The sequence below is a fragment of the Hyperoodon ampullatus genome (genome assembly GCF_949752795.1).
Source record: "Hyperoodon ampullatus genome assembly, chromosome: 2".
In the NCBI taxonomy this organism is placed as follows: domain Eukaryota; kingdom Metazoa; phylum Chordata; class Mammalia; order Artiodactyla; family Ziphiidae; genus Hyperoodon; species Hyperoodon ampullatus.
The window spans coordinates 170572115-170716293 of record NC_136915.1 but is presented as its reverse complement, the minus strand read 5'-3'; the positions used below and the strand labels follow the sequence as shown (position 1 = coordinate 170716293).

The window sequence follows — 144179 nt, the reverse complement described above, 5'->3', positions numbered from 1 at the left end:
ACTATAAAGTTTATGAGAGGTGGGAGCAAGGAAGAGAATAGAGACCATATGAGGACAAACCATGTAAAAGGGGTTCTCTTCAAAAGCTTGACAGCATATTCTTTTGGTGAGGCTGAAGGGAAGCATTCACTTCCATACCTTGCTGGTGTGGATGTGAAACAGTACCCCACTTATAGAAAGGAATTCAGCAATATCTAGCAAGACTACACATGCATTTATTCTTTGACCAAGCAATCCAATTTCTAGGAATTTGTGGTGAAGATACACTCCAACAATATAAATATATATATGCACAAGATTATTCATTATACTCTAATTTTAGTAACAAAATATTGTGAACAATCTAAATGGACAAAATAGGAGACATTGAATAAACTATGGACCCTCTATACAGTAGAGTGCTATTCAATTACATTGTTAATTTTAAAAAATCAAGGTGCCTATTTTAAAATAAACAGATACATAACTTATTTATCTTATTTCCCTTTTTTTAATACTAAAGGAAGCATACTATATAATCCTTGAGTATGCTACCTTTAGTATAAAAATAGGGAAATTAAGTAACTATGTATGCATCTGCTTATTTTGCAATAATAAGCACAAGAAGGATAAATCAGAAATTAATTAATTTGATTTTCTCCTGGTGTTAGTGGGAATAGGGTGGAAGAGAATGCAGCTTCTTTGGCTATATAACTATATATTGTTTTGACTTTTGAGCTATATTCGTGTTTACACATTAAAATAAAAATAAAATAAAATAAAAAATAAAAATAAACTAACATGAGTAGAAAAAACAAAAACGTAAAATTGAATGCAAACAGGAAATAATTGACCCTAATGGTATTGATAACATAAACTCAGAGGAGAAAATAAGAGCCAATCCAAGTACCAGTGGAGCATAGTACTCTAACTGTACATGCTCAGCAGATATATTCTGAGGACAAAAAGAAATGCCAAAAATTACTTGAACTTTAGCTTGTAGGGTTTTATTGGTAGTGAAATTGATATACTAATCCTGAAATTGTTTTTCATGTGTTATAGGATTGAGTAAATGAATAAATATATTGATGTTATTGGGAACTAAGATCATCAGTATGGGAAAAGGGAAATTAAAATATGGATTTGACAACCCTTATATGGTGAGATATCCATATAAGCTCATTACTTAATAAAATATATCTCCTAGCTCTGTCTGACAGGGCCTAGATTCAGTGGCAATCCTAGTAGAAATATGCACACCTATTGTCAGAACTTAATTTCTCATTACTATTCTCCACTAAAAGGACCAAGGTCTCCTTGGGGAAATGACTGACCCCAGGTCTGGAGCAAGAAAAGCACAAAGTGAGCCTGGAATTTCTTGCTGTGCCAGAAATAAGCAAATGCTCAAAAACTTATGGGAACATATCTAAAGGATGAGGCAGCTTGAAATAATCCTCACTGGCCAAATATGGGGCAATTTGAACATGAGAAAGAATATTGAGAATAATGAATTATAACACGTTGATTACAAAAGAATCCATGAGCCCACAGAGAAAGAGGGAAGGGGAAGCCCTTGTTTACAGAAGAATATCAAAATAAATAAAGAGGAAGTGACAGAACAGGAGAAAAATTGTTTTCCAAACAATGATTGTAATAGTCAATTCAGGCAAGTATTATTTTTAAGCATTTTGAATACATATAAAAAACTTTTTTTCATAAAAAATGGGTTATGCTACATACCAGGGTTTTTTTTTTTTTTGATGAGGAACCTTATTATTATATCTATTGATAGATCGGTTGACCACATTTTTACCTATTGATTGACAATCAGACATTATGTGCCTCTTGACGTGATACAGTAGGAAATATACAGCATCATGTACAAAATATCCTTGCCTAAATAAATGAACCTGAATCTACAGCAAGCGTCTAAATCTGTCAGTTTATAGGAAATACAATCCCATACTCATTAAAATGATAAAACTTGGTAAGTCTGACCTTAGCAAGTTTGGTGAAGATGTGGATCATTGGAAATTCACACCTAGCTGGTGGGAGTGCAAATTGGCTCAAGCAGTTTGAATTTGACAGTACTTAAATGATGGGAAAAAAATCACCTTCTTTCAGGCAAGTGTTATTAATGGATGTATAATATTACTATTGGGTAAAGATGGCTGGAGAACAAGGTATTTATACAGTTTCAAGGTAACACCCTAAAGATAACTTATTCATTACAAGTGGGTAAAGGTGCCTTTACAATGGAGAAATCTGACAGATACCACCTTAATCTAGTGATCAAACTTAATGTCACCAATAATGTATCAAATTGAATCATGTGTTTCTTAATATGATACAAGTATCATACTAAGGAAGGATACAAATCATCAATGTGGTATTCTTCTGTGTTGAGCAGTACCCAAGATAAAGGAGAGCTTTAGTACTTACTTTCCAGGGTTGTTGGTTTTAATCCATTTTGAGGATCTTAGATTCTGTATTTTCTTCTCAGTTCAGTAATTAATTTAAGAAAATGGTTTTTATATTTTATTCAATATCTTAGTTGTTTTAATGTGGAGAGTCTTTCAAGGTTCCTAATTCATCACATTGCCAGGAATGGAAAACAGCATGGTTTCTTTTGAAAATATCTAACTCTGCACTTACTTATGTGTGTCACTTAGATTAATAGAGCCCTTTTGCCTAGTAATGTGGTACCATGTGGGAAGGGCTATAAAAAATGTTTATACCCTTTTATTCAATAATATGGCTCTTGAGAATTTATTCTAAGGAAATAATTTAACAGTAACAAAACGCTTAGCACAAAACATAATTTGATTTGGACAACCAAATACTGGAAACAACCTAAATGTCCATGGGGAAAAATTATTTACTCTGCAACCACTAAAATGCTCATTATGAAGATTGTGGTAACATGGAAGATGGTTCTGATGTTAAGTTTTAAAAGTGAACATAAAATTTGCATACACGTCGATTGCAAATTCTAGAAAAATGTATGCACATAATAAGACAGTACACAAAAGATAGTTGTGTTAGATTGGTGGAATTATCTTTGATTTGGCTGTTTTAATTTTTTCTTTAACATTTGATGCATCATTTTAATTTTAATATACAAAAGAATCTGCCACTCGTCTTTGCCACTTCAAGATGAAAAGAGACATGTTTGACTATTCTGTTCTTACTGGAGTCTTGGCAGTTTCCTGACATGTAAAATGGGCATACTAATTCCAGTTTAGATGAGATAATATTAAAGAATCTAGCCCAGTAATTGGCACGTAGAAACTAGTTAATAAACGGTCATTGAGGTTTTTCTCTCATACTTAATCATGGTCAGGTGAGGGGTGGGAGGGATCAGTGCCCCCCTAGAAGTCCAGTGTTGAGTTGGCAGCATCAATCCCTGCGAGAGAAGATCTTAGGAAGGATGGTGGTTCCAGAGCAGACAGCAAGGTGAGAATTCAGGAGCAGATACCTATGTAAGAAATAACTGTCTACCAACTTCTTCCCATGCAAGGTACCCCTTTCCACTGTACTTTGCTTACTCTTACATGAATGAAGGCAGAGGAAAGGAAGCCAAGTTTACTCTTAGATATTCACTGTGCTGTTTAATCTGCCTCAGTCTTTCTTGTCAGCTCAAACTGGAATGTAGGTCTGAGTTTAAGTCCCTGTTTGGCCACTTACAGTGTGACCCTGGGCAAGACACTTGTGTTCTCTGAAACTCAGTTTCTTCATTTTTAAAATGGGGATATTAATCCACACCCCACTTGTCTTTCAAGTGTCTTGTAAGGTCTCTAATCTAAACATAGACAAGTTTTTATTATCATTATGTTGGTAAACTATTTTGAGATATGATACCAGAAGTGTTTGGTTTGGCTCCACTGGCATGTTTCCATTCAGAATATGGAATTAAAATGCTTTATCCTCAAAAATGACTTCCATCCTACTTTTATATCCCCATTCTCTACCACCAAGCCCTCAGGAAATGGAAAACTTTTCATGGTTAAAAATAAACCTTGCTGAGTGTTTGACATCCACATGTTCAAACCATATATTGGAAAACTGGATATATTTCTGTTGTCTATATAGAAATTGGGGACATATTGTTGAAGAGAGAGAGGACAACACATTTATCAGCAAATATTGCATCTTTTACAGAATGTCCCAGACAATAGACAATCCCCAGGGATTGGTGTCTACAAAGAGTATTAAGATGTGGATGAATGAGGCAGTCAAAATGGAGCTCCTACAAGTTTGCATGAGGAGAGGTGAATGGTCCAAATGAAAAGATAGGAGGTTGTGAAAAATTGGTGGGTGTAAAAATTGTTACAACGTATTCTGGAGGAAATTTTGTCAATAGTTATCAGCCTTTAGCCCATTGACCCAGCAATGCCATTTCTTTCTTAAGAAATATCTATATAACTCCCTCTTGCAAGAGAACCGGAATCACAACTAACTGCTGAACAACCATTGACAGGAAGATACTGGAACTCACCAAAAAAGATACCCCACATCTAAAGACAAAGGAGAAGACACAATGAGACGGTAGGAGGGATGCAATCACAATAAAATCAAATCCCATAACTGCTAGGTGGGTGACTCACAAACTGGAGAACACTTATACCACAGAAGTCCACCCACTGGAGTGAAGGTTCTGAGCCCCACGTCAGGCTTCCCAACCTGGGGGTCCGGCAACGGGAGGAGGAATTACTAGAGAATCAGACTTTGAAGGCTAGTGAGATTTGACTGCAGGACTTTGACAGGACTGGGGGAAACAGAGACTCCACTGTTGGCGGGCACACACAAAGTAGTGTGCGCATCGGGACCCAGGGGAAGGAGCAGTGACCCCATAGGAGACTGAACCAGACCTACCTGTTACTGTCAGAGGGTCTCCTGCAGAGGCAGGGGGTGGTTGTGGCTCACCGTGAGGACAAGGACACTGGTGGCAGAAGTTCTGGAAAGTACTCCTTTGCATGAGCCCTCCCAGAGTCTGCCATTAGCCCCACCAAAGAGCCAGGTAGGCTCCACTGTTGGGTCGCCTCAGCCAAACAACAAACAGGAAGGGGACACAGCCCCAGCCATCAGCAGACAAGTGGATTAAAGTTTTACTGAGCTCTGCCCACCAGAGCAACACCCAGCTCTACCCACCACCAGTTGCTCCCATCAGTAAACAATCCTCTTGGATAGCCTCATCCACCAGAGGGCAGACAGCAGAAGCAAGAAGAACTACAATCCTGCAGCCTGTGGAACAAAAACCACATTCACAGAAAGATAGACAAAATGAAAAGTCAGAGGACTATGTACCAGATGAAGGAACAAGATAAAACCCCAGAAAAACAACTAAAGGAAGTGGAGATAGGCAACCTTCCAGAAAAAGAATTCAGAATAATGATAGTGAAGATGATACAGGACCTCAAAAAAGAATGGAGGCAAAGATCGAGAAGATACAAGAAATGTTTAACAAACACCTAGAAGAATTCAAAAACAAACAAACAGAGATAAACAATACAATAACTGAAATGGAAAATACACTAGAAGGAATCAATAGCAGAATAACTGAGGCAGAAGAACGAGTAAGTGACCTGGAAGACAGAATGGTGGAATTCACTGCCACAGAACCGAATAAAGAAAAAAGAATGAAAAGAAATGAAGACAGCCTAAGAGAACTCTGGGACAACATTAAACATTACAACATTCGCATTATAGGGGTCCCAAAAGGAGAAGAGAGAGAGAAAGGATGAGAGAAAGTATTTGAAGAGATTAGAGTTGATAAATTCCCTAACATGGGAAAGGAAATAGCCACCCAAGTCCAGGAAGTGCAGAGAGTCCCAGGCAGTATAAACCCAAGGAGAAACACACCGAGACACATAGTAATCAAATTGACAAAAATTAAAGACAGAGAAAAATTATTGAGAGCAACAAGGGAAAAATGACAAATAACATACAAGGGAACTCCCATAAGGTTAACAGCTGATTTCTCAGCAGAAACTCTACAAGCCAGAAGGGAGTGGCATGACATATTTAAAGTGATGAAATGGAAGAACCTACAATGAAGATTACTCTACCTGGCAAGGATCTCATTCAAATTTGATAGAGAAATCAAAAGCTTTACAGACAAGGAAAAGCTAAGAGAATTCAGCACCACCAAACCAGCTCTACAACAAATGCTAAAGGACCTTCTCTAAGTGTGAAACACAAGACAAGAAAAGGACCTACAAAAACAAACCCAAAACAATTAAGAAAAAGGTAACAGGAACATATGTATCCATAATTATCTTAAATGTGAATGGATTAAATGGTCCAACCAAAAGACACAGGCTTGCTGGATACAAAAACAAGACCCAGGGCCTCCCTGGTGGCGCAGTGGTTGAGAGTCCGCCTGCCGATGCAGGGGATACGGGTTCGTGCCCCGGTCTGGGAGGATCCCATATGCCGCGGAGCGGCTGGGCCCGTGAGCCATGGCTGCTGAGCCTGCGCATCCGGAGCCTGTGCTCCGCAACGGGAGAGGCCACAACAGTGAGAGGCCCGCATACCACAAAAAAAAAAAAAAAAAAAAAAAAAAAAAAAAACAAGACCCATATATATGCTATCTACAAGAGACCCACTTCAGACCTAGGGACACATACAGACTGAAAGCAAAGGGATGGAAAAGGATATTCCATGCAAATGGAAATCAAAAGAAAACTGGAGTAGCAATACTCATATCAGAAAAATTAGACTTTAAAATAAAGACTATTACAAGAGACAAAGAAGGACACTACATAAGGGATCAATCCAAGAAGAAGATATAACAATTGTAAATATATATGCACCCAACATAGGAGCACCTCAATACATAAGGCAGCTGCTAACAGCTATAAAAGAGGAAATCTACAGTAACACAATAATAGTGGGGGACTTTAACACCTCACTTAAACCAATGGAGAGATCATCCAGACAGAAAATTAATAAGGAAACCCAAGCTTTAAATGACACAATAGACCAGATAGATTTAATTGATATTTATAGGAAATTCCATTCAAAAACAGCAGATTACACTTTCTTCTCAAGTGCTCATGGAACATTTTCCAGGATAGATCATATTTTGGGTCACAAATCAAGCCTTGGTAAATTTAAGAAAATTGAAATCGTATCAAGTATCTTCTCTGACCACAATGCTATGAGACTAGATATCAATTACAGGAAAAAATCTGTAAAAAATACAAACACATGGAGGCTAAAAAATACATTACTAAATAACCAAGAGATCACTGAAGAAATCAAAGAGGAAATTAAAAAATACCTAGAGACAAATGCCAACAAAAACACGATGATGCAAAAACCTATGGGATTCAGCAAAAGCAGTCTAAGAGGGAAGTTTATAGCAAGACAAGCCTACCTCAAGAAACAAGAAAAATTTCAAATAAACAATCTTACCGTACACCAAAAGGAACTAGAGAAAGAAGAACAAACAAAACCCAAAGTTAGTAGAATGAAAGAAAGCATAAAGATCAGAACAGAAATAAATGAAATAGAAACAAAACAGTAGCAAAGATCAATAAAATTAAAAGCTGGTTCTTTGAGAAGATAAACAAATTGATAAACCATTAGCCAGACTCATCAAAAAAAAGGGGGAGAGGACTCAATCAATAAAATTAGAAATGAAAAAGGAGAAGTTACAACAGAAACAGCAGAAATACAAAGCATCCTAAGAGACTACTACAAGCAACTCTATGCCAATAAAATGGACAACCTGGAAGAAATGGACAAATTCTGAGAAAGGTATAACCTTCCAAGTCTGAACCAGCAAGATATACAAAGTATGAACAGACCAATCACAAGTAATGAAATTGAAACTGTGATTAAAAATCTTCCAACATACAAAAGTCCAGGACTGGGTGGCTTCACAGGTGAATTCTATCAGACATTTAGAGAAGAGCTAACACCCATCCTTCTCAAACTCTTCCAAAAAATTGCAGAGGAAGGAGCACTCCCAAACTCATTCTATAAAGCCACCATCCCCCTGATACCAAAACCAGACAAAGATACTACAAAAAAGAAAATTACAGACCAATATATCTGATGAATATAGATGAAAAATTCCTCAACAAAATACTAGCAAACAGAATCCAACAACACGTTAAAAGGATCATACACCATGATCAAGTGGAATTTATCCCAGGGATGCAAGGATTCTTCAATATATGCAAATCAATCAATGTGATACACCATATTAACAAATTGAAGAATAAAAAACATATGATCATCTCAATAGATGCAGAAAAAGATCTTGACAAAATTCAACACCCACTTATGATAAAAACTCTCCAGAAAGTTGGCATAGAGGGAACCTACCTCAACATAATAAAGACCATATACAACCAACCCACAGCAAACATCATTCTCAATGGTGAAAAACTGAAAGCATTTCCTCTAAGATCAGGAACAAGACAAGGATGTCCACTCTTACCACTATTATTCAACATAGTTTTGGAAGTCCTAGCCATGGCAATCAGAGAAGAAAAAGAAATAAAAGGAATACAAATTGGAAAAGAAGAAGTAAAACTGTCACTGTTTGCAGATGCCATGATACTATACAAAGAAAATCCTAAAGATGCCACCAGAAAACTACTAGAGCTAATCAATGAATTTGGTAAAGTCGCAGGATACAAAATTAATGCACAGAAATCTCTTGCATTCCTATACACTAATGATGAAAAATCTGAAAGAGAAATTAAGGAAACACTCCCATTTACCATTGCAACAAAAAGAATAAAATACCTAGGAATATACCTACCTAGGGAGAAAAAAGACCTGTATGCAGAAAACTATAAGCCACTGATGAAAGAAATTAAAGATGATACAAGCAAATGGAGAGATATACCATATTCTTGGATTGGAAGAATCAATATTGAGAAAATGACTATACTACCCAAAGCAATCTACAGATTCAATGCAATCCCTATCAAATTACCAATGGCATTTTTTACAGAACTAGCCTGCTGATGCAGGGGACACGGGTTTGTGCCCTGGTCCGGGAAGATCCCACATGCCACGGAGTGGCTAGGCCCGTGAGCCATGGCTGCTGAGCCTGTGTGTCTGGAGCCTGTGCTCCGCAATGGGAGAGGCCACAACAGTGAGAGGCCCGCATATTGCAAAAAAAAAAAAAAAAAAAAAAGTTGTATGGAGACACAAAAGACTACTGAATAGCCAAAGCAGTCTTGAGGGAAAAAAAACAGAGCTGGAGGAATCAGACTCCCGGACTTCAGGCTATACTACAAAGCTACAGTAATCAAGACAGTATGGTACTGGCACAAAAACAGAAATCAATGGAACAGGATAGAAAGCCGAGAGATAAGCCCACACACCTATGGTCAACTAATCTATGACAGAGGAGGCAAGGATATACAGTGGAGAAAAGATAGTCTCTTCAATAAGTGGTGCTGAGAAAACTGGCCAGCTACATGTAAAAGAATGGAATTAGAACACTCCCTAAAACCATACACAAAAATAAATGCAAAATGGATTAGAGACCTAAATGTAAGACCAGACACTATAAAACTCTTAGAGGATAACATAGGAAGAACACTCTTTGACATAAATCACAGCAAGATCTTTTTTGACCCACCTCCTAGAGTAATGGAAATAAAAACAAAAGTAAACAAATGGGACCTAATGAAACTTCAAAGCTTTTGCACAACAAAGGAAGCCATAAACAAGATGAAAAGACAACACTCAGTCTGGGAGAAAATATTTGCAAATGAATCAATGGACAAAGGATTAATCTCCAAAATATATAAACAGCTCATGCAGCTCAATATTAAAAAAACAAACAACCCAATCAAAAATGGGCAGAAGACCTAAATATACATTTCTTCAAAGAAGACATACAGATGGCCAAGAAGCACATGAAAAGCTGCTGAACATCACTAATTATTAAAGAAATGCAAATCAAAACTACAATGAGGTATCACCTCACACCAGTTAGAATGGGCATCATCAGAAAATCTACAAACAACAAATGCTGGAGAGGGTGTGGAGAAAAGGGAACCCTCTTGCACTGTTGGTGGGAATGTAAATTGATACAGCACTATGGAGAACAGTATGGAGGTTCCTTAAAAAACTAAAAATAGAATTACCATATGACCCAGCAATCCCACTACTGGGCATATACCCAGAGAAAACCATAATTCAAAAAGACACATGCACCCCAATGTTCATTGCAGCACTATTTACAATAGCCAGGACATGGAAGCAACCTAAATGCCCATCAACAGATGAATTGATAAAGAAGTTGTGGTACATATATACAATGGACTATTACTCTGCCATAAAAAGGAATGAAATTGGATCATTTGTATAGACGTGGATGGATCTAGAGACTGTTATACAGAGTGAAGGAAGTCAGAAAGAGGAAAACAAATATCATATATTAAGGCATATATGTGGAACCTAGATAAATGGTACAGCTGAACAGGTTTGCAGGGCAGAAATAGAGACACAGATGTAGAGGTCAAATATATGGACACCAAGGGGGGAAAGTGTCCAGGGGGAGTGGTGGTATGATGAATTGGGAGATTAGGATTAACAGATATACACTAACATGTATAAAATGGATAACTAATAAGAACATGCTGTATAAAAATAAATAAAATTTAAAACTTCCAAAAAATAAAAAAGATATACATATAAAAATTTGCTCATTGCAGTACTATTAGTAACATTAAAAAGAAAAAATCAGAAACAGCCTAAACTATGGTACATTTAGGTCATCAAAATACTACACCACCACTAAAAATGTTAATGTAGACATACACTTTGGTGAACTTGGCTTAGGTCTTCAGCAACTGACTTCTTAACATTGCACCTAGAACTGGACCTACCCACTTTGTCTCTGACCTCACATGTCCAACACAAGACTTGTCCTGCAAGGACAACACCTTATACCACATATCACAGAGTAGGACACAAGTTCTCTGTGGGCAAGCAGATCCCAAAGAGAAGGGAGGAAGGGACTGAAACACTGTGGGGTCAACTCCTTCTCCTGATCTCTCCAGTGTAAGGAGGTGGACAGTTGCTGAAAGAATTACTCCAGTGAACCTCTCATCATAATAATACAATAGCCTTTTGCCTGCATCTCTAGTGTAGCACTCATTTCATGCCCTTTCAAGAATAATATCCATTTCATCTATTTTCTACAGCAATTAGCACAGTGGCTGATACAAGGAAAAAAGACTCCATAACAGCTGGGTGAATTAACTAATCAAAACCATTGGAGATGGGAATAGCAGGCCTCATAGAAAGAAAACTATAGCCAAATATTGACATCATCCTGAAAGCAGATTTAGTATATGCAGATAGCATGTGTTTAGAATGTAGGAAATGTGGGTTTTATGATCAGTAAGAAAACATCTTTGTATTATCTTACCCAACCACATTATCAGTTCCACATGTCACTGAACCTTTTTTTCTTTTTCTTTCTTCTTTTTTTTTTTCTTTGCTGTATGCAATCTTTCTGTTCTTCAGATTGAGTAATGCTTATTTAGCTAACTTGAAGTTCAATAATTCTATTTGGTCATCACCAATCTACTGTTAAGTCCACCCAGTGAATTTAAAAATTTTAGACACTATATTTTTTAGTTCTAGAATTTCCACACTTTTTTGTAGTTTCCATTTCTCTGCTGAGATTTCCTATTTGTACATTAATTATGACCATATTTTCATTTATATTTTTGAGAATAATTATAATAGCTGATCTAAAATCTTTGTCTCAGTTTCCAACACCTGAGTTATTTTGGGGTCAGTCTCTATTACATTGCCTTTTTTAAAAGTGTGGGTCACATTTTCTTGTTTATTTATATGTATAATAATTTTTTGTTGCCACCTGGACATTTTGAACTGCTCATTGTGGAGTTGCTGGAATCCCTGAAGATTATGTAATATTTTTTCTACCAGCCAGGTAACTCTACTGAACTCAAACTCCAAACTCTAACTCCTTCATAATGGACAGCAGCAGAAATCTTTGTACAATTCTTTGAGCCTTAGCCATATGCTTGACCTCTACGATCCACACAGCAGTTCATGAGCATCTAGAGATTTGGGCACATTATATACGCAATTTGGGACTCCCTTTCTCTGGAGTTCTCCTTTTCTAGATTTTTTTCCCTCTAGCTGCTATGGTTGCCCTGAACTTTGCCTTCTGATTCTTCAGGTCAGTAAGATTTTGGATTTTCTATCTAAGTTTTAGCCTTGTCTGAGGCAAAAATTTGACAAAAATGGAAAAAATTTTCATCTTGGTGCTATTCCCTTCTTCCAAGTGTAGATGACCCCCCCTCCCCAATGTCTGTCTACCTGCTTTGGGTTGCTCTCTGGAGTCCAGAGTTTATGGTTGTTTTCTCTTGGAGAGTTGGTTTGATAAGGACTACTTCCCTGTAACTGGAAGTTGGAATCTTCCAGATATAATTGGCCTTTGAACAGCATTCTTCTCTGGAAAGGACTTTTAGCTACTTCCTGTGTACCTCCTTATTTTCCATTTTTCTCAGCCATAATCTTTTTACTTCCTTACTTCTTAGTCAGGTATTTTTTCTGCTTGAAGATTCAGTGATTGTTATTATGTCCTCCATATTGTTAAATATAATGCCCCCCTTGTATTTATAAAAAGGAATATGTATTGTTGTTTATTAGTGAAAATAATATAATAAAAAAAAGTACAGGTCTTTGCAGCCAGGGAATCAAGGTTAACATCTCAGATTCTCACTTATTAGCTGAATGACCTTGACAAACTCATTTATTCTGGACAAAAAACAGTTTTCTAATTTGTAGAATAAAGTTAATAACACCTATTTTACGGATTGCTGTGAGGACAAGAAATAGCTAACATAGCCTGGCGTGGTATCTGGCACAAAATAGGTGCTCAGAAAATAGTAGCAATAGCATTTTTAAAAATAAGGTTTATTTTTAGAGCAGTTTTAGGTTCATAGGAAATTTGAGCAGCATGTACAGAGCTCCCATATAACTCCTTACCCCTCCTCATGCATAGCCTACCCCATTACCCACAGGCCCCACCACTCGGGGGTACATTTGTTACAACTGATGACCCTGCATTGACACATCATTATCACCCAAAGTCCATAATTTACCTTAGAGTTCGCTCTTGGTGTCATACAATCTATGGGTTTGGATAAATTTCTAATGAGAATGGACTTGAGGATACGGGCAGGGGGAAGGGTAAGCTGGGACAAAGTGAGAGAGTGGCATGGACATATATACACTACCAAACGTAAAATAGATAGCAAGTGGGAAGCAGCCGCATAGCACAGGGAGATCAGCTCGGTGCTTTGTGACCACCTAGAGGGCTGGGATAGGGAGGGTGGGAGGGAGGGAGATGCAAGAGGGAAGAGATATGGGGACATATGTATATGTATAACTGATTCACTTTGTTATATTACAGAAACTAACACACCATTGTAAAGCAATTATACCAATAAAGATGTTAAAAAAATTTTTTTTAATTTCTAATGATATATATCCACCTTTGTAGTATTATACACAATAGTTTCACTGCCCTGAAAAGCCTCTGTGCCTCAAAACCCATGGCAACCACTGAACTTTTTTCTGTCTCCATAGCTGTGATTTTTCCAGAATGTCATGTGGTTGAAATCATACAATATGTAATTTTTTTAAGGGAACTTTATTATTTTTTATTTATTTATTCTTGGCTGCTTTCAGTCTTGTTGCTGCGTGGGCTTTCTCTAGTTGCTGCGAGCCGGGGCTACTCTTCATTGCGGTGCATGGGCTTCTCACTGCGGTGGCTTCTCTTGTTGTGGAGCACGGGCTCCAGGCACACAGGCTTCAGTAGTTGTGGCATGTGGGCTCAGTAGTTGTGGCTCGCTGGCTCCAGAGCGCAGGCTCAGTAGTTGTGGTGCACGGGTTTAGTTGCTCCGCAGCATGTGGGATCTTTCCGGACCTGGGATCGAACCCATGTCCCCAGCATTGGCAGATGGATTCTTGACCACTGCACCACCAGGGAAGTCCTGGTCCCTGATTTCTTGTTTGCTGTCAGCTGAGGGCTCTTCCCAGTTTCTTGAAGTTACTCACATTCCTAGGTTTGTGGCCCCCTTCCTCCATCTTCAAAGGCAGCAATAGTGGGTAAACTCATTCTCTCACTTTGAATCTCTTCTCTTTTTTCCTCTATCTCATCCTTTTATAACCTAACCAGGAAAGGTTTTCTGCCTTTAAGGTCTCATGTGATTAGACTGGGCCCACATGGGTAATCCAGGATAATCTCACAATCTCAAGGTCTGTACCCTTAATTACATCAGGAAATTCCTTCTCGCCATGTCATGCAACATAATCACAAGTTCCAGGAATTAGAGTTTGGGCATTTTGGGAGGTCCATTACTGTGCCTACTAAATTATCTAAAGGTAAAAAGTCATTCATTGACTTATTCATTTATTCATTTTTTTCAACAAATATTTATTTAGTGCCTACTAAATACCAGAAAATTTACGAGGCATTGGGTGTTCTGTCCTATTTCACTTGTGAACTGTGAGAGGTGATAAAGAATTTGTGCATTGAGCAAATTTATCTGCTGAATTTTCTCTTGTGCCACATATTGTCTACAAGGAGAAGAGGCCTGGGAGGGAACTGACAACATAGAAGACTCTCAGACAACCATAATTGTGGTGCATGGTCATCCATCTCTAACTCTTATGCTGATTCAGTTCACTTTTCACAGATCAGGGGCTGGGTGTGAAATGAGGAATTAATGATGTAGATGTACTACTGTGGGAGTTATCTTTTGGATGTACTACTGTGGGAGTTATCTTTAATTCAGAAAGAATCAATTCCTGTAACAATACATAAAGCCTTATGATGTGTGCTATGGTGTCACACTAGCATTCATAAATACAGGTTTTTCCCTACAAGAGCTTACAATTTAATTCAGGAGATATGGCGCTTCAAATAGTTTGATAACAATGCAATATTGCATTTCATTAAAGCAAAAGTCATGCTTCACTTACAGGGAGCTTAAGAAGGGCACAACCAGTGCAAGCTTGAGATGTAGGAAAACTTCCTTTCCTTCTTGTGTATGTCACCAGCAGGGGTGGTGGTGGAGGTGTGAGAGAAGGATCAGAGTTCTCAATACCAACTGTGGCCAGAGCATCTCATTAATTGATGGACTACAAATAAAAGATAGCATCGTCATTATATATCCTTTCTCTGTTATCTGTTATCTTCCTTGAAAAAGAAAATCTAGGAAAAATTACACAAAATATAATACTCAAACACTGACAATACCAAATGCTCGTGAGGACATGGAGTAAGAGGAACTCATTCATTGCTGGTGGGAATGCAAAATGGTACAACCACGTTGGAAGACAGTTTGGTAGTTCCTTACAAAACTAAATATACCCTTACAATATGATCCAGCAATCCTGCCTGTTGGTGTTTACCGAAATGAATTGAAAACTTATGTCCACCTAAAAACCTGCACACAGACGTTTATAGCAGCTTTATTCATATTTGTCAAAACCTGGAAAAGATCAACATGTTCTTCAGTAGGTGAATGGATAAATAAACGGTGGTGCACTTGGAAAATGGAAAAGTGCTAAAAAGAAATGAGCTATCAAACCATGAAAAGATATGAAGAAAACTTGAATGTATATTACTAAGTGAAAGAAGCCATCTTTCAAAATTACATATTGTGGGCTTCCCTGGTGGCACAGTGGTTAAGAATCCACCTCCCAGTGCAGGGTACACGGGATGGAGTCCTGGTCTGGGAAGATCCCACGTGCCACGGAGCAACTAAGCCCATGTGCCATAACTACTGAGCCTGCGCTCTAAAGCCTGCCTGCCACAACTGTTGAAGCCCGTGTGCCTAGAGCCCGTGCTCCACAACAAGAGAAGCCACCACATGGCGCAGTGGTTGAGAGTCCGCCTGCCGATGCAGGGGACACGGGTTCGTGCCCCGATCCCGGAAGATCCCACATGCCGCGGAGCGGCTGGGCCCGCGAGCCATGGCCGCGGAGCCTGTGTGTGTCCGGAGCCTGTGCTCCGCAACGGGAGAGGCCACAGCAGTGAGAGGCCCACGTACAGAAAAAAAAAAAAAAAAAGAGAAGCCACCACAATGAGAAGCCCGCGCACCGCAACGAAGAGTAACCCCCCGCTCACCACAACTAGAGAAAGCCCACGTGCAGCAACGAAGACCCCAACACAGCCAAAAAATAATTAATTAATTAATTAATTAATTAATTATAAAAAGAAATCAGGGACCTTAGTCCTAAAACCACAAGGAACTGAATTCTGTCAACAACTCAGATGATGGACTTCCCTGGTGGTGCAGTGGGTAAGACTCTGCGCTCCCAATGCAGGGGGCCTGGGTTTGATCCTTGGTCAGGGAACTAGATCCCACACGCATGCCACAACTAAGAGTTCACATGCTACAACTAAGGAGCCCGCCTGCCACAACTAAGTAGCCCACGTGCTCAACCAAGACCCGGCACAACCAAATAAATAAATAAATATTAAAAAATAATAATAATACTCAAATGAGCAAGGAAGTGAATCTTCCCCTAGAGCCTTCAGAAAGGAATGCAGCCCTATGACACCTTGATTTTAGCCGGGTGAGACCTGTGTCAGACTTCTGACCTACAGAATTGTAAGATAATACATTTGTGATAATTTATTACTGCATCAATGAAAAGCTAATACAGAAAGACTTAAGCAAGAGAGAGTGAGCTCTTCCCTGAAAACTTTGCAGGTATATGGGCCTACACTGGACAAACTTCTCAGAAGATTAACTGATTCTATTGTAAACTATTATGTCTAGTCCTCCAGCCTCACTTTCGTAGACTCACTGTATGTCCAGTATATCCACAGGAAAGTCCAAGCTGGACCCTGCGTAGCTGGAAGAAAAGATGGGGATTGGAAATGAGCTGTGCTCCAAGTGACAAGACAAACGGTCAGAGTCTGGCCTCTCTTCCTCATGTCTAAGGCTGAAGTCTTGTGAGTGTCTCCCCGTCGCGGCTGTTGTTGACAGTCCAGTAACCTGATGGAACTTGGATCATATGAAGGATATGACAGCGATAATGGCTCTGACTTCCAAGGATTCCAATGTCCCATAGCACTCATTGAACAAATCTGGTTGGAAATGAGCTTAAATGGGGAATTTCCTGAACATACTCCCTATTGTTACAAAGCCACGTTCGCTTCCTCACCTACAATTATGCCAAGCAGTCACTACACAGTCTCTAGGGACATGCTATTAGTGATTCCTTTCAAACTACCAACTTCTTAATAGACATTTATACTAAATGCAAAAGAGTCGATGGCTTTTCCACCAGAAGTGGAATTGGCTGCCCAACTGGAAAAGAAGACAGGGTAATCTCCAAGAAGCCACTAAATGGATTGGCACCTGACTCTGCATTGTACATTTCCTTACTTTACTTCTCAGCACTGACAGGGCCTTTATTTCAGAATATCAATTTGATGAGTATTAAGTCATACCTCTGAGAATTTGATCCAAGGAAAATTTGTTCCTTGGACAAGAAAGACTAGTTTGGGGTCTGGAGTCATGTGGTTGACCTAACTCGATAAGTATAGTTAGTAACAGCAATGAGTTATGACTCTTAAATTCTGTTGAATGGCCAGAGTGCTGACCAGAAACAAGTGTGCTCTGGCCCATCTCACAAACAACTTGAAAATTTCCTTCAAAAATTTTAAATGTAGACACTTAGTAGCTAAGCCATCAAGGCACAGTTACTATTAACTAGACTCCTCGGTGACTTTCACAGACTTTTACACATTATTATAACTAACAGCGGATCCAAGCCAGCAGACTATGCCATATATGATTGACAGTCTCCACACTGCTAAAAACTTGTTTCATAAATACAGTAGAACTCATTTGCAGTTTTGACCCAGATGTTGGGCTAGAACTCTGCCCCAAATAAATCTGTTTTCTAATCTGCTACTACATAGAGGGATTTGAGTTCACTTGTCAATTTAGACCTGCTTATATGTGACCTGCTAATCTATTTCACTTCTCCATGCCTTAAGCATTAATGTACCAACCAACTCTAAAATACCTGCTCTTAACTTGACAAAAAAATACCCCAAGCTAGGACATTATTATGCGAATGCTTAGATAGTTATAATTCTTGGTGAATGATAATGATCTGTCTTCTCTGTTTGAGAGATACAAGATAAAATGGGCCTATCCAAGTGATGGATTTAATGTGGGAATAGGTGAGAGAGAGGAATCTAAGGTAGCTCTCAGTGTCTGGATTGGGTAATAAATGGTTATATTAGTGAAGACAGAAAATAAAGGAGGATTACTGGTGTGTAGGGGAAGATAATGAACTCACATTTTAGCATACTGAGTTCCAGGATGTGAGACATCCAGGGCAATTCACCCAGCAAACAATTGGAATCAGAGGTCTGAAGCATAACCTAAAGCTGGTGGGATTGTAAAATGGAATAGACACTCTGGAAAATAGTTTGGCAGCTTCTTAAACTAAACATGTACTCACCATATAACCCAGGAATTGAAGTCTTGAGCACTTATTTATTCACTGAACGTTTTTTATTCATAAAAAACTGGAAGAAATCCAAATGTCCTTTAGTGGGTGAATAGTTAAACACATATGGTATATCCATTCAGTATATACCATGGAATATTTACTCAACCTTACTTTAAAAAAGGAATGAAATTTTGCCATTTGCAACAACATGGATGGACTTGGAGGGCATTACACTTAGTGAAATAAGTCAGACAGAGAAAGACAAATGCTATATGTTATTACTTACATGTGGAATCTAAAAAATAAAACAATTGAATGGATATAACAAAACAGAAACAGATACAGTGTACCTGTACACAGGTACAGTGGGGAGAGGGAAGGAGGAGGGGAAGATAGGGGTAAGAAATTAAGAGGTACAACCTACTATGTATAAAATAAATAAGTTACAAGGATATATTGTACAGCACAGGGAATATAGCCAATATTTTTAATAACTTTAAATGGAGTTTAAAGTTCTTTCACAGATGAAGAAACTGAGTCACCAAAAGGTTAGGTAATTTGCCCAAGATCACACAACCAGTAACTGGTAGAGTTGGGTTTCTCAGGAGCCAGGAAAAACTGGACTCAGCCCCTCTCGCTGTCTACCAGCTGTGTGACTCAGAGAGTCCTCATTTTGCTCATTTGTAACATGGGGACAATAATCCCACTGTGAGCACTAATGACAGACTGGCAACAAAAGCTATGAGTGCTGTACCAGTGTGCCCAGGACTGCTGCTCCTAAAACCCCTCTTGATGATCTATGTGTGGGCTGTCCCCCATACCCCCTCAGAATGCAGTGGAAATGTCTTTTGGCCCCTTTTCTGTACTGTGGATGCTTGGGTGCCCATTCTCATCCCCATCTCCTAGAGCCAACAGCAAAAACCATTTATCGAGTGCCCACTTATGTGCCAGGAACTGTGCTGAGTCCTTTACTCACATTATCTCAACTTGGTCCTCACAACAGCTCTATGGGGTCTTGTCTGACTATAGACCTGGTACCAAGGTTGAGCCCCTTTGGGTTCCTTGGCTCTCAGCAGAACCTTGTGTCTTTCCACATGTGGAGTAACAGACCCAGCAAAAGGAAATGACCTGCCCAAGGACACCTAGCAGGTAATGGCAGAACCAGAATTCTGCAGATCTTCCTACTCGGTCTGCTGACTTTTCCACAGCACTAGCTTGTGGTTATCCTTCCTTGGCTCACAAAACTTGCCAAGGATGAGCAGAGGGAAGTGGCGCCTGAGAGGCTGCCTTCTCCATCTTCCTCTCCAGTGCCTGGAACCTCCCCCTCCCCGGCCCACCCCATTCCACTCCCACTCTCCTCCCAAATGTGAATAAAAGGAAGTCACAAAGTGTCAAAAAAAAACCTATAAAAATATTGAATCACTATGTTGTATACCTGAAACTAATATAATATGTAAATCAACTGTACTTCAATTTTTTTTAAAAAAAGAAATGAATTGTAGTTATGAACTATAACTTGATTAATACACGTAGGAACATGGATGATCTTAAGGTCATTCTCAAAATGGTACGTGTTGTATGATTTCATTTATATAACATTTTCAAATAACAAAATCATGGAAATAGAGAACAGATTGGTGGTTACCTGTGATTCAGGATGGGGAGTGGGAAAAGTGTGGGTGTAACTATAAAGCGGTAGCAAAAGAGAGCCTTGTGGTTGAAGAGTTCTGTATCTTGGTTGAGGTGGTAGTTCCATGAATCTATACTAGAACAAAATTACATAGAACTACTCACACACACATGCATGTAAAACTGGTGAAATCTGAATAAGCTCTGTGTATTATACCAATGTCAACATCCTAGTTTTGATATTGGACTATAGTTATACAAAATCAGTTGATTTTAAGTAAAGGAGATTACTTTCAATGATGTGAATGAACCTCATGCGATAAGTTGAAGGTCTAACTTAAGAGGAAAAACTGTGGTTTCCCAGAGAGGAAGAAATTCTGCCTCAAGAGCAGCACCAAGTCCTGCCTGAGTTTCCAGCCCACTGGGCTGCCCTACAGATTTCAGACTTGCCAGCCCCCATGCACACATGAGCCAATTCCTTAACATAAATCTCTTTGTACATGCTGGTACATGTGAGGATTATAACAGCTTCATTTGTAATAGCCACAAACTGGAAACAACCCAAATGTCCACCAATAAGTGAATGCATAAACAAATTGTGGTTATCCATAAAATGAAATGCTACTCAGTAATAAAAAGAATTAAATTATTGATACACACGGCAAGGATGGATCTCAAAACAATAACAAAGGTAAATGAGAAAGAATGCATACTGTATGATGCCATGAATATGAAACTCTAGAAAATGGAAACTAATCGATAGTGACAAAAAGCAAAACAGTTGTTGTCTAGGTGGGGATAGGGGTGAGGTTTGCAGAATTTGTGAGAAGGGAAGATGGATTAAAAAGGGGGCACAAGAAACTTTGGGGGTGATGGATGTGCTCATGATCTTGTTTGTGATGAGGTTTCATGGCTGTACACATGTGAAAACTCACCAAATTGCAGACTTTAAATTAAAATATTCAGTTTGTCATATATCTGTTCTTCTGTAAAGTTGTTGGAAGGAAAGAAAGAAGGAAGGAAAGAAGGAAGGGAGGGAGGAAGGGAGGAAATTCCTAAGCTTAAGAATTTTAGAGTCTTGATTTAGAATTGATGAAGGGCGTTGAGACTTGGTACGTATAAAGTATATAAGGAGAAGAGTCCACAAAGGCACCAGAAGTCCAGCACATTTACTCTTTTAAGGAAAGGACTTATGGGCCATCTCCTCCCTAATGTGTTGCATCACCACCGTTGGTGGCTATCCTCCTCTGAATACTTTTTTCTAAGCCACTTGCCTAATCTAAGCCTTCCCCTTACTACTACTTACTACTAATACATGAGAGACTCCCAGCTAGTTTCTTTCTTCTTTTTTTTTTTTTTTTTGCGGTATGCGGGCCTCTCACTGTTGTGGCCTCTGCCGTTGCGGAGCACAGGCTCCGGACGCGCAGGCTCAGTAGTTGTGGCTCACGGGCCCAGCCGCTCTGCGGCATGTGGGATCTTCCCGGACCGGGGCACAAACCCGTGTCCCCTGCATCGGCAGGTGGACTCTCAACCACTGCACCACCAGGGAAGCCCAATCAGATAGTTTCTTTACCTCCAGTTCCTCCTCCTTCCAATACACCCTGCATTCCATGACAAGATAAATTTACCTTAAATTGAATTTGCAGTATATTACTTGTACAGTTAAAGATGTTTAACATTTTCCCACTATCTGTGGGTAAAAGGCTCTGACCCCTTAGCCTGGGCATCAGAGCTCTCCCTAAGCAGATCTCAAGCTGATTTCATGGCCCTCATTCCACTGCAGTACTTGTCCACTCACTGGTCCTGTGCCTCTTGCTTAAGTTTGCTCTGCCACTGACTGTTTCTAGAGTAGTGTCCTTTCTCCATCTGGGTTATGCAACTGTATTCAACCTCCAAAGCCATTTTCTTACCCCACCTCCTACAAAGCCTCCCTTGACTACTTCTGCCTACAGTGATTTTTACCTGAGCTTCGGGACATTCTTCTGACTCTTTAATTCACCTTTACCCATAGATGATCTTATGATATTCCATGTTGACCTGTTTAGTTTCAGTTTTCATTCAATAACCCATACATTCAACAAATTCAACAAGTATGTATTAAATTCCAAGTCAGAATAAGATTACTGCCTTTAAGTAGATTACAGACATGTTTGAGATTTTATTTGCTAACTGACAAGTAGAAAAATAATTATACTGTGGTAAGTTTTTTTTTTTAATTTTTTTTTATTAGTTTCTGCTTTATAACAAAGTGAATCAGTCATACATATACATCCGTTCCCACATCCCTTCCCTCATGCATCTCCCTCCCTCCCACCCTCCCCATCCCACCCCTCCAGGCGGTCACAAAGCACCGAGCTGATCTCCCCGTGCTCTGCGGCTGCTTCCCACTATCTATCTACCTCACGTTTGGTAGTGTATACATGTCCATGCCTCTCACAGACCTACTTGAGAATGGACTTGAGGATATGGGGAGGGGGAAGTGTAAGATGTAGTAAGTTTTGTGATAGAAGTATTAATGCACAGAGCAGGGGAAACGATCCAGTCTGGAAGTTGAAGATACTTGTACGATTAGAGTGCACTGGTATATATGATGATATTTGCTTGTTTTTTCCTCCTCAGTTGTCTTCCCTGAAGAGATGTCCCATTCTTAAGTTCAAGGATATTTCCTGGTTTAAATTAATCATATGTCTGACTTTGACTTAGAAATATGCTCATGAAACTTGGCAATTAATGACCAATTCCTGAAAATGACCACTCCTTAGAAAACATGCAGTGAACAGCAAAGGGGCCCAAGGGCAGAGGGCTATGGAATTAAAACCCATCAATTTGCATAGGAAACAACTTGCTCAACCTAACCTTCAAAACTTTTATTGCTATATTAGTCACTACAACTATTTTCTGATTGCTATGGTAATAGACTATTTAAAACAAGCCTTCATTAAGAATTGTTACAACGGGCTTCCCTGGTGGTGCAGTGGTTAAGAATCCGCCTGCCAATGCAGGGGACACGGGTTCGAGCCCTGGTCCAGGAAGATCCCACATGCCGTGGAGTAACTAAGCCCGTGCACCACAACTACTGAGCCTGTGATCTAGAGCCTGTGAGCCACAACTACTGAGCCCACGTGCCACAACTACGGAAGCCCATGTGCCTAGAGCCCATGCTCCACAACAAGAGAAGCCACCGCATTGAGAAGCCCACGCACTGCAACGAAGAGCAGCCCCCACTCGCCACAACTAGAGAAAGCCCATGCGCAGCAACAAAGACCCAACACAGCCAAAAATAAATAAATTTATTTAAAAAAAGAAAGAATTGTCACATCATTGTCTCAGTCAAAACTATCAACCTTTTTCTTGTTATTGACATTTTTGGAAGTATTCAATTCCAAGAAGACAAGGAGACCTCTGAACTTTCTAAATGAGGACTCCAAGCTTTCTGGTCTGAATAGGAAGCAGTTTGGCAAGCTTATCAACCACTGTCACTAAGGAAATGACCTCTAAGCTAAGAGTTAAAAGGTAAGTAGAAATGAGTCAGGCAAAGATGAATATAGAGGGAGAAGAGCATCCAAGGAAAGAGAACAACATATGTGAAAGTCCAGAATTGGTGAAAAGTTGACAGTACATGGTCAAAGTCAAGAAGAGTTCAGAGAATCTGGGTAGTGAAAGATAAGACTAGATAAGGAAGCAGGGACCAGCTTGTAAACCCTGTGAAGTATCCTCAACCTAATCCTAAATGCCATAGGCAGCAGCTGAAGAGTTTCAGTCAGTTGTTCAACAAATATTTATTGAGAGCCTTTTATGTGCAGGCACCCTCCTAAGCACTGAGGATATAGCCATGAATAGGACAGATAAAGTCCCAGATCTCACGAAACTGACATTCTGAAGAGGGAGAGGAAGACAACAAATAAGTAAACATATAATTGAACAAGGTGATTTCAGGCAATGATATCTATTGTGAAGAATATAAAACAAGGCTATGGACAATGAGAAGGTGAGGGAAGGAAAGCTACCTATCTTTGGATAGTTAGAATAGGTCTCTCTGAGAAGATGACCACATTTGAACTGAGACCCGAAGGATATCAAGAAGCTATGTGCAAAGATGTGCGACAGACATTTAGAGTGAATAGTAAGTGCAAATGCCCTGAGGTGGGAGCAAGCTTGGCCTGCTCAAGGAATAAAAAGAAGGTCAGAGTGCCTGTAATGTAGTGAGCTAGGAGGGAAAAAATAGGATGCAATTATTTGCTTAGAATTTCAAAAAGTGATCATTGATATTAACATGTTTCTGGTGGAAAAGTTTTGGTGTTTCATTGGTTGTGGTTAATATCTTGCAAAGTTGTTTCCTGTTCAGGATAAAAAGATGGAAGTCCCATTTGGAAAGTCCCAAGGTTCACCCGGGTTCTTAGGATTAACTGTTTCCAAAACTCTGTCAGTAACAAGAAAATCGTTGATATACTTGACTAGTATAGACAATGGACAGATAATTCTCAAACAAGATTTGTTTTAAGAAGACATTTTCCATAGCAATCAGACAATAGTCCTCAGTGACTAATATGGTAAAACAAAGGGTGTTAGCTGTTTCCCCCAACCTCTTGGCTTGCTGTATCTTACTTTTCCACCCTTTGTTCCTGAAATTGTCAAATCCATAAACTTACCAAGGGTTGACTAGCCTCTGGGGAATTTCTGTACCTTCAGCAAACTGACAATGGACAGATTTATACACCATGGTGATAACTAATAGGAAATAGCTTGAACGGAAAATAAGAGTTTTTCATTTACAAATGGGTTCCTTTTCTCAGAGCAACTACTGGAGAAGCTATCATGCAAGCAAAATTAATCTTTGGAGTCCCCTTTCCCTTCTTCTGTGTGTGTCTTCCCTTTCCATAGGCACCAGAAGTATTGTGGTCACTGAATCTCACCTTTACAGAAAAAAAAGTGATTTGATAAAATAATTTACATGAAAGTATTATTGTTCTGATGTAATTGTATTTTCAAAGGGATCTCAAGGAGAGAGACAATCTAAGTGTCCATCAATAGATGAATGGATAAAGAAAATGTGGTACACACGTGCATGCACACACACACACACACACACACACTGCAATACTACACAGCCATGAAAAATAAAGGAAATCCTGCCATTTGAGACAACATAGATAAACTATGAAGGCATTATACTAAGTAAAGTAAGTCAGGCAGAGAGAGACAAATACTGTATGATCTCACTTATATGTGGAATCTTAAAAAAAATCTCATAGAAAAAGAAATCAGATTTGTGGTTGCCAGAGGCAGGGGTGGTGGGGCGGGTGGGAGAATTGAATGAAGGTGGTCAAAAGTTACAAACTTCCAGTTTATACCTACCTGGAAGATAAGATAAATAAGTACTGGGGATGTAACGTATGACATAATGTTTATAGTTAACACTGCTCTATGGGATATTGAAAAGTTGCTAAGAGAGCAAATCCTAAAAGTTCTCACCACAAGGAAAAAAATGCTTTTTTCTTTCCTTTTTTTCATATTTATATGAGATGATGGATGTTACTAAACTTGTGGTAATCATTTCCAAAAGTATGTAAGTCAAGTCATTATGCTGTACACATTAAACTTATACTGTGCTGTATGTTAATTATATCTCAATGAAACTGAAAGAAGAAATAAAATTTTTATAGAGAGAGAGAGAAGGAAGCCCAGGTAGTCCTAATGGGGTAAGTAACCTTTGATAATGAAAGATTGCTTTAGGAGGAATAGTTATAGCAGTGTTCTAGAGACACGATGCAAATGGTAGTTTTGGCTAAACTAAGGAGAGTCTTGAATGTAGACTAAGAGATTTGAACTTCACCCTTGAGATAATAAAGAGTTACTGAAAGTTTTTGAGTAAAGGAGTGATGTAATAAAATACTGACCCATTTCTCAGGCACTTAGGCCTTTCTCCAGAAGTCTGGTAGGGGGAGGTTGCCCTTGGAATAATCAGGGCTACCAAAGTAAGTTCTCAAAATTTCCCCCAGAAAGTCTTCTATGGTGACCCCAATTTTACCACTTCTTTATGAAGACATCCTGAGTCCTCTTTTCCATACACATGGTCCTTATGGTTCTGAGGTAATGTAAATAAAGACAGAAACAGTTATGTTGACAGAGTATTACGAGATTATGGTGAACTCCTGGTGTGTTTTATGCCATAGGCCATAAATCAAGAATTAATTTCTTTCTTATGTTTTAGATGTTAAAAAAATGAACGCAAATGTATGACCTAATATTTTCTTCCTTTCTCCTTACAATGAGGGGTCTTATATACCCACTTTGGAGACCACAGTCTTTGAAAATGGGAACCTATTAAAGATTTTAATGAGGGGAGAGACAAGAAGATTTTAATCAGGTGTGCTATGAAAACTATTATCTGGTGGTATGGGTTGAATGGATTAGGATTGGTCAAATTAGCATTGGGTGAATGGGGGAAATCCTTGATTAGAGAGAGAAAAACCAAGGAAGCAATTAACTAAATACTAAATAATGGCAGTGGCAGCTTTAGAAAGTTTGTTTTAGCCAAATACGGGTATGAAAATGAAACATGAATCAAGAACAGTGGTTTCAAATAAGACTAATGTCACATGTTTACAGGAAACTTTAGTGTACAATATTACATTTGAAACTCAGAGCTCAGTGGGGATAAACAGAACAAATACCCAACATTTTACTGAAGAGGAGATATTAGAGAGATCTTGGTCATTTGCTGAAGGGCATGCTCACAGTTACTCAGGGCAAGGGTCAGGTCCAGGACTCAGGTCTGTCTGACTTCTATTCCAGTGGCCTTCCCACAACGCCATGCTACCTGCTGCTTCCTTGGATGTGTGTCTTTGCTGTGTGCTCCTGGCTCTGAGATGTGCTTAGTGATTAAGAAACAACAGAAAGTCACAACACTCTGGTGAAGATGCCCCCAAGAAATATTCAGGCCTGCCTGTAAAATTTCTATTGCTTTCCCTGAGAATTTTATGGATGTACAAATGAAATAAACACATCTTCACAGATTGATCATTATGTGTGGTAAATAAAATCCAAGGACTTATGCTCAGAGGTCTATTACAGGCTTAACAGATAGGAAGGGCGACATTTTCCTTGAATCTTGGGTGTAGGTTTTTTTTTAAAAAAACCCACTCTCTAAAATATTTTTTTCTCAACACAATTTAAAACTAAAGTACTAAACTGTATTAGCTTATTTTAAAAGAATGCCAATTTGTAATGTGCCCATAGAACATGTAATTTAGATTGGTAAAATGAAGTTTTGAAGAAATATAATTGATGGCAAATTTTAACAGGAAAAGCATTGAATTTAAAAGCTTTTACCTGGGGCTTCCCTGGTGGTGCAGTGGTTAAGAATCCGCCTGCCAGTGCAGGGAACACCAGTTCGAGCCCTGGTCCAGGAAGATCCCACATGCCGCAGAGCAACTAAGCCTGTGCGCCACAACTACTGAGCCTGTGATCTAGAGCCTGAGAGCCACAACTACTGAAGCCTGCGCCCCTAGGGCCTGTGGTCCGCAACAAGAGAAGCCACCACAATGAGAAGCCCGCACACCATAACGAAAAGTAGCCCCCGCTCGCTGCAACTAGAGAAAGCCCGTGCGCAGCAATGAAGACCCGACGCAGCCAAAAATAAATTAATTAAAAACAAAACAAGAAGAAGCTTTTACCTGTTACCATGAGTCAGCTTCACATCAGACTGAGGTCATGTAGCTCCATGATTTGGAGCTTTGCTTCCTATGGTGCCGGCCATAGTCTAGCAGCAGCAGCGACTGAGCTTGTTAGAAATCCAGAATCTCCCCCCACCCACCTCCCGCAGCACCTAGAAATGTGTTTGCCAGATAGTAGGTGCTCAGTAAATATTCAATGAGTCGAAGAATTAACATATTCTCAGCGTTCAGTGCTTTTTCACAGACCAGTCCTTCTGCCCTCCCAACTCCACTCCTCTAGGCATCTGATAAAAATCTACTTACATTTGAGTCTGAGATCAAGTGTTATATCTTCTGAGAAGTCTTCCCTCACAGGCCCAAAGGAATTTCTCCTGTGTGTTAGCCCTGGCTCAAGGGTGACTGCCAGTATTGCTATTCTCCTCTTGCATGTTAATTGTTTGTTTGCATGTTTATGTAAGGAAACTAGTAACTTCCTCTAATGAAGTAAAACCCCTATCCTTTAGGATTGGCAATGGGGAAACTCTTAATTAGGAAGGGAGGTAGTACTCACCCCACATTCCCCTTATGAGATCTAGGTTACTCATCTTTAGCCTATGGTCCCCCTTTTATTTCTTTCTTTCTTTTTTTTTTTTTTTTTTTTTTTGCGGTACGTGAGCCTCTCACTGTTGTGGCCTCTCCCATTGCGGAGCACAGGCTCCGGACGCTCAGGCTCAGCGGCCATGGCTCACGGGCCTAGCCGCTCCGCGGCATGTGGGATCCTCCCGGACCAGGGCACGAACCCGTGTCCCCTGCATCGGCAGGCGGACTCTCAACCACTGTGCCACCAGGGAAGCCCCAAGGTCCCCCTTTTCTTGCCTCCACTTGGAAAAGGCTATCTGTCCATGCAGGACTGTCTCAATTTTTGAAGGTAAGATTAAAAAAAAGAAAGGCAGAATTTCCTAGCTCTGTGACCAATCTTTCAACTTCTGTTTCTATCTGAAAATCTACTAAGTCACCATCAGATGATTGACACTAGGACATATCCACCTATCCTCTTCCCCATCCACTTTCTCCCTTATACACCCCATTACAGGCATATGGTCTTAATCTAGAAGATTGAAAGGACAACCCTGTCAGAAACCCGCACAGTACGTGTGACATTCGCACAAAAGGTTCCCTAGTTGTGTTACTATTTCTACTGCAGATTGGAAGCTCCCTAAAACCACAGAATGTATCATTTTGTCTTTACATCTCATTGTCAAGCTCAGTGTCTGACATATGATAGAAAGAGGGGCATTTTTCTTCATTCTTGGGTGTAGGTTTTTTAAAAGACTGAACTTGGAAGTTAATACTGATTTACTGAGTGATTTTTTTTTCGATTGTGACTTATTCCACAAAATTATAAGGTTAAGGATAGTGCTACCGAATTGGTATAAATGGCTAACCATACAATTATCATCCAAATCAGCAGACTTTTGAGAATGCTAGAATGTTAAACCAGATGGGACACTGGGACAACAGATATGGACCTGGGACTGTCTCAGGTAAACTAGGATGTATGGTTATTCTAGGTTTGAAGCTCAGCAGTGTTGCCCCATAAACCAAATCTTCACCTGGGATGAAATGCTAGGGGTACAGCCAGGTCACTTGGGCTGCCATAAAATGCTTCTGCTTGGCCTCTTACCTTGGTCACATGACCCTGTTCCTTCAGTGTCTTCTCCACTGTGAGTCACCAGCAGTTCCACTTCTAGTCACTTGTTTAAAGGTTCAACTCTTGTGCAAATTCCAGGAAATCTCTTGACTCCCTGATTGGTCTTTTTCCTTGGGCTCCAACATCTTACCTTTCCCCAGACTCTTTCTAGTGCTCTAAATTTTAATTGATATAATTCCATATATGTCTCTCTATCATTCTTCATTTCTCTCCTTTCCCTCTTACCTTTCCAGCTTTGTTTGTTTTGCTTTCATACATCTCTCTTCTTCTGAGGCTTGAATCCTATCAGTACCTATTGTTCTGTTTCCCATTAGTTAATCTCTGACCCTTCATAAATTAAATTTGACAAAGTCTCTTGATTAACAAAGGAAATGCACAAGTCACAGTAAAGGGGGCACACAGAAGTCAAATATAATTGGGGACTTGTTTATTCATCACACCATTTCTATAAAGATCCAGGAGAAAAGGCCGGGGGCGGGGGTAACTGGAAGTGTGTTTGGTTACCAAAGAACCCAAGAGTAAACTTTTCTTAGAAGTTTTACGTGTCTTTGAGAGAAATTATTAAAGTTGGAAATAGTCTTTCCTACATAAAATAAGTACTTGATGAATTCTTGTTGTCAAGAGAATGCATTTGGGCTTTAGAATAGAACAGGATTCTGTTTGATTTGTTAAGTATTGGACAAGATTAAACATGAATGGACTGGCACCTAGGAAGTGGCTCCTAGCAGGGGGCTCAATTCTTCCTCTTACTACAATACTCCTGAGAGGTAAAAACTTCACGTGCATGTTTATGTGTGACCAGACAGTGGGACCATACAAGATGTCTTTTTTTTAATTGAAATATAACTGACATACAACATTATATTACTTTCAGATGTAAAACATAATGACTCGATATTTGTATATATTTTGAAATGATCACCACAATAAGTTTAGCTACTATCTGTCACCATACAAGGTTACAAAAATTTTTTCTTGTGATGAGAACTTATAAGATTTATTTCCTTAGCAACTTTCAAATTTGAAATGCAATATTATTGACTATAGTCACCATGCTGTACATTACCTCCCCATGACTTATTTATTTTATAACTGGAAGTTTGTACTTCTTGATCCTCTTCACCCACTTCACCCCAACCCCCTTCCCCTCTGGCAATTTGTTCTCTGTATCTATGAGTTTTGTTTTGTTTATTTGTTTGTCTTTTTTAGATTAACAGTGAACTATCAGAAAGAGAAATTAAGAAAACAATCCCACTCACAGTTGCATCAAAATAACATATCTAGGAATAAATTTAACTAAGATGCCTCTTTAGACCAATTACGGGTAGAGCAATTTACATTCAGCCTCTGACATCTGGCTTTGTCCTTTATTATTAAGGAATTGGGTAAAATGTCAGTATGATAGTAATAGAGGTTAGGAAACTAAAATTATCAGAGACATAAAAATATCTAATGATTTTGACTCTAAAGTTATTTCTCTTTATGCTGAATTGTAAGATTATAGGAGAGAGGACAGAAGAGTTTCTGAAGTGTTTTGGGAAGAGAATTAGATATTAATTACAGAATAAGATATTTTTCCTACTCTGAGAAAATGAAAACTATTTAAAATAAATTAAACATTAAAACATTTAATGTTTAAAATAAAGGCCGGGGGCTTCCCTGGTGGCGCAGTGGTTGAGAGTCCGCCTGCCGATGCAGGGGATGCGGGTTCGTGCCCCGGTCTGGGAAGATCCCACATGCCGCGGAGCGGCTGGGTCCGTGCGCCATGGCCGCTGAGCCTGCGCATCCAGGAGCCTGTGCTCCGCAATGGGAGAGGCCACAGCAGTGAGAAGCCCGTGTAACGCAAAAAAAAAAAAAAAAAAAAAAAAAAATAAAGGCCGGAACACATTTCCTGTTAAAGGTACTAAAATGTCTCCACATTAGAAACACGTGGGCCACTCTTCCGAGAAAATGTTTCTCTGAGGTATTTTCCTTAGAAGAGAGAATCTTTTTGGTTCTTATTGTAAAAATCTTGGAGAAGCTTGAAAACAGCAAAGCAAACAGGAAACAGAATTCAATTTGTGGAAAGCTCAGAAAAGAAAAGCAAATCACTGAAAATGTAGCTCCCTCTGAAGATTCTTTAAACACAGAAGGTAGGAAAGCAATGACAATAAAAAAGCTGGCGTAGAGGTAAGTTAATGAGAATATGGTGTGCCAGTGACTGACTGGTGTGTTTTTCTAGGGCTTTATTCTACCCTTTTACACAAAGTCTCCTCTAAAAAATGCACCCCAAACACTCTTTTTCATGCTATCTAAAACAAGTTCAGAGTCAAGTTTATAAAAATTCACCAGAAATAATTTAGCCCAGAAGAGCAAAGATCTAGAAGAATTTTGAGTTGTAGGACATTATAGACACACATAAAGAGCGTGGTCAAGTTTTGACCTTTCCTACCTCAGATTTCCATTAATAGAATGAGGATGATAAATTTTTCTATTTACCTCTTTGACTAAATAATTTTCTTAGGGTGGGTGGGTTTGTTGTCGACAGGTTCTGATGCAATGAGTTCTCTGTCGCCTCAGATCTGAAAGATGACTGGGCTGGTTGAATGATTGTTGTTCATTACATTGGGACCAGGAGTTGAACCTCACTGACCTGTTGAATTTCAGAATAAGCTGAGAAAATTGCTAGAGCTACCCTCGTGCTATGGGGCTAACTGGATATGTTAGGAGGCTTTCAGAACTGTGCAGCTGCTACTGTGCAGCTAGGACAGCCAAAGGCCTCTGAGACTCCTGGATGGGGTGCTAGGGACAGGTCTCAGTAGCCATCTGCTTCCAGTGCTCATGTTGATAACCTCCGCGGCAGTGTCCAGTGTGCAGGGGGAGGTTACGTGGGAATTCTTGTCTCTGTAGCTCATACCCCAGTTCAAACATTCCTTCTGAGTTCACCTGCTGTAAAATAAGATCCCTAAGACCTTACTCCATAGAATTGTGCTGGTTACTCCTGACAGAGAGACTGTAAATCACCATGAGAAGAGAAAAGAAAAGCACCGTCTCTGACAGCCTCCACTTCCTGGATTTAGTGGATGTTACATGATCCTCTGGTGTTCATCAGTTTATTGCCCATTTTCCAATATTTTATCAGTCAGAAAGTTGTGGAAGTTTGTAAGGCTAAGGCACAGGGCTACTAAGAAGTGCTGAGGGGGCAAAGGGAGCTGAAAACAGCCCTGTTCTACCTGCCCCATCCTGTTCTCTAAGCTGAAGCTGTGTCTGCCTGGAGGGCAGAGTGTCTTTTTCTTTGCACCAAGCCACCACAGTCCAGCAGCAGCATGGCCGAGGCACTGGGGGTTCTGTGACAATGAGTACATCTGATTCTACTGCAAAAGCTTATGATACATACTGCCAAAAGCAAACCTTCACATCGACTTTTTCCATCCCATCAGTATACACCACAGAAAAAGATAGCAGCAGCATTCCCTTCGTTGTATTTTTAAAGATCATAACCTTCTCGACCACTTATCCTGTTGTGTAAGGCGTAAGAGTTGTCCTTTTTGGATGCTTTGGCATTGCAGAGCGTTAAGGATGAAGAAGAATGCATCTTGTAAATTTGTTGCTAAAATTCAGTCACATGCAGGCTATGTTCTGCCTTTAAACTTCCCATTTCTCAGATGTGCCTGTACCCTTAATTCCATTTCCCTTGCCCCACAGAGGCTCTCTGCCCGTAGCTCATAAACTGGGGAGGGTGAGGGTGGAGGATGTCTCCATGCAGACCAGGAGCTGACACACTTCCTTTACAATACTTTCTTTAGTAATATTTAGGTTACTAAGTTGTTTGTTATTATTGTAATTTTTACTGTTTCTTTCAAACAGAGTATTAATCCTTCTCCTGAAAAAGCACTTTGACAACTTCCTGTATAGATGATGAACTATTTTTAAGGGTTATCTAAGTTCACTTTTAATTCCTTAAGAAAACAGCAATCGGAATTGTGAGAGACTATCTAATGGTGATAAGGGTACTGTAGCTTCCCCCAACCAACTGGGTGATTAGAAGCTGCATCCCAGGGCTGCAAAAAAGTATTCTTTTATGGCACAGAGAGCTTTCTCTGCTGGGCTGCACCCAAGTTATGATGGTGATTTTGAATGTGTATTTTCACCCAAAGAAAAGACTTAATATCAGCAAGCTCAGTGCCACCATAACACAGTATGAGAAGTTCAGGAAATTCTAGCTGAGATGTAGGCAAAAAATCAAGTTTACGTTGTCACATAGTTTACTTGCTATTTCTTTTTTTCAAATACCTATGTATTAAGCTATAATAAAACCTGAATAAAACACTATGGAGGGTACTGAAGAGTGAAGGCATATTTTCTCCTCTAAATGAGCAGCTGACCCCATCAGACCCTATCTCCCCTGAGGACAGTACAGCACATGTGTCATTGGCAACTGCATTTGACAAAGGAAGTGTGTCAGCTCCTGGTCTGCATGGAGACATACCCTGTTTCTGAGCTACAGGCAGAGAGCCTCTGTGGGGCAGTGGAAATGGAACTAAGGGTACAGGCACATCTGACAAACGGGGAGTTTAAAGGCAGAACACAGGCTACATGTGAATGAGTTTTTAGAAAAAAATTTACAAGATGCATTCTTCTTCATCCTTAATGCTCTGCAATGCCAAAGCATCCAAAAAAGACAACTTGGAAACTGCAAGGTGAAGTTTGGGGAGGGTTGTGGAGGGAGAGAACGGGGTTGGTCTTGGGCAGTGAAAGTTCTGGAATCTATTTGTTTCTCCAAGTTCTGAACTGGGATTTGTAAACTGTAAAGTCACAAACCCAATTTTTAAGAAAAGTGAACAAGGTTTCCTATTTGATTGTGAAAACAGGATGATGACAGGATGAAAAATATTATGAGAATTCATGAACATAATAATTTCCACTTATACATAGGAACCATGTGGAAGGAACCATGATAAGTGCTCAATACTACCTTTTTTTTTTTTTTTTTTTTTGTAGTGAAGGAAAGTGCAGCATTTATTGTAAGGCACCGGTGCAAGGAGAATGGGTGGCTCATGCTCTAAAACTCCAAACTCCCTGAAACGTTTCCAATATTAACTATTATTCTTTAAAAGAATTCTGTTAGGGCTTCCCTGGTGGCTCGGTGGTTGAGAGTCTGCCTGCTGAGGCAGGGGACGCAGGTTCGTGCCCTGGTCCGGGAAGATCCCACATGCCACGGAGTGGCTGGGCCCATGAGCCATGGCCGCTGAGCCTGCGCATCTGGAGCCTGTACTCCGCAACGGGAGAGGCCACAACAGTGAGAGGCCCGTGTACCGCAAAAAAAAAAAAGAAAAAAAAAAAGAAGAAGAATTCTGTTAGGGAGATATTACTATAAACCCCATTTTGCAGTTGGGGAAACTGAATTTTAACCCAAGTATTGGACTCCAAAGCTCATTGTCTTAACATATATGCCTCTTTAAATGATTAAGCTATTTACACGAGAAAGTGCACTATGCATCCTTCTCCTGGATTTATATCCATAATTTTATCTCAAGTCTCTTTTGCTGCCAGCTATCTTGGGTAGATGTGCCCCTGTTCAGCTGTCACCTCCAGAATTATCTTTAATGCCCAGGATTATCTAGTTCCTAGGACTGGGCTTCTGCTTTGACTCCTGCTGTTTTCACTGGACCCGCCTCCTGTTCAGGGCCTGTGTCTCTCCTACTCCTGGAGAGGCCTCCTAGATGACACCTCTTTAGGTATCTAATTTGTCATGGAGAACTGAGAGATACCTATTTGTCTCAAAATTATTGATGCTGACTATTGTTATGGGACTCTATCTAATGTTTTGTACCTCCTCAATTAGCTAAACCTGCTGTCAGGGCCTATTCTACCTTATCTAGCAGGTGGGTCTGGAATTGTAGCTGTGATACTTGCAGTAACAGTATCCTGGGTAAAAGCCTCTGACTACTACATGTCCTCTCAATAGCTACACCTGTACATTTACCTGATGGAATACAAATTATTTGATTATAAATGACTTTCTTCATATTATAGTTATATATATATATATATATATATATACACACACACACACACACACACATACACACACATATATGATATATATGCATTAGGGATTTATGTATAATACATATAATTTTTAATGATGTGTGTAAATACGTTTCTTTAACAATGACTTTCATTTTGGAATAATAAAAGGGTGCTAAGAAATATATGTGATGAAAAATAGACATTGTAAGACTACTGGGGTGGTGAAGAGTGAAGCTTTTAAAAAGATTTCAGTTCAGATTCTGATTCTGAATGTGAGGAATGTGATTGGGATCAAATTACTTACTTTCTTGAGTCTCAATTTCTTTTTTTTGTTGTTGTTGTTAATTTATTTTCAGCTGCATTGGGTCTTTGTTGCTGTATGTGGTCTAGTTGTGGTGAGCATGGGCTTCTCTCGTTGCGGAGCATGGGCTCTAGGCATGTGGGCTTCAGTAGTTGTGGTGCACGGGCTCTGTAGTTGTGGCTCGTGGGCTCTAGAGCACAGGCTCAGTAGTTGTGGCGCATGGGCTTAGTTGCTCCACGGCATGTGGGATCTTCCTGGACCAGGGCTCGAACCCATGTCCCCTGCATTGGCAGGTGGATTTTTAAATACTGCACCACCAGGGAAGTCCCTCAATTTCTTTATAAAATCTAGATAGTAATTATAACCTAATTCAGGGCTGTTACGAATATTATATGTTAGTATATGTAAATCTCTTCTACCCTGCATATAGTAAATGCTGAAAACTGTTAGCTATTATGATCATTATTAAAATGGAGATGATATATACTTTATAAGGTTATAAATATTAAGCAAGATATATACAAAGTGCCTAGTTAACGGATGTCCAGTAAATATCACATTTCATTGAATCCAAGTTGTACCATTATTTTAGGTACCTTCAAGAAGGAAAAAAATACTGCCAGCTGTACAATAATTATTAGACAGTAAGGTAGACCCCAATTTTAGATATGTTGTGTGAACATTTTTGCATTAGAATCAAAATACTTTTTCTCCCCTTCTTTGCCCTACTTAACTAGTGAAGTCTTTACTCCCCAGAATCTGGAATTCTGTTTCCTATTCTTTTTCCTCCTACCAAGACCCTAGGGTCTCCTACTTCCTTGGCTAAAAAGGGCTACAAGCACTGTAAGTTTTCTGTACCACCTTTATATTCTCTATCATGATTCCCCTTATTCCCTCCATCTTAATGTTGAATTCAACTGCTCAGCATTCTAATTCTTATTATACAAGATAAATGAATATAAACATAAAATAAAACAAAAACTTTTTCCTAGTTACCCAAGGCCTTCAATCTAATATTTAGATTCAGAAACATTTAGTGATGCATATGTATGCCTTTAGAATTAACAGCATGGTGATCGATCAGGCACTTCATGTGAACAGAAACTGACAAAGACTGGGAAGAAATTCAAACTTGAGGTAAGAAATGGCAGATTTTCCTGGGAACAAATTTATATGCCAAAGGTGGTAGAAAGGTCAAATAGAATGAAAGTGGAGAACAGAAAACTTTCCCACAAAATGATTTCCTAGGAGATCTTTTCAAATGCTGAGGAACACTATTTTTTCAGTCTCACCTAGCAAGTACAATGTCGCTAATATAGTTGGTCTCTTATTTGGATAAACAAAACTAAACAAACATCATAATTTCAGAAAAAAATAATAGCAAAGCAGAAATCAAACATTCAAAATAAGGTTTTGGTTATTTTGTTTATTTCACTTAGGATACTCAGTGGGCATTAACTGGGGTACTTAAAATTCATCTCAATTAGGAATCTCTTTAGTCCTTCATCAATTATTTCGAGTGTTCTCATCTCAAATACATTCCTTTCTTCAACAAACTTCTGAAAGAGATGAGTACCTCCACCCACACCAAAATAATGTGCTTTGCTGGCCAAAAGCACCCGTCCATTTTTATCTAACAAGCTAAGGAATGTTTGGTGCAAAGGACCATAATAATCTGGATTGTAAATGGTTTCTGAGGTAAGAATGAGATCATATTTTTCAAAAAGTTTTTCACTGCTTAGTAAAAGCTTACAAAACTCAGACCACTCCCCAGAAAAGAACCGGAATTTACATAGTTCTTGTGCTACTTTTGATTTCCTGCACCTTTTCACATCTGGTTTGTTTACATCATTTTCTTCATCTTCCGAAGTGGAGTTAGCCACTACATTAGGTAAGGTTACTTCATCAATCACCACGCTGTTATAATCTTGAAAATGAATTTCTTTGGCGCCTCCCTTGAATGCCATTATACCCAGCAACCCTGATCCACAACCAAGATCCAACACTTTTTTCCCAGCAAATTTCACTTTGGCCTTTGTAAAATATGCCAGGAGGTCAAAGGTACATTCCCAGATTTTTAAGCCTCCTTCATAAACACCTGTAATCAGATCAGAGTGAGAAGAAAAGCTTTTTGAAATGATGTTTTCTCCAGGGAAGTTCTCTTTCAACAAGATGGTTTTCACTACTGATATGTTCATATGCTGGAGACCTGGTAATGTTTCTATGACTTTATTTTCTAACACTTTCTTTAAATCTTTAGGCATAGCATGCTCTTTGGCAACTCTAAAGCAGGGCTGTTTTTCATGTGGCTCCAAGCTACTTGAACTGTTAGCTGCATTGAGTGAGCTGTCTGTATCTTGAGGGGCACCTGCATTTCCTGCTGACTTATGTTCCCACAAATGATCCTGAAGCAGGTCAAACTGTTCTGTAGAACACTTTTTGTCTCTGTGTGTACCTTTTTGTCTTTCTGAGACTGAAGACTCTTTTGAGGAATCTAGGGCCAAAGCTCCATCTCCAAGGGATGTTAATTCATCTTCCAGATGGTCTTCTATAGTGAAATTAAACTGAAAAGTCATTCTCTCATAAAATGCACACAATCGTTAAACTCAAAGGAAGATTCTTCAACTTCTGGATAGAACTGATGACACACACTGCTTCAATTCTGTTAGTTTTGCTGGAGGTCCATTTCTCTTTAGCAGCTTATAAACACTTACAAATATTCAGAGATATTTCCAAATGACTTTTAAGAGGTCTTTGCTCTTTTTTCAATTTAGCTCTGGAGAAAAAAAAGAAAATTGTTATTAAAAAGCAAAATGACACATTTTATGTAAATGTAATATTAAACAGTCCCCCGCTCCACCCCCAGCAGCTGCCTTTTCTATGAAAGCAGTGGAGGGACAGGGAGATAAAGAGACTTGGAAACACACACACCCTTCAGGTTTCAAAAGACAGAGAAGAGAATAAACCGTAAAAACAAACAAAATAACAGCAGCAGCAAGAACTAGAAATAACGTAAAGTCCAAAATTCTCAGGCAGGAAATGACAAGCCTAGCTATTTAGTGTGTTTCATCTGTCACGACCCTGCCCAAACATATTAACCTCCTAAACTGCCAGAATCTCTTCAGTCTGTTACCGTTTCACGTAACAGGACCTCAAGATTGTATTTTGATAAAGACGCATCCCTTTAAAAACAGGAACAGGTATGCTCTGATGTGTGTAAATTCATTCAGATGACCTCACTACAAACATTTCGCGGAGACCAGCAGCCCTAAGTGTACTGGGAGTGAGGTAACTGTGGAGTAATTAGTAAAGATTAGCTTGACACAGAATAAGGGCACTGAACTGTGCGGGGAGGTCCGTAGAAAATGGAAGCAACTTAATAAAGAGACTCTTCTCTGTATCTACTGGGCTAGACACTTAAAATATACCGTCTACTTCAATTTGCACAACAATTCTGGCAGGTGGGTCTTTATCCCCATTACATAGGATGTACAGAGCAGGGTCAACACATTAAACGGGTAGGAAGGCGCCTGTTTCTATCCCACTTCACCGCGGGGCTTGGAGTCATTTCTGGCTGTAAATCCCAGGTCAAACCCGACACCAGATGTGCAACCTCAAAGCCCTAAGGGACGGAGTGTAGCAAATCTGTGGACTCCCGGCCCTCACCTCCCCCAAAGCGTCTCAAAAGCAACATTACAGCAATCCAGACCTGTGGACGCTAGCTCCCCGGCGGTTCCCAGCTCCAGAGTACTCCGGCCAGACCCTCCCGACTGAAAGCGCGCACCAGTGAGTCGAGTCCTCCGCGGGCCAGACAAGCCCGGCTTTATTCCCAGTCGTGTGGGGCCCGGGCTCACTAAGGAAAGCGGCGCCCTTCCTCTCTATGGTTTTGGCTCGCAAGGCCTGCCGGGACAGTGGGCGTTTCCGGTTTTGGCTCTGCCGGGAGCGCTTCGAAGCTTTGGTCTTGGGCGAAAGCATGTCTCAGGAACGCGCTGTCCCGGCGAGCGCGGTTCCCCTGGAAGAATTAAGTAGCTGGTCGGAGGAGCTATGCCGCCGGGAACTGCCATCTGTCCTGCCTCGGCTCCTTATATCCTTCATTGTCACTTCCACCTAGAGAGGGGTGTGGGGCCTGTCTCCAACCTTCTCTCCTGTCTCATCACACCCGCTGCCGGGCCGTGTTGGGTTCTTGCGGCTTCAACCCTCTCCTTTCTCTGTTGATGAGCGAGATGAGTAAGCGAGGGAAGGAAGGGCGAGCGAGAGCCGTGGGTGCCGAGACCGAAGGCATGCCTGGCTTTGGCATCCGAAGGGCTCGCAGAGGTTTTCTGCCCGTGGTTTTGGCAGTGGATGTGGCGTTTTCTGCCATTCCTCTGGGCCTTTGAGTTGCTCTGTACGTGCAGTTAGGCGTGAATACTTTTCCATGGGGCGAGGGGAGCCGGGGGAGGCAAGGACTCAGACTTGAGCTGTAAGGTGAGCTGACTGGATGAAGTAGAGAGAGCGAGGTACTCTGAGCTCTCATCTCTAAAATGGGTGGTGAAAATGAATACCTTCCTCACTATTTTGAGAATCTAAAGGACGTAGTTCTGACATGGTGCCAAGTCTGTAAAAGATGTTCAGTAAATACAAATGTTCTTCCCCTCCCCTTTTTGAACCTCTTTCGGTTTATTGCTGGTGAGAAGGAGTTGCTTTCTTTGCTAATTGCTTTCATCTGCTGGGTGTGAGGTACTTAATGTCTCCGTTGTCCAGATGCAGGCCATTTAGTAGTCGAACCCCTTTTTGGTTGTAAATGTACCTGGAGTCCTAGCCCTTCATGTTAAAGGGTAATTTTTTTTTAACAGCTTTGAGCACATAAAACTACACTCAAAAGAAAAAAAGACCTTCACTTGAGAGAGTCTGAACGCTGCAAAAGTAATCTTTTACAGCTAAAGCCAAATGTAAATATTACGGTCACATAGAAATCATTCACCTGGGCATTGGCAAAGTACCACTTAGGTACCAAAGTGCTTTCTTAGTTATCGTGTAGATATGGAACTGCTGTCCTCAAGGATTTTTGATTTCGGTAACAAATAGCCATCCTCCTCCTCAAAAAATTTTACTAGGTACAGAATATTGTATGTACCAGGCAATGTTAGGCTTCGGGGGAACAAAGATAAGAAACACGGTTCCTCTTTTTCTTCTCAAGCTTATAAGGGGATTTCAATAATTGAAAGTCAAGCTTGTTTATTTTTTTTATTATTTATTTATTTATTTTTGGCTGCGTTTGGTCTTCGTTGCACATGGGCTTTCTCTAGTTGCCGTGAGCAGGGGCTACTCTTTTTTAAAAAAAAAATAAATTTATTTATTTTTGGCTGTGTTGGGTCTTTGTTGCTGCGCACGGGCTTTCTCTAGTTGTGGTAAGTGGGGGCTGCTCTTCATTGCGGTGCGAGGGCTTCTCATTGCGGTGGCTTCTCCTGTTAAGGAGCACGGGCTCTAGGCGCGTGGGCTTCAGTAGTTGTGGCACGTGGGCTCAGCAGTTGTGGCTCGGGGGCTCTAGAGCGCAGGCTCATTAGTTGTGGCACACGGGCTTAGTTGCTCCGTGGCGTGTGGGATCTTCCCGGACCAGGGCTCGAACCTGTGACCCCTGCATTGGCAGGTGGATTCTTAACCACTGCACCACCAGGGAATTCCCAAGCTTGTTTATTTACATCAAAAAAAAAAAAAAATCAACATTCCCACCTGGTTTTGCATCTCAAACTTAAAATTCAAAAGAACCCAAACCTGTTCTTCCCCCAGTCTTCTTCATCTAAATTAATGGTTTTACAAGCCAAAACCTTCAGTCCTCTCTCTCTCACATCCAATCAGCAAGTCATTTTGTTTCTGACCTCAGACTATATCTTGAATCCAAATGCTTATCTCCATCCTGGTTGCTACCACTCTTTCAAACCCGCATAACGTCTCACCTGAACTATTGTTAATAGCTCCCTTGCTTCTACTCACGTCCTCTTATAATCCATTCTCCAAAAAAAGTTCACAAAAAAGTGGAAAACATTGTTATTTCCTTTTTAAACCACTCCCTCCACCCCAGTGGCTTCTTAATAAATTAGGAATAAAATCTAAATTTTTACCTTCAAGGCTCCTCATGTTCTAAGCCTTTTCCTCGCTTACCTAGCTCACTACACTCTGTCCACAAATACATGAAGCTCACCTACCTCAGGATCTTCATTTTTGCTGATCCTTCAGCATAGTTTGTTCTTCTCTCAGCCTTTTGTCCATCTCATTATTCAGGTCTCAGCTGTCACGCCAGCAAGCCATTTTCAGCGTCCTCAGTCTTACGTGGTTCTCCCAAACCCAGTCTGTAATACTTATCTCATTGCCCTGCTCAGTTTTCTAAACAGCAGAAGTAACCTTAATGGAAATTATCTTGTTTACTTTGTTTCCTTTTTACTTTTCCTCACTGTACTGTAAAGTTCATAAAGGCAGGAATTTTGTTTTCTCCAGCACCTAGAATAGTGCCTGGCACATAGTAAGCATTCAGTGAAGGGCTAAAAAATATTGTCATGTTTTAAAACTGACTGAAAATCTCATTAGATAAAATTTTTTTTCAGCTTTTGGTTTTATTTCAACACTTTTTCTACAAATGAAAGAAATTTTCAGTAACTCCATCACCCAAACATAATTATTTTCATGTTTTGCATTTCACACGTTATTTTCCAGTCTTTCTCTTTTTGGGGGGGCCGCGCCGCTCGGCCTGCAGGATCTTAGTCCCCTGACCAGGGATCAAACTTGTGCCCCCTGCAGTGGAAGCGCGGAGTCTTAACCATTGGACCGCCAGGGAAGTCCCTTATTTTCCAGTCTTTACCTGCATGTCTGCATAATCATAACTTATGTTTAATTTTGGAAGAGGTTAGAATTTTTTTGACCTTTACTGAAATTTATCCACGAGGCAAATTCTACCCTACTGAACTAAAATGAGTTAATGACTATATCTCATTTTGATTGCTGCTGTAAGATATGTGTATGCAAAGTAAGATTTCAGAAAAAGAATCAATTCCTGTATTACTGTGACGGAGTTATGGCTTATTCATTTTTCTTATTCATTTTTCTTATTGACACATACTTTAATAATTCATATATTATTTTTACAGGAAAACATTCCTAACAATTACTCTGAATGGTATAAAAGTGTATAGTTTATAATGTGATTACCATTAACGTTTGTAATGAACATAGCATAATTTATTATGACATATTTGTAAGCTTCTATGTGCAGAAGAGTTTCTGTCTGATAAGGTGGTAAGATAGATATGCTAGTAACATGAAAAGAAGATAGGAGTTGACCAGTGACTTAAGACAGGTGCAAATAAAGTACTATAGAAGTGCTGAGGAGGAAGAAATTTCTGTTTCAAAAACCAGAAACCCATGGATTATTACAGACTGTTTCTCATCTGTCAGAAATAAGTCATAACTACACATAGTTTGAAAAGATAAGTTTATCCCTGAGCAATTTTGAAAACATTTCCTTAAAGTATTTTCATTATATTTCATTATACCTAGTAAGCATTACATTTTTTTACAGCAAAATTAAGCCAGTAATTTGAGTCTAATTTCAATCTCTTACTGATCATTGCTTAAACTTCAAGAAGGGTCCTTTTAAAATCTGTTCTCAGTAGTGAATATCTTACTGATACTAGTATCTTCCTTGATTTTTTTACTCTATGTATCAGCATTCTGACAGTTGGATTGAGCATATTCGTAAGTAAAATTATCTTAATTGTACGATTACTTTGATGTCTTTAAGGCCTGAGTCCCACATATCCCAGTTTCGTATTCCCTTTAAATTTAAATATAGTTTCGTATTCCCTTTAAGTTTATTCTTCCTATTGTAGCGTTACAGCCTTTGTAATCTTCAGTTACTTAAAATGACCAAATTACTTCAAATTACAGTACTTAAATTTTTAAATTCCATTTTGGATAGATACCAAAAGTGTTCTGTTTGATTATGTATAAGCACATTGTAAATTTTAAATGTTAGTTGTTAAACTGGTTAGACCAATATAAAACATAATTTGCAGTCTACTTAATAACTTTCAGCTTCTTAACATGTTTAGTGTCAATTAGAAAATACTTTCTAATTACAAAAGGCTGATTGTTTAGGTATGAGAAATTTGTCATTTGGAAAAGTTGACTTTCTTCATCTGTCTTCATTAATCTTACTCGACGTAATTTATTTATTTAGTTAGGAGGAGAGGTAGAGAGTTAAGACTATCCTACAGAGTTTACTCATATATTTTGAGTTTTCTATTTACATTTCACTTGGTTGTGGAATATTTGTTTATAATCTTGAATCTGTGCTGCCTGTGGGGTCTGATTTTTTTAAGGAACAGTTACTTTTTATCCTGTGTATGAGAGTTGTACATATTCATTATAGAAAATTTGTAACATGCAGAAAAACAGAAAAGATAATAAAACAGTCATTAATCTGAAATGTTTAAGATTTTGGCATAGGACATTCTCATCTTGATTCTATATACTCCTGCCAGCCTATCGGTTATTCTTTGTATATACATGTTTATATATATTAAGATTGGAATTACACTATTTGGAAGTTTTTTCATTTTAGCTTAATGTATTGTGGGCATTTTATCATGGTTTTAAACAATCTCTAACAATCATTTTAATGATAGCAGATCCTATTCAGTAGATGTACCCACATCCATTAACTGATCTTCAGTTGCTGGACACATACATTGTTTTTTTAAAATTTTTCTATTATTTCAAGTTGTTTAATTGTTAATAGTTTCTCTACATAGAATATGGCATTTTGAAACTGTACAAAGCTTTTGATTGCTAGTATGTACATATTCTCGAATCTGGGAAAGGGTAGTGACCTTTGTTGGCTGACATGACTTAATATTGCTACAAAATATGTTACTGTTTTCCTTTATAGAAATTCTGAAAATTATTGTAGAAATGTTTTTACCTCATATGAACCACCTGACATTGGAAGAGACTTTCTTTTCACAAGTGCTGCCAAAGGTATAGTACTATTATTATCTTAATCAATTTACTTGTTATAAAGGCTGTTAAGATCTGGCCTCGGTTTTAGACCATTTATTCTTAATTTCTTAATGTATCACTTTTTTTTTTTTTTGGCTGCACCACGAGGCTTGTGGGATCGTAGTTCCCTGACCAGAGATTGAACCCGGGCCCACAGCAGTGAAAGTGCCGAGTCCTAACCACTGGACTGCCAGGGAATTCCCAATGTATCACATATTTGAAATACAAATAAAATAGTTAAAAATAGATCTTATGTGAGAATGTGATGGTGTTAGTATGATCATTAGGTGATTAAAAAAACATTTTCAGAGAGTATGGATCCTTTACTAATTGAATTTACATTATTTGTAGTTGGTTTTAAATACTCTTGTATTTTAAAGCTATTCATTGAAAATTGGGATGGATGATGAAGTTAGTTAAGTCTCTTTCTTTATCTTCTCTGTAGAATTTATTAGTAATTGTTAAATTTCATTGTCTGGAAAAATGGAGCCAAAATTTATTAAAGAAGTCTTAGAATAAAAATGGCTGGAATATTGGTAAAATCAAGTAACTTAAAAGAAAATATCAGATTCACCAACTGCATTGTTACCTTTTAGATATATGTGGTATACCTTTTCTCTGAAAAGCAGAGTCATAACTTTTTTTTTTAATCGTGGGAACTAAACATACTTTGGTGACAAAATGAAACATTTTTTTTATGATAACGTATCTCTTACTGGAATGGATTTCTAAGTTTAGCTTTGAAACAATTATCAGAACTCCTTTTACTCATATTCACTCAATTCTGTATCTAAAAAGTCTTTTAAAATTTGTTCTTGACCGCCAAAAAAAGATCCAGCTAGTATATAGATGAAAACGAGATGGTGAGTGTTAACAAGCTTATGGGAAGCAGTACCCTCTTTAGCTACAGTGTGTTGCTGACTATGGTTATTCTTGTAGTGTAGTGTTTAGGCCATTTAACTTGTTTAGAGTATTAAGATCTTAGGTTGGCTAATGTTTCACAGACAAAAGCACTTATTTCTGAGGTCACGTACTATGTCTCTAACCCAGGAATAGTATTTTGAGTTGGTCAGAAAGGGGAACTGGTTAGAAAACAAGTGAATAGGTAATTCAACACAAATTCATTACCACTACCAGAAAATATCCTTGTAAATGTTCACATGGATGTTGATTGGTTAAGATCATCATCTTTTATTTATTTAACTGTAAGAGTAGCACTTTTGTTACATCACCAAAAAGTGAACTTTGAGTGATCTTTTTTTATGGATGTTATTAAGTAGATTCAAATCACAGAAATGGAAGACAAATCAATTTTTATTGGAGGCTTGTTTTTTTTTAAGGAGATTCTATTGTAGAAAAATAGGATACAAAAAATAGAAATACTGTAGAAACACTATACAAAATATGTTTTTTATTAACTTTATTGGTGCAGTTGTTACACTAGACAATATCCCGTAGCTGTTAATAATGCAAAATCAAATCTAATTTATTTCTTTAAAGATATGCCTTTTCCTTTTTTAGTGACTTCTGTTACTACTGTTTATGACCTGCTTTGTTTTCACAGACTGTGAGATTATTTGATGACATGATGTATGAGTTAACCAGTCAAGCCAGAGGACTATCAAGCCAAAATTTAGAAATCCAGACCACTCTAAGAAATATTTTACAGGTATGTCAAATATATTAGAAAGGAGGGTGGGAGAGCTTAAAGAGTGTAAGATATTAATTAACTTTGTATTCTCTATATAATGCCCCAATGCTAGAATTAAATTTATAGAACTAAAGATATAAAGATATTGCAAAAAACATAAATTCTGAATTTCTTATACAATTTCATGCTTAGTAAATATCTAAACTCGTGTAAGAAGACAAGTAATCGAGATAGCATGCCCTACCTGTAATTCTAAAGCGTATGTGTAGAACACCTGCCATATACTTCGATGTTGTGGGTTAGGATTCCAACTTCTTCTTTTTTTTTTTTAACCAAATGGCTAGCCAGTTTTTTTTGTTTTTTTTTCTAAGATTTTTTCGATGTGGACCATTTTTAAAGTCTATATTGAATTTGTTACAATATTGCTTCTGTTTTTTAATTTTTGTTTTTTTGGCTATGAGGCATGTGAGATCTTAGCTCCCCAACCAGGGATCGAACCTGTACCCCCTGCGTTGGAAAGCGAAGTCTTAACCACTGGACTGCCAGGGAAGTCCCTAGCCACTTTTAATATTTATAGTTCTGACAGACTGAAGTTATGTGTAAAGAGGAACAGATAGAGGGTCCATTTTGCTCACTGCTGTATCCCTAGCACTCAGCATATTGTCTGACACCTTTTAGGTACACAGAAAATATATTCTGAATGAAACTTCTTTCCATATTTCCAGACAATGGTACAGCTATTAGGAGCTCTTACAGGATGTGTTCAGCATGTCTGTGCCACTCATGAATCCATCATTCTAGAAAATATTCACAGTCTTCCCTCCTCAGTCCTACATGTAATCAAAAGTACATTTGTACATTGTAAGGTGAGTGATGGGTCTAAGTACACTTTATTATTTTTTTTTAACATTTAAAAAAATTTTTATTTCTGGCTGCGTTGGGTCTTTGTTGCTGTGCGCGGGCTTTCTCTAGTTGCGGTGAGTGGGGGCTACTCTTCGTTGTGGTGCGCGGGCTTCTCATTGCAGTGGCTTTTCTCATTGCAGAGCACGGGCTCTAGGCACCTGGGCTTCAGGAGTTGTGGCTTGCGGGCTCTGGAGCGCAGGCTTAGTAGTTGTGGCGCATGGGCTTAGTTGTTCCGTGGCATGTGGGATCTTCCTGGACCAGGGATCAAACCCGAGTCCCCTGCATGGGCAGGCGGATTCTTAACCACTGTGCCACCAGGGAAGCCCTAAGTACACTTCAAATGGCCTAGAATCCATGGGCAAAGGGGCTGACTTTGTGGTGCTTATAGTGTTTGTTCATAAATTTACATTTTAACCTATATTATTGCAGTGCATTTTTCCATAGAACAAAGAGCATGTATGTAAATATTTGTTTCAAAATAAGTAGTTTTAAAGAAATCTTAAAAAGGGGGCTCTTGCAGTTTTGTTGTTGTTGTTGTCTTATTCTGTTTCCTCTTGATAAGGAAAGAAGTGATACAGATTTGTGTCAAGTCACAAGGATCCTCAAATATTTCTGTCATGGCATTGGTGGCTTAGATGAATTGCTTAACAATTAGGTGCCTATAAAGGGACACTGACCTTTATTTAGTCCTGAGACAGCTTTAAACCACAAAAGCTGGCCTAGGATTTGTGGGTCACAGGAAGTTTTGATAATGCTGTTTGTTGGGTGAATGAAAATTGCTGGTTAACTAATGCTTCCCTTTGGTAACAGGGTACTGAAATGTCATGCACTGGACCTAATGTTATTTAGCTCCCTTTCAGTTCTATATTTGTAAGATCTTGGAAGTCAGAAATCATATTTTATACATACCTGCATCTCTCAAAGTACACTATATATAATGGAGGTTCACTAAACATTTGTTTAATGAATGAATATGTCATTCACTAAGAATCATTAAATTTTTTTTTTTTTTTTTTGCTGGTGAGAATTCTTTTCTCTAATTGAAGTATAGTTCATTTACAGTGTTGTGTTAATTACTGCTGTACAGCAAAGTGATTCATTTATATATATATGTACCTTACTCTTTTTTAATATTCTTTTCCATTATGATTTATCGTAGGATATTGAATATAGTTCTCTGTGCTATACAGTAGGACCTTGTTATTTATCCATTCTATATATGAAAGCTTGCATCTGCTAACCCCAACCTCCCACTCCATCCTTCCCCCAACCCCCTCACCCTTGGCAACCACCAGTCTGTTCTCTGTGATTCTGTTTCATAGACAGGTTCATTTGTGTCATATATATATATTTTTTTTAAATAAATTTATTTATTTATTTTTGGCTGCGTTGGGTCTTTGTTGCTGTGCGTGGGCTCTATCTAGTTGCTGCGAGTGGGAGCCACTCTTCATTGCGGTGCGTGGGCTTCTCATTGCAGTGGCTTCTCCTGTTTCAGAGCACAGGCTCTAGGTGCGCGAGCTTCAGTAGTTGTGGCTCGCGGGCTCTAGAGCACAGGCTCAGTAGTTGTGGCACATGGGCTTAGTGGCTCTGCGGCATGTGGGATCTTCCCAGACCAGGGATAGAACCCATATCCCCTGCATTGGCAGGCGGACTCTTAACCACTGCTCCACCAGGGAAGTCCCTGTGTCATATTTTAGATTCCACATATAAGTGATATCATATGGTATTTGTCTTTCTCTTTCTGACTTCACTTAGTCTGACAATTTCTAGTTGCATCCATGTTGCTGCAAATGGCATTACTTTCTTTTTTTATGCCTGAGTAGTATTCCATTGTATATATGTACCACATCTTCTTTATCCATTCATCTGTTGATGGACATTTAGATTGTTTCCATGTCTTGGCTATTATGAATAGTGCTGCTATGAACATAGGCATGCATGTATCTTTTTTTTTTTAACAACTTTATTGGAGTATAATTGCTTCACAATGGTGTATTAGTTTCTGCTTTATAACAAAGTGAATCAGTTATACATATACATCTGTTCCCATATCCCTTCCCTCTTGCATCTCCCTCCCTCCCACCCTCCCTATCCCACCCCTCCAGTCGGTCACAAAGCACCGAGCTGATCTCCCTGTGCTATGCGGCTGCTTCCCACTAGCTATCTACCTTACATTTGGTAGTGTATATATGTCCATGCCTTTCTCTCGCTTTGTCACAGCTTACCCTTCCCGCTCCCCATATCTTCAAGTCCATTCTCAAGTAGGTCTGTGTCTTTATTCCTGTTTTACCCCTAGGTTCTTCATGACATTTTTTTTCTTAAATTCCATATATATGTGTTAGCATATGGTATTTGTCTTTCTTTTTCTGACTTACTTCACTCTGTGTGACAGACTCTAGGTCTATCCACCTCATTACAAATAGCTCAATTTCGTTTCTTTTTATGGCTGAGTAATATTCCATTGTATATATGTGCCACATCTTCTTTATCCATTCATCAGATGATGGACACTTAGGTTGTTTCCATCTCCGGGCTATTGTAAATAGAGCTGCAATGAACATTTTGGTACATGAGTCTTTTTGAATTATGGTTTTCTCAGGGTATATGCCCAGTAGTGGGATTGCTGGGTCATATGGTAGTTCTATTTGTAGTTTTTTAAGGAACCTCCATACTGTTCTCCATAGTGGCTGTACCAATTCACATTCCCACCAGCAGTGCAAGAGTGTTCCCTTTTCTCCACACCCTCTCCAGCATTTATTCTTTCTAGATTTTTTGTTGATGGCCATTCTGACTGGTGTGAGATGATATCTCATTGTAGTTTTGATTTGCATTTCTCTAATGATTAATGATGTTGAGCATTCTTTCATGTGTTTGTTGGCAGTCTGTATATCTTTGGAGAAATGTCTATTTAGGTCTTCTGCCCATTTTTCAATTGGGTTGTTTGTTTTTTTGCTATTGAGCTGCATGAACTGCTTATAAATTTTGGACATGAATCCTTTGTCAGTTGCTTCATTTGCAAATATTTTCTCCCATTCTGAGGGTTGTCTTTTGGTCTTGTTTGTGGTTTCCTTGCTGGGCAAAAGCTTTTAAGTTTCATTAGGTCCCATTTGTTTATTTTTGTTTGTATTTCCATTTCTCTAGGAGGTGGGTCCAAAAGGATCTTGCTGTGATTTATGTCATAGAGTGTTCTGCCTATGTTTTCCTCTAAGAGTTTGACAGTTTCTGGCCTTACATTTAGGTCTTTAATCCATTTTGAGCTTATTTTTGTGTATGGTGTTAGGGAGTGATCTAATCTCATACTTTTACATGTACCTGTCTAGTTTTCCCAGCACCGCTTATTGAAGAGGCTGTTCTTTCTCCACTGTACATTCCTGCCTCCTTTATCAAAGATAAGGTGACCATATGTGTGTGGGTTTCTCTCTGGGCTTTCTATCCTGTTCCATTGATCTATCTTTCTGTTTTTGTGCCAGTACCATACTGTCTTGATTACTGTAGCTTTGTAGTATAGTCTGAAGTCAGGGAGCCTGATTCCTCCAGCTCCGTTTTTGTTCTCAAGATTTCTTTGGCTATTCGGGGTCTTTTGTGTTTCCATACAAATTGTGAAATTTTTTGTTCTAGTTCTGTGAAAAATGCCAGTGGTAGTTTGATAGGGATTGCATTGAATCTGTAGATTGCTTTGGGTAGTAGAGTCATTTTTACAATGTTGATTCTTCCAATCCAGGAACATGGTATATCTCTCCATCTATTTGTATCATCTTTAATTTCTTTCATTAGTGTCTTATAATTTTCTGCATACAAGTCTTTTGTCTCCTTAGGTAGGTTTATTCCTAGGTATTTTATTCTTTTTGTTGCAATGGTAAATGGGAGTGTTTTCTTGATTTCACTTTCAGATTTTTCATCATTAGTGTACAGGATTGCCAGAGATGTCTGTGCATTAATTTTGTATCCTGCTACTTTACCAAATTCATTGATTAGCTCTAGTAGTTTCCTGGTAGCATCTTTAGGATTCTCTATGTATAGTATCATGTCATCTGCAAACAGTGACAGCTTTACTTCTTCTTTTCCGATTTGGATTCCTTTTATTTCCTTTTCTTCTCTGATTGCTGTGGCTAAAACTTCCAAAACTTATGTTGAATAAGAGTGGTGAGAGTGGGCAACCTTGTCTTGTTCCTGATCTTAGTGGAAATGGTTTCAGTTTTTCACCATTGAGGATGATGTTAGCTGTGGGTTTGTCATATATGGCCTTTATTATGTTGAGGAAAGTTCCCTCTATGCCTACTTTCTGCAGGGTTTTTATCATAAATGGGTGTTGAATTTTGTCGAAAGCTTTCTCTGCATCTATTGAATTGATCATATGGTTTTTCTCCTTCAATTTGTTAATATGGTGTATCACGTTGATTGATTTGCGTATATTGAAGAATCCTTGCGTTCCTGGAATAAACCCCACTTGATCATGGTGTATGATCCTTTTAATGTGCTGTTGGATTCTGTTTGCTAGTATTTTGTTGAGGATTTTTGCATCTATATTCATCAGTGATATTGGCCTGTAGTTTTCTTTCTTTGTGACATCCTTGTCTGGTTTTGGTATCAGGGTGATGGCGGCCTCGTAGAATGAGTTTGGGAGTGTTCCTCCCTCTGCTATATTTTGGAAGAGTTTGAGAAGGATAGGTGTTAGCTCTTCTCTAAATGTTTGATAGATTTCTCCTGTGAAGCCATCTGGTTCTGGGCTTTTGTTTGTTGGAAGATTTTTAATCACAGTTTCAATTTCAGTGCTTGTGATTGGTCTGTTCATATTTTCTATTTCTTCCTGATTCAGTCTTGGCAGGTTGTGCATTTCTAAGAATTTGTCCATTTCTTCCAGGTTGTCCATTTTGTTGGCATAGAGTTGCTTGTAGTAATCTCTCATGATCTTTTGTATTTCTGCAGTGTCACTTGTTACTTCTCCTTTTTCATTTCTAATTCTATTGATTTGAGTCTTCTCCCTTTTTTTCTTGATGAGTCTGGCTAATGGTTTATCAATTTTGTTTATTTCTCAAATAACCAGCTTTTAGTTTTATTGATCTTTGCTATCGTTTCCTTCATTTCTTTTTCATTTATTTCTGATCTGATTTTTATGATTTCTTTCCTTCTGCTAACTTTGGGGTTTTTTGTTTCTTTCTCTAATTGCTTTAGGTGCAAGGTCAGGTTGTTTACTCGAGATTTTTCCTGTTTCTTAAGGTGGGATTGTATTGCTACAAACTTCCCTCTCAGAACTGCTTTTGCTGCATCCCATAGGTTTTGGGTCGTTGTGTCTCCATTGTCATTTTGTTTCTAGGTATTTTTTTATTTCCTCTTTGATTTCTTCAGTGATCACTTCGTTATTAAGTCATGTATTGTTCAGCCTCCATGTGTTTGTATTTTTTACAGATCTTTTCCTGTAATTGATATCTAGTCTCATAGCATTGTGGTCAGAAAAGATACTTGATACAATTTCAATTTTCTTAAATTTACCAAGGCTTGATTTGTGACCCAAGATATGATCTATCCTGGAGAATGTTCCATGAACACTTGAGAAAAATGTGTATTCTGTTGTTTTTGGATGGAATGTCCTATAAATATCAATTAAGTCCATCTTGTTTAATGTATCATTTAAAGCTTGTGTTTCCTTATTTATTTTCATTTTGGATGATCTGTCCATTGGTGAAATGGGGTGTTAAAGTCCCCTAATATGAATGTGTTACTGTCGATTTCCCCTTTTATGGCTGTTAGTATTTGCCTTATGTATTGAGGTGCTCCTATGTTGGGTACATAAATATTTACAATTGTTATATCTTCTTCTTGGATCAATCCCTTGATCAGTATGTAGTGTCCTTCTTTGTCTCTTGTAATAGTCTTTATTTTAAAGTCTATTTTGTCTGATATGAGAACTGCTACTCCAGCTTTCTTTTGATTTCCATTTGCATGGAATATCTTTTTCCATCCCCTCACTTTCAGTCTGTATGTGTCTCTAGGTCTGAAGTGGGTCTCTTGTAGACAGCATATATATGGGTCTCGTTTTTGTATCCATTCAGCCAATCTGTGTCTTTTGGTGGGAGCATTTAGTCCATTTACATTTAAGGTAATTATCGATATGTATGTTCCTATTCCCATTTTCTTAATTGTTTTGGGTTAGTTATTGTAGGTATTTTCCTTCTGTTGTGTTTCTTACCTAGAGAAGTTCCTTTAGCATTTGTTGTAAAGCTGGTTTGGTGGTGCTGAACTCTCTCAGCTTTTGCTTGTCTGTAAACGTTTTAATTTCTCCATCAAATCTGAATGAGATCCTTGCTGGGTAGAGTAATCTTGGTTGCAGGTTTTTCTCTTTCATCACTTTAAATATGTCCTGCCAGTCCCTTCTGGCTTGCAGAGTTTCTGCTGAAAGGTCAGCTGTTAACATTATGGGGATTCCCTTGTGTGTTATTTGTTGTTTTTCCCTTGCTGGTTTTAATATGTTTTCTTTGTGTTTAATTTTTGACAGTTTGCTTAATATGTGTCTTGGCATATTTCTCCTTGGATTTATCTTGTATGGGACTCTCTGTGCCTCCTGGACTTGATTAAGTATTTCCTTTCCCATATTAGGGAAGTTTTCAACTATAATCTCTTCAAATATTTTCTCAGTCCCTTTCTTTTTCTCTTCTTCTTCTGGAACCCCTATAATTCGAATGTTGGTGCATTTAATGTTGCCCCGGAGGTCTCTGAGACTGTCCTCTGTTCTTTTCATTCTTTTTTCTTTATTCTGCTCTGCAGAAGTTATTTCCACTATTTTATCTTCCACATCACTTACCTGTTCTTCTGCCTCAGTTATTCTGGTATTGATCCCATCTAGAGTATTTTTCATTTCATTTATTGTGTTTTTAATCGATGCTTGATTCATCTTTAGTTCTTCTAGGTCCTTGTTAAATGTTTCTTGCATTTTGTCTATTCTGTTTCCAGGATTTTGGATCATCTTTACTATCATTATTCAGAATTGTTTTTCAGGTAGACTGCCTATTTCCTCTTCTTTGTTAGGTCTGGTGGGTTTTTACCTTGCTCCTTCACCTGCTGTGTGTTTTTCTGTCTTCTCATTCTTCTTCTCTTACTGTGTTTGGGGTCTCCTTTTTGCAGGCTGCAGGTTCGTAGTTCCCGTTGTTTCTGGTGTCTGTCCCCAGTGGCTAAGGTTGGTTCAGTGGGTTGTGTACGCTTCCTGGTGGGGGGGACTAGTGCCTGTGTTCTGGTGGATGAGGCTGGATCTTGTCTTTCTGGTGGGCAGGTCCATGTCTGGTGATGTGTTTTGGGGTGTCTGTGGCCTTATTATGATTTTAGGCAGCCTCTCTGCTAATGGGTGGGGTTGTGTTCCTGTCTTGCTTGTTGTTTGGCATAGGGTTTCCAGCACTGTAGCTTGCTGGTCGTTGAGTGAAGCTGGGTGTTGGTGTTGAGATGGAGATATCTGGGAGATTTTCGCCGTTTGATATTCCATGGAGCTGGGAGGTCTCTTGTGGACCAGCGTCCTGAAGTTGGCTCTCCCACCTCAGAGGCACAGCCCTGACTCCTGGCTGCAGCATCAAGAGCCTTTCATCCACACGCCTCAGAATAAAAGGGAGAAAAAGTAGAAGGAAAGAATTAGTAGAAGGAAGGAAGGAAGGAAGGAAGGAAGAAAGAGGAAGAAGGAAGGAAGAGAGAAAGGAAAGAAAGAAAGGAGGGAGGGAGGGAAGGAGGGAGGAAGGAGGGAAGGTAGGACAAAAAGATAGAGAAGATAAAGTAAAATAGAATAAAGTCTGATAAAATGTAATAAAGTTATTAAAATAAAAAAGAATTATTAAGAAAAAAAATTTTTAAAAAAAGGATGGATAGAACCCTAGGACAAATGGTGGAAGCAAAGCTGTACAGACAAAATCTCACACAGAAGCATACACATACACACTCACAAAAAGAGGAAAAGGGGAAAAAATCATAAATCTTGTTCTCAAAGTCCACCTCCTCAATTTGGGATGATTTGTTGTCTATTCATGTGTTCCACAGATGCAGGGTACATCAAGTTGATTGTGGAGCTTTAATCCGCTGCTTCTGAGGCTGCTGGGAGAGATTTCCCTTTCTCTTCTTTATTCTCACAGCTCCCAGGTCTCAGCTTTGGATTTGGCTCCGCCTCTGCGTGTAGATCGCCGGAGGGAATCTGTTCTTCGCTCAGACAGGACGGGGTTAAAGGAGCAGCCGCTTCGGGGACTCTGGCTCACTCAGGCGGCGGGGGGAGGGAGGGGTACCGAGTGCGGGGCGAGCCTGCAGTGGCAGAGGCCGGCGTGACGTTGCACCAGCCCGAGGTGCGCCGTGCGTTCTCCCAGGGAAGCCGTCCCTGGATCCCGGGACCCCGGCAGTGACGGGCTGCACAGGCTCCCCGGAAGTGGGGCGTGGACAGTGACCTGCGCTCGCACACAGGCCTCGCGGCGGCGGCAGCAGCCCCAGCGTCCCACACCCGTCTCTGGGGTCCGCGCTTTCAGCTGCGGCTCACGCCCGTCTGTGGAGCTCCTCCAAGCAGCGCTCTTAATCCCCTCTCCTCACGCACCAGGAAACAGAGAGGGAAGAAAAAGCCTCTTGCGTCTTCGGCAGGTCCAGACTTTTTCTCATACTCCCTCCCGGCTAGCCGTGGCACAACTAACCCCTTCAGGCTGTGTTCACGCCGCCAACCCCATTCCTCTCCCTGTGCTCCGACCGAAGCCTGAGCCTCAGCTCCCAGCCCCGCCCGCCCCGGTGGGTGAGCAGACAAGCCTCTCGGGCTGGTGAGTGCCGGTTGGCACCGATCCTCTGTGCGGGGATCTCTCCTCTTTGCCCTCCGCACCCCTGTGGCTGTGCTCTCCTCCACGACTCCGAAGCTTTCCCCCTCCACCACCCACAGTCTCTGCCCTCGAAGGGGCTTCTAGTGTGTGGAAACCTTTCCTCCTTCACGGCTCCCTCCCACTGGTGCGGTCCCGTCCCTTTTCTTTGTCTGTGTTTATTATTTTTTCTTTTGCCCTACCCAGGTACGTGGGGAAGTTTCTTGCCTTTTGGGAGGTCTGAGGCCTTCTGCCAGCGTTCAGTAGGTGTTCTGTAGGAGTTGTTCCACGTGTAGATGAATTTCTGGTGTATCTGTGGGGAGGAAGGTGATCTCCGTGTCTTACTGTTCCGCCATCTTCCCCTCCTCCATGTATCTTTTTGAATTATAGTTTTGTCCGGATATATGCCCAGGAGGTGGATTGCTGAATCATGGTAATTCTATTTTTAGTTTCATGAGGACCCTCTGTACTGTTCTCCGCAGTGGCTGCACCAACTTACATTCTGATGCTATTCTGCACCCCATGTTTTGCATATGCTCCCCACCCACCTACTCTCTAAAAGCATTACATTTATGAGCTCTGATAGAATGAATTAAAATAAATTTGGCTCTCGGGTTTTTTATGATTTGCTTTTTCTCTCGTTTTTATTTCTTTGTGATCAGAATAGCGAATCTGTTTATTCTGGGCGTTTACACCTAGTCTCAGACCTTCTGCAGGCTCTTTTCAAGGAGGCCTATTCTCTTCAAAAGCAGCTAATGGAACTGCTGGATATGGTTTGCATGGACCCTTTAATAGATGAGAATGATGACATTTTGAATATGGTAGAAGGTGAGTGAAAAAAACTTACTACTTAGTATATGATGTATATTGACTGTAAACTGTATATCAGTTAAATTATTGAACCCAATGTTGTTTGTAATGATTCATGATATTATGTATAAAAAAATTTAAATCCTACCCAATAAACTTTTAATCTCTTAAATTTTAGGTTTTGTAAAATTGATATTTGATGAATTAACAGATTTATATATTTAGTCAATGTTCAAAGTAGGTTGTTTCTCCACAATGATTAACAAAGAAAGTTATGCAATTTTATACCCTCTAAAGTAGTCCAAATTCTGAAGCAGTAGCTTTCAGTGTTTTTAAACCATAACTTCATAGTAAGAAATGAAGTTTGCATTTCTTCCCAGAACACATATAATTATATCCTTGTATGTATGTTTGTGAATGTGTATGTATATACTACATTTATTTATTGTACTTGAAATAACATATTCTATTATAGTCTATTTCATTTTTAAAGAATTGCTGATTGCTACTTTATTAATTTCATCACTTACCAATGGATCATGGCCCAGAGTTTGAAAAGCAGTACTCTAATGAAAAGATTGCATTCATAGCTTCAGCATAAAGAGAGTAAGGTGGTTTTGTGCAGTATTATCAGGTATCTTTTGCTCTGTAACAAACCAACCCAAAAATCTATTACATTAAAGTAACTACTAGAGAGTTCCCAGGCCGCCCAGTGGTTAGGACTCGGTGCTTTCACTGCTGGGGCCTGGGTTCAATCCCTGGTCTGGGAACTAAGATCCCGCAAGCCGCATGGCATGGCAAGAAGGAAAGAAAGAAAGAAAGGAAAAAAGAAAGAAAGGAGGGAGGGAGGGAGGAAGCAGAGATGGAGGGAAAGAGAGGGAGAGGGAGAGAGGGAGGGAGAGAGGAAGGAAGAAAGAAATCAGGCAACTACTGTTTCATTTATTCATGATTCTGAGTTAGTGTTTTAGGCTGGGCTCAGGTAGAACAGCTTTCTCTGCTTCACATGGTGTAACTGGCTCACTCGTGTGTTTGTGGTCACTGACCTCACTCATGGTCGTTTGTCGGCAGAGGGAGAGATAATGTCCTGAGCCAGTCCCATGTAGCCCATCATGCAGCAGGTTAGCCCAGGCTCAGCTACCTGCTGATGGCCTCAGGGATCCTAAGAGCAGCAAGAGAGGTCAGGCCCCAGTGTGCAGGCACGTTTGAAGTCTCTGTTTGGTTTATGTTTATTTTGTCCTGTTGACCACAGCAAGTTATGTCGTGAAGCCCAGGGTCTGTGGAAGCAAACTGACTAAGAGCATGGACACAGAAAGGGGGTTTATTGTGCTCATTTTAACAAATAATCTACCTCAGGCAGAGTACAAGCCTTAATGAGTACAAATTCATTTGCTTCTTCCTTGTTAGGTTTTCTTAGCAGTATATTTTGTCATTTTTGATTCGAATATCTGTAGAATATTTCAGTTACAATAGGCATAATTTTTAGTCCACTGAACATTTTTAGTTTTATTTAAGTCATAGAGTAGGTGTAAACATCAAACTTAATTTTCTATAATTTATAAAAACCCTAAATCAGAAGCGTGACACTTACTTTCACTAATTATTTTGAGATAATTTTTTTCAAACTGTATTGCCTATTTTAGCAAATGTCAAAATTGTTCAGTAGATATTTTTAAATATAGAAGAAACTCACCCCATATGACATTTGAATGTCCTAAGAGTTCTGTTATCTTTCTTTGTAGTTATTCATTCATTGTTGGATATCTGCTCTGTTATTTCCAGTATGGACCATGCATTTCATGCCAATACTTGGAAATTTATAATTAAGTAAGTTTCTGTTTTGTTTTTACTTTTTGTAATATATTTTCCATATCCAGTCTTAATTATTTGTAAGTTTTCTTGATTGCATTTAAAACATTTTGTATGGGTGCGTACAATGTTTACTGACACTGCTCTCTTATAATCCACATGTTGTACATGTAGCTCCCAAACTAAATCATACTTCTTTATCCTGCTCTCTCTAAAATTCAAAAAAAGTTCTACTCAGTTAGCTAGTACATCTGAAGTAATGGGCCATGGGTCTTAACCATTTGCCTACTGCTACTATTGTTTAACCGACTATCAAGTATCCTACTTCCAGGCTTAAATAAATTAATAATTATAATTAGAGCTGAATATAATCTCCTCATTATATACTTTTGAGTTGTTCAGTTTTAATTCCATGTATAATTTTAACTAGAGCGTTATGAAGGGTTGCTAGGGAGAGTGTCCATAGCATTCATCAGATTCTTGGGGGTGGGAGGAGATATAGTTGAGATGTAAAAATGGTTAAGAACCTCTACTTTATACATATGCATAAAACATTAAAGGTAGTGTAATACTTTCAAGTCTTAGGTGTTTTTCTTGTACCACCAGGTCATTACGTTGCCAACAAGTAATAGTGCCGTGGTTCAAAGTGTCAACTCAGAGCCATACCGCATATGCTTGAATCCATTCTGAAATCACTTACCGCTCTGGAACTCTTAGGCAATTTGGTTAACTTCTCTGAGTCTTAGTTTGCTCATCTGAAAGTGGGAGTTATAACAATAGCACCTTCTTTGTGGGGTTATAGTGAGAATTGAGTTTATCAGTGTGAAATGCTTGCAACTCTGCAAGTCACATAGTGAGTGCTCAGTGAATTAGCCACACCACACCATCGCCATCGCCATCGCCATCACCATCACCATCACCATCACCATCATCATTATCATTGAATATCTTCCAGTCTTGCCCCGCTCTGATTCATTTTCTATCCAGCATTCATACTGATCTTCTAAAAATGCAAATCAGATCATGTCACTCTACTGCTTAAAATCCATCCCAGTTTACTAAGAGTAACAACCTAATCCTCTCTGGCTCCCGCCTCCTTCACCAGCCCATCTCCATTGCGTGCTCTCCCTGCTCTCAGCTCCTCAAACATAACAAACTCTCCTGTCCCAGAGCCTTTTCACAGCTTTTCCCTCTGCCTAAGATGCTTCTCTCTTGTACTCTACACCTTGCTAATTCCTGCCTATGTTTCAGTTCTCAGTTTAAGTGTTACGTCTTCATGGTAGCATTCTTTTCATCCTCACCCTGAGAATCAGTTAGATTAGATCTCTCTATTGTAGCATCCTGGACTTTTTTTCCATCTTAGCATTCATCACAGCTGTAATCAATTAACTATTCTTACATTATTTAATGTTCTCTTTTGTGCTAGACCACAAATTCCATGCAGACAGGGCAGAGATTGTGTCTTTTCATTCACCCCTCTATCTTGAGGGCTTCACAGAGTGCCTGGCATATAGTAAGAGTTCAATTAATATTTTATAAGGAGAAATAAAAAATTATCAACTTACTCAAACTAACATGACAGCTTCAGAGGTAACGTCAATACATCTTAATTATGCCGTGTCTAATATATATGATGCATTTTGATTTTTTTTAAAATTATTTATTTATTCTTGTCTTTGTTGGGTCTTCATTTCCGTGTGAGGGCTTTCTCTAGTTGTGGCAAGTGGGGGCCACTCTTAATCGCGGTGCGCGGGCCTCTCACTATCGCGGCCCCTCCTGTTGCGGAGCACAGGCTCCAGACGCGCAGGCTCAGTAGCCGTGGCTCACGGGCCCAGCCGCTCCGCGGCACGCGGGACCCTCCCATACCAGGGCTCGAACCCGTGTCCCCTGCATTAGCAGGCAGATTCTCAACCACTGTGCCACCAGGGAAGCCCCATTTTGATTTTTTACATGTTCTTTCAAGTCATATTTTTATGGTCCTAAGTTACTTGATGTGTTACTTGTGGTGATTATATTCTTTTCTTTTTATTCATTTAGGCAGAGCCTTAAGCACCAGTCGGTTATAAAGAGTCAGCTGAAACACAAAGATATAATTACTAGCTTGTGCGAAGACATTCTTTTCTCCTTCCATTCTTGTTTACAGTTAGCTGAGCAGATGACACAATCAGATGCGCAGGTAAAAATATGGTCTAACAACACTGTGAACTGTAGCTCTTTTTCTTTTGGCAGTTACTAAATCTCATTTAGATCTATGGATCAGTTTACCTAAAAGGGTTTTAATTTGTTTTGTTTTTGTTTTCAATCTGTGGGATTATTTACAGCCCATAATTACTTTTCACTCAGAGCATTTCATTAGACCCCTATCTGCTTTCGTTCCATCTATAGTCTATCTGTCCCTGCCTTTTTATATACTCACTGGTTGGTCAAGGCATTCTCCTCAGAATCTTTTCTACCCTTGGGCAAAAATCTAATTCCTTAGTCCTGTATTTATTTAAGGTTGTCTTGATGATATAGCCACAGTCAACCTTTTCTTCGCCAATCCATTACAACCTGTAGAGATGCAGTATACAGCTGTGTGTATACTTACATTTATATTGATTTCAAAAAGTTATAGTGTTGAATTGGCATCCCTTTTATAAAACAGATTGTATTCTAAAAATAATATGTAATATGCTTATTGGGAATTACAGTATATTTTCCTATAACAGTGTTTATACATAGTGCCTTCTGTTCTCAGACTAGCTCTTTAAAGTTTGTTTAACTCGTAGTCCTAAATTATAGGAATAATAGTACTCAGGACCTAACAGTTATAAGCAATAATTTCAGTGGGAAAATGAGTTAAATATTTCTCTGTAGAATAACAGTAACATCCTTTCCTGTTAGACCTGCAAACTGATACAGGGTATTCCTCTGTACTTGTGCTCTTCCCTGCCCAGCAGTTGTGGGAGTGGACATGTAAGGATTCATCCAGTTCCTAAACACTGGTCACAACTCATGGGGCAGGGATGATCTGGAAAGACCAAACCCGAGAGGAGGGTGGAAGTTTGAAAAGGGGCCCCTTTCCTTCTTGCTTCTCTTCTTTTTCTCTTTATCTGTCCTTCCCTTACATTCTTTCTTTCTTTTTTCCTTTTCTTTTCTGTCCCCACTTCCTTCATATACCCTTTCTGATTCCCCTCACCTTCCCGAAAGGAGAAGGCATTTTGTTGGGTATCCTGTGTCAATGGCAGGAAGGATGTTCCCCTATCCACCTTTATCCTATGCATCTATATCCTCAACCTCAACCTCCTCTTTTTCCAATTTCCATCTTGCTTATCTTGACACCACAGATCCCCCAGTTAGAGTTACTTGGAGAGTAAGATTCCTGGACAGGAGTGAGATGGGGAAAGCCCAAGCCACAGTATAGTCTATAATGGAAGAAGAAAGAGAAGTCCCGAGGGTACCTTACCAGGATGGCTATTTGTACATGAAGTATTGAATACATAAGTTCAGTGTATGTAAACTGCTTGTATATGAAAGTCAGAGAATTTAAATAGTAAACTTTCCTAACTGTCCAAGCAAATTTTCATGTTTTGCCTTACTTGTTTTTCTTTACTTATTTGGTACTCATAAACGTAACTAGCACAACTTACTGTCCATTGCCTTGAAATGGAGCTTTGAGAAGGTCTGTGTAGTTTCTCCATTCTTAACTCTAAATTTTGATTAGTATCGTCCTCTGCTGTTCACTGTTGATATTTATTGAAGAATCAAACTATTTCATTAAATTCTTCCAAACAGTTTTTTCACCTTGTTTTTAAAAACATCAGAATAAAACCTCTAGATTTCATAGGTAATATGCTATTTATGGAAGCATGTAGATGTATCAGTCCCTAAATTAGGTTCCTGAGGCTGCTATAACAAATTACCACAAATCAGGTGGCAAATTTGTTCACTCACACTTCTAGAGGATAGATCTGAAATGTGTCAGCAGGGCCCTGTTCTCTTGAAGGCTCTAGGGGAGAGTCTGCTCCATGCCTTTCTTAGTTTCTGCTATCACTGGCATTCCTTGGCTCGCAGCTGTATAACTTCAGTCTCCGCCTCCATCATCACGTGGTGTCCTCTCCCTGTCTCTTCTTATCATCTTCATAATAGGGACACCAGTCATGTTAGATTAAGGGCACATCCTCCTCCAGTATGACCTCATCTGAACTAATTGCGTCTACAATGTCCCTACTTCCAAATAAAGGTACTGGGGGTTAGGACTTCACCCTGTCTTTTTAGGGGACACAGTACAACCCGTGACAGCCCCTAAAATTGATATTTATTCTCTCTTAAGTCTTGAACATGGTTTCAAAATGAGACTGTTGTATTAGACTTTGTAACAAGCTTTTTAGCCACAAATAATTTAGTTTTTCTATAAAGATAGGGGAATATATTTGTAACGCTCTTAGATATAAATTTAATTTGCACTGTAATTCCTACTTTTGTTCATAGAATGCTTACTGAAAGTTATATTCAGAAAATAAACTCATATTTATATCTATTGCCTACACTTAGATTCATTGCTCACTACATTCAGATTTTATCGGTATTTTTCTTGTTTTATTTAAAGAAAGGAAGACTGGATACTCAATATTTTGAAACATTAAAAATGGTTTTCCTTGTTTATATACCCACGCTTTTTTTATTGGCATTGAGATGCAAACTTTCTGACTTAAACAGTTGAGTAAATCAAGGTGGGATAGTATTTGTGTTGTACACTTGCTTTTTGAAAATGTGAAAATCAGCTCTAGATTTAATTGGTATGCTATTTAGTAATGAAGTAAAACCAGAGTCTTCAACCGAATCTTATACAATTTCCTCTTGAATGAGAAAGAAAAATTTAAAGTAGGTGAACATGATAAGTTGCGTGTCACCATTTATTCATTTAATTCATTTACCAGCTATCTCCAGAGCCCTTACTGTGTGCCAGAAAATGTGCTGGGTACTAAGTCAGCCACATCTTTCTGCCTCCAATAACTTATAGTCTAGGTTGGGAGACAGCACAAGCAGGTAATTATAGACTAGTGTGATCTTCGGAGAATTGCGGGTTGGCCTATGTGAGTAAAGGTAGGAACCCAGTCGTGAAGTCAAGAACAGTTTCTTGTGATATGACATCTAAGCTGAATAAAATTTCTTATTGAGTATCTTATAAGTATCTTAGATTCATTTTTAATCTCTGTCCTTTTAAACTTCCATAGCAGTGTGTGAGAGAGTTCATATTCATAATTATCAAAGAGGTGAATTTTCATCTAACTTACTCTTGCTGAGGAAAATTGACTATTTCCAAATATTTTTATAAAAGGTAAAAATGAAGGGTCATACTCAATTAGTGGATCATTCAATTCCACTTTGATTGGTTTAATTAAGGTTTTGATATATTTTTGGAAAGAGATTGAACATACACAGTTAATAAAGTTATTTCATTTGAAATTATTCTCCAAATTAAAAATGTATCTGTTTGACCTAATTTTAAAGTACTAATTTAAAGCTCTTTGGATTATAGTGTGTATTACACATTTGGATGACATAACAACCAATATTTATTAAGCTAAGTTGCCTAAGTGTCAGGCACTATTTAAACCTCACAGTAACCTTAGTGTAAGCCACATTGCACCCTCATAGAGAGGCTTGGTAACTTTCCCACGATCATGCAGAGGTAGTGGTAAGGCCAGGATTTCAATCCAGGTAGGGTGACTCCACTGTCCTCTACATCCCCTGTATACACATAGATATCTTGGCATTACCCAGTGTTTTATCAACTTACAAATGTAATACATGCTCAGAAAACCCTCACACATTACACAAATACCTAACATGGACAGTGAAATCCTACTTTCATCTGCTACAGAGAACCACAGGTAAGATTTCGATTTATTTTGGGAGGGTTAGGGAGGAAATATTAACACGTAACACACATTTAAAAATAATAATAGGATGATATTATACATATTGTTTTGTAGCATGATTTTTTACTTAGTCTGTCTTAGGGCTTTCTGTATTCGTGAAGGTGTATCTACCCAATTCCTTTTAATAGCTCTATGCTACTACATTTTGTGAATATACCTTGAATTTTTTTTTTTAATAATGAATCTCTATGTATTCATCATCCAATTTTATACCTTGAATTTATTTAACCATTCTCCAGTTGATGGATTCTGGATTTATTTCCATTTTCATTATATAAGAAAGATTGCATTGCATACCTGTGCTAGTATTTCTATAGGATTTATTTCCAAAAGTGGGATTGCTACTGGGTCAAGGAATTTATAACACTCTAGCTTTTAATAATAATGCAAAGAGTGTATTATTTTATGCTCCCATGAATGTTAAAGTGCTTACGCTCCACTTCCTCAACTCTGGGATATTATCAGTCTTAAATCTTTGCTAATCAAATAGTCTTCTCCCCTCCCCCTTCAAAAGATATGTAATTAGGTTGTAATTTAGAGTTTTTCAATTTTAGTTTATTGGATATTTGTATTTTCTGTGAACTGCCTTCTCATGTCTTACCTGTTTTCTTTCATATCTGATTCTTTTATTTGTTTGTAAGACCTTTTTCTTTTGACCATCTACTGATTCCCATATAGCAAAGAACAATAAGGTATTAAAAGTTTCTTTCACTTTCAGATCAATCAAAAATGATCACCTCTTTTGCTGTTATAGATTAAGATTTCTTTTCAGTGACGTAGAGTTTAATTTTTTGACATATCTTTATCATTTGGTGTGTGTTTGTATTGCTTCTAACAACTCAGAGAAGAATTACTTTTTTTTTTTTTTTTTTGCTGTACGCGGGCCTCTCACTGCTGTGGCCTCTCCCGTTGCGGAGCACAGGCTCCGGACGCGCAGGCTCAGCGGCCATGGCTCGGGCCCAGCTGCTCTGCGGCATGTGGGATCTCCCCGGACCGGGGCACGAACCCGTGTCCCCTGCATTGGCAGGCAGACTCTCAACCACTGCACCACCAGGGAAGCCCAAGAATTACTTTTTTATGGAAAATGTTTACATTCTGTTTATTAAGAGATCTTTTTAGAAAATATTGTCTCATTTACAAGTTTAGCTAATTTCATATTCTTTTCCTATTCATTATGCTTTCTTATTTCCTTTTTTTGGAACAGGATAATACTGACTGCAGATTATTTCAGAAAACACTCAAATTGTGTCGTTTCTTTGCCAACTCCCTCTTGCACTATACTAAGGTAAGGCTTATTTTTTTTTAATAATGCGTGAGTGTGAAATCTACAATACATTGTAAGTTATCCTGTTTTTATTATTCCTGCCAAAAACAATCTTTTGAAGTTATTTAGTCAAGAGTATATTTTGTAGGGTTTTTGGTTTTATATTGTTAATTGTTAAATATTGAGCATCTGTTATATCATTTAAGTTGCTACCATCATATTGTTACTAGATTTGTTTTTTTAAATTTTTTTTGAAGATTTATTATTTTTGGCTGCATTGGGTCTTCATTGCTGTGCGTGGGCTTCCTCTAGTTGTGGTGAGCAGGGGCTACTCTCTGTTGCAGTGCGTGGGCTTCTCATTGTGGTGGCTTCTCTTGTTGTGGAGAACAGGCTCTAGGCACGTCAACTTCAGCAGTTGCAGCACGCAGGCTCAGTAGTTGCGTCACACAGGCCCTAGAGCACGCGGGCTTCAGTAGTTGCGGTGCATGGGCTCAGTAGTTGTGATACGTGGGCTCTAGGGTGCACAGGCTTTAGTAGTTGTGGCACGTGGGCTCAGTAGTTGTAGCTCACGGGCTCAGTAGTTGTGGCTTGTGGGCTGTAGAGCACAGGCTCAGTAGTTGTGGCACACAGGCTTAGTTGCTCTGCGGCACGTGGGATCTTTCTGGACCAGGGCTTGAACCTGTGCCCCCTGCATTGGCAGGCAGATTCTTAACCACTGCGCCACCAGGGAAGTCCATATTGTTACTAGTTTTATTCAATTTTCTGAAAAACTTATTTCTGTAAGCATAAACAAAATTATTTCTATAAGCACAGATCAGTTTTCGGAAGATAATTCAATTTGCCTTTAAATACTGTTTATAAATTATTTCTACCATATTTCTAAATTAGGTTGTTAAAGTTTAAATGTTCAAACTATATGATAATTTTAAGAAGACCTGACTATTTGGGAGTCATCAGGATAGCATAGTGATTGTTGAAGATATATGAATAGAATAGATCAGCTGTCAAGGCAGATTACTTGGAAAGAAGAGAGAATACTTATAGCAGCCAGTGAAAGAGATACCAATAGTAATAAATGTTTGTAACTAAAAGAAGAAAGCAAAACTATTGTCCATGTCGAATTTGTTTTTGACCTTGTCTTCCTCCTTTCTGAGGAAAAGATAAGGATCTCTGATGACTGTTTATTAGTCAGAATTCCATGGCAGGCTCACTGGCTGCTGACACATTGCCATCCTTGTTGGTGTGCTGTCTGAGTTCATCCTTCGGGGCCACTACCACTTACCGTAGTTGGCTGCTCTAACACCGGGTTGCCTACAGCTCGCAGGGTGTGTATTTCAGGGGCAGAGGTACAGGGTGGGAGGGTCCTGGCGCCAGTGGCACTTGTTGAGCAGTTACCCATCTGATATTTGCCGGAGTTGTTAGGAGGCAAAATTGTGCCTAATTATTCCATTTTTAAATCAATTCTTTTCTTTCAGGGGAATTTAAATTTTTTAAATAATTAACTATCAGCTTGTTTTCTATATCATATAATACAATTAAAACTATTTCTTTGACATTCTAAGAGATAGCATAACCATAATGGATAGAGCAGTCACAACTGTACTTGAATCCCAGCCCTACTGGTTTTTAGCTATGTGTCTCAGGTTGCTTGATACCTTAGCTTCAGCTTTCTAGTCTATAAAATGGGGACAGTAATATGTCATAATATTTTTGAGAGGACTAAAATAATGTATGTAAAGTCACTACATGTCTACTGAGCACTTGGAGATATTCGGTAAATGATAGCTCCTAATTGTGGTTGTGTTGATAGCTTTAACAGTAAAGAATTTTAGGTGCTTTTAGCCTCATCCCCCCCCCTTTTTTTTTTTTTTTTTGCGGTACGCGGGCCTCTCACTGCTGTGGCCTCTCCCGTTGCGGAGCACAGGCTCCGGACGCGCAGGCTCAGCGGCCATGGCTCACGGGCCCAGCCGCTCCACGGCATGTGGGATCTTCCCAGACCGGGGCACGAACCCGCGTCCCCTGCATTGGCAGGCGGACTCTCAACCACTGCACCACCAGGGAAGCCCCTCATCCCCCTTTTTATCCTCATGCAAGAAAATTTTTTTCCCTATGTAGCACATCTGGGATTTTATTTTATTTTGCATGCCTTTGATGAGAGGATCTATTTTAGCAAAGCACATTGTGTATAAAGAGTGAATAGAGTTGCTTTATTTTTAGGAATTTCTTCCTTTCCTGTCTGATTCTTGCTGTACATTGCACCAGCTTTATCTTCAGGTACACAGGTAAGAAGACTGCTGTATGACCATTAAAATGTAATAGAGCCATTTGAGCCATGCAAACATTAATGTATATCATTTAAAAATAAAATATCACAGTAATTTTTTCTTAACGTTTTAGTGAGTTTTTATCTGCTTGCTTAAAATTAATGGACATGGAAGCTTTTAAGGAATAGGTTGCATATGAGTTTTACTTATCTTTATATTCTTAACTAGTACTTTATATCCAAGTGATGAATATTGGCATGATGATAAATACCAAAGGAAAAAAAAAAGAGGTTATATATACGTGCATACATTTTGTATCAGCATACCGTTTTTTATCTTTCTTAATTTTTATTTTACTTCTATGAGATTTAATTCAAGTAGTAGTTGACTCCATCCCAGAAAAAAAGTGAGTTACAGAAAGGGTGTCATAATTTAGATGAGGGCTAAATGACATCTAAAATTGATAGTAACCTCAGAAGAGCCCTTGATTTGACACTAAAAGACTCTGTCAGCTCATTCGTCAGCAACCCTCTTATACTTCCTTAATCCATTTAGTCTCTCAGACAACTTTTCATACCTCTCCCTCTTCAAACATCCTAAATCTCCAACACCACCTCCCCATTTCTCATTGTCAATGTTCTCACTGTGTGTGTCACTGAGAAAAGTGGAAGCAATTGAAAGAGAGCTTCCATATTCTCCTTCTGACACAACTATTCTCTCTGTATCTAGGCCCATATATTTGCTTGTCCCATGAGTGAACTGTCTGTGTGCCTATCTAAGGCCAGCGTCTATTCATTCATTGGATTTCACCCTCTCTCACATGCTCAAGGACCTTACTTTAGCAGTTGTTCCTTTTCCCTCCTGCATCATCAATCTTCCCTGCTTTCTCAGTCATTCTCATGAGTATACCAACATGCTGTTATTTTTCCCATCTTAAGAACAATATAAAACAAAATCTCTCAACTCTACATCCTCCTCTAAATAAACACCTTCCCATTTTTCTGCATGTGTTTAGAAAGAGTTGTCTTTACCACTGTCTCTACTTTCTTTTTTGAAGCTCCTCCCGTCAGGCTTTCTATTCCACTACTTCATCAAAACAGCTCTTGTCAAGGTCATCAGTGACTCCATGTTGCTACATCTAGTGGGCAGTTTTAGGCTTCATCTTATGTAACCTGTCAGCAGCACTTAACCCTTTCATTTGGACTATTTCTTCTGTTGGCTTCCAAGACACCTCTCCCTCCTCAGCAGGTTCCTCCCCATCTCTCCATCTACTTTAAGTTGGGTGTGCCCCAGCACTCCGTCTACAGGCCTCTCCTCTCCTCTATGGTCATTTAGTCTCAAGACTTTAAATTTATGTCTCTCCCCTTTAATGTCTAACTGCCAATCAGGACATCTGTACTTAAATTGACGCAAACCAAACTCCTGATTCCAACCCATTTCATCTATCCCCCACTCCCCAACCCCCCAAAATCTGCTCCTCTTGTAGCTTCCTCATTTCAGTTTAAGTGGTAATTTGGTTCTTCAAATTGATCAGGCCAAAAAACCTTCCTGTCATCTTTGATGTTTGTCTTGCTCTCATACCCCTCATCTAGTCCATTAGCAAATTCTGTCAGTATCACCTTCAGTATAAATATGTATGTGCAGTGTATATAAAGAGAATCCAGCCACTTCTCACCACGTAAACGGCTACCATTCAATCTCATCCACTATTATTTTCTTGCCTGCATTTTTGCAAAAGAACATCTTATCTACTGTCTGTGTTTCCACCCTTGCCTTGCTCTGGTCTGTTCTCCATACAGTAGCCGAAGTGAGTGATAAAACAAATTAGATCATATGACTTCTCTGCACAAACTCTCAAATGACCCACATTCAAACAGAATTCAATAGAATTTTACATAGAAATTCAATGGAATTTCCTGTCCACCTTAGCACTTACTAACATCTACTATATTGTGTATTTACTTACTTACTTGTTAACTTCTCCCGACTTCGTTAGAGTATACACTCCGTAAAGGCAGTAACTTTGTATATTCTGTTTACTACTATATCACACACTCCTAGAAAGGTACATGGCATATACATAGGCACTTTATAAACATTTGTCAAATAAATTAATTTAAAAATGTATCATTTGATTGCAAAACACATACTTGCTTTGATGTTCAGTAGCTGTAGTTCAAATCTGTGGAGTTTCCTTACTTTTGTTGTATTTTATATGTCTTTCACCTTATAATTTCACTTATAATTTAGTCCTCACAACTCTGAATCAGTGTTACAAGTGAAGAAAGCGAGGCTCAGGGAGGTCGAATGAATGAACCAAAGTCACATAACTAGTAATTGACAGACTGGTGCTTCTTCCATCACACTACAAAGGCCTCAAGTGTTTATATTAAGTGCTTCCTTTTAAATGCTGTCATCCCCTGCTAGACAGGGTTTTCTCATGTACTATCAAGTTTGCCACAGTTAAAATAACATGGCAAAAATACTGAATACATATCTTATTTCACATAGGTTTTGATCAAAGTTTAGTTTAAACCTCAGTTACTGAGACATTTTCCATGAAATTCTTTGCATCTCCCTCAGTGTTAGTATACAGTTTGTTCTTATAAAACTCTTGCTTCTGAGAAACTATTATTCTAGTAAATTCAGCATTTTACCTATTTTAAAATAACTTTCAATAGAAGTAATTACCCCAGAATTTATCAGAAATATCTTTTTTACATGTTTTTACTAGTTATTTGATTCATATTTTTATAGTATTTTTTAAGAATATCATTGTGAACAATGTATTAAAATGCATCAAAGCCATACCAGCATTTTCTTTAAGATTATAAACTTTTAATTTTATAGAATTATAGCCATGTTATTTAGTTCAGAGTTTCTTCATAGAATTATGGTATCAGTTCAGTACTTTGAATTTTGTTTTATAAAACACATGCTACTTAATTTTTAAATATATTTTCACTGCTGGAAGAACATCAGTACTTACCTCTACCTAAAATTCGAAAATAGTTATTAATGAATTAGTTTTTTCCCTCCCTTCCCAGTAAGTTTCCTCCAAGCCTGTATGCTGCTGGGATTTCTAAAGCACAACAGGAGGAAATAGCAGGTGCTTTCCTGGTCGCACTGGATCCACTTGTCAGTCAGCTTCTCAAATTCCAACCTTTCGTGGAAGTGGTTTTGGACAGTGAATTAGGTAAATTTCAAAACAGATTTAGTGTTAAATAATCTCTTATTAATTATTACATGTTAGAGACAGGGTAATTTTCTCTTATACAGTTATCCTGTTTCTTTCTTTATTTTATTTTTGGCTGCGTTGGGTCTTCATTGCTGTGCACAGGCTTTCTCTAGTTGCATTGAGCGGGGTCTACTCTTCATTGCGGTGTGCAGGTTTCTCACGGGTTCTAGGGTGCACAGGCTTCAGTACTTGGGGCACACGGGCTCAGTAGTTGTGGCTCGCGAGCTCTAGAGCACAGGCTCAGTAGTTGTGGTGCACAGGCTCAGTAGTTGTGGTCCACGGGCTTAGTTGCTCTACGGCATGTGGGATCTTCCCGGACCAGGGCTCAAACCTGTGTCCCCTGCATTGGCAGGAGGATTCTTAACCACTGCACCACCAGGGAAGTCCCAGTCATCCTTTTTTTAAGTTTTAAAAATTTTATTTAAAATTTCTTCTACTTTTTTTTCTTGGAACATATTTCTACTTTTTAAAAATTATGCCTCTAATTTTTTTATATATTACAATCAGATTTCTGCTGAAAGTATGTAGAGTATGTGTTTACTAATCTGTTGTAACTTAATTTTACCACCTTAAGAGCTGCCCTGTGAACTACAGTTTCCACAGTGTCTACTGCTGGTTGTCATCATGGATGAGCTGCCCTCTCAGCCTGAGGACGTGCAGACCCTGTGGTGCACAGAGACCCAGGTCTCAGAAGCTACAACCAGGTAGTAAATGTGTTGTTGATATCCAATCACATTACGATGGTTTAGAATGCCCTATTTGTTTGCAATGACCTTGAAATTAAGTTCTTTCTTATGTCTCATATTCTAATTAATAGTTACTGTGTAGACCTCATGCATATTGCTACTTAATTAAAATAAAAAAATACATAAATCTATGATAGGCACGGAAAATAATTTAATTTTGTTCACTCTTTTAGAAGGTATTGCTAATAGTGTTATAAACATTGAGTGTAGCAGACTAGATGTAGTTAGTAACATTTAAAAATGAGCTCTGTTAAATAGAGTGCTTAGACACTATAAGTTATTTCCTGGGAAATTTCACTTGTATTCCTCTTCCTTGCCAACACCAGGCTCTAGTTTCTTACCTCCTGGGTTATTGTTGTACTCTAGTTTTTTGTCCTATCCTTTAGGGGCATCCTGTGTACCACTACCAGTTAGTCTCCTTACACCCCAGCTCTGAGCTTCCTATTCTCCTGCTCAGTAACTAAAGCATAATATCCCAGCTCCCCAGCTTTGCGTTTAAAACCCACCCATTCTGTTTTCATCATCTACTTTTGCTCCTTATCATGTCACTCATTTTCTATACATATACCTTGCTCCTGTCAGACTGGTGATTCCTGTGTACCTTATACTCAGGCTTTGTCTTCTTTACCTATTATAGTTTGCCTATTTTTAATTTGTTATTTAAATCCTCTATAAAGAATTCTTAAATCATTTAAATCCTAAAATAACCCCTCCGTATCTGAATGATAATACCTAGTTTCTATTTTATATATGATACCTAGCTTAGCTATTTAAGTTTCAAGTTCCTTGATGAATTTTGTCTTAGACTTTGTATAGTTCTGTATTATGATTAAACACTTGGTAAACGATAGAAGATATATATGAAAATTCTTCTCCTTTAAGGGATTTTCCTAACTATATTTTATTTTTACAGATACATATTCACACATATTGGAAACTGTTGTTGATATATACATCTTGAGACATTTGGCTTTGCTAACTAAGATAAACCTCTGTATGTCATATTATTACACCTGCTAATTGTTAAATGTTAATAATCTTGGGTTCAATGTTCTCAATTTCCCTGCAGGGTGTCTCTACTCAAAGCCATTTTCTCCAGTTTTGAGCAGTGTTCTGGTGAACTGTCTCTGCCTGTTCATTTACAGGAAGTAAAGAGTAAAGGGCACACTGAGGTTGCTGTCACCTTATACCAGCATGTTTGTGTTCATCTGTGTACATTTATTGCTTCCCTTCATCCCTCACTGTTCCCTGAACTGGTAAGTTTGTTACTTGCTGGGCTAAGCCGAGATTACACTTTTGCTTTCTTTTCATTGAAATTGTGATTCAGATATAGAAGAAAGTGTGGGGTTGTAAATGTGTATTTATTTTTGAATGTCATTCCCTCAGCTTGCACATTTTACCCTTTAATTCAGCTGGCTCCTAGGAAATGGTAGTCCTAGAGTCCTATAGTATTCAGATGTAATATTTAGCTAAAATATTTGAGGAAACATTTTGAGTGGGGAGGTATGGAAAGACAGTGTGAAAAGAGGAAAAATGGGTAGGATTTCACCTAATTCAGTTTCATAAAAAGAAAAGAAGTAAATGGTATGTAGTACCAAGTCTCCTAAAGATAGATCCTAGGCTTAACGTGGATATTTTTTAGTGTAATTGGATTAGAAAAGATGTTGATAAAATTTTAGGAAAAACATTCTTAGAATTTACTTAAGGATCAGTATCATTTAAGATATTATACAATGGATAATATTCAGCACATATTAAATATCGTATTTGAATGGTTTAAGGCAGAAACAAAAGTATAGGCGTGTGTATTGTATATATTGTTTTTAAAATTTCAGCCTACATAGAGAATTTCTGTGGAGGCTTGTGATTGAGGTACCACATTGAAAACCACTTTTGAATCTCTGTAGCCCAGCACAATGCTTAACATGTAGTAAGTGCTCAATAAATGTTGAGGGAATGGCAACATAGGTTCTTTCAGATACTAGAAAGTAGAGCTTTCCTACTGAGGATCTGTTGTTTTTTGGATTGTGATAGTATTTTGTTGTTTTATTTTGAGAAATGTAATATTAATGATAATTTATCGTAGCTTTTTGTTTTTCATTAGGACACTGCTCTGTTGAATGCTGTGCTTAGTGCTAACATGATCACCTCTTTGCTAGCTATGGACGCATGGAGCTTCCTTGCTCGGTACAACGTACTTACTTTTTTTAGGGTTTGGATTGATTTACAGTAGTGATTGACAGTAAATGACTTCATACTTGTAAGTTTATAGAAAAATTCTGTCTTGATAATCCTTTAACAGCCCCCCAGAATGGTTTGATTTCATATCATAGCACTAAATTAGAGACTGAATTCCCTCTTTCCTTTCTTTGGTTCAAGTCAATAGAACCTATTGCTTAGGTAGTTCTGTATATTATGATATTCCTTGGCCATGGAATAACTGCAGTTTAGAATATTTAGTGCTTTATGGAAGTCATCTCCTTGCTTTTCTGAATAATTGTATAAATAATTGTATGAAGATTGCTTTCTCTTTAAATCACAGATATGGGACTGCTGAACTCTGTGCCCACCATGTCACCATAGTGGCTCATCTGGTGAGTAGAATTATAAGGCCTAAAGCACCCACTTTCCTTGCACTTCCTTTGAGGATATGATATCTTAAAGTGAATATCAAAAGGAGAAATAGCATGGTAGCTAAATTCTTTTGACAGTTTCTTTGCCCTTCATTAATGCTGATGCTTTGAGAAAGATATACTAGAAAGAGTGTAACACTGGGGAAATTGTCTCATATTTTCAAAATTTTATGGAGTTTCATTGATCTGGGAAAGAAAGACTAGGTTGATTGAGGATAAATTTAAAATTGAATGTAAAGTAGAAAATAGGAGTTAGTTAGCTTTAATGTTGATGACCAAGAGTTCTTCTTACTGTCTCCTCCCACCTTTCTCTCTCTCTCCCCCCTCCAACCCCCCTCTCTGAAATAACTTAGAAAATCTGACTCTTGATTTTGTTGCATCTCTTTCTGAGAGGGACTAAATGTGATAGTGATCGATGCCTTTTGGGAAAAGAAGTAATGCTTTGTGCAGAAGTAAAAACACAGACATAGAGAACAAACGTATGGATACCAAGGGGTGGGGGGATGAATTGGGAGATGGGGATTGATATATATACACTTGATACTATGTTTAAAATAGGTAACTAATGAGAACCTACTGTATAGCCCAGGGAACCCTACTCAGTGCTTTGCGGTGACCTAAATGGGAAGGAAATCCAAAAAAGACAGGATATACATATAGCTGAATCACTTTGCTGTACAGTAGAAACTAACACAACAATGTAAAGCAACTATACTCCAGTAAAAATTTAAAGAAAAAAAGAAGTGATGCTTTGTGAATGGATACAAAGAGAAAATTATTTAATGACAACTTATGTTAATCTTTTCAATGTTGGTCTTTTTTTGCTTTTAAATGTTCCATATAAGATGGTCATGACCTGTTTGTTTTGTTTTTTTTGTCCCTGGCCTTTGATAAAGATCTTATGTGGGTCCATGTGTCTTTTGTCTTTTAGTAGAGTCATTGTGTCATATATTTCTTGGTTTACCTTACAAGGATATTGTAGACTAAATCCAGTGAGGTGTATGATAACCAGACAGCCTGACATCTGTATCTCCATGGCTAATGGTCTGGAGCACTTACGTACTTTACTAAATCCTCAACACATCTTGCACAAAACAAAGAGTGATTTTTATGTTTTGTGTATTATATCTACTTTAAATAAAAGCTCTCCTAGTACATTATGATAGGAATTTATAAAATCTTTTAATGAAGCTTCCATCTTATAGAGATTTACCTCTGCACTTCTGTGCTTAGATCTAAAAAAATTCCATGAATTATCTTTGAGCAGGGGAATTAACATATCAAGTTATAATCAAAATGGTAATTAGAAATAGAAATTCCAAAGTATTGTTTTTAAGTAATATCAAAATTGTTTTCTCATTATAAAAGTAATCTAGGTTCATGGAAGGGAAAAAATTAAATAAAGAAAAGCTCCAAATTAAAAATTAAAATTACCCAGGTTATTTCCCAGAAAGAGCTGCTGTTAATATTTTGGCATATAAAAGCTTGTAAAAGCTATGATTTTAAGTCAGTCAATCTCTCCTCTCTCTCCTGCCTTTCCCAGATAAAATCTTGCCCTGGAGAATGTCATCAGCTCACCAGCCTATCAGTACTATTGAGGCGCCTCTTCTTCTTCATGACCCCACCCCAGCAGGCAAGGATCCCATCTGCGTCACTGTCTTTGAGCACCTGCGGAGAATTGGATCCAGATACTTTGGAAGGCTTTTTGACCCCCATTTGTTCTACATTTAAATGCTGACATGATCTGAACATAAGTTTTTAATGTCTTCATTGCTTTGGTTATTGCTTTTAGGTGTGTTTAGATTTTGATGTTAAAGAAAAGCCAGAGCTATACAGTAGTTAAAGTGATAAAAACAGATTTTATTTGGAGCTGTTGCAATAGGAGCAAAGAGACTTCAGTGTAGAACTGGGCTTGTTTCTGAATACAGCATAAACTAGTGCGGATCTATAATCAAGGAGCAGGGTGGGGGTCAGTGAATAAAAATTACTAAGAAGAAGCATCAGGAGTCAGGGGGTGATTCTGGCTTGACAGGATTCTTGCTGAACACAGACCAGGATGATCAGATACCAAGGGTGAGGGATTTTTTCTAAATTGACTTAGCAGGATTCTTGCTAAAACTGGATGATGCAGGCCCAAAAAAGATGGACACAAGCTGGAGGTCAAAGGCTACTTGAGAGGAGGGCTAAGAAAAGCCTGACTTAAGTTTGGTCAAGGAGAGAGTCCTTACTAATGTCTTTGCTGCAAGTTACAGATAATCATTCTATTGGTAATTCTGTCTTCTTTCTCCTTGTTTCTCATCAGTTTAAGATACTTGAAATGAAGTGGTTCTATATCCTCTGCCCCTTTTAACTTATTTTGAAGAACTAGAATATTAATTATGCTCTTAATGATACCTTTTTTTAAGTAAATAAGTTGAACTTTTTGAGGAAAACTGAAAGTATGATGAGCCTTAGTTGTTTGCTACTGTGAGGAAAACAAACTCTGCTGTGACAGAGGAGGAGATTCTACAGTTACAGGAACCTGTGTAGCCTTGCATAGTCCCTTGGACTAGTCAGTTTGGAGCTCTTATGGGAGCTTTTTAAAAAATACAGGTTCCGGGACCTAAACCTGTGAATGGAGTGGGTATAGAGTGGTGTCTGTGAGGTGAGGCTCATTAACTTGTTGTTGTTATTGTTATTATTAAATTCCTACATGATTCTGACATGGATACAAGCTGGGGAAACACTGGGTTAGTGAAGGGGGTTACAGGCCTTGGTGCCTTGGCAAGTCATCCTATCTGAAACTGTTTCCCTGTCTACAAAGTGACAGATATGTGTAACCATTTTGAAATATTTTGTAAGGACTTAGATACAAAACACTTAGCGTAGTACCAGGCTTAGAGGATGCTCAATAAATGCTGGGAGTTATTTCTGACTAGAGTGTTTACCCCAAGCCCATGCCTGCTTTCCTGCCTGAGAGAGGTTGGCCAGGCACCAGAGGAACCACACTGACTTCCTAGCTCTCTTCCTTACTGGTGTCTCCAAGGCAAAAAGCATAACAGGCCCACCTCACAGCCCTCTAGAAAACATGTTAGGGTTGCTGTTCTTCCCTCCAAAACTCCTCAAGAGTTGTCTGCTCCAGATCTCTTAGAATTTTAATACCTTTCTCTCCTCTATCAAATGTCTTACTCCTGGTTTCCAGTACACTGTTCTTCCTAGAAGCCCTGTTAACTGGGAGGCCCTTCCTGAAGAAGTGGGGTCTGGAAGAGATCCTCAATTTTCTCACTTACAAAATGGGAATAAGATCCTTTTCCCAGGGTTGTGAAATTTTAATTTTTAGGATAATACAACTCAGAATGAATTAGCCCTGAGTTCTAGAAGCTTTGTTATAGATAAACTCTATGTTTACAGATCTCTTACAAACTTCTCAGTTTTCTAAATTTTTCCAAATAATTGCAGCTATCAGATATGTAGGTTATAGATAAATGAGGGGTTACTTTTAATTTTTTCCTTCAGTTATCAAATACTGATTTTTCCTGCTGTGGTTGTTACTGTACTAAAAATTAAGGGACAAACCTGAATTTGAATCCCTGTTCTGAGAGTCCTTGGGAGAGTTAGTTAATCCTAAAATTGAAATACTATTACTCAGATGGCAGTTGTGAAACTGGAGGAGATAGAGAATGTATATATATTATACATCAAGTGAGCATTTAACAAGTGTTAGTTCTTCTGTCATGCTCAGCTCTTTTTCCTTTTCTCTTAAGACTTGATCCCTCTTCTTAAAGTAGGCAGGGAGGAAACCTGTATTTTTTGAGACTGAAATATGGACCAGGCTTTGTACTAGGCACTTCAATTCTTTTAGTCCTTACATTAGCCTTGTGGGATAGATGATGATATTATGTCCATTTTACAGATGAAGAAATAATAACTCAGGGAAATTAAAGAACTACCCCAAACTCAAACATAATAAATGACTGAGCTGGGATTCAGATCAGATCTGTCTTGCTCGCACATCTGTGCTCTTTCCACAGCTCCAGTATTCTTTTCAGTCTTCATGCAGCTACTTCAGGGGCCTCCTGTTTGTGGGCTGTTGACTCTGCCTCCTTACTCCCTTTTACCCTAGGAAATCTGCTTTTATTTAGACATACAAAGCTTGCTCACAAATTTTTAATAGTGTTTTGTTGCTTAAAATAAAACACTTGGACTCCACTGCACTATATCATGACATCTCAAGGAACATATAACCTAGTAGAAATTAAATTTATAAAAACTCATAATAAAAGGTAGTACGTGATGAGTGTCAAGACTGAGGTGCAAATCAGGTTTTGTTGGGTGTTTACTGGGGACGTGTGGTGTGGGAACAGGTAGGAATGGCGAAGCTGTTGGAGATGGTGGCATTTGAGATTCATGCTAAAGGAAGGGTGAACTGGGAGGGAGTGGGCAGGAATAGAGAGCAAAGGTGAGAGAGCACGTGCTAGGGGAAAAGGAGGGGCAGGCAGTGAGGCTGGAAATAATTACTCAATTCTTTTGCGTACATGATGGTGTCCTTTCAGATAGTGAAATAAAAACCCAGATTTTGGATCTATGATGCAGCATTAACATAAATGAAAATAGTTAATCTCAGTATAGTGGTGTTTTACTTTAAGAAGTATGGTGTCTGTGATAGATAATAATTTGGGGGGTGGAATGCAAGTATATACGGTGATTAAGATGTATCCACTGTTTCAATATGGGGAGTAATTGCATATCCTATTGCTCTTTTAGTGTGTAAAATTAACAATATTCCTGTTTTAGAGAAACAAGGAAAAGTCCCAGGAGGTTACCTGAGGGGAAAGGCTATAATATGCCTGATTTAAGCACACTAGTTGTTCTACCATATTTATGTAAAGGAAAGATTACTTTATATATTTGCATTTTAAGTCCACTGGTGTATCCTTTCTCTTAGTGTTAAGGAGGGAAGTCATAATGCTCTGCGCATCATCCCCTTATGCTTCATTCCCTGTAAACTGTCAGCACTCGCAGTTTTAAATCTTGGAAATTGTGTTGAGGCCAAGGTTTTCAAACTCAGAATAGTGAATCAATCAATCAGGCTTTGTATGTAACAAATCTTGGCAACACCTACCCTTTAATATTGTCCAGGATGTTATTATTTATAGTTCTATTTTGGGAAGGGAACTCAGTCACTCACTGGACTTCATTATTATAAAGAAAGGTCTTGTTTGAACAGAGGTTTATTAGTTGGCACAATTCTCTTGGCTTTCCTGGTGCAGCTTGGTTTCATGAATAAAGCTGCTTATTATAATAGACACATAGCTCATGAAGGGATCCATTTTTCTGGCTTTATCAGCTATCCCAAAAGATAGCCACATGATTTTTCCCTTGTTTTGACAGCTAAATATTTTCTCTAAACAAAATAAAATTCAAATATAAATATCATATTTAACGTAGAAGAGTTTCTCGGTCAAATTTAATATAGTGGGGGTTTTTTTCATTTTTGATGTAGGAAAAATTTCATTCAACAAGTAGATTTTGGTTGTAAATTGAATTATTCTTCTAAAAAACTACATTAATATTCCTAGTTAGAGAATACCTAAATTAGTAAGTGCACCAGTTTTTGCTGTTTTTCCACCAGAAACTAATTGAATATTTTAACTTTTTTTTTAGAACTTTTGTTTTCCATTTTTAACTAGTCTGTTGACAACACGTTTTAAAACAGTACTGCTTTCCTATTAACCTGGCAAGCACTTTGAATTATTTCAGTGGTAGAATGGATTTGCCAACCATACTATCCTGAACACTTGTGAATGAGTTTCATATGTTGTCTAAAGTAGAACAGAGCTGGCGGTTAGCCCATTGGAAAACTGAACCTATGACCTTTGCTTCTTTAAGTTCTCTATGATAATCAGCTGAGTAGTAAGCCACAAAAGTTGGCTAAATCAATCTCATTGGCATATTTTGGAATATTACTTTTGACTGAGCTGTGCAAGGTGATGAGTATAAAAATTCTTAGGAAAAAATAGAATTATTGGGTAGGAGCATGTAAAATAGCTGATGTGACTAATAATGAAATACATTATTTAACATTTCTTAATGCATTTATATCGTGCTCCACTTAACCTGTGTTTTTCATTTTGGGAACAAATGCAGCAACAATAATGAGTAACGGCTAAAATGTGTGTTCATTTTTTTTTTTTTTTTTTTTTTTTTTTTGCGGTACGCGGGCCTCTCACTGCTGTGGCCTCTCCCGTTGCAGAGCACAGGCTCTGGACGCGCAGGCTCAGCAGCCATGGCTCATGGGCCCAGCCGCTCCGTGACATGTGGGATCTTCCCGGACCGGGGCACGAACCTGCGTCCCCTGCATCGGCAGGCGGACTCTCAACCACTGCGCCACCAGGGAAGCCCTAGAGTGTGTGTTCATTTAAGCTGCCTTGGTCTGGTACCTGTGATACTGCTATTCAGTTCAGAACTTCTTAAAAATATTAAATATGGAAGCTAATACTTAGCTTTGGTGTATCCATTCACTAGACTGTTTTATGTTACTTTTGTTTCTTTAACAATTTGTTTCAGGTGGAGTTTATCCAGAAATTTTCTCCAAAAGAAGCAGAAAATCTGCTTCTGTGGCAATATATTTCCTTTCAGGCATTACCTGCTGAGCTTAGGAAACAAACTGCACTTGAGGTCAGCAGATCAGGCACTGCACAGTGCAGGAAGTGGCTAAGCAGCAGTCGAACGTTGGGAGAACTTGAGTCTCTGGTAAGATAATTTTGATAGCCTTGGTTCATTCAGTAGCTGTTTATTAAGCTCAGTTACTGGGGATGTATTGTTAAAAAGACAGACAGTTTGTGCCCTCAGGTTAGAATCTAGCAAGAGGTTCAGATTTCTACATTGTAAAAGTCTTTGAGAAACTACTATTATCTTGATTGATGTAAATGTTAGGGGGGAAGAGTGTCTGTAGCTCAACACACATTGGAACAACATGAAACACATTATGAAATACTTTATTTGTAGTATTTTTGCTGACATATCTCTGGATTAGGCGGACATGATTCTTCTATTTGATGTACAACCCTCATTTTATGCAAACATCTTCAGAGCTTTTATGTACCTTTCTATTTAGAATGCTCCCTCTTAAAATAATGGAATAAAAAAGAAATTCATCTGTAAGTAAAGAAAAATACAAAAAACTGAATATAGTACATGAGTTAAGTGTTTATTTGCTCATTCTTTGATTCATTCATTCATATTTTGAATGCTCATATGTGCCAAGCTCTGTTTTAGGCATTGGAGATATATCAGGGAACAAAACAAACAAAAATTCCTGCTTTCATGGACTTACATTCTAGCTTAGCTGTGGACAGAGAAGTAATAAATATATATATTCATAATATATATATATCAGTTTGTGATAAGTAGAGAAGAATCAAGCAAGGATGAATACAGGGCATTCAAGGGGATAAGGACCTATTTGCAGTTTTAAATTACGAGTTCAGGGTTTTCTCAGGACTTATATTTCTATACTGAGTGTAAATGTTCTGATACTCTGTTACATAATGGCACTTGACCATAATCATCAAGATAATTGAAAACATTTACATACATTGAAAGGAAATATAAATTTTTATGTGCCTTTATTTTGGGAAAACTATTAATTACCTAGTTAGGAGTAGGTGAACTTGTTCAGGTTTTGCAGTTATTGTGCACAGATTTCTATAGTAAAGACAAAAAGTCTTTTGTATTAGATAAAATAAAAGCACCTATTTTCTAAAATTCAGCAGATCTTTGCTCTATGACCAAAACTTTAGTTCAGCAGGTCATTTAACATGCTTATTTGTAAGAGGAAATAAGTAAATCATAAAAGCTGTATGGTAATTACATAAAATTAAGTGTGGTTGTTGACGTATAATGGATGAAAGGCAAGGTTACTGATTGTTACCACGCCCAAACCAACCCCATTCCTGGCCAGTCAGAGAGAGATGTGATATATAGATAAGAGCGAATCCAGGGAAAATTGTCTTTAGTTTCAAATTCTAGATAGTGTACTTAAGTACTATATTTGTTTATTGAATGCAGTGTTGCTGAAAAATTTTTAAGTTTATAAAACAGCAGCAACAATAATCTGGTAACTTTAAAAGACTGCTAAGTACATAATGTAAAAAAATAAAATTTTTAGTTGATGAAGATTATAAATTAGCTTGACCATACTGGCCATTTGTATCAAACCTATTAAAAATATGATGGTGTTCCCATTTTGTTAAATTTTCAACCTAAAAGGAAAAAAAGTTTCTTTATTTAGAAAAATGAAGCAAATGTTTCTGTGTATAAGGAAAATTAGTTTTAGCAAAATATATTAAAGAAATCACTGAAGAGATAGTTTTGGGTCTTAGAAATATAATTCTACATGGGTTTTTATGAAGAGTTGTAAGTAACTCAAAACCTCCAGGTAATTGGGTTCCAGCTCCTTTAGACTGGTATCTAAACTCAGGTCCTTTCTCTGTCTCCCCTTTAGAACACAGTGCTCTCTGCTCTGCTTGCTGTATGTAATTCTGCTAGTGAAGCTCTGGATATGGGACAGCAAACTGCAGTTAAGGAAGTTGGGAGTCAGCTTTGGGCTCTTTTAAACATTAAACTGGTAAGGAAAACAACTAATCATTTCCCTGAAGAACAAATAAAATATTGAAAAAAGAATAATACTGAAATTTCCCTGTACAGTAAAATGTATGTAATTTCTTTAGGTTCTTGGTAGAACTTGCGATTAGAACTTAAAATACCTACTTGTACTCTTTCAGCCAGTTGTATTTAAGAGTGTGATAGGGCTTCCCTGGTGGCGCAGGGGTTAAGAATCCGCCTGCCAATGCAGGGGACACGGGTTCGTGCCCCGGTCCCGGGAGATCACACATGCCGCGGAGCGGCTAGGCCCGTGAGCCACAACTACTGAGCCTGCGCGTACGGAGCCTGTGCTCCGCAATGGGAGAGGCCACAACAGTGAGAGGCCAGCGTACTGCGATGAGGAGTGGCCCCCGCTCGCCGCAACTGGAGAAAGCCCTCGCACAGAAACGAAGACCCAACACAGACAAAAATTAATTAATTAAAAAAAAAAGTGTGATAGAATTATATTAGTAAAACTAGAACCTACTGAAGTGAAAGTGATGTTCTAGCTAACTATTTTCAAGACCAGTTTGATCCTATTTTTTAAAAAAATCTCTTCTATTGTTTTCTTCTGTCTTTGGTTGGTATAGCTTGTTTGTTATTCCAGGGTCTTTTTATAAAATCTTTTGGGCAATGGAGAGTGATGTGGCTTAAAGGTGGAAGGGGCAAGTAAATGGATGTGGCTAATTTGTATTACTCTTTTCCAGAAAAGCCAGAAAGCCAAGTGATGACCAGGCTAGAATTAGAATGATGTATGTTCCACAGATCATTGTAGTTTAGAAATCGTATTTAGTTAAATATCTAAATATGGCATTTAAGTTGAAATAAATGTGTGACCTCTGGTTGTCCCGGTCAATGGAAGCTGAAGGCAACATTCACACTTGGGAAATAATAGAAATGGTTTTGCAGATGATGTTTTATCATTAAAGTTTATGTATAAGGTCAGATTTCACTACTGCAGCATTTTGACTGCAATGAGTACTTTTCTCTGATCCTTACAAATCATTCAATAAATATTCACTGAGGACCTCTCTTGGTGATATAGCTTACAGTATCATGATAGAAACAACAATTATGGAGAGGAGAAATGGAATTTTAAGAAGACTAAGGAATAAGCAAGCTTTTTCAGTGACAGATAAAAGTAGTTAGATCCCCATCTGAGTTAAATCTTGGTTTGAAACATGGCTCTGCTTTTTCCTAGCTCTGTGATCTAGAGCAAATTATTTAACCTTTCTGCCCCTTTTTCTTATTAAAGTGATAATACCTATCTCACAGTTATAAGGAATAAGTGAGGTAATAAAGTGCTTAGCATATGTAATAAATGCAAAGGTTGCTGTTCTCATGTAATTGAAAATTTTCACCAAAATTATTTTGTGCTTATTTAAGGTAACAGGTCAACCTTATGTTCAACAGACACTCTGCCTTTTACTTCCACTGCTGGGATTTTTCATTCAAACTCTAGATCCTCAGCTGATAAGTCAGGTAAGAATAGTGAGCAAGGTATCTGTTCTTCTCTATCTCCTTGATGCTGAGTAGTCAGACCTTTTTCATTGTTGCTGTTAACTGCTCAGGAAAAATCCCTGAGGTTAGGAGTCATAGTTTACGTTTGAACCCTGCATTCATAGCATTTTCAAAGGCATGCCAGCAGCTGTGGGAGTGTGGAATATAACCACCTTGGAGTTAAGGATAATCCTCATTGTTTCTTTGAAGAAATAAAATGAGTGAGGAGGAGCACTACTGAATTTTCTCTCTGGCCCCCAGCTTGCGTGGCAGAACAGGGGTCACTGGGGGATCCATGTGGTGTTGCCTCAGGTATGCCTCGTTTTGGAGGTTCTAAGTGACGGAGAGAGGGAAAAACGGAGAAGGCCTTCATCTTACCTGAAGTGATTTGAGGCTTTGGAATGAGTCTGTACTGGACAGACTTGATCCCCAAATTCAAGAGTGGCTTCAGCTTACAGTCACTTAAGAAACAAACACTGTCCCGAGGTAAAGCTAACCTTTCCTATTTAGGAGGATGACAGAAGTAGTAATACCCTGTCACAGCATATTGCAGAGTGAGACTAGCAACACTTCGCTTTTAGTAGCTCTGGTTTCTGGTTGTGCACATGAAGAACTTAGCACTAACAAATGTTTACTAATTAGGTATATTTTAAATTACCATTACGTGTAATTACAGAGAATGAGAATATAGTAAAAGAGTTGACTCAAATTATGTTGATTCTGAAGATTCTAATATTTTTTGAAAAATTAAATAGTGATTGTTTTGATGTAAATAATTTTGCCTACCTTCAAAAACTCCAAATAACATTTTAAAATTTCAACATAATTGTTCATTTAGATACTGCCTCCTTTATAGACTAGCTCAGTGCTCCTTTAAACCAAGGGTTGGCAAACTGTGGCCTCCTGGCTAGATTCTGCCCTTCTGTTTTCAGCACAAGTGCTAAGGATGATTTTTACATTTTTAAAGGTTAAAAAAAATGTGTGTGTGTGTGTGTGTGTATGTATATATATGTAACAGGCAACATGTGTTGCCTGCAAAGCCTAAAATATTTACCATCTGGCCCTTTACAGAAAGTTGGCCAACCCATGTTTTAAATAATGAACTTCTCTCTCTAGAATTTAAAATACAAAATAATTTTTGAAGATTTAAAAGAAGAGCACTGGTATATCATTTTTCAGAAACACATGGATTTTTCATTTTTTTACAGTGGTTGGTAGGACTGATGTGGTAATGACGGACTCAGTCATTTTGTTTTATTCAAATTCCACCTGTGAAGTGTAGGCTTTTCGACTGTCCTGGGTTTGGTTTTGTTTCCCCTCCTACATACCCATCAAAATCTTAGTCATGGCTCTACAAAGCATTTGTTTTCATTTATAACTGTTCTTTGGTCTTTGTGCCTTTAGGTAATAACTTTGCAGACCTCACTACTCAAATCAGAGCCTCCTGACCATGTTCGTTTGGCAGTTCTTGATTTTCTGTCTTCCCTGGGAAAACTTTTTATACCTCAAGCCATCCAGGTAATACTCTCTTAATTCTTTTGTTCCCATGTTAACAAAATCTCTAAGAATTACTGATGGATTTTCAGGCTTTAATTTCTGAAATTCTGTGGACTGTTGACAAAGAAAATTGGGGGAAAAATATATTTTGTGAAGAGAGGGTGACTGTCAAAATAGAACTCATTTTATTTACTTTTAGAAAAATATATGTTGACATACAAATAATTTATAGGGTTGGCTATGGTGTGAGATTTATTCTAGTCGGGCTCTAGCACACAAAGTTCCTGAGGAAGGAAAACATATTTATGTCTTCTAGGGAATGGTGTATAATGAGGAAATGGGGTGATTTATAAACGTTATTCTCTTGGTTTTATATCCCTGAAAGGCAGCCTGTTTGTTTTTTAAGATGATATTTTTGAAAATGTTGCAAAGTATACATAGAGTTGACAAATGGATATTTATTTATAAAACTGTAAAGTCCTGGCAATACACTTCTACTGAACTTTAAGATATGCTTCACAGCAAAAGGAGGTCTTCCTCCTAAATTGAGTTTTTTCTTCCTTATTACTGTCTGTGGTCAAAACAACAATTCTAGACAGTTGACCTTTTTTTCCCACCTCCACGGGAGATATTATACTATAAAGAGTTCAGTGATGAGAACTTCTTACGTTAACTTGAGCAAAAACATGGATGGACATTATCTCAGTACATGTTGATTAAAACCTTTGAAACCAAAAATTGAACTGGTTAGTTTCTAAAGGGCTCTCTTGTTCACAGGTAAACAATACCATACCATTTGTTTTCATCACGTAAGGTGTCTCATGAGATAAGTGTGTACTCGCCAGCTTCTTTTCAACTCTCTGGACAAAAGTATTCAAAGATACTTGGATTTGAGCTATCTTTTTTTTAGCATAAAAAGAATGTATTCAAAAATGCTGCTTCATTAGTGCGTAACTACTGACCCTAATGGGCCCAGAACCTATGGAACAAATGTTTCATTAGCAGACATTACCTTACACATTCCCAGGAGTGAAGTTAAGGTGTGAAGAAATTTTGGGGATTCATCAGCATATGAGAGGCATTTGAAACCACATGATGAAATTGATTCATTTATTCATTCAAGAAAAAACTGAGTTCTTGCTATGTGTCAGGCACTATTTTAATCACTGGGGGTTCAGTAATGAATGAAACTAATAAATACTCTCAGCCTGTTGTGAGGCAACAGACTAATAAAGTGGGGATGGATATATGTAGTGTACTAAATGGTGGTGAGTGCTACGGAGAGAAATAAAGCAAGGAAGGGGAAGAAAGAATGTGTATGTTGGGGGGCCAGAGTCTTAAATCGAACTTCATCACTGGAGTCCTCACCATGGTGACATGTGGGTAAAACCTGAAGCTGAGAGAGCAAGCCAAGCAGGGATCTGGGGAAAGCATTTCCAGAGCAGGGGAAATAGTAAGTGGAAGTCCCCGAGATGGGAGCACGCCTGATAGGAGAGCGCCTGATAGGAGAGCTAATGCAGAGGCAGTAGGGCTTTGCAGGCTGTGGTGAGGACTTTGGTTTTTACTCTGAGGGAAACAGAAAGCTACTGGAAGGATTTGAGCAAAAGAGTGACATGATTTAACATGCTTTAACACGTGTTCACTGGGACAGAATTATGGAAATTTGACGTTAGAATCAGTGTACTCTGCTGAGGTTTTCCTCTATTTAATAAGGTTTGGTTTTCTTTTTAGGACAAAATTCTGCCCCACCTATCTTCTGTTTTTGCCTTACTGCTAGCTGACAGGAATTGGCTACTAGAACAACATTCCTTGGAGGCGTATACTCAGTTTGCTGAGGTAATTAGACGGCCAGTGTATCACAGTGACCTCTAAAATAATTTAGTATCTCAGATATTCCAAAACATTCCAAAAACATTTATTGAGCTGCTTTTGTATCTCAGTCATAAAATTTTCTGCTGGAGGATATATTACCAGTCATCTATTTTACAGGACCTAAAAATGAGGCCCAGAGAAGTGAGGTGACTTTCCTAAGGTCCTATGAGTAGTAACAATCAGAACAGGCATTCAGACCAGGTGTACTAAGACACTATTTTGGGGTCGATTGAGAATACATTTCGTCTCCACCTGTCACAGGGGCTAGCTAAAGTTTGATGAACACAGACCTGTTAGCTTGGTTCTGTACAGAAGGTGACCCTGCCCTTGGGTTACTTTTACCCACTGTAGTGCAGTGTGCCTGTGGCCATAAGGGGGCCCAGAGATGTTGGGATGACTGGGCAGAAGTCATTACAGCTTACAGCTCCACACTTGTGCAGAATATTGTATTAATTATCCTAAGGCATCCTGAAGTAACTATGAGCTTATTATCTTTTGAGTATCCTCTGGCACTGAGTATTTTCTTTTAAAATGCATTTTTTATTAAGGTAGCTCTTAAGACTCATGTACTTGTCTTTGCAAGTTGTTGAAATATATTGAAATTAGTTTTGTCAAATCTTTTAATAGGGAACAAATCATGAAGAGATAGTTCCACAATGTCTCAGTTCTGAAGAAACAAAGAAGAAAGTTGTATCTTTTCTGGAGAAGGTATTTTATTTATATAGAATCAAAATAGTAGTGGCACGTATTTTTTTCTTTATCATGTTACTTTTTTTTTTTAATAACCAAGTTGAATATCTTTGTTAGCTCCAGTTTTTCACAGTGCTTAACACAGTGGTGACCCACATTATTATTAAGCAGTTGGGACCTCATTACAAGTCAGAAATAAAACACCTTGGAGTCGCTCTGCCTGTAGTTTGGGATACTGTTGCATTGATCATTCAGGCAGTGAGATGAAGAATGAGGACCCCTCACCCGTTCCTCATCATAATTAGATTCACATGTAGAACCGTAGGCCTGTGAGGATCATGTTCACTACTGTAATTTAGTCATGGCTTTTCCAAATAGTGACCCAACTGCTGAATCATATGGCTCCCATATTTGTGCATGCTTTGAAACTTATATGGAGATAGTGGTAGGGTGTAAGTTAAAGGTTAATTGAAGCACTCATACAACAGTTAAGCCACAAATTTAGAATGCTAGGAGAAAGTGAATTATACTTAAGTACTTAATTTTTTAATATAATCTCATTATTGAACTGGGCTGTGTCTCTTATTATTTTTATATATGCATATATTACATATAAGCTGGATGGTAAGTAAGTGTGTGCACATGTTGCTTTTAACAATTTCTCACCCTATTCAGTAAAGGCTAGCAGACTATCATTTTTCTGTAGGGAAGGAGAACACTGTAGAATAATTTTACCCAAATTACACTGAGGATACATTTACAGATGACTCCAACTTCTAAAATTTGCTTAGTTCACAGGCTAAACCAGAACAGTTTAACATCCGGCACTTAAACACGCAGGCCTTTTCACCTTCTGAATATCACACCATTTTAATATTGAGCAGAGAATGCTAATGTTGATGTTTGCTTGGTTTTTCATGGTCTCTGGCAGACAGGGTTTGTAGACGAAACTGCAGCTGCCAGAGTGGAACGTGTCAAACAGGAAAAAGGTACCTTCTGGGAGCCCTTTGCTAAAGTTACTGTAGAAGAAGCAAAGAAGTCATCTGTACAGGTATGGACTGCTTTTCAGTGTGGATCAAGCTTTAATAAGAAATTCTACCTTATTGGTCCTCCCTGGTGGCGCAGTGGTTGAGAGTCTGCCTGCCGATGCAGGGCACACGGGTTTGTGCCCCGGTCCAGGAAGATCCCCCATGCCGCGGAGCGGCTGGGCCCATGAGCCATGGCCGCTGAGCCTGCGCGTCCAGGGCCTGTGCTCCACAACGGGAGAGGCCACAACAGTGAGAGGCCCACGTACCGCAAAAAAAAAAAAAAAAAAGAAATTCTACCTTATTGCTTACTGGTAAAACAGAAACTAGCATGGTTCTTGGCCTCATACTGAATATCAAAATAAATAGATCTAGACATGTAAAATTGTTTTATGGTAGCTACTCTTTTAAAAATCACATTTCTTCTTCCTGAAAGGTTATCAACACATAGAACAGAGGAGGGACTACAAAAAAAGTTTTAAACATCATACAAAATATACTCTTTTAACATAACTGTCAATTATTTGTAGTAACCTTTGGGAAAGTTATGTCTTCTTACCAGTGACGCTACAAATGCAGTAGTTTCTGAACCACAGAAGAAAACCAATTAACTTACCTTCCAAAATGTTTACTTTAATCCTTTGCCTCATTCATCAAATCAGCCTAAGAGTTTTTGGCGCTGTCTAGAAATCACATCTACCTATTAAAAGGCAGAAATCTGATACCTCTAAGGATATTCAAAATTGTTTTGAGCAGTAATAGTATATTTGAAACTGTAATTCATAATGGTAAATTTAAGTTACAGTTCTCATTAAAAAAAAACTAACTTGTTTTTAAGACATGTGAACTTTTATGCCTTACATCTGTAAAGTTAAATATATCAGTAGTATAAATAAGCCCTCAAGAATTTACACGTTATGACCTTCCTTAGGAAGACAGGGATTATAAAAACTGTCTCGGCCCCAATCCTCCCTCCCCTTCCTGGTGCGGTGATGTTAGAAACCCTGGCAGTTTACTGAACTGGCTCCGAAAGCATCATTATAAGCTCAGCATTAAGAAGAAAAACAGCAGGCATTTAGAAAATTCATATTTGGGGCTTTTTTGTAAGGACAGATTATATGGCTAAAGAATACTCACTGGAAGTTACTGGACAAGGCAGCACTTAAGTTTCCTTCAACCTTGAGCATTAATGGTAGTAGCAGCCTGAATCACTGTGACAAACCAAAAATGCCTTCACATCTCTCTCCAGACGCTTGCAGGGGGAGGGTGCCCTTCTGCCCTTGTGAACCAATAACTAGAATAAAATTTTCATATAAAACTTTACAGGTTTAGAATTTATCCTTATAAGCTTTACTTTAGTCCAAAAGGAAAGTTCTTTATTTTTACCATTTTGGGATGGGTATCATGGCACTACTTGTTTTTCTCATTTGCCAGCCTTCTGCAAAAAGAGCCCGTCACGAGCTCCCCTTGGAAGAAGAGTACAGGTCAGCACTGCAAGCAGCAACAGCGGCCTTGGAGGCAATCGAGTTATTACTCCAAAAGTCTCCTCCTCCAGACTGGCTTCTGACGAAAATGGAGACACTCCAAGAAAAGATTGATAAGCTAAAACATCATGTATTCTAGGGTGAAAACTGAATGGACTGGACCATATCACTAGGTAGAGTTCGATGATTTTTTTGTCATCCTACAGTGCATTTCACCTACAGATGAAAATATTGATGTAATTATATGTCTGTATATTTTCTAACACAAAACTTTTCTAAAGTTGATTCTAGTTAAAATAGTCTTTATTGGACATTTAGAGAACAGGACGGTGGGGATATATCTATCTCATGAAGAGCTTTGGTACAAGGTAATAATACAGGAACAGTCGGTAACTCACTCAGTACATCTGTAAACAAACAAATAAGCTGCCTAAGGAAACCTTAGCAATTTAAAATCATTTATATACTTTATAGCTAAAATTTTTTCAGTAAGTTGATTTCATAATAGAGCTTACTCTTCTGACAAAGAAATAGCACAAAATTAAGCTAATCAGCTTGAGTTTTTATAGTTATTTTCTTTACTTCCAGAATTGTTCTGGAAAAAAGCAGTAAGGTCAACCTTTCCACAGCCACTTGCTCTTCACAGAAACTGGCCTCAGTCAGACACACAGCCTCTTCCTCTGAGAAGGGCTGTGAACCTCTGCACCGCCCAGGCCTCCCCGCCAGCACGCCAGGTCTCACACTTCCATTGGCACTGACTGGAAAAAGAGCTCCTGGTATGAGAAAAACAGGATGCTTTGGGGTTTTCTTGTCTGCAGAGCCTGCTTTTGAGGTATTTGATTTTTTAAAAAAGGAATCCATTTTCCTAAAGATTAACTCACACCCGTTGTCACCAGTTATTGTCTTCCCAGTTCAGATCGCCGTCTTCTCCCCAGCCTGCAGACTCTCCCTGCAACAAGAGAAAGCAAGCCAAGGGCAACCTGCTGAAACAAATCATGTTCAGATTTGAAAGACCAGGAATTTAAAAGGGGTACAACGCGTGTCTTTTGATGCCAGAATACATTTCCTTGTACTAAGTAAAATAACTTACTGTAACAGGAAGCTGAAAAGTAGAATTACTTTGGTTCCAGAATTACAAAACCACAGTATTGGAAAATAACGTTCCAAGGACCATATAAGCCAATAAAATCAGCTTGATGACAGCACATTCTTGGTTTAATACCTTTTCCAGACAAAAAGATTATTATTGTAATAAGTGGCCCATTTATTAGCCCAAGCACTGCTACATTTTTCTAGGGAACGAAAGATGCCATTTATAGGAACTGCTCTTATTCATTTTATGCTTGATCATGTTATCCAATTGTGGACATCAGTCTTTTCTCTCACTGGGAAAACAGCATGTTTGTTATCAATGGGATAGTGCAGCTGCTACCTGTGAGGGAAACACATAAACTAGTAGCACAATTTAATAATCCTCACCTCAGTAATTTCTGCTGCAGCAAATTTTGAGGAAAAGTGCATCACTGATGAGACATTATCCTTGTTGGGAGCTACTGCTTCTGTCCTCAGTTCAGGTAAAATAAGAATAGCAGCTGAAGGCTTAATTTCTGGGATCATATCAGCAAACCAATCCAACTCTGGGTCTTTTACTGGCTTCTTTTTCACCTGTATGGTAAACTCCTCTCCTAAACCAAGTTCTGATGGAACTTTAAGGCGCCTTTCTTGTGACGACACTTTTGGTGGCTTGGTTTGGTCTGGGTCATCCCTGCTTCGTGCAAGACTGGTCTTTTGGGGTAGGCTTGATTTCAAAGGCTTGGCCTCTTCAGTGAGTGGACACAAAGTAGGAGTGGCCTTTTGCTCCCCTAAGGTAACAGGTCTTGCAGCCGTGATTCCACCTCCTGGGTTTATTTCAGTATCTACGCTGCTGGGCTCAAAGTCATCCCAAGCCGCCGCCTCTGCATTCAAGTCAGTGAGTGGGGACCTGGCAGCAGCATGGGGGTCTGCAGGGCAAATCTCTATGTCGACAGGTTTCTCCTCAGGCTCGCTCCAGTCAGGCCACTCCTCAGACTTTTTAGAACTCGACGGGAACTTTTCACTGTCTCCTGAGGTGATTTTCACATCTGAGATTCCATTGATGGGAAATTTAATAGGCTGAGAAAACTGATCGCCTGTGGGGGGTAAGTACAAGAATTATTCTCATAAAACGCTGGTTTTAAGAACAAGCAATATATTTAGGAGAAAGTTAACACTACAGAAATGTATAGATCCAATTCCTTGGAAATATCCATGTACACTGAAGTATGAGATATCCCAGCAGAACATAAATCAACAAAGATGTGATGTAAGTTAAACAAATACTTAAATCGTAATTTGATGGAAGCATCCCAAGCAACAACTAACTGGAGCATCTAATCCTTTACTAAATATTCAGACATACTGTTTATTGGCATAACTGTCTATAAACAAAGATAAAAATGTTCTAAGCCAGGCAATGTTACCCTTGAGATGTTAATTACGTACAGCCTGAAAAAGTGTTGTGCGCTCAAATAAGTTTGCCTCGCCCAACATATCCTCATTTTAAACAGATTTTCTTAAGTGTAGTCAAGTCACTGAAGTCTTGTGCAGTGTGGTCTGATTCTGTGCTCAATTCCCCAAACTTATTTAACCACAGAACTCCTCTTTCATAGCACACCTATTAACATCTTCCAGAACTATCATTCTTTGATACAATTTGGAAGAAGTCCCAAAGTAAAGTATCTGGTGCAAAAAAGAATTCAAGCAACGTCTTCACCAGTTATGAAGAAAAGACAGGTATATACCCTATAGTCCAGGGAAAAAAGACAGACCCAAGCTGACTACATAATCACAAATAATAAGAAGAATCAGTCTCAATATTCCCAAAGTGCCCTTAAGGTTCAAAATTTAAACTTAATACTCAGGAAAACATTCACCCAAGCAGTGGAACAACTATATACATTTAGTGAATCTACCTGTCTGTAAAAGAGTACTGCAGTAATCTCGCTGTATGTGCTTCTTGCTGGTGATGGGCATGTTGCCAGAAAAACATTTAGGGAATATGCTAGAGGAGGGGTTCTTCAAGACGGGCGAGATCTGACTGCGCTGGCTGCAGACAACGTGCGTGGGAGAATCTGAAGAAAAATAAAAACTCCAAAAACATGAAAGGGGTAGTAAATTGCTTCTTTTCTATCACATGTTCGGTGAGCAGTGGTTAGGGGAAAAGGGTATATTTAACACAAATAAAAGATAAGTTGCAGGAAGAGAGCACCTCCAAATATTTGAAGAAACGGTTACTAAGGAGGGGACTGCCTGTCCTAGAGGCATTTAAGAACAGGCTGTGTCCACATGGTGGTAATGGCACAGAAAGGTTTCAAGCATAGGTAAGCAGTTGAAATAGACAGAAAACAAAACCTTTAGGATACCTAGTTATAAAAGTTTACAGCCTTTAAAAACATCTTCGTGGTTATTTAAAATCATACTTGATTCTACTTACTTTCCTTTTAAGAATAAAGAGTACAAACTCACCAATGTGAATGTACTTAATGCCCCAAGATTGTACACTTAAAACGTTTAAAATGGTAAACCTTTGTTACATTTAGTGCCCAACTGGGAAAAGGAAAATGTTTTAAGAAAATGTTGTCTTTAACAGCTTATCAGAAAGTTCATACTCAAGAGTGGGTATTGCTCAAAAGGATTCTAGCAAAATTTCTGGCTGAATACTTCCTCTGCCTTAGAAAAGTGAGGGTGAGGGGCATGGCCTGGGCTAACTCATCACAGGCCGCAGCCCCCCTCCTCAGCGCAGTCTGACCTCTAGAAACCCTCCACCCTCTTGCTTATTTCTGCCACTCTCCTCCCTGCTGAAGTCCTACTGATTTTTCTTACAAAATGTCCCCTTCTCTAAATTGTCCTCCCTAACTCTTGTTCATGCAGACTTATTTCCCTTAGGTACGCTTTTCACTAACCTCCATCTTAGCCCTTATTCTTAAGTCTGACCATGCAGGTAAACTGTAAAAGAGAAGCAAAAAGATAAAGTCTAAGAGTACCTCTTTTACACACGCCCCTTTCCCAGCAGTCCCCCATGTCCTGTAGAAGAAGGGCCTCTCTTTTCTATAAATTTGGAATGTAGGCTGCCACCAGGGCTCCCAGCCATCTTGGATGAAAAGCCTAACATGGCAAGTCAGTGGGATTAGTTTCAAAGTTTTCAGGAAAATCTATTTTAGTAAAAACTTATCTGCTGTAACGTCTAGAACCAGAAAACTCCATCCAATAAATAAAAAAGATGTTCAGAGTGGGGACTTTTGCTAATTCAACATGTAAAGCTGCCCCCAGAGACTGACCCCTAAGCCTTATCTCAAAATTATACATACCCTCTCCTCCTGCCAGAAATTCCTCTGGGATGAAATATAAATAAATCTTTCATCTGCTCTTTGTATGCTCTGCTAAAAGAAAAACTGGTAACAACACACCTCACTCAGTTTGGTATGGACATTTCATGGCTGAAGAGGAGGCGACAGCTTCTCCATCGCCCTCTTTAAGCTCCCTGGAGCCACACTGACACTGATTCATTAGCACCAAGGAAGAACTGAACTCTCTTCAAAACGTCAGGACGTCAGTGTTGCTTTAAAAATTCTCTTGGCATCAAAATTAGAGAACAGTCTATCTGACAGTTCCTCTCTACTAATAACTGTTTCCATGCTATCTACTCACTATGACTGAGAACCAGATTAGAGATCCAGAGCTTCATAACACGTCGTCATCCTTCAGTGTTATACAAAGGAGCAAAGATGCAATGACACTGTTGATAAAAAATTCTTATTCTTGACTTTTATAGCCTACAAAGATCAGAAATTACTGCTACTTCCATGTAACATCCAATGGGAACATACCAGAAATAAGGGTATTTTTTTTCTCTTGATTTCTTGAAGTACCTAAAAATCAAGAGCTTGTCACCTAATAGGCCATTAAAATCAAAAGAACTTAAACATCTGGTGGTGTTAAGAGCTGCTACAACCTTTTTGGAAACTGACACTATTAAAATTTTAAATATTCAGTATATTCTCTGACTCAGAAATCCAGAAATGAGTGCAATAGCCATCAATAGGGAAATCACGGAATGAATTATATTCAATGAAATATTAGGCAGCTGTCAAAAAACAAAACAAAACCATTAGGCAGTTATGTACTGACCTAGAGACAGGTCCCTGATAAGCTGCTACATGAAAAAAATCAAGTTGTAGAACTGTGCATATTTTCTTTTTTAAAAAAATCCTACGTGTGTGTGTAAACATACATTTGTGTGTCTTTGTGGGCTTAGAAAAAAGGATGAAAGAATTCCCACTAAGCCATTAAAACTGGTTACCTTAGATGCCCCAGAAGGAGCTGGGGGAAGGAAATTATTAACTTTTTCCTTATGTATCATTTGAATACAATCTATCTGCATTATCTGTATAATGTTTAAAATCTAATAAATTAAAACAACAACACACTAGGCCGTTTAATCATTCTTACCTTCTGGGGAAAGGTCCATAGTTTTAGTAAAACTTGGGGCAGTGCATTTGAAGACCTTGGTTCTTTCTCCTCCCACAACCACCTCTGGTCCAAGTAGAGAGACCAACACTGCCAGGCTGTGAAGAGTAATTGCCACAATGGAATCGCTGGTATCACGCAGGCCCAATAATACCTAGGAGTGAATTGGGTAATAAGTGTACGCAGCCATATTGCCTGTCTCTTTCTCCCCCGGTAAAGAAGTAGTTGGGCTGCAATCAGATTGTGCTTGCTCAAGTGAACTTCATTTCTTAGATACGTGTTCTAGGTCAGTAGCTCGCAACCTATCTGGTCAAGGACCAATATTTTCCGCTCCCAATCCATCACAGCCTGATACTTTTTCAAAACTAAAACAAAAATGAAATTAAGTAGACAAATACATTAGAAATATATTAGGAATAAGATGACTGTTAAATAACTATAAAAAGTTTTAGATTTGTCCATGATGCCTGTTGACTCTTGCCTCCAAACCAAGGCCACAGAGTCCTCCCAAGAGCTCAGCACTTTTAAGCCTACAGCACCGAGTATTCCCAGGTGGTCTTCCATCCAAGTACTAACCAGGCCTGACCCTGCTTAGCATCTGAGATCAGATGAGATGGATGCATTCAGGGTGGGAAGGCTGTAGACAATTCCCCAACCGAATTCCTGGCGAATCTGAACACTCCAACTGAAGGATGGAGTTGCTGAATGGATTAAAAAACCAAGACTCATCTATATGATGTCATAAGAGACTCACTTCAGGTGTAAGTACATACATAGACTGACAGTGAAGGAATGGAAAAAGATGTTCCATGCAAATGAAAACCAAAAGAAGGCTGAGGTAAGTTATACTTGTATCAGACAAAACTGACTTTAAAACAAAGACTGTAATAAGAAACAAAGCAGGCATTACATAATGATAAAGGGGTCAAATCCAACATTTATAACATTTATAAATATTTATGCACTAAACACAGGAGCACCTAAATATACAAAGCAAATATTAACAGACCCTAAAGGGAGAAACAGAACAATACAGCAATAGTAGGGGACTTTAATATCCCATTTACATCAATGGATATATCATCCAGACAAAGTCAGTAAGAAAACACTGGCCTTGAATGACACATTAGATTAGATGGACTTAACAGATATACAAAGAACATTTCATCCCAAAGCAACAGAACACACATTCTTCTCAAGTGCACACGGAACATTCTCCAGGACAGATCATATGTTAGGTGACAAAACAAGACTTGATAAATTTAAGAAGACTGAAATCATATCAAGCATCTTTTCTGACAATAAAAAAGCTAGAAATCAATTACAGGAAGAAAAGTGGAAAATTCAAATATGTGGAGGTTAAACTATGCCACTGAACAACCAATGATTCAAAGGAGAAATCAAAAAATACCTTGCAACAAATGGAAATAAAACATACCAAAATCTATAGGATGCAGCCAAAAGCAGTTCTAAGAAGGAAGTTCATAGTGATAAGTGCCTGCTTGAAGAAACAAGAAAAGTCCCAAATAACTAATTCTATACCTCAAGAAACTAGAAACAGACGAACAAAGGAAGCTCACGGTTAGCAGAAGGAAGGAAGTATCACAACAGAAATAAATGAAATAGAGACTAAAAAGACAATAGAAAAATTCAATGAAACTAAGAGCTAGTTTATTCAAAAGATAAAATTGACAAACCTTTAGCGAAATTCACCAAGAGGAGAGAGGACTCAAACAAAATCAGAAATGAAAGAGGAGACGCTACAACTGATACCACACAAGGGACCACAAGAGATTACTATGAACAATTATATGCCAACAAATTTGACAAACCAGAAGAAATGGATAAACTAGAAACATACAACCTATCAAGACTGAATCATAAAGAAATAGAAAATCTGGACAGGTCAAGTAAGGAGATTGAATCAGTAACCAAAAACCAACCAACAAACAAAAGTCCAGACACAGATGGCTTCACTGGTGAAGTCTACCAAACATTAAAAGAATTAATACCAATCCTTCTCAAATCCTTCCAAAAAATAGAAGAGGAGGGAACTCATTTTAAAAGGCCAGCATTACCCTGACACCAAAACTAGAGAAGGAAACCACAAGAAAAGAAAATTACAGGCCAATATCCCTGATGAATATAGATGCCAAAATACTCAACAGAATTAGAAAACAAATTCAACGATACATTAAAAGGATCATATACCATGATCAAGTGGGATTTATTCCAGTGATGCCAGGATGGTTGAACATCCGCAAATTAATCAATGTAATACACCACATTAACAAAATGAAGGATAAAAATCATATGATCATCTCAATAAATGCAGAAAAAGCATCTGACAAAATTCAACATCCATTCATGATAAAAACTCTCGGGCTTCCCTGGTGACGCAGTGGTTGAGTCCGCCTGCTGATGCAGGGGACGTGGGTTTGTGCCCCGGTCCGGGAGGATCCCACATGCCGCGGAGCAGCTGGGCCCGTGAGCCATGGCCGCTGAGCCTGTGCGTCCAGAGCCTGTGCTCCGCAACGGGAGAGGCCACAGCAGTGAGAGGCCCACGTACCGCCAAAAAAAAAACAAAAAAAAACAAAACTCAACAAACTGGGTATAGAGGAAACATACTTCAACATAGTAAAGGCCATATATGACAAGTCCACAGCTAACATTATACTGAAAAGCTGAAAGCCTTCTCTCTGAGATTGGAAACAAGCCAAGGATGCCCGCTCTTGCCAACACAGTATTGGAAGTCCTAGCCACAGCAATTAGGCAAGAAAAAAAGATATTTAAATCAGAAAGTATGAAGTAAAATGGTCACTTTTTGCAGATGATATAATACTATATGTAGAAAACCTTAAAGACTCCAACAAAAAACTTTTAGAATAATGATTTCAGTAAAGTCAGAATACACAATCAATATATAGAAATCTGTACCATTTCTGTACACTAATAATGGACTGTCAGAAAGAGAAAGAAAACAATCCCATTTACAATTGCATCAAAGAATAAAATACCTAGAAATAAATTTAACCAAGGAAGTGAAAGACCTGTACACTAAAAACTATAGGAGACTGATGAAAGAAACTGAAGAAGACATAAATAAATGGAAAGATATTCTGTGCTCATGGATTGGAAGAATTAGTAAGTACTGTTAATAAACTGCTCATACTACCCTAGGCAATCTACAGATCCAATGCAAGCCCTATCAAAATTCCAATGGCATTTTTCACAGAAATAGAACAAACAATCCTAAAATTTGTATGAAACCTCAAAAGACTCTGAAGAGCCAAAGCAATCTTCAGAAAGAAGAACAAAGCTGGAAGCATCACACGCCCTGATTTCAAACCATATTACAAAGCTATAGTAATCAAAACAGTATAGTACTGGCATAAAACAGTCACATAGGTCAATGGAACAAAATAGCCCAGAAATAAACGTATACATATATGGTCAATTAATTTATGACAAAAAGAGCCAAGAACATACAATGCAGAAAGGATAGTCTATTCAATAAACAGTGTTGGGAAAACTGGACAGTTACATGCAAAAGAATGAAACTGGACCACTATCTTATACCACTTACAAAAATTAACTCAAAATGGGTTAATGACTTAAATGTAAGACCTGAAACCATAAAGCCCCTAGAAAAAAACATGGGCAGCAAGTTCTGTGACACCAGTCTCGGTGATGAGTTTTTGGATCTGACACCAAAAGCAAAGGTTACAAAAGCAAAAAACAAAGAAGTGGGACTACATCAAACTAAAAACCTTCTGCACAGCAAAGGAAACCATCAACAAAGTAAAACGGTAATCTACTGAATGGGAGAAAATATTTGCAAACTGTACATCTGATAAGAGGTTAATATCCAAAATACACCAAAAAACTCAAACAACTCAAAAGCAAAAAGTTTGATTAAAAAAGAGGTTGAAGATATGAATAGACATTTTTCCAAAGATGACAGAAAGATGGTCACCAGGTACGTGAAAAGATGCTCAACATCATTAAACCACAGGAAAATGCAAATCAAAACCACGGTGAGATATCACCACACACCTGTTAGAATGGGTATTATCAAAAAGACAAGAAACAACAGGTGATGGCGAGGATGTAGCAAAAAAGGAACCTTTGTGTGCTGTTGGTGGGAATTTATATTGGTGTAGCCACTATGGAAAACAGTACAGAGGTTCCTCAAAAAATTAAAAATAGAACTACCATACCATCCAGTGATTCTACTTCTGGGTATTTCTTTGAAGAAAAAACTACTAACTCAAAAAGATATATGCACTCCCATGTTCACTGCAGCATTATTTACAATAGCCATGATATGGAAATAATTTAAGTGTCTACTGATGGATAAAGAAAATGTAGTACACACACAGGAAAACTATTCAGCCATAAAAAAAGAATAAAATCTTGCCATTTGCAACAACACGGATCGACCTGGAGGGCATTATGCTATGCTAAGGGAAGTAAGTCAGACAGAAAGACGACTACTCATGTGTGTGTGTGGTGGTGGGGCAGAGGACAAACAGAAAAACGAGCTCACAGATACAGAGAACAGATTAGTGGTTGCCAGAGGTGGAAGTGAGGAGGTAGGAAATGAAATGGGTGAAGAGGGTCAAAAGGTACATACTTCCTGTTATAAAATAAAAAAGTCATGGAGATATCATGTACAGCATGGTGACTATAGTTAATAATACTGTATTGCATATTTCAAAGCTGCTAACAGAGTAATTCTTAAAAGTCATCACAAGATTTTGTAACTCTGTATGGTGACACATGGTAACTGGGCTTACTGTGGTGATCATTTGCAATATATATATACATATACACACATATCAAGTCATTCTCCTGTATACCTGAAATGAATATATCAATCATGTACCTCAATTTTTTTCAAAAAAGCGTTTAAATGTTAATTTTCCATATCTGTACTCACCTCATTGCAGAACCATAACAAACAGTTCATGGACTGGCAATATCCTGCAGAGCTCACTTAGAAACACTCATCTAGGTCACTAAGAGCTGTTACCAGTCCTTGGTCTCTTCTCAGTTTTATACACCCATAAGGAGAGGACCTTGAAACCTTCTTTATATCTGATGCATATAACACCTGCCCCAAACTGAGCCAATTATGATCTCTTTCCCAGTAACAAAAACTGGAATTTAGAGAAACTGGTTATCTCTGAGGTTTGCTTAAAATGAGGAGAGTGAACTTAGAAGCTATGGGTCAACCATGTTTGTCCATGTGTACACCAAATAATTAAAGCTGGTCTTCAAAAGTCAAAAGAGAAAGGAACGCAATGAAGACCATATGGCTGAGTCCCAGCTGCACTTGATTTCCATGTAAGGCAGAATGACATCCTTTGATTAAAGTCTCTCTCTCACTTTTTTTTTTTTTTTTTTTTGCTTTAGCTTGTTTAAGTGGGTTTCAGTTACCTGCAGCCAGAAGAATCTTGACTAAGACATTCACATGGAGCTATCAGGAGAGATTTTGCTCTGAATTGGCAAACACGTATATAAGGAAGATGGCGGGCAAAGCATGTGCATCAGCCAGACACAAGGCTATCAGGAGTCCTGGGCTCCGGTCCTCACTCTGCCAGGGGTTCTCAATACGACTCAGCCAATTAATCGCTTCATTATTCTGGTCCAGTTTCCTCATATACCCAAGATGAAGGTTTCCAACAGGACTCAATAAAATAACAGGTCCAATGCTAACAAACCAGGCACTTTCCCGAAACAAAGCTGTACAAGTAAACTAAATCATGGTTAGAATTCTATCAACTGAATATGGTAATCATAAAATAAGAAACCACCAAAGCCAAAAACCCAAGGGTCATCCTCAAAACTCTCCCATCTAGTGAGAAACTGAGTCCTACCCCTTCTACCCTGAATCACTGCCGCCATGTTCTCCCCAGTCCTTGTTTCTCTTAGCAGGACTATTCTAATAACTTCCTAGTTGAACTCCCTTAGCCCATCTTCCACACTGCTCCCAAAGTGAACAGTGAAATGAGTCAAGTTATTCCCCTGCAGGGGAAGTAGCTCCACTGAGAGTTTTCACTGCCTTTCATATGCTGAGTATCTACTTATTATTTGACCTCAGCTCAGTGCCAATTCTGAGACCTGTGATGGCATCTCTATTTCAGAGTTAAGAGTGCTTCATTCCTCTTCTAAATTTTCAGACACAAACAACTACAAGTAGGGTGACAACTACTGCTGCAGATGTAAACACAAAATGCTAGGTTGTGGTAGCTAGGCTCCAAAGCCAGCCCCCAGCGAACCACACCCCCAGTATCCACGCCCTTGTATAAAACCACCCCACAGTGAACCTGGCCTGACTTCTGTGACTCACTTCAACCAAGAGAATGTGACAGAAGCGATGTTGTCAGTTTCCAATCTCTGCCTTAAGAAGACTGCTTGGGCATTTCTGGTAGCCTTGGGCAGCCATGTAAGAAGTCCACACACCTTGCTAAGGAAATCATGTGGAGATGTCACATGGGGGAATAGGGGCCCTGAAATGTCCTGAGGCTTTATGGAGAGGGAGCCCCAGCTGTCCCGATGTTCCAGGTAAGCCCACCTTTCAACCTTCCCCTCCAAGGTGCCAAGGAGCTATTCTGGATGTGTTACGGGGCCCCAGATGACTGCTGCCTCAGCTGACATCATGTGGAACAACAGAACCCCCAAGCTGAGCCCAATCAATCCAAAGAATCGTGAGAATTAATAAAATGATTGTCATTTTAAGGCACTAAGTTTGGGGGTGATTTGCTACACAGACAACAAACATCTATTATTTCCGATCTACTCTCTCCTTGAAAGCAGGAAGTGTGTTACATACCTCTAGGGCCCCAGTACCTAAGCACAAGAACTGGCATAAAACCAGGTCTTATAATTTGTAAATAAATTAATCTGATAGAAAAACAAGTTATTTGAAAAATACCATGTGACTGATAAAATCTTTTAAAACCTTGTACTGACTGAGTTGAATAGCGTCTTCCAAAAATTCATGTCCACCCAGAATGTGACCTTGAAATGCATCATACTGGGTTAAATCCAATGACTGGTGTCCTTATAAAAAGGCCATGTGACAACAGAAGCAGAAATTGGAGTGACATGGCTACAAGCCAAGAAACGCTAAAGGGCTACCAGAAACTGGGAAGAAGGCAAGGAAGGATTCTGCCCTAGAGCCTTCAGAGGGAGCCCTGCTGACACCCTCATTTTGGATTTCTGGCCTCCAGAACCATGAGAGAATAGATTTCTCTTGTTTTAAGCCAAGCAGTTTGTGGTAATTTCGTTACATCAGTTACAGAAAACCGATACAAACCTGGAGCCCTGGAATGGGCAAATCTAACAGGCTCCCTGGTGGCTGACTGACAGGCTGAACACCACTGACAGGAATCAGCTCCTGTTCCTCTCAGTTATAATTTAATTATTTTATAGTAATTTAATTATGACACTTGCAGTTTATGTTCACAAAGTATCCCACAAACGAATCTCGTTTGTTTTCCCCCAAAGAATTAGCAAACAGAATTACAGTTTTTCAGGTATAAACAGGTGAAAACCAAATGTTAGTTTAACTGATTTGCCTGTGTGACTGGCCTGGAAATGCAACTTTAATTCCCGCTCTTTGGATCCCAGGAGGCGTTTAAACTGAAGTTCTGCCTCAGGCCTTCTCAGCTGTTCCCCAGACGCTCCAAAGACCCCCTCCCTTCCAGCTCCCCGGTCCCCAACACCCGCGGCCGGCCCTGGCTCCGCCTCCTCCCCTGGACAGCGTGGTTGGCGCCCGCCCGCTGGCCCGCCCCGCCCCGCTCCGCCCCTACCTGGGGCAGGATGACTTTCTTCAGCTGCTCCTGGGTGAAGTGCCCCACGTAGGCCTCCAGGTGAGACAGCAGCACCGTCCGCACGTGCTCTTCATGCACCTCAAACAGCCGCAGCAGCACGGGGATCACCCGCGCCTGGAACAGGGCTGGCGAGAGCAGGCGGGGGGCTCCTTCCCTCGCACCGTCTTCTCCCCACAGGTCAGACGGAAGAACAACGCGTCACTTCGGTGGAAGGAGCACGAAGCCCAGTGCAGAAACTGAGCCCAGAACTTCACACATGTTCTAAGTGCTCTTCTAAATTCTTACGTCCCAAACCAAAGGGAAGTGCTTCTTTTGACCCCAAATTACTCAAGGCTTAAGTGTCTTAATCATACTCCACCTTGTAGAAGTGTTTCTGAAATACTCTTATCATACTTAATGTACTATTTACACAGAAACCTTACGTCCTAATAGAATCCTGAGTCGACAGCTCTTTATATATTTACATCTAATCAATGAGGAATTTCATATACTAGATTCAACGGATATGACTGTTGCAATTTTATCCGCAAAGCCAGGAAGTGTGTTAAATGCTACAACAAGAGTTGGTGCTGACAGTCCTCTCCTTCCTAGTAGTTATGGTAGGTTACTCAACAGAGACATGCGTCAGAACCATTTGGGGACCTTTCAAAATACATATTTACCCGTCCTTGCTCTGTCCCAGAACTAGTGCATCAGGCACAGGCAAATGTTTAAAAAGCTCCCCAGGTGATTCCGATTACCGTGAAATAATCTTGCACTGCTCAAATATGGACTAATAACTCCCAAACTCCGTAATTACCCATAATACTTTGAAAAAAAATTCACCTTTTTTGGGGCCAAGGAGGTAGGGAAGAAAACTCTTAACAGCTACTGGCTCTGCAAACACCAACTGATTAAGCAGAAGAGGCACCAGCCGTGAAGCTATTAATTCCTCTGACAGGCAGCTGACTCTGTCCAGGAGGAACCTGAGGGCAAAGAAGGAAAGCCTGGAAAACTGGCTGTGACACTGTATCAACTCACTTGTACAGTTTAGATACATGCAGCTTTATTCCACTTCCATCAAAGTGATGAATCTGAAATGTAGCTAGAGAAACTGTAGCTAGGTCAGTCCCCAGGTATTTAAGAAAAACACAGAAGGTGTGAGGCAAGGCCAGCTAGTCAGTACATACACAACCTCCCATCCAAGCTAGGAAAAGTTTTTCAACAAATGGCCCCTCATTAATAGCAAGAGTGTCTTCTTTCCCCGCTAATAAGCCAGAGGCTTTCTGGTCAATAAAAGGTACTTTCTCAAGTTTAAAAGACGTAGGATATTACATTTTCTAGAGTTTCCATGGTAAACAAAATACTAGCTTTTGTTACTCAACTTATTAAAACAAGCACTTAATTAGGAAATACACAGATATCAGGTGTTGGCAGTAGTAACACGCCACTATACAATCACCCTGAGCAGGTAATCCTGCCTCCTCCTTAATTGGGAAACAGGCCCCACCATGCTTTATCCCCTGCAAGCCCCTCAGCCACTATCGACAAACGGGTCCACACCCAAACTCACTCTCAGCTCCTTTCCAGGTTCCATGGATGCGAGGGCTTCCTCTTATTGAAGGTCACCCCCACTGAGCCATTGTCCCAACACCCCCTTCTCCCCCAGGGCCATGCACCGGCAACCCCCAACACAACTGCATCTTCAACTCCTCCCTCACTCCCCCACCAGCTCCATCCTCTCAGCCTACAAACATGCTCCCGTCTCTTCCAGCCTTAAAAACATCCTTCCTAAAAAGAAAAAAAAAATCCTTCCTTGACTCCATTAGCAATTCTTTAGCAATTCTATGTTCCTCTTCTCCGAGCTTTTCAGGAGATTTTACCCAAAGTCCACTTTCTCACCTTCCACTCACTTCTCAATTCACTGCAGTTTGATTCGCTCTGCTGAAACGGCCCTAAGACAAGGTCATCAGTGCTCTGCTGACTGCTAAGTGAACAGGCATCTGCTGACTGCTCCTATCTTTCTGAAATTCTCTACTCCTTTGGAATACCAGCCTCCTGGCTCTCTCTCAATCTCCTCCAACCACTGCTTCTGTCTCATTCATCAGCCACTCCCTCCCCACTGGCCCCCTTACAAGGTTGGGTGCCCCAGGGTTACATTTGGGCCACTGTCCTTTTCATGCTACCCACTTTCTATGGGGTAATGTCACCAACTACAGGCTGATGAAGCCTCACATTCGCCTCTAGCTCATCAGCTTAAGACCTCTCTCCTGAGCTTCTGACCCATGTGCCCAAATGCCCACGTACGTCTCTACCTGAAGTCCCATAGACACTTCAAACCAACACACTGAATGCCAAATTCTTCATTTTCTCTGCATGGAGGTTCTCTCCTCCAGTATTCTCTAACTCTTTCGGTGATAATCACTAAGGCTTGTTGGTCTGTTTTAATATTTCTTATCTGTGTCTTCTTCACTGTACCATCACTGCCCTTACATGAGGCCTCACATCTACTACCTGGCCTACTGCAGTCTACCAACCGATCCAAGTCTTATGTGAAATAAACCTGTGCCCTCCATAGAAAACGGAGTGATCCACCCAAGGGGAGACAGCCATCTCACAGCCCGTTTTCACTCCTTTGATGGTTTCAAGGCCTGAAGTCCACTGCTTACCAATAGTGTCAATACTCCTAACTGCCACGTCCAAGGGTGTCCACCCCTTACCCTCCAGCAGGACCCAAGCGCAAGACATACTGTGTCTTGCCTCTGTGCGCCGGTTCACGTTGCTCCTCTGCCTAGAATACCTCTTCTCTAACCTCCTTCTCCCCCGTCCTCTGTTGTTTTCAGGACGACCCCCTCAAGCTCCATCACTGTTTAAGGGTTATCAGTCTGTATCTGTTTCCCTCACCAGAACTATCCATCCCAGGGCCTAGAAAAGAGCCTGACGTATAGGAAATGTCACTAAACTTTAAGAAAACAAATGTCTGACTCATCCTCTCTAGGACACCTGAAGTGATTACATGGACTTAATCCAAGTTACTGAATTTTAATGCCTGAATTTTCTAAACTTACTTGAAAAATTCAGCTTTTTCCTCTTCACTCTTCAATGTTAAACTTTTCAAGAAATTCACAACTTCTAGAAAATCATTCCTAAATGCCAAAGGAAAAAAAAATGCAGGACAACAGATTAAAGATGGCATGTCAAATATTGAAGCCATAACCACAGACCACACCACAATAATATTCAACAAAGAAACATTCCCCTGTGCCACTTGGAAGATTCTATTATAACTAAGTAGCTTATAAGACAAATACTATGGAACAAGTCCACAGGGAATTTAATATTTTAAGAATATCAAAGAGATCTGTCAAGAGGATACACGCTTAACCACACACACATGTGCATACACAAATGCTAACAAACACTGTGGTTTTAATCATCATCATAATCATCCAAATGTTTTGTTGTAATAGGATGTGGTTACATGAACTATCCTGGGAGAAATGGTATTACCATTACAAAATAGCTGCTGATTCTCAAGTCTCCTTTGGTGAAAACTATTAAAGAGGGCTGGGGAAAGAGAATTTCTGGTACAAGTCATAGGGATCGTCTCGGCTCTCCCGTTGTAGTTGTCTGGTCACTTTTGCAGCCAGGCAGGGAAGATGGTGAGAGGAGTGGTCAGTTTCCTGCAGGGTCTCCACAGAGTCCCGCGGCCACTCAGCTCCAAGCCAACGTCGCCCCCGGAAAGGAGGCTTCAGCGGCAGCCTGCAGCCCCCGCCAGGACAGCTGACCTCCTGGGTCTGCACTCCTCACATTGACACCCGTTTCCCTCTGGCTCAGCGGCAGAGAAAAAGCACAAATGCCTTAACTGAAGTGCAGTCAGGTTGGCTTGGCTGCCTCAGCGGGAGCTGCCTGCCCTCCTCCTCCTGCCGCCGCCTCTGGCCGGGCTTTCCCCTCGTGTAACAATCAGATTTGTGTGGTTTTGGCTTCCTTCTCCCGTCTCACAAACAGACAATTCTTACTAAAGAACTCTTATCACACACAGTAATGAGAGCATCTATCTACTGTAAAGGATTCTGCTTTGTAGAGATTCTATACTAAGATAAAGTATCACTATGAATCATCCAAAAAGACATGGAAATACCTTGGTTAAAAGGCTCATAATGGGAAAGGTTTCAACAGTTTCCCTGGAGCATAAGTGACAAAACCCTTGTAACTACAAGGAAAATACTCCCTCTGCCTTGTTTAATAATATATACCCCCATCCTCAGAGGTAACTGTCCCCCTCCAGGGATAATATTAGCTTTCCCTTCACTCTGGTTTCTCTCAGGCTTTCCGGCTGCAAACATATAGGATTTTTAGTTTCACAACTGACATAAAATTGATTTTTCTAATAAAAGTCATGAATGTGGAGTTAACCTGTGCAGAAGTTCTGCAGTCATGGAAATTAAAAAATAAAGGACACATAATTAAAACTAACCTGGAAGAGAGGTTCAAAAACATCTCTGAATCCAGCGACAGTATTAACAGCTACACTGTGCCCTCCCTCTAAATTGACTCCTTTGCTCTTCCATCACGTATCACTAAACAAAGAAAACAATCTTCTGCCTGAAGAAAAATAAGCTCATTTCCACGTCCCCCCCCCAAGTAAAATTCAACAATAACAGACTCATTATCACAATGGCAGCAAAAAGGAGAGGCCATGTTTATTAAGTTCCTCAATTAACTTCCAACTGTAAATCACTGGACACAGCCTAGCTTCTTCACATTCAGAAGCCCTAAGTAATCCAGCTATAATTTCTAGACCCAGGCCTCCATGACAATTAAGAAGTTCGAAAACTTCCTATCTGTGATAGGAACCTGAGAGGCAACCCAATGTCTCCCTCCGTTTTCCCAGGTGGACATGATTCACTCTCTTCTAATAATGAAGGACAACCACAGCAGCAAAAGGGACCGCGTCATCTGGTCCTCCAAAAGCCACCGCTGGAGCATAACCCACAGGAGGGCAGGCGGGCACCAGCGGGGAGCGGCCAGCGTGTCACACCGGGCGCCCTCACCTGAAGAAGTCGTGGGACAGGAGGGTGCAGAGCGCCGGCCGACGGTGTGGGATGGGATGCAGCAGAGTTGAGTGCAAGGTCTGCTGAAAGCTGGAGAGAACATCCGCTGAAACTGAAATCCAGAGCGACAGTTAGTTTCCAATGCCGTCTCCCTCTTTTCAGGACCTCTATAGCTGGAGACTGACGCGAGCAAAAACCAACCTGTAAAAGCCCAAACAAACAAAGCCCTGGCTGTTGCTGAACAGCTTCCTGCTTGCCTGAAGCCAAACTCCTTGACAGGTGTAGAGAATTGTCCTACCAACACATCCAAGCCCCAGCTCACGTGCCTCCCCTTGGAAGCCCTCTCATTTCCTGACTGTCAGTTTAACTCAGCTCAGGCCCAGAGGAGGAGGCTTAATAAGCGGCAGGTTTGAGGGCCTTTTCAACCAAGTCTCCTCACCCACAGAAGACAGGAAGTTATCTGACTATATTTTCAGTTCTCTCAGGGGTGGTACGTAATTGCCACCATTCTAGACACAGTGAAGAACAGTGAGTTCATCATCCACCAAGAATGCCTTAGGGTTTAATTCTCAAGTGTTTAGGCTGGGACAACTCAGAGCCGACAGCTGAACGGTGCTTGTGACTGCACAGCACTGCGTAGACCGGGAAGCAGAAATTGCATTAGAGCTGCAGCAATGTGAGATATAGGCCGGTAAGGGGCCTAAGGCAACATGGACCCCAGTACACTTAAAGGGTGGACGACTGAAGGCCTGGAGTGGCTGGAGGAGAGTGAAGCAGGCTGCCAAGCCTGCCACCAGAGAGCTCAGAAGAGACCTATGTGTTCAGTGGCCTGGGCTTTGAGGGCCAACAAAAGAAAAAACTAATGAGTAAATGAAATCACAAAGAAAAAAATCAAAAGGACTTTGAAGGGCTTCCCTGGTGGCGCAGTGGTTGAGAGTCCGCCTGCTGATGCAGGGGACACGGGTTCGTGCCCCGGTCCGGGAAGATCCCACATGCTGCAGAGCAGCTGGGCCCGTGAGCCATGGCCATTGAGCCTGCGCATCCGGAGCCTGAGCTCCGCAACGGGAGAGGCCACAACAGTGAGAGGCCCGCGTACCACAAAAAAAAAAATAGGACTTTGAAAAAATAAAGATAAAGAAACGTTAATCTTGATTTAGAAGTTAAGAAAAAACTTTGAATCTTACTCTATTCTTCAGATCATTACATATACATCAATAACAGCATTCACTTACTTATTGGCTGGCTTGATAAAGAATCGTCTTTAGACCATAAATACCAACACCAATTAATAAGATAATAACATATGATATTCACAGCCACAGTGCTTCTTCCCTCACTGCTATTAGGATCTGCCCTAAACAACTTTCTTGGTAAGCAACAGCTCCTTACCACGATCAAAGACTGCAGTTCTCTGAATACACACAGAACAAGCCATGGATGATTTTCCTACTTATTCTGTGGATGCAGCAGCATAACTCCAACTCACCCTGTTCACTTAAGACTGTGAGCAAACTTTCCACCAATGTCCCAAAAGAATAGGCATCCCGAGCATGTCCGTGTGACTCTGGCAGAGTTGTGAATTCTGGAAACTAAAATCAGTAAAGACCATTAAAACCAGAGGATCTGCTTTACAAACCATTTCTACTTTTCTCTGAAGCACTTTCCCCCATTTTTGCATTCATTATACTCAAAGCTAACTACATATTACCACACACTAATTTATAGGCTCTTAAAATTATTAATGAATAGAATTTATCAAAGATACTAATAATATCAAACAAGGGCAAAAAGAAAAAAAGGTCAGAATATATATTTGTGGCTTTCAAAAATATTTTTGACTGCAAACCAGAGAAAAAAAATTATAATTATCATTATCAACATATGCACATACATGTATAAATACATATCAGAAACAAAAGTTTCATAAAACAGTACTTAGCTTTACTACCCAAGATGTCCAATGACATTTTCTATTTTATTCCTTTCTTTTTCTCCCTTAAAATGCTGGTCAGGACCCCTAAATTGATTCAAAACCCACAAATCATCAGTTTGAAAAACACTACTATATATACATAGTACTGATTTGAATAAACCTGAGTTATTTCAAGTCTTAGGTTTATACTTAAGTTTATAGTTGGGTTTGTATTTCCTGTAAAGCATACTAAATATGTCTTTGGGGGTCAATGTCTATAGTGGTTAAGAACAAATTTAGAGAAAGCAGCTGCTTTTGAATTTACTGGTAAATATACTCTTTCTTTACCAGCACCATAATATTAATAACTGCTCTTCCTTACATCTTGGAATCCCAACTAATGGCCAGATAGGCAGATGACTGGTTGGGTGTAGCACAGAAAAGGGCTAGGGTCTTGCTTCCTCAGCTCTCATGGCTTCCAATAATGTACAAAGACTTACCATGAAATAGCTATGAAGCGCCAACCCTGCTCACACTGAGGTACTTCTTATCTTTAAGCACTATTACGGGTGTCTATAAGACCAAAAAATGTAAGCTGAGTGTCAAGAAAAAGGCTTTCTGCTGTGATGATACAGTAAGTCTTAGAAGCCTTCAAGGCCAGAGGAATTATGAGGCATCTAAAACTTAGCAAAGAAAGAGGTGGGCAGAGGAAAGGTGTTTTTAAAGTTTCATACTCAGTTACACAAAGAAGCCTTCATTACATCTGAAGCGTATCCTCTTACCATCTCTTCAGGAGGGATAGATGCTGGGTCTCTTACTGACCGAATACTCCTCAGAAACTAGACAGAGAAATAAATTAAGGAAAGTAATTCAAGCATATGTTTGGTGAACCAATCTCTTACATTAAGTTACAAAAGCAAAGAGCAATGGAAATAGCAGCAATGAAACCTTCAAACCAATGCCACACATTAAATGCATAAATTTAAAATCCTGATTACTAAAAAATGTAGATACGGTGCCTGGCATGGCACAAGGTTTAGTGGAAAATAAATTACCAGTTCCCTTTCCTTTCTCCTTCAGCTGGTTTAACAGAAACCCTCTGGTGTTCAGAGGCATCTCTGTAACTGATTTCCTTATAAGGAAATTAAAAATACTTCTTTCTCGTCCTGCACAGATATTAACAAATAAAAGGCTTCTCTAGCGGAGAACAAATCTATCATTAATCTGCTCACTGAGTCAAGTCAATCATAAGGTTTGCTGTCACATGAGATATATGAGGATCTTATAAACTACAGAGACAAAGCCAACATCCACAGAACAAGTACATTCATTCACTGATTCAAAGACTATTTTTCAAGAGCTTATATGTCCCAAGCGCCATTTAGGGCACCAGGAAAACAAAATGAATGCAATAAATCCCCGTCCCCAGCCAGGTGCTCACAACCTAGAACATAAACTAAGAACTTCGATAATGTGTGCTGGCTGAGTGCCATGGAAGCCTAGGAGGGAACTAACTCTTGTTGGGTAGGGAACCCCTGGGGGAGGGCTTCACAAAGAGGAGACTTAGCCAGATCTAGACTTCAGCTAGGCGTCAGCCGGATCTTACATCCTGCAGAGAACCCAGGGGAAGAAAGGCATCCCAGCAACAGAATGGCACACAAAGAAGAGGGTGAAAGAGGACCACCCATGAGAACACAGCTGAGCTGCGTGGAATAGGATGCAACCGGAGTGTAGCTCAATAACTGAGTGGTATACGGAGCTAAAGGTAGGCTGGGGAGGAGAATGTGAAGGGCCTTGTATGCCACGGTAAAGAATCTGGGATGAACCCCACAGGAAGAATTACGTCCTGGTATACTAATTAGATGTAAGCTGACTTCTGAGAAGAAAGCGATCAACAGGGGCAGAAATAAAAAAGGAATGTCTTCGCGGTGGAAGGAGCATTTGAATTGAGCTAGAGCCCCTGAAGGTGCACATGCAACAAGGCCCCCATGTGGAAGCTGCACACAAGGGAACAAGGGAAATTAGGCCGAGTCAGGAAGTCAGAGGGCCACCTCATCAGTAAGTCAGGGAGCCACCCTGTCAATAGGGTAATTGTGACGGGCGTGGTTTTTCTGTTTTAAAAAGAGTTAAGTCTAGTGGCAACATGCAAGATGGTGAAAACAGTAAACAAAACAGAGAATAGCAAGGCTGCTCAACCCAGGAGGGAAATATGTAGATCTCTGTCAGACACAGTTACTGTTCAAGAAGTACCACAGGCAGCAACAACGCAGCCCACTAGGAGCAGCTGCAATGCACAGCTCTCAAGACGTGGCGTATGACTCTGGACAACTTGAACGACTGTTCAGTGAACATTTCTAATGTACCTAATATGTGCCAGGCACTATTCTAGGTGGATATATAAAGATAAGTATACGAGACTATCACCCTCAAGAAGCTCAACCACTGGTAAAGAAGACAGACACATGAAGGTAATTCCAATATTAAACATTCAGTGGGAAAATTAAGTACAGGCTACTACAGGAGCACAGAGGGCGGGCATTTAATTAAAAATTTGACCAAGCCTCTCTACCTCTTTCAGTCTGATTCCTCAACTATAGAATTGAGGAGAAAAGAATAAATGACTCCTAGTCTCCCCCTGGAGAGTAAAATCCCACAATTCTATGGATATGAGTATTGACAAAAAAGTCAAGTCTCTGAATCTGAGACCACACTAACATTGAAGGAATGTCCCTAGGGGAGAACCACACCCCAAAATGCTATCAAATTCTGAATAACAAAGAGGGCCTGTCACCTGGCTTACCTCTGGTGTGGCCTGAGGAACTTTACAGACTGTTTCCATTCCTCCCAGCTTCCAGTGCCCATCTTCACTCACAAACACAGATGATAAACAGACATTGTTGTGTGTGAGGTGTCCCTGGAAAAAAAGAACAGGAAGAAGATTGCCACTCCAATTTTCTGAGTACAAGTTTTAAAAAACTAAGTACTCATTACCAAAAAAAAAAAAAAAATTATGGCAAGTCTTCCTACTTGTGGCATAATAAACAGAAGTACAACTTCAAGGAATGACAAATTGAATGAGGCTGCTTAAACATTATGAGGTTAGAAAAAAGGGAAAAAACACAGTAGAAAGGCTTATCTCCCCCTGCCTCGTGAGGCAGGTTAATAAAGACGTAAAAGCCACTGCACAGATATTACACAACCCCATCTCCATGGCAGTCAGGAGATACAAGTGTCCTTAAACATAAATTTGCAAGTCTTTTTAACCTACATTGTATGCTTCAAATGCCTTGAAAGGTACAATTTATCTTTGCTCCCATAGGTTATTGTATTAATTTTCTCCTCTAAATTCTTTCTCACCTACATTCTATCACGAACCTAGATCCACTTCACCTGAAATCTTGTCAGTAGGCATTAAAAAAATTCTGCCTGAAGAGGAGGAAAATGGAATGATAAGGACCACCAGAAATATCCCACAGACCACAGAAGAGCCAAATGTAAAACTATAAAAAATAGTACAGTCAAATAAGTGAGAGGGAAGAAGAAAACGAGAACAGGGTTGAAGTATGTTTTTCTCCAAACCAGAAATTATTCCAGTAGGTAAGTGCATTTTAAATATTCTACCCACCAGATCAAATACGTACACGTTTTTATATAAAACACTCCAAGTTATATATTTTTCAAAGGAAAGCTTAAAATAGTATGCATGGTGTGTTTCCGCTTGAGAAAAAGCAAAGGAGAATAAGCACAGAGATGTCTGCTTTATACACACAAGGAATATCTCTGGACTAACACACAGATCATCATGGTTGTCGATGGAGAGAAGTAGGGCGCTGGATTCAAGGATGAGGCAGGGACTTGTTTTTCCCTATCTGCACTCTCATACTATTCAAACTTTTTACCACATTCACGCATTTCTCCAACAAAGAAAATATTCCTCCACAGTGGGGCATTAATAATTCTACTTATGTGAATCTTAGACATACTTCAAGAGATGATAAATCCAAGGTGATATCTGGAGAGTCTGTCTCCCAATAACAGAAAAATGTTTTAAAAACACATTAAGATGAGTCAAATTCAAGTGCTTCTAACTTGTAACTGGTGTTTTTAAACCTGGGGGGGGGGCTGCCAAAGGCCTTAATACTTCAGAATGTAAATTCCATTAACAAATAGTAGCTCAATAATACTGTTAAGAAATAGACAAGAAGTAAACAAAACACTCTATCCCCTTCATAGCAAACACTGCCACAGTGTCAGGGGCTATCTCTCTTTGGTACCACCTACTTGAATGGAAAGGGGTGTATAACACTCTGACTCTTTCTAAGAAATGGTAATTTCTTTCTTTAAAATCTAAAAAAAAAAAAAAAAACTCCTGAAAACAAATAGGAACGTTTGTCCATCAGCAGCACTGATGTTACTCAACCTTTATCTTGACTTAATAACAAATACCAGCTGTAGCTATTTTTATGTAAAGACTTATCCAAAACTAGAGAGAGACTATAGTAAACTGAAATAAAGTTCTATAAATAACTGCCCAGGGACAAAGAACTTGTTGCCTGTTCCACAAACCACTTGTCTGTCTGTAGCATCTTATATGCTGTTTTCCCTCAGGAAGCCTTCTGATAAGAACAGTAACTTATGATTTCTACAGATACCGTAATTCACCAGCACTACCCCATACATCAGCCTCCTCCCACCACCCCACCCCTGGTCTACATGAAAGCCTGTGAGGCAGACTGTGTCCAGGTTACTTACTCTGTCATGAAGGAAGATAAGAGCCAGCAATATATCATAGATCCCAGCACAGACCTCTGCAGAAGACAATGTTTCCAAAGCCACTTCCAGAGGCTGCACTCGCTCAGTGACAAGATGAATACCATCTGCTTCCACAGTGCAAGATAAAAATCTTAGCAAGCATGGGTGACGAAGTGTCTTCAAGTGCTTTAAAAATATAAACAGAAGAGTTGGTGAAGTTAATGACTCAAAATAAGATTAACTATAGTTTCATTAACATCATAGTCAAGTCAGAAAATGTATACTTACATTCAAGGTCTTTTCCAGCTCCTTACTGCTCCCACCTACCCACCAAGTTTCAAAAAAGGCAGAGAAGAGTACGTGACTTGTTATGACAGTATTCACTTTACCAACATTTACATTACTCTACAGAGAATTCCAGTTCCATGATGGGAAGGTAAGCCCCCCAAGAGCCTAGATCTCCAATGATTACTGCTGTAAACTCTTAACAAAGTGCCCAAAACTCTGAAAAGTAAACAAAAACACGTAGATTATGGAGGGGAGTCACCCATTGGGGGGCGTTTCCTGGTTCAGGGAATGTCCCTTCTCACAGCTGTGCACTGAAGGCAGTCCCCAGGTGCAGAGCAGTGCAGCAAAGGTGGCTAAAACTCTGAGAGAAACCTTGCCATCTTTCTGGCCAGGAGAACCAAAACAGGGCTGAGTATGAGGAAGCTGTCCCAGAGGAGAAAGAGCTAAGGGAGGGAAAAGGAGATGCCCTAGTTATCTGTATACCTACGCAGGTCTCAGACTAACCCCTGAACCAAACACGCATAGGACAGACCCAAAGTAGCACAGCAAAGTTTTGAGAAATGAACTAAGGTTTGAACTACCATGCACAGGAAGGGTGGAAGGAGAGTAGTTAAAAAAAAAAAAAAGAAGGAGAAGAAGAAGCTTGAACCCAAGGGGACTGACTGCCTGCAAACAAAAAACATCAATATTCTCCAGAGGACTACAGCAGAACCAAGGTCTATGCAACAGGACATTCAACATGTCCAGAATGCAATCCAAAGTCACTCAACTGACAAAGAACCATGAAAATGTGAAAAGACAACCAACAAATATCAATCCCGAGATTGACCACCAGATAGACCAGAGAGAGAATTATCAGAAAGAATTTGAAGCAGCTACTATAACAATTCCCATTGGAGGTAAAGGAAACAGTTATGAGGTAAGTAGTAAAATAGAAGTTCTCAGAAGAGATATGAATGTTACATAAAAGAACTAAATGGAAATTCTGGAAAATAAAAATAAAATATTACAAATAAAAACTTCAATGGATGGACTGAAAAACAGAATGATGATGACAGAGGCGTCAGTAAACCTGAAGATGTTAACCAATCTAAAGAACAAAGAGGAAAAAGTATTAAAAAAAAAAAAGATCAGAGCTTCAGAAACCTGGGTGACAATAACAAAAAATTTAATGCATATAATTGGAGTTCCAAAAAAGAAAGAAGAGAGAATTGGGACTAAAAATATAATGGCTGAAAACTTCCCAAATTTGGCCAAATAGTTAAGTTTACAGATTTAAGAACTTCAATGAACACCAAATAGGATAAACAGAACTACATTATGATCAAACTGCTGAAAATCAAAGATATATTAAAAAATGTTGGAAGCAGCTAGAGAAAAACAACACAGGTGGAGAGAAATAACGAACTGTATGATACTAATTTCTCATAAGAAAACAGAGTCCAAAAGACAAAGGGGGACTATCTTTAAAGCAATGAAAGAAAAAAAAAAATCAACCCTGAATTCTGTATCTAGCAAAAATATCCTTTAGGAAAGAAGGCAAAATAAAGGCATTTTTGATCATCGAAAATAGAAAAGTTGTTGCTACAAGATTTGCTCTACAAAAATGTTAAAGTCCTTCAAGCTTAAGAGGAAATGATATCAAAGGGAAACTTAGATCTTCAGGATTGAAGGAAGAGCATCAGAAATCAGAAATAATAAACCTCAGGATAAATTTGAAGGCTATTTTTTACTTCTTATTTAAAATATAGATGCCTACATAAATACTGTTAACACTGCCTGGTGAGGTTTTCAATGTGTGTGATGTATATGTATGCCTGTGTGCTAGTGTGCACATACAGTTGATATATATGTAACCAAAGAACGGCAGGGCTGGGGGCTGGAGACACCTATATGATTCCAAGGCTTCTACATTTTATTTGACTGTGGTACAATACTAACCAAAAGTAGACTATTAAAAGTTACTTATGTATACTGAAGTCCTTAGTGCAACCATTTAAAAAAAATAAAGAAATACAGACCCCAAGTCAAGATAAATTAAAATGGAATACTAAAAAATACTAAAATATTCAACCATCTTTAAAACTTCTATCTTTTTATCATCTAGAAAAGTGATCGTCAAAGGTTTTTGTTCACACACTTCACACCAGTAAAAAGGTGAAATATGTAGCTTATGCATAATATATATTATATGAATGTGTAATATATATTTTGTATATATGTTATATATATAAAACACATGTACTACTATAAAACACCCACAAAATAGAAAGTACCAGGACTTCCCTGGTGGCGCAGTGGTTGAAAATCCACCTGCCAATGCAGGGGACACGGGTTCAGGCCGTGGTCTGGGAAGATCCCACATGCCACAAAGCAACTAAGCCCATGCGCCACAACTACTGAGCCTGCAAGCCACAACTACTGAGCCCTCATGCCACAACTACTGAAGCCTGCACACCTAGAGCCCATGCTCCTCAACAAAGAGAAGCCACCACAATGAGAAGCCCGCGCACCGCAACGAAGAGCAGCCCCTGCTTGCTGCAACTAGAGAAAGCCCATGTGCAGCAACGAAGATCCAACGCAGCCAAAAATAAATAAATGGAAAAAAAGATAAAGTACCAAAATAAAAGATTAAAGGTAAACTTAAATAGACATTCTTGATATGTTTTCCCCAAATGGCAATGAATCATACTGCCCAATCCCTAGGGTATGGATAACCCACTTTAGAACCTCCTAATATGGAGTATTCTCCCCCAAAACACACATCTTTTTCCTTTGTCTTATTTTCTTAGCAAAGAGTATAAACAGATGGATGACAAATATAAAACAATTTTGTGTCTGAACACGAGGTTAATTCTGTTGAGTTGCTTTCCTTCCCTGGTTGGTTTTATAACAGACTTACCAGATCCAGATTTTTCCAATCTCCACCCATGCTGTTTATCCCCTAAAATTTGACCTGAGTAACTTAGGACATCCATAAGCCAAAATTCCCAACCCAGGTAATAATCTTATCATGTATTTACAGCAAAACTTAAATACTGGATTGGTGGTTTTCCTTACAAATCACCCAGTTTTTCTAAAAGAAATTACATGACTTTAAATCTCTGAGCTCTACCCTGTACAATCCACTGGACGTTGGGGAAGCCTTGTAAACCAATCATCAAATTGGGAGTAGACTGATGGAAAATTTCACTTGGAGAACAGCCCCCAATATAATATCAGGTTTCATTTTCACAAATATGCACTTAGTTTGGAATGTTCCAAAACATCTTCTCAGAAGAACACGGGATAGTTTAAGAGCCCATAACCCAGCACTGGTACAAGTTTTATATCAGTCACCTCACACTTGTCTATTAAACTTCTCCCAGGTAAGATCATAGGAGAATATTCTGAGTGGATTGATTTGCCCAATTTATTTTCTTATCTCAAATTTTGCCAACTCTGGGGATAGCCCCGATAGGATTTTTTGTTTATTCTTAAGAAGGAAGCTGTTACCCTCCCCTGATTTACTAATAAAAAAGAGTTAAGAAAAAATTTTTAACTAGCAATTACAAACCATTAATTTGTATATCAGCTTTTAAAACAATCCATACATACCCATATAAATACAGCAAAGGTCCAGATAAGCCAAGAATTGTGCTAGCAGGTTGGCTGAATGCATGTGTGTTAAATGAAGAGAGCTTCCTACAGCTATCTTTGGAGCTGTGGTTTCTAAGTAAAATTATGCAGCCTCTTTCATATTTTCATTATAAGAAACATTTCAAATAATTTGCAAGCCAAACATGAAATACTTCATTTTCGCCTGTTCAGGAAGAAGTCTTCATTCAGCTTTTGTGTCTTAGGGCACTAATTATTCTCCTTTGGTTTTAAACCTTTTATTCTCCTTCTAATACTCAGGGCAGACTAGTAAGTCAGAAGGAATGCTACCTGGTTCAGTGCTGGCATGAAAATACACAGTCAATAAATGTTCACCTGATTAATAAATAATATGTTCCATTTTGCTTCTGTTTATCCTTTTAACCTTACATGACCAGCAAAATTCTTTATCCAAAGTGACTTTTTGTTTGTTGAATGAAGAACGGTATAACTCTGGCATGATTCTGAACAAAGCTCTTAACTTAGCAAAAACCTTACTTGTCACTCCCCTTTGGCACACACAATGTTATGCAAAAATTATGCACAGATTCACAGGAAAGGTTAGCAGTTACTAATCAAACAGATCCAAGCTTCTGCTGCTCCAAAGAACAGAGGGAACAACAAGAGGTGTTTGCTAACTGTAACTAGGATATTTTCTCAATGAACATCAATTAAAGACATAAATGGCTCTTGTTCTGGTGGAGAAAGGTGACTGTTGTCAGATGAGAGTGACTTGAAAGCACTTGTCCCAAAGTTACTGAATGCCTATCACATCTCATTCACTGTACTAGGTGCTGGTCTTTGAAAAAGGATTCTGAGTAAGGACCTTTATTATTAAATATGAGTAGTACTAGATAATGTGCCAATATGTATACTTATCTATGCCCACACAGAGATGTTAAGTGTGTGACTCTAGTTTTGAAAATAAACTATCCCTACTTTTCAGGAATCAGTTATGACTCAGCTACCCAGAGAACTAATTCAAGCCTTAGGGGCTTAACTTTTCATCACCATTCTACCTCTAATTTGCTACTTCACTTTGAAAACAACAAAAAGTAGTAGTTCTTAACTATAGCTCAAATTCACTTGCAAGTTTTAAGACAGGGAGAGAGCCTTAATTTTACTCTATTAAAGAAATAATGACAAAATAACAAGATGCCTATACTAGAGGGCAAGAATCTTCAGGGAGAAATATTCTTCCTTGTACCCCTAAGATGCAAATCTGAGATAAAGATGGTAAGTATGCTCTGTCTTTAAATGCCCACTGCCTGTAGGTTAGATCATAAACTAGGAATAAAATGCAGAAAGGGAAAGGAATAAAGAATTCTACGTTGTTCCTTAAAAAACTAAAAACAGAGCTACCATATGGCCCTGCAATCCCACTCCTGGACATGTATCTGGAGAAAAACATGGTCCAAAAGGATACATGCACCCCAATGTTCATTGCAGCACTGTTTACAACAGCCAAGACATGGAAGCAACCTTAATGTCCATCGACAGAGGAATGGATAAAGAAGATGTGGTACATATATACAGTGGAATATTACTCAGCCATTAAAAAGAATGAAATAATGCCATTTGCAGCAACATGGATGGACCTAGAAATTGTCATACTGAGTGAAGTCAGACAGAGAAACAGAAATATAGTATGATATCCCTTATATGCGGAATCGGAAAAGAAATGATACAAATGAACTTATTTACAAAACAGCAACAGACTCACAGACTTAAGAGAACTTATGGTTACCGGGGGGGGAAGGGATAGTTAGGGAGTTTGGGATGACATGTACACACTGTTATATTTAAAATAAATAACCAACAAGGACCTACTGTATAGCACAGGGAACTCTGCTCAGTGTTATGTGGCAGCCTGGATGGGAGGGGAGTTTGGGGGAGAATGGATACACGGATATGTATGGCTGAGTCCCTTTGCTGTGCACCTGAAATTATCGCAACATTGATAATCGGCTATACTTAGATATAAAATAAAAAGTTAAAAAAAAAAGATTTCTATGTTGGAAAGCCTGCATTTGGGTGCTGCTGGAATACCCAGGTGGAGATATTCAATAGGCAGGTGGAAATATAGATCTGGAGTTCAGACAAGAGGCTCTGACAGATATTTAGAGAAAAAAGGATGAGACTGTGAAGTCTGAAAACTGTGGTGGGAGCTGGCAAAGGGCCAGTTCCCCCTGGAGACCCTATCACACCTGAGGGAGGGGGGATACTTCCCAAGTTCTTCTGAGCAGCTGACGCTCAGAAGCCTTGTAAGAGAACCAGGTTTTGATCATGAGGGGAAGGAAATCATTTTTTTAAAAGCTGACGATGTAGGGAAGTTGATTTACTGGAATGAGGGTTGTAAATGGCATAGAAAAGGGCTGGAGAGGGAGAGGAACAGAAGGAAAACGTCAACTTAAGGAAGAGCAGGAAAGCATTTTCCGAACAGAACGCAAGCACAGCATTCATCCCTTCTATTTCTTTCTCGTGCCCACACAATGTGGTTCTCAAATATGTTGACCAACCTTTCCACAAAGCAGCCTGAACCCATCATGGAGAAGAGCATAATGTCCTACGGCACTAAACAGAGCCCTGACATAGCATCCATGTATCTACTCTGATGTGGCTGCTTGGTATAAAGACACTCAGGAATCATTCTTTGAGCCTGTACCCACCATGAAGCCCTAACTAAGCACTTAGATTATATTATAGCAAACCACAGTAACCAAGTTCTGCCTCAGGATTTATCATTCCTTATAGGCTACTGGTTAGAAATGAGTCGTAATCACCAGTGAGCAAGTTATACTATTGTAGTGAATGAATTCAAGATAAGATGAGAAGATATGATGGACTTGAAGTATTTCTGATGTTGTTTTGTGGCCAAAGGTTATACTTGCATTTCGTCTTTTTTCAGAGGTTGAACAGTGTGCTGTGATTGTTATTTTTTATTTACAACAGTGGAGGAAGACTATAATCGCTACCTAACAATATTTGGTAAGGAAAACACTGCCATACCTGCTTGAAATGGTCATTAGAACTATCAGTGGTAGAACTAGGAGCCTGAACTCTAGAGAAAGTGAGGCAAGCTACCTATGGTGTCTTAATACTTCAGGTGTCTCGGAAATCAAGTTCCTAAAACCTGACGCAACGCCATACATTTCTCAAGTACTGTAACCTACATCTAAACTCCTTATTGTTTTGTTGCCATTTCAAATTTCTCAGATTCATGGCTCAGGTATTCAAAGCCACATAATGGCCTGAAGAACATGAGAGACAAGTATGAACTACTTGAAAATGCTCAGTCATGGCTCAGAAGAGTATGCACAGATACCAAGGGGGAAAAAGTCCTCCCTCTCAGGCTCTGCAATTCCTACAGCACGGAAGTCCTCAAACATTGAGCACAGGTCTTTGTTTTTTTCCTTTAGAACCTTTCTGACCTGTGTTGTTTTACTTTCTTGGTACATGCACCATAAAGATTAATGTAATTTTCAATAATCTTATGGTCTTATGAAAAAAACCCTAAGAATTGTAAATCACTAGTACTTTACTAGTAACAGTCGCTCTAAATTATTACTAAAAAAAGTGCAATCTTATCAGATGAAAATAACAGGAAGTATGTCAGATATTAACTGTACATACAGTTAATAAGACAGGGAGGCAAGGCATTTTACCTTTTGCAAAATCACAATAAAAAATTATTAACAATTCCTAGTTGGGATGGAAAAGAGACAAACACGTAGTCTTACCAAAAAGCACAATTACTTAGCAATACAACGGCCAGCTACACTTTTTATCACAGTCCATTAATGGAAAATGCATCCTGAGAGGAACGTTTTCCTCAGGAACCACTTTACAACGGTTAACTTCATGCCTGATCAGAGACATCAAATAATGAACCGGTGTGACAAACAAAATGCCAAAATTATATTACTAATATTACATATTATAACATAGCCCTTTATAATCATAAAAAAGGTACAAACCATTTAAACAGACCTATGAAATAGATATCAATGTTTCATTCTTGTTGATAGTACAAAGTGACTCAAGGTATATAGATCATAACTCTAACAAAATAAAGATACCAAATCAATCTGAAAAGTATGCCTGCCATAGTAAACAACGAAGAGTTAATTAATGCGTGCCTCTTTAGAACTTTCCTGAAGATAATCTGAATGCCTGAATACCCAAAGAAGCAGCTAGCTATCCAAGGAAATATCACCTAATACCTTTGTTTTCACTAAATTTGAAAAGACACCTAGGGCTGTATTCTTGAATTATATTCCAAAGAGGAATCACTTTTTCTAATAAGAGGCCAGGGTCCCCTGACAGCAGGTCAGCCAGCATGGCACTGGCACCCTTTACCGGGAGGAGCGCTTAGGAGGTGTGAGGCAGGTGGAAACTGAAGCCACCAGAAGCTAACACTCTAAGCTCCCTCGGCAAGAACTAGAGCCGAGGTCACATTCCTTCCGGGGCATCCAGTCCCACATTCCAGTTTCACCTTCTTTCTGGGAGAATCACAATGCCTCAGGAAAAGGAAAAACAGTAGCTACAGTTCCTAAAATATTTCATTTCCAGGTCCATCATCACTACACCAATTAATATGTTATCCATACTTAAGAGCATTTTTGCTAAGCTAAAGTCCCTTTATCTTCTATGAGCCATGTAAAATCACCTCCCAAACTTTCTCACTAAAAAAATAAAATAGGATGATAAGAGATATCACGCTGAGTTGCATAAAGCCTTTGGCTTACCTATGGTACTTGACCTTGTCGTGCAAGTTGGAGACATTCCCGTGAAGTGAGGGCAACTATATTTTTAAAGGACATGAATAAAAATATTATTCCTTATGACCTACCCCCTTTGAAGTTTATTAATTTCATATTTTAATAAAAAACAAGACGACAGTAAAAAGTACTAACTATTAGGTAGTCACCTATTACAGTACCTTGGCAGCTTTATTAACCTTGTCTTCGTTTTCTCTCTTATACACAAAAACCGAAGCCAGTTTGCCATCCTGCAATACAGCGGGGTAAACAGCAAGTCCAGAGGGTAAGGTGAACGGTGGTTCCTTCAGGGCATAGCTCTTCAAAGCGCTGTTCTCTGAGCCCATCCCTTAGGCCGTGACGCAGGGGTGCTGCAGCTCCTCAAAGCCAAGCAGACCTGAAAGAAAACATTTCCTAACATTGAGTCTCTATCTGAGACATGAGGCAGAGATAGCCGAGCACCCAGACCCAGGCACTCAAACCTACTAGTTCCTACAACCCTCATAAAGTAGGCCGTTTGACAACAGAAATAGTCAATATTCAGCAAGTTACCTGCAATGCTTGTCAATTAACAACTTTCAGCTCTAGAGAAAATACACTTAACCAAACAGACACGTGCGGTTGCCGCTGCTCCCAACCCCCCACTGCGCACACGCAGAACCGTCGCAGTGGAAACGCGATCAAACACAGAGTAAGAGCTCTCCTGCGCCCTAAAGCCACTCATGTCCTGCCTCGCAGAGCAAAGTGCTGCAAAACTCGATCACTCAAAGATGATGAGCTTCTGCATGTCTAAAATAACCTACAATTCTAAGGAAAACAATACGAACCGGAGAATATTTCTAACAATGATGAAAAACATGTTAACAAATGGAGAGTGCATATAAACCAAGAAAACACTAAAACACCTGTGGATTAATGGGAAAGGAAACAGACTACTCATTGAACGCAAATGACAATAAACATCAGAAAAAGGACAATCCCGTTAACTGTCTTCAGAGTTAGGGTAAAGAGGGGAAAACGCAAAATTGTATAATCTCAAATGTTAAAAAGACAACCCACACGTACATGAGATTCCAGAAAATGCAAACTACTATATAATGACAGAAAATAGATCAGTGGTTGCCTGGGGTGAGGGCAGTGAGAGGGGCCACAGGAGAGGAAAGGATTACAAAGGAGTATAAGGAAACTTTGGGGAGAATGGATATATTCAGTATTTGGATTATGATTATAGTGATGAGTGATCTATAGCTATAGCTATCTATATATATACATACACATGCATACACACACACACACACACACACACACTAGAAAAAAATATGTAAAGTATTAACAGAGGTTTGTTGTGGGCATCAGATCATGGATGATTCACATATATATACAAACATAGACATACATTTGCCTGCATCTCCCAAATCTTCCATAAAAGAGCATATCTTTCTTTACAACAGGGTTACAAACTCACATGGTTACAAAAGACAATGCACAGCAGTGCAGCAGTATTGGTGGAACAGCAAAAGGCCTACTGTGTGCACAGGCACCTACTGACTGGGCTTGCACTCTGACGGGAGCCACCATCACAAGGTTCCAACCAAGACTGCCATTTCAGAGTTGGCAGGTCACACCATTTACCATAAAGAGCCACGAGCCTGAATAGTTACGTGGAAATTTCCTATTTTCCAACATTGGCTCAAATATTTTTAAACCTGTATAGGCCAGACAACACATCTGAAAAGTTTGTGGCAGTTTTCAGTTCTGGCTTTACCATTGTTTAAAAAATAAAAGATAAAAAGAGTTCTTACCAACTCTGGCAGTGTGGGAAACAAGTTGCTAGTTCTAAAAAACAGCCCAAAATTCTATGTGGATCTTTTAAAAAATTCAGTTTAAAATCTGTATCCTTTGGGTAAATATAAACCCAAGAATCATTATATACTGACCTTCTATTTGGATTTTTTTCCACTTTGGTGAAGTTCCATACAACGCTTACTAGGTTACCGGAGTATGTAATGCTGCTCAAAACAGATACCCCAAACAGAGAATTTCAAGGGCCTACAGACCCATATACTGTACCCTAAGAGGCACAAAAAAACTGTACCCTAAGAGGCACAAAAACAGTTGCTATCAACAGTGCTTTAAAAATGATAATTCAGCTAAATGGACTTACTGAAATGTAATACTGATAAACAGTAACACCTGGACTTCCAAAATACTATCTTTTTTTGTTTTAAGGAGTAAAGGGGAAAACACCAAATCGTTTAACTTTGAAATTAAAAAGTCACAAAAAGTCACTGAATAAGGAACACAACATGTATAAGGGCTAAAGCTACCTAAAATTGACGTTTCTTTTTTTAAACCCAAGAATGTTTCTGAGGATAAGAACTAAGCTGGATTTGTAACAAATTCACTGAGTTCCTACCTACCAAGCAATTTCACTTTCTTAAGAATGATAGAGAGAAGTAAAAAACCAAACAAACGAAAAACACTATTAAAAAGTATCTCAACTACAGTTGACCCTTAAAAAACGCAGGGGTTAAGGGCACCAACACCCTCTCAGTCAAAAATGTGAGTATAACTTTACAGTTGATCCTCCACACCTGCAGTTCCACATCTAAGGATTCAACCAACGCAGGGGATTCAACTAAATGCAGATCGTGAAGTACTGCAGCGCATACTTACTGAAAAAAATCTGCATATAAATGGACGTGTTTGGTTCAAACCCATGTCGTTCAAGGGTCACCTGTGTATGTAACACTCACCTTTCTACTGGGACTACAAATAAAATTAGCATTTATGTAGGATCTTGGAGAACAATTACCATTAATTCCCCTATTCTGGAGATGGTGTGGTGCTTGCAGCAACCTCCCACTCCCACCCCAGTCGGCAGGGTCATGTTTAGCACCTGCCTTCTTCTTGGGCACACTTTATGGGTCAGGTGCCTACCCTGGGCCAAAGGGCAGTCAAATCACACATTAGTCATCTCTAGGACCCATGACCTGGATGAACAGCTAAGCTGGACAATCACTGTCTGCCCCAGGAATCTGAATGAACGTGAGATATTTTTGTCTGTTAGCAGCACAGCTGAAGGTAAAAGGATGCCATAAGGTAGAGTCAGGGCTATGGCAAGCCAAAGCCATGTAAAAGCAGAAACCTGGCAAGTACAGAGGAAGCCAGCTGGCAGCAGGAGAAGGAAAAGCAAACACTGGGAGAGTAACTTAGATTTAGAGCGTCACATTACTACTCCAACTCGAGGCTACAAGAAGCCCAGCTTCAAATCCACTGCCTCACTGCCATCCTTACAATCATGGGTAGCCTGAGGCACACCTGAGGTAGCCTGAATGGGTCCATGTTCTTCGAAACCAACTGCCATTTCACAAGCAGGAGTTCTTTTTAACTCCTCTTGTCTGAAAAACCAGCCAGACTAAAGGAAGGCGCTAGAGAAGTGCTACTTCGAAAAGTGTATATATGAAGCTAGTCTAACTTCCTTCTCTCTCTTAGCCACAAAATACAGCTTTCCAAAATCCACACATAAGGAATTGCTGCAAGAAAATAATCTTATTGGCAGAAAATCATGCCATTCACTTAGCTTTAATATTACTCTCCAAAGGAGATAAAATGGTCCCAAGAGTCAGGGGCAGGCTCTGGCTGAATGAATGGCAGTCAGCAGAGGTACAGCAATGGACATTCAATGAACTTAGTCACTTCCAAATAGCAAAATACCTTTTGTGGGAATACTGGGCCTTACAACACCTATTAACCTTTCATTTAATATTCTGAATTCCACTATAAGATCATTAACAATTTAGGGTTATAAAAGCTTTAGGAAGAGGTTAAAACTGGCAGTTTTTCTTAGCAGTATGTATTTGGGTCTAAGACCCCAAGAAATGCCACTTAAAAATTGAAAGGAATGAACCCCTTCCTTGTGAGAACTCAAAGGACTGACATTTTATTGGTTTGAAAGCATGATTAATGTTGACAGAAGTCTACTGATACCATCCGTGCAACGCTTACAGAGTAGCTGGGTTATAGCCTATGTCCAGTGCAAACTTCACTGGGGGGAAATAAAAAGATGTGCTGTTGACTGCAATCTGATGGTCTTAAAGCAGTAATTCTTAACTTCACAAAACTGTACCCTAAGAGGCACAAAAACAGTTGCTATCAACAGTGCTTTAAAAATGATAATTCAGCTAAATGGACTTACTGAAATGTAATACTGATAAACAGTAACACCTGGACTTCCAAAATACTATCTTTTTTTGTTTTAAGGAGTAAAGGGGAAAACACCAAATCGTTTAACTTTGAAATTAAAAAGTCACAGAAAGGCAGAAAAGGATATTTTAATATTAGCACGGGTATTTTGCAGAATTTACCATCTCCACTCTCTATAATAAAATGTGGGGTACACAGTTTCTGACTTGAATACGCATCATGGTCTTTAAAATGTTGTTCACCTATCTTCCTCCATCCTTTTGCTTCCTTGGGCAGCACATCAAGTTTCTGGGCCACCTGTGGGATTAAAAGCCCTCGTCTAGGTCACTGGGCAACTCATACACTAAACTAAGAAATCAGTGTCCTCTGGGGAACTCTCTCTCCCTCTGTTCTTTTCCAGCAAGTAATCGAGATGATCATTATCCTAGCTCCCTCAGCTTGGAAGTTCCGACGATAAGGGCTTGCACCGTGAGTTCAAAGGGCACCTGGTATTGACTGGTATTTCGTTATCTAGTGATAACATGACTTCGGGCCCTTTGGTTTGATCTGTTTCACGTATATATTCCCTATATTGAACTCAGTCTGGCAATACATTATGAAGCGTTTGCGTACCGAAAGACCTAAGTATGATTTCTGCTAAGACGGGATGTTACGTGGGTATGCACACGGGTCCTTAAAAAGAGCAGTAACAGGGATTCCAAAATTCAGGACCCAACTCTGAGTATTCACACGGCTTCCTACATACGATTTCCCCAGAACTGTTTCATCTTCATTCTAAACAAAATGCACTACCCAAAGACAGGAACCAGCTGGGCCTCTGGGGGCCTGGCACTGGTCTCGGATCGAGAATGAAGGCAGCATCCCAGCGCGGGCGCAACCCCAGGCTCCCCGCGGCTCGGCCCCGCCGCACACACTCGCCCTCCCCGCGGCGAGGAGGACGGCCCGGGCGCGGGGGTTGGGGGCCAGCGGGGGTCCGACCGCGACTCCCCGGGGTCTCTGAGGAGCGGTGGCGGCGCTCCCGCTTAGCTGGCCCCTCACCTTCCACACCTACCCGCGAGGCCGGGCTCCGCGGCTTCCTTCGACAGCTCCGGCCGCCAGCGCCGCCCCAAGCGGGGGGTCGCCCGCGAAGCCCAGGTTAACAGGGCGCCCCGCAAAAAGCTGGGGGAGACTGCGCGGAGGTGGGGAGCAGAGCTCAACCAGCAGCGACGCCACGCCGAGTTCGCCCCCGAGCGGGCCCCAAGTGCGGACCCGCGAGCGGGGCGCGCGTTCCCTACCCGCGCCCCCCCGGCGCCACGCTCCCGGCCCGGCCCCCTCCCCACCGGCCCAGGCCCCCACTGACGGAGGACGCAGCGCGGGGCTCCCTGTTACCTGCGGGAGGGCGGCGGGGGAGGCGGCCGAGGAGCTTAGCTTCGGTCCCCTTTTCGCCCCCTGTTGACACCAACCACCCTCGCCTCCCCAGTGATACTCTGGCCACTACACCCACAATCTTCTGAGGTCCGGTCTCTCCGGCACCATAGAGACGGGTCCGGAAGCCGGACAGGATGCCAGCCTTCAGCCCTACAACGCCACCACTGGGGCGAAAGAACCCGGAACTGAGATGGGGCGGCCTCGCCGGTGATTCTCAGGCCGGTGCCATCTTGAGTATGGGCGGCGGTGCCGGCCCAGCGGTTCACTGTCTGTCCCCAGCCGCCTAGTTGGTCAGTGAAGATATCTCTTTTCTTGGGCTCTGAGTTGAACGTGCGAGTTTGCCTTGATTTTAATTTTCAGGCTTTTAACCGCACGGTCTTAACTGGATTTCCGCCCGAACCTAAAATGGCCGCCGGTCGCCTCTGACAAATAGAAAAGGGGCAGGACGGAGAATAGGAGTACTCTGGGAATTGGCGAGGACTTTTGGGAGCGTGACGTCGCTCACCCCGCAGCCCTGATTGGCTGCGCTGCGTAGGCGGAAGTCGTACGAATCCGCTGCTGAAGCTGGCAGAGGCAGAAGTGATTCCAGCTGAAGCCCTTTCAAATGGGGAATCTGAAGTTACGCTTAAACCAGCGGAGAGTCAAATTGGGACTATTAATATTAATAGTACTTATTATTAATGTTGATGGTTTCTACTTAATAGGGTGTTGTGCAAATAGAATGAATATACGTGAAAATTTTAAAACTACATGGCTCAAGCCCAGTATATTTTCTCTGTTATCTTGTATATGAGCTTAGTAGTAGTCATCACTACTATTTAATGCTTTTACAAGCTCACAGTTCACAGCTGACCTAAATCATTTGATCACCTAAAAGTTTTAAATTCTTCCTGGTCTGTTACAGTATGGATAAGGATCCCACAATTTCTTCACTAGATTAAGTGAAAGCAAATATCAAACCCAATTTTGTCCCTTATTCAGAAATGAATATTTATTAGAAAGCAGGCACAAATAGTAGTTAATCTGTCCTATTAGCTTGTTGAAAGTCGAGCTCTCCATCCTAGGTCAGCACTTTCCTATAGAAATACAATTTGAGCCACATAATGTAATTTAAAATTTTCTGGTAGTCATATTTAAAACAGTAAAAAGAGGGGCTTCCCTGGTGTTCCAGTGGTTAAGGCTCTGAGCGCACACTGCAAGGGGGCATGGCTTCCATCCCTGGTGGGGGAACTAAGATCCTGCAGGCCACCTGGCACAGCCAAAAAAACAAAAACGACAACAACAACAACAACAACAACAACAAACAGTAAAAAGAATGAGGTGGGGTCAATTTTAGTATTATATTTTAACACATAGCCAGAAGGTTGTCAGTTAAACACATACCCAAAATAAAAAATTATTAATGAGATATTTTACATTTTTTGTACTGTCTTCAAAATCTGATATGTATGTTTTACAATTTAAACTGACCATATGTCAATGCTCAAAATTCACATGTAGATAAAGATTACAGTATTGGAGGGTGCTGTTGTAAATGGTTTGACCACCACCTTGCACTAGAAAGTTGAGAAACAGAAGTACAGGGCTGCAGAGGCAGGGTTCTGTTATCATCATAGTTACCACCAGCATCTGGCAACAAGAAATCTTCCAGACCTGTGGTAGAGCCAGAACCAATAGCGATGAAGCCTCAGATGGCATCTCCAAAGGCTGAGGACTCGGATTTTTAGTGCTCACCCTGTTTATTCAGGAGTGGAGAGCATTCTTTTGAGAGCTCATCTCTAGTATTCATCATGATAATTAATAAGCTGTTATTTTTGCCAATCAACAGTCATTTCTGGCACTCACTCTGATAATTAGCAAAACATCTGGTGTCATCAGAGATCAAGGTGACTAAAGTATTTGTAGCTCCATCTCTGGAATGTGACCTTTCTGGTATGATGCTAGCTAACTACTCCTGGAGTGTGGATTCCTAATACTAGAATGCCAGCAGCTTCTAGGGCATAGCTTCAACCAAATGACCCACACAGAATATTACACTGTCCTGAAGAAGTTTAAAGTCGACCACAGACATCATGATACCCATGTTGTAAGGGATATTGGCCTGCTTTGTAAACTGTAAACACTATACAAATGTTATAGAACTTACAACCTTATGTTACAGACTATGTTTATTCCACGGATATTTGACACACCTTTTCTGAGCCATGCCCAGTGCTGACCACTAAGAAAAGAAGGAGGAAAACGATAACAGTCATTTCAAAAAAGTGGGTTCTTTGAGGGGCCCAAATAAAACTTTTCTTTTTAAGTGATTGAGGAGGTGCTAGTAGCTTAGTGCTAGGAATGTTACTTTCATTTTTTGAAGTGCCCTGTGCCACCACCAACAAATAAGTTTCAATCTACTGTGTGTGAAGCTGAGTATGAGCTAAATGACTCTACACTTCCCTGGCTACACTGAGGCTTTTCTGACAATTGTTTCTTATTCATTTAGTTAGTCAGCATATACTTTAGAAGTGCTCACTATATGCCAGCCTCTGCTCTAGAGACTGGGGAAATATCACAGCAAACAAAACAAGATAAATTTCATGCCCTCACAGACCTCACATCTTGGAGGGGAGGTGGCGGGTGGGGGAGGCCATAAGGGGAGAGATAGACGATATATAAATGAATAAAGATAAATTCAGATAATGGCAAATTCCATGAAAAAAATAAAACAAGGTAATAATAGCAGCTAACACGTGTTGAGTATTTACTGTGCATTAATTCATTTAAGCTGTACATAAATCCCACTTTACCCATGAGAAAACTTATGCACGGAAAGGTTAGGTAAGCTGAGCAAAGTCACACAGCTGGTAATGGCATAGAGTAGTTTGCCTACAGATTTCATTTTCTTAACCATTATGCAATATTGCCACCCCAATGTGATAGAGAGTAATAGGGTAAGGGGGAAGACAGGAGAGGGAAGGGAGTTATTTTAGACGGATCTCCAAAGATGGCCTCTTTGAAAAAGTGATGTGTGATCTAACACTGAATGATAATTATGTGAAGATCTATGGCACAGAGACAGCAACGGAAAACATCCCAAGGCAGGAACTAGCTTGATGTATTTAAGGAACAGGAAGAGGGCCAGTGTGGCTGGAGTGTAGTAAGTAAAGGGGAGAGCGTTTACGAAGACGCCACTAAGACAGGCTGGGGCTTGAGGGTCATGGGAAGGCGTTTTTGGAAACCACTGAGGATTCTAAGCAAGAGAGTAACAATCTAGTCTACAGTTTTAAAAACTCACACTGGCCATTATATGGAGAATGGATCAAAAGAAGAGAGAAGAGCAGCAAGGAGACAGGTTAGGAGACTTTAGCAATAGTCTATGTGGGGAATAATAGTGACTTGCGCTACAGGACAAGGAATAGAGATGGTCTTAAGTAGTCAGAAGTATACTTTGGAATAGAGGGCTATGGACTGAACTGTGTACCCCCAACTCCACCCCCCAACTACCACCACCAAATCTAGATATTGAAGTCCTAAACCCTAATCCATGTATTGAAGCCTTAACCCCCTTTGGGGATGGGCCTTTGGTAAATAGTTAGGGTTAGATGAGGTTATGAGGGTGTTATCCTCATAATGGGATTAGTGCCTTTATAAGAAGAGACACCGGAGAGCATGCTCTCTCTCGATCTCCGCCACATGAGGACAGGGTGAGAAGGCAGTCATCTGCAAGCCAGGAAGAGAGCTCTCACTAGAATTGTGAAGATACAAATGTCTGATGTTTAAGCCCCTGAGTCTATGGTATTTTGTTTGGGCAGTGCAAGCCCACTAAGACATAGAATGAATGGTATTAGCTGGTAAGAGGAAGTGAAGTAAGGGATCAAGGTTGCTGCCTTGGGTTTGTCTCTAGCAATTGGATGCATGGTGAAACAACAACAAGTTTGCAGAACCTGTTAAACATTCAAGTAGAGCTATCAAGTCGGCTGATGGCTATAAAGGTTTGAAGAATCACTGCAGAGGCCCAGACAGGTGATAAAAATTGGGGCATCATGGTCTCATCAAGTTGTAAATATCCTGATATACTGTATGCTTCAGCTATACTCAACACAGAGAAAAACAACTGTAACACAACACAGTATCTGAACAAATGAATTTAGAGACTACTGCCTCTCTGTGTAAGATTCTTTGTCCATATATAATATTCTTTACTGTAGATCCCATATAACCAGTTGATTCTCACAGTATGCTTTCATTGATTTTTGCCATACTCTTGTGTTCATGGTCAACCCATGGTCGCAACTGGTGAATGAGTGTAGTTTTGATATGAAAGGTGGTTACTATTTTCATTTATATTAACAGTTAAGATGAAAATGAAACAAGAAAGACATATATTCGTTGTAAGTTATCTTCTATGCTGAAACCAATAATATTTTTGAATACTAGAAGAATATTTCCTCAATTTCTAATGTAGGTCAAGAAAGACTTTTAAGTTTAATTTGCATTGTTATTAACATTCTTCATCACTTTATTAACTCTAGACAATCAACAAAACATTAAACAAAGCCCTGATTTGTAGCATTTGCTGATTTCTATAGTGTAAATACTCCCACCATGGCCAACTTCAAGGTACCAATATGACATCACTGAATGCAGAGTTGGGAAGAAATGTGCTCCAACATTATATAGTATTTCCATCATAGAGCTATAAAAGATGTAAATAACCTCTAAGCATAGATAATAATATAATATAGTAAAATAAGTTTTAAGTGATGAGTTCTTAGTCTTTCTTACCTTTAAAAATATAATCTATTTAATGATGAGTTTATGTAATTTAATTTTTAACAATGTCTGTGTTTAACAACTGCCTTCCAAAATTTCTGAACATTTAACAGTCAGCTCTCATGAGCCTATATGAGCCACTCTCATGAGAGCACGCTAACTAGGTATTCATACTTTCTGGTTCTACTTCTCTTTGTAAATTAATAAATTACTTCTTCCTTTTTTTAAAATTTATTTTTTGCTGTGTTGGGTCTTCACTGTTGCACGTGGGCTTTCTCTAGTTGCCGCGAGCGGGGGCTACTCTTCGTTGCGGTGCACAGGCTTCTCATTGCAGTGGCTTCTCGTTGCGGAGTTCGGGCTCTAGGCACTCAGGCTTCAGTAGTTGTGGCACACGGGCTCAGTAGTTGTGGCTCGCGGACTCGAGAGCGCAGGCTCAGTAGTTGTGGTGCACGGGCTTAGTTTCCCTGCAGCATATGGGATCTTCCAGGACCAGGGACTGAACCTGTGTTCCCTGCTTTGGCAGGTGGATTCTTAACCACTGCACCACTAGGGAAGTCCCTTACTTCTTGCTTTTATATGCACCAGTCTTTTTTGAGTTTGTTATTTTTTTTCTCCTAGAACTTGATCATAGCTGGTGTCCAAACTCTCAATTCCAATCCAGCAAAGCTGAGAACCAGACACTAGAATCTAGTATGCACGACCATCTGTGGCCACCCTTCAGAGATGTGTCTGGGAGAAACACAAGCCTTTCTCAGGTCATACCCTACAGTCTCAACTGTGCATCATTTTCAAAATCACAGCACCACTTTCTGACCAGATCCCATCTAGCTAGTTCCCTGTTTTGCTCTCACTAAGACTATTTTCAACCTTATTGCATATTTCCTTCCAATATGGCAGACTCCAATGTTAGCAGGTCTTGGTTTGAGCCCACTTTTGCTGCTCACTGTCTGGAGTATTCTTGGGCAAATTCATTTTACTCAACCTCCATGTTCTCAGCTGCAAAATAAGGATTAAAGTAGTACCTACTTGTGTTTGTGAGGGTTAGATTAGGTAAAGCATGTAAAGGGCTACCACACGTCAAACATTCAAACACTATTACATCCTGTTATTGCTGTTCTGTGACTGGTCCAGACCCCAGGGGGCCTGGCTTTTTTCATCAGAGTTCTCATTCCTTTCATTCTTGAACCTTTGCCTTTCCATGGCCTTAGGGCTTCAAAGCCTGAACGTGTGACTCATATTTACCTGAGAGACCCCATTCTATCTTTTTAAACAATTATATTTAAATGGCTTCTTTCTCCTCTGCTGTAATACAAGTTCCACAAGGGAAATAATCTTTGTTTTGTTCATTGCTCTAAGCTTCATTGTAGGTTGTCAACAAGCATTTATTGATGAATGGTGAATGGAAGTGTGGAAAGATAGATACTAGTCTGTTTTGATAGTCACTGTGTGGGTTAGGGAGATGGAATTACTTTTTTTCATGATATATCTGCATATTTTGTGTTTTTTGTGATATAGTGAGCATAGATTACTTTTGTAATTTTAAAGATAGTTTAATAAAGGAATAAGGAACTGAAATGTAAACTTCGATTGGAAGCTCTTGTAGTCTTACATCAGTACAGTAGTCAATAAATTACATGAGATACTCAACACTTTATTATAAAATAGGTTTTGTGTTAGATGATTTTGCCGAATTGTAGGCTAATGTAAGTGTTCTGAGCATGTTTAAGGCAGGCTAGGCTAAGCTGTGATCTTCAGTAGGTTAAGTGCATCGAATATATTTTCCACTTATGATATTTTCAAATTACAATGGGTTTATCTGGATGTAACCCCATGGTAAGTCGAGGAAGATCTGTGCTGACACATACTAGAACATACAGGACTGTGAAAACTTTATTCTATGTAAAAGAAGCCAAACACAAAAGCCCATATATTATGATTCCATTTATATGAAATATCCGGGACAGGTAAATCCACAGAGACAGAAAGTAGATTAGTGGTTGCCATGGGTTGGAGGTAGAGGGGAATGGGGAGTGAATGCTAATTGGTACAGGGTTTCTTTTCAGGTTGATGAAAATGTTCTGGAATTAGATAGTGGTGATGGTTGCACAATTGATGACTATATTAATAACCACTGAACTGTACATTTTAAAATGATGCCTTTTATGATGTGTGAATTTTTTTCTCAATTAAAAATGCCCATATAATATGTGTGAGTATGCACACACCTGCACATGAAGGAGGATGGATATCATACTCATCAAGTTGTTGTCAGCAGTTGTAAACAAAAGGGAACTCTGTATCGGTAGGTGCCTTATGTCATATTCTATGTTACTAAAAGTCAAGTGTAACAAAAATGGAAAATTAATTGGGGATAGTCATAGAGACAACATTAGGAATGTTAAAAAACAAAGCAAGTGGTTAGACTTAACTAATTTCAATGAGATATGATTGATAGGCTGGGCTTCCATTTCCAAAGTATTTCACTGCATTTCTGGGGTTTGCAGATCCCTTTGAGCTCCTTTCCAAAATTAGGGGTCTTCTTTCTGAAATCACTGAATTAAAATAGATTCCTTCGGCCCAGGATTGGAAATAAATGAGCCCTGAAAGTTAAGCTAAACTGAGAAGTTTCAATGCCTCTTTAACTTGCCCTCCTGGACTCTAGGCCTTAATGTGCAGCTCCACGTCCCATCTGGTGCAAACAATAATATTCATGCTCTCTGGGGTTCAGTTTCACAATCACGCCCTAGCCCAGTGCTGATGATACAGCAGACTTGAGATGCTGGTAAATCGCAGGTAAGGAGGAAAAAGAACTGACCTCATAAGAGGTATTTATTCTGCTTTTAAGTAGCAGTTACCAACTTCCAGATTCCAGATTCACTTACTTCAGTTCCCCAAACTACCAACGAAACAAGATTAAGAGGCCTGGAGGAGAAATGAGTAGAGGAAGTTAAGTGCGTGCTAAACATTTCTTCTCACAAGTTAATTAACTGCAGGGTTTCGATATTGAGCAGTCATGAGGATCACACACAAGTATTTTATACTGCAAAGCCCCATATGTTGGACCTCTGGTAATCAAAATATTTCTAAATGGCCTTGAGAGATCATGATCTATAGGAATTGATAACTCTGCTGGGAAATGAATTACAATAGTCACTCCACAGGGTGGTATTGGTGTTGTTCCTGATTGTTCTTCATTTAGGTAACAACTCTCATGAACTCACAGTCTTCCTATCTGTGGAAAATACTAGTGCTGGTAGTAGATGTGGAGAGAAAGTGAAAGGTTTAAGGAAGTCTTAGTACTTGTGATTTGAAGCATTTGTATAGGCCTTTATATATATCACTCTCTGATATAATTTATATCAGTTATCAATTGCTGCATAACAAGCCATCACAAATTTAAGAGCTTCAAACAGCAACATTATTTTTCTTTTTGCTCACAAATCTGTAAGGGTTTGGGTAGGGCTTGGCAGGGCAGCTCATCTTGGCTCATGTGGTGTCCTCTGTGGGGGTTTGAGGGCAGGGGGTCGGGGGGAGGCTGGAATCCTCTGAAGGCTTATTCACCTCTAGCTGTTGATCCTACCTGTCTGCAGGGACCTCAGATGGGACCATCTCCTGCAACCCCTATACCTGGCCTCTCCATGTGGCTGGACCCTCTCACAGCATGACAGCTGGTTCCAAGAGAACAAGGCAGAAGTGAATACTTTTATGACAGCCTAGGAAGTCATGTAGCATCACTTCGGCTTAATGCAGTTGGTTGAAACCCAGGCTCAAGGGGAGGGGACATAGACTCCATTACTATATGGGGGGAGTGTCAATATCACTTTGTTAGACGAGCGTGTGGGATGGGATATATCAGAGGGGCCATCATTGGAAAACACAATCGGCCACATCAGCCCAAAACTCACAGGCTTAAAACAACATCAATTTATCATTTTTCAGTTTTTCGGTTGATTGGGAGGTCCTTCTTCTGGACTTACTTGGGCTCACTCACATAACTGAGTTTTGGTGATATGTCAGCAGGGTTGGGGTGGGCAGCTCAGCTGAGACAGCTGGGATGTTTGGGTTCCAAGTATTTTCACAGCATGTCAGTCTCAGGGAGCATTCTACAAGGGCAAAGGCAGGAGCTGCAAGCCTTCTTGAGGTGCAGGCCCCAGAACTCACATATCATTTCTGCCACATTGTATTGGTCAGAGCAAGATACAAGGTGAGCCCAAATTCAAGAAGTGAAGAAACAGAGTCCGTCTCATGTTGAGAGGAGCAGAAAAATACCATGGCCATCTGTTTCAATCAATATACATAGCCGTATGGCCACATTATTTATACTCTGTCCACATACAGAGTATACTTAATTTTCCCCCCAAAAGTCACCTACCATTATGGCATTAGGCTCTGGCTTGAAGTACAGGAGCTTCTCATCAAAATCATATTCAGGTGAGGAGGAGGCTCCTTGGGTGTGATTTTCAGGTTCTCCTCTATTACGGCTTCTCTTGATTCAGAGACTTGTGAACTGAAATAAGTTATCTGCCACATCACCCCTGTACTCCCACCCAATATGCAGTGGTGAGACAGGGACAGGATAACCACAAAGGACACTCCTAATCAAAAAGGGGAGCAATGGGAATTGTTGGTTCATGGCAAATCTGAAATCCTGCCAGGCGCATTTGCTAATTCCTTTTACTTTGGGGTCAGGGAATGTTCCTTAGTTAAGGCCTAGATTTGCTCCCCGGGAGTGTTCTCTATTCCATTCCCAACTGCTAGTTCAGCTGACCTATAGCAACTTCAAACCCCGCACAACTAAGAAGAAGCAGTTTTTCATAGACTTCTCTGTTGGTTCCCACAATTATATAAAGTCTAATTCCTGTAATAAATTCCATATGCTGTATCACTCAGAGTGGTTCTGTTTTTCTGATCAAACTCTGAACAATAGAAGACCAATTAAAAATAGCTGACTCTATCTGTCCCAGAATTTTCTTTAGTGGTATTACTCACTGTGGGCTTTGGATCTTAGATCTTAGGATGATCCCTGTAGGGTCAGGAAAAAAGCAGCAGCCACCAGTGGGATTTTGATGTAAGGAATTTCAGGGGATATAGACAAATTCATATCCTTAGAAAAACAACCACTTTCTATCTAGTTGGACCTATGTGAGTTGAAAGGCCTCATGGGTCTGGTGCCTACAGCCATAGCAGCAAAGCTTTTAATTATTCTTTGGATCAATTAAAACTCTGAACAGTCCAGAATGATGGCCTAGATCCTGATCTGATTAAAATGACAATGGTGCTTTAAGGAAAGGGCCGAACTATTATGTTCACAAGCAGGTGGCAAGACAAACACTGGTCCTCTCCTATTCTGAGGGATGGCTATGTCAATTGAGATCAGAGGGGAGCCTCTGCTAAAAAGAAACAACACTGGCAGGATGAACAGAGGAAACACAAAGACTACTTGTGGGTCAAGGATAGCAATGCCACCATGACCTGGAATTAGGTTAAACACTAGGCTTCTTGCTTCCCTCTGATGATTCCCTTGTAGAAGGACTAAGCTAATTGGCACAATATGCTTAGCTCCAGGCAGTCTCAATACAGACAGCACAGGAAACCATGTGGCTGGTGGGCTATAAATAATGGACTAACCGTACAAATAGATGAAAACAAAATGGCTAGGTAATTAAAGGAAAACCGGTGTGGGGAAACAAACTATCACAAGCACTGGTGTTATATGTAGATACTCAGTTGATGAGGAAGAGGTTTCTAAATATAGCAATGAAATAGATGCTGCAACCTGAACCCTAAGCCTGTAAAAAGGAAAACTGAGGCAACAGGAGTTCTATCCATCACTGATTCTTTTCATGGAAGTATTAGGAAGGTGGGTTCAGACAACATCCTGAGAGTTGGGCACCACCCTTATAAGTAACTGACATGTAAAAATTGGGATCTAAACTAGTGAAAGCCAATCAAATATATTCTAATTTGGTGTCCCAGCTTGACAGAAACTACAAATAGGTCCTAGGATTGTGCTCCTAGGGTACTATTTCCGAGGGAACATGGTAGATGGATTTTAAGGACTTCTGATGAAGGTAGCAAGAGACAGTATTGACTTAATGCCCTACACTTGTATTCAGGGACAATGACAATATTTATGACCAGTTGTGCAACTCAACCCCCATTTGTGATGACCATTAGGACAATTGGTTTTGTGTGTACTGCATTGTGTGTTTGTAGGTTTTCAGGCTGGTGCTTTTTGCTGTGGCTGCTTTATGTGGAAGCAGAATCCCTGTGTCTTGGTGCCTGAATTACATATAATAACTGTAGGAACATCAAAACATCAGCATCTGCCGCATGTGCTGCAATAAGTGTTACAGATATAGTTATCTACCAGCACAGGAATTTCATGTTCACATCCCTACTCATCCACAACCTATAACTAGGTGAATGGACGTGCACACAGCCATTTAAAACATGCTCCATGTGGGAGCCCTTGAATATTTACTGGTTTCCTGTAAATCAGTGATTATCAATACTAGCTGTACATTAAAATCACCCAGAGGAACTTTTAAACCATGATTCTTGGGCTCCTGTCCCAGAGATTATTATTTAATTGGTTTGAGCTGGAGTTTGGGTACCTGCATTTTTAAAAAACTCCTCAGGTGATTCTATTGAATGCATACTGGTATAAAAAATAGTGCCCACACTATGAACTAATGCAATGGTTCTCAAAAGTGTGGTCCTTGGGTCAGAAGCAGCAGCATCACCTAGGGGACTTATTAGAAATGCAAAATTTGGGGCCTCATCCCAGATCTACTGAATCAGAAATACTGGGATATGGCCCAGAAATGTGGTCTGGGAAGCCCTCCACTTGATTCTCATGTAAGCTAATGTTTGAGATCCACTGAACTAGCGAAATTATTTGATGGAGTTTGAGCAAGCATCATTTTACTCCTACTAATGGGTGAGAAAGAGAATCATATCAAACATGAGCTGGGGCAGAACTCTGTAGTCTGATGTGATTATTTGCTCTTTGTGAGAAGAAATTAATTTTCCTGAGAAAATATCTGATAGGAAAATTAAGATTTCTTCCGGAGAGCCAAAGTCAGTCACATAGCCTTTCACTAGCCTAATACTAATACTAAGCAGACATTCTTCTCTTTTACCTCCTCCTCCTGTTTCCTCCTCTGTTCCTTTCTTCCTCCTTTCCCTTCCTTCACCTACCCTCCTCCCCCACCCCCCATGCCATAAGTGATTTATGGTAGGAGCTTCTAAGTCCAACACCAGGAAGATAGGAAATATTTGCCCCTTAGATACCTTTTTCAGGGCTCTTAGTTTTTTTGTGGAGATCCATATTTCATCTGGTCTCATTTTTTCTTCTGCCTGAAAGACTTCATTTAACGTTTGTAGTGTGGCTCTGCTGGTGATAACTTCTTTCAGCTTTTGTATACCTGAACATGTCTTTTTTCACCTTCATTCTTGGAAAGCATTTTCACTGGGTATAGAATTCTAGGTTGACAATTTTTCCTCTCATTACTGTTAAAGATAGTGCTCCACTGTCTTCCTGTTTACATTGTTTCTGATGAGAAATTTGCTGCCATCTTCATCTTTGTTCCACCCAACGTGTCTATTTTTTTAACTTCTGCCTGCTTTTAAGATTTTCTGTTTATCAGTGGTTTTGAGCAATTTGGCCAGCAGAGATTATAAAACATCAGTGGGACAAAGGAAACTTATTCCTACACTCTTTGGCATATGCATATTGTTATGGGTTGAATTGCCTCCCCTCCAAAATATATGTTGAAGTCCTAACTCCCAGTACCTCAAAGTGGTCTTATTTGGATATAGGGTCTTTAGAGAGGTAATCAAGTTCAAATAAGATCTTTGGGTGGAACCTAATCCAATATGACTGGTATTCTTATAGGAAGGGGAAATTTGGACACAGAGACAGACATGCAGAGGGAAGATGATGTGAAGACACAGAAGGAAGACAGTGATGGTACTGGAGTGCTGCATTTACCAGCCAAGGAATGCCAAGGATTGCTGGCAAAACCAGAAGCTTGCTTATGTTTACTCAATCTCCTTTTATACTGGAATGAGTTTAACTGAATATACAATTATAGGTCACCAGTTATTTTCTATCAACTCATTGAAGATATTCTTCTACTGGCTATTTGCTTCCATCATTGTCAGCCCAATTATAGTATCTTTGTAAATTTTCTTTCTCTCTGGCTGTTTTTTTCTTCTTTTTCTTTGATATGCTTCAGTTTCATGCTGGTACATCCATATGTGTGTGTGTTTCCTGTCTTCAGATTTGGTGTTCTTCCTCATTGCTGTGATCTGAATGTTTGTGTCCCTGCACAACTCCTATGTTGAAACCTAACTCTCAAGGTGGGTTGATATTAGGAAATGGAGTTGTTGGAAGGTGCTCAGGTCATGAGGGTGGAGCCCTCATGAATGGGATTAGTGCTCTTATAAAAGAGGCTCCAAAGAGATCCCTTATCCTCTTTCA

The 144179-nt window shown here is 39.5% G+C and overlaps 3 protein-coding genes across 5 annotated transcripts; 1 reads left to right on the top strand and 2 right to left on the bottom strand.

Annotated features, from left to right (window-relative positions):
• Nucleotides 1–37248: 37248 nt before the first annotated feature.
• On the bottom strand, nucleotides 37249–38370 carry METTL18 (methyltransferase 18, RPL3 N3(tau)-histidine; the record flags this gene model as incomplete). Its single annotated transcript, XM_079697924.1, has 1 exon — nucleotides 37249–38370. One exon carries the CDS (start codon nucleotides 38368–38370, stop codon nucleotides 37249–37251), a length of 1122 nt encoding a protein of 373 aa, XP_079554050.1.
• A 1397-nt stretch (nucleotides 38371–39767) lies between these two features.
• On the top strand, nucleotides 39768–92178 carry FIRRM (FIGNL1 interacting regulator of recombination and mitosis; the record flags this gene model as incomplete). Of its 2 annotated transcripts, XM_079697344.1 has the most annotated exons (25): nucleotides 39768–39890; nucleotides 43492–43519; nucleotides 44715–44803; nucleotides 46389–46493; nucleotides 47201–47341; nucleotides 56839–57004; nucleotides 58726–58810; nucleotides 60830–60968; nucleotides 65921–66001; nucleotides 68198–68262; nucleotides 71292–71440; nucleotides 72057–72186; nucleotides 73298–73484; nucleotides 74333–74415; nucleotides 74771–74822; nucleotides 76405–76494; nucleotides 81408–81593; nucleotides 83347–83469; nucleotides 84873–84968; nucleotides 86391–86504; nucleotides 88215–88319; nucleotides 88983–89063; nucleotides 89977–90096; nucleotides 91505–91727; nucleotides 92143–92178. In XM_079697344.1, 24 exons carry the CDS (start codon nucleotides 39768–39770, stop codon nucleotides 91691–91693), a joined length of 2727 nt encoding a protein of 908 aa, XP_079553470.1. The 2 variants fall into 2 exon arrangements, with proteins under 2 accessions (XP_079553470.1, XP_079553471.1); XM_079697345.1 differs by lacking the exons at nucleotides 58726–58810; nucleotides 60830–60968; nucleotides 65921–66001; ... (14 more) ...; nucleotides 91505–91727; nucleotides 92143–92178 and having other exon boundaries at nucleotides 56876–56932.
• Nucleotides 92179–92440: 262 nt separating this feature from the next.
• On the bottom strand, nucleotides 92441–125667 carry SCYL3 (SCY1 like pseudokinase 3; the record flags this gene model as incomplete). Of its 2 annotated transcripts, XM_079697346.1 has the most annotated exons (13): nucleotides 92441–92503; nucleotides 93034–93722; nucleotides 94545–94703; nucleotides 97081–97252; nucleotides 104919–105103; nucleotides 105765–105904; nucleotides 107987–108064; nucleotides 109973–110084; nucleotides 111459–111561; nucleotides 112667–112723; nucleotides 114685–114798; nucleotides 116637–116822; nucleotides 125503–125667. In XM_079697346.1, the coding sequence occupies 13 exons, from the start codon at nucleotides 125665–125667 to the stop codon at nucleotides 92444–92446; spliced, it is 2220 nt and encodes a 739-aa protein (XP_079553472.1). In that variant the 3' UTR covers nucleotides 92441–92443. The 2 variants fall into 2 exon arrangements, with proteins under 2 accessions (XP_079553472.1, XP_079553473.1); XM_079697347.1 differs by lacking the exon at nucleotides 94545–94703.
• Between the last annotated feature and the right edge of the window lie 18512 nt (nucleotides 125668–144179).